The sequence below is a fragment of the Balaenoptera ricei genome, chromosome 10 (assembly GCF_028023285.1).
Source record: "Balaenoptera ricei isolate mBalRic1 chromosome 10, mBalRic1.hap2, whole genome shotgun sequence".
Taxonomy (NCBI): Eukaryota; Metazoa; Chordata; class Mammalia; order Artiodactyla; family Balaenopteridae; genus Balaenoptera; species Balaenoptera ricei.
The window spans coordinates 44,935,602-45,041,728 of NC_082648.1; the positions used below are offsets into that span (position 1 = coordinate 44,935,602).

Consider the following 106,127-nt stretch of genomic DNA (forward strand, 5'->3'; position numbering starts at 1 on the left):
GGAAAGGGAAAGGCCACTTTTGGTAGCCAGAGTCAGGCGAAGGGGAGAGGAAAGAGGGGGCCTGCTGTGGCTCTCTCAGGAGAACAGGAGCCGTTGATGGGGTGCAGACAAGGCCCTCCCTTTCACTCTGGGGGTGGGAAGAGCCGGGAATAGGTACTCCAGGGTCCCGTCCCCAGGTGGCCTGGCTGCTGTTGACTTTGCTTGGTTACCCTGGGAGCAGCTCTCAGCAGTGTGAGAGGGGCGGGTGTCGGAGAGCTGGACCCAGGCATCCAGGCTGGGGTGGGATGGCACTCAGCCTTTGTGGCAGAGATCCTGTCAGGAGCCTGCAAAGTTAACCCCTCCTGCCCTGGTGGTGGTGGTAGCTGGCGGAAGGAGGGCGGGCCCAGCTGCGGTTTGTGAGTGTGGCCCTAATTCCCCTTCCCTCTCCCAGCACATCTGCACTTGGTTTACAGTGAATGAGTCTCCTGTCCTCATGAACCGGCTGAGGGCACCACTCCCTCCCTGGGCCCTGGCCGGGCATCCTGACACAGAACCAGCCACCACCCACCCCTGGAACGCTCTCCCTGCTGGGTAGCCCTTTCTCAACTCTTCCCCTTCTCCTTCTTAGAGGGGCTCAGGGTCTGGTCCCCCAGAGCTAGAGCTCTGAAACTGTGCAGCCGGGGTAGCAAACGGGGCCAGGGAAGCTAACGGGGGACAAAACTCTTGGGTAGCCTGGAAAGAGAGAGCGGGTCTGGAATTCCATCTGTCTCTGCCTTCCTCTTTGTCTTGGTTTGTCTGTCTGTCTGCCTCTGTCTTTGTCTCTGGTGGGTGTTTGTCTGTCCATCTGTCTTGGTAACTGTGGCTCCGCCCTTCTGGCAGCCTCTACGGTCCCCAGCCAACGACAGCAGCCAGGGGGCGATGCCCAGGAAGACCCGCCCTGTGCCGGCCCCTCCCCTTGGGATTGCCTCGCCTCCGCCCCCGCCTCTCCCCAGGACCCAATGACTGGGGTCTGTGGGCTGCAGCGGTTTGGAAGTCAAACCAAACAGGCAGACTGGGGAGCAGAGAAGAGGGGCATTGTGAGGGGTTCAGATTCTTTTCTCCATCTTGCATTGCCGCCTGTGCTCTGTCCAAGGATTCTCGGAGGAAGCTGGAGAAGAGGGTCTCCCACTCTGGAAACTGGTAGAAGGAGCTCCCCTCATTTCTCTTTCTCTTGGGTCATCCCTAGTTCTAGGCTTTGCTCTGTTTGTGGTTGCTCCACTTGGTCACCCTGGCAACTTGGAGAAAATGATATCTTGGGGGCCCTAGGACCAGGCCTCCTTTGCTCCCTTCATCACAAACACCAAAAGGAGAGATTGTGAGGAGAGGAAAAGGATCCACACATCTGTCCCACCTGCCCTGATTTACCATATTGCCCGCCCCTAATTTTCAGCCTTGCCCGCTCCCCATCAGCATCAGGACACTGAACAGGCAATTTCCCCATGCCCAGTCTGGTACTGGGGGGATGTCCTAGGCCACGCTCAGAGGTGGCTGGCAGATGTCTTTGGGAGGTGGGGGGAGCTATGTTACAACCCCCAAGGACATCATTAAGGCACAGAAGTGCCATCGGGGCTTGGAGACCAGGGCACCCAGGGAGAGCGTGATGAAAACATGTACAACATGTGTCTTCTTTCCCTTCCTCCCCTCCTCTCCCACCTCCTCCCCCTAGGTCTGCTCTGTGCCGAGGCTGGTGCCAGCCTTGCCCTGGGTGCTTGCTCAGTTCCACCCCTTGTATCAGGCCTATGTTGCTGCTTGCCAGTTTGTTGGTTCTCCTGGTGAATGAGTTTGTGTGTGGAAGATCCTTACCAGCCTCAGAGCTGCCCAGATCCCCACATAGAATAAGGCCTTGATTTTGAAACACAGGATTTTAGGACTGGCCTAAACAACTCTAGGAATTTCTTCCCTGAACGTGCACCATTCATTAAATCAACAAATCTTTATTAAGCATCCGCTATATGCCAAGCACTGTGCTAGGCCCTGGGTATGGTCTCTGCCCTTGCGGGCTTATAGTCTGGCAGAGGAGTCAGACATGAAACAAATCACCCACAAAATTGCAAGTGACAACCAGCGTGGAGAGGTATAAGGTGCTCTGAGAATGGATAGTAGAAGGGTTTTTTCCCCAGCCAAGGAGATCAGAAAAGACTTTTGCGGGGGGGGGGGGGGAGACGGGTGGAGAGAAGGGAGGGCAGCAGAAGAGTATGTGCAAAGGCCCTGGGATCAGGGTCCTGGCTCCCAGCCACCCTGCTTCCCCAGAAAGAAGAGAGTCCCTCCATACCTGCTCCTCACCTGGATTTTGATATGCTACAAGGGAGGGATGGTAAGCACCTCCTAATGGCCAAAGCAGGACCCTGGGACACCTGGTGATCCTGCCCTGGAATGATTCCACCCATTCCTTCATCTCTTCCTCCAGAAAGGGAAACAGAGGCACAGATAGGGAGGAGGAATCCACAGGCTTAGGCCCGAGATTGCATAGAGAAAACAAGGCTGCACATTGTTGGCAAATCCCTCAGGGTGAGGGATTCCTGAGTTTGCCTGGCTGGAGCCTCACCAGATAGAAAACCCTTCTACTCTGATCTGTTTGACCGTGCACCCTCCCCCTCCGGGATCCAGCCCTGACCTGTTCCACTCCCTGGAATGAGGAGCATGTCTGCTTCCCCAGTCGCCTGCAGCTCGTGAGCCAGTGCTCCAGGTGGCTGCCAGTCCCGGTGTGGGGGGGTGGGGCAGTCTGTTTTGTACAGAGGCTCCATCCCGGGTTATGGGGTGTTCTCTCCTCTGTCCACTGGGGGGCTTCCAGCTCCTCCTGCCCAGACACCAAGGTTCCAAGCTTCTTCCTTTCTGAAGAAAAGGGACAGAGGGTCCTTTGGAGGAGGGAGCAGGCTACTTGGGGCCATGCCTCCTCCGGAGCTGGCAAAGAGGTCATGGGACCAATGGTGTTAAGTTCCAGCCCTGCTCTGACCCATTTTCCTCCCTGTGCCCACATGCCCTGGGGCCAGGGTGTTGGGTGGGGTGGGCCTGGCACCCCTGCACCCACACCTGGGACTTCCCCTGGATGGAAACTCCCAGAACCCTGGTGTCCTACCTCCTCTGCCAGCTCCCACCAACGGCCTGGGTTCTGTTCACTTACAGTGGGATCTCCCTGTCTGCCAGCTCTCCTCCAGACTACATCTCCGCCTTAGCCCTGAGGGGCCCTGAGGATGTGGGCCCACTTTCTGGGACCATATTTGATGTCTGGCTGCCCTTTCTAGTGAACCCCTTTGAAGAAAAGATGTGGGGCTGGGGGGAGGGCGTTGGGAAGCTATCCTTCGTTGACCATCTCTTTGTGCCAGGCGTTGTGCTAGGCATGTACATTACTCATTTAATCCACAAAGCAGTCCAGAGAAGTAGCAGTTATTATCAACCCCATCACAGGGGAGGGAGCTGAGAACCAGAGAGGTTAAGCAGCTTGCCCAATATCACACAGCTAGCACATAGCAGAGCTAAGATGGGAACCTAGGTCTTGGTGGTCCTGAGCTGTCTTCACCACGACAGGCTTCCTCCTCTTCTGCAGCTGCCCACCTCTCCATGAGATGAGAGACTTGGAAAAATCAGTTCAGTTCAGTCCAATTCAGAAAACAGTTATTGAGCATCTGCTCTATGCCAGGCCCGGACAGGTGCCAGACCAGTGACAGGGAAGGTTGCTGACTCAAGGTCTGGTGGGAAAGATAGGTGTGTGAACTAGGCAGTATCTAACTTCAGCATAATGATTGAACGAGGCGGCATGGAGTAGAGAAAGAAACAGTACTTCTATTTTCTCTTTCTGAAAGAGTAAAGAAATATATTATGAACAGTGTACAGAATAAATTAGAATAAAGTGAATACCTACTCAGCTGCCATCCAGGTCAAGAAATAGAGTACTTCCTGCTCCAGAAGTTCCCATGTGACTCTCCCATCATCCCCTCCCTCCCTTAAGAAGTAACCACCATCCTGACTTTTGTGATAATTATTTCCTTCTTTTTCTTTATAGTATTAGCACCTATGTATGCATCCTAATCGATATTACTTAATTTTGCCTGTTTTTGAGGTTTATATAAACGGAATGACACTGTATTACCCTTTTGTGTCTTACTTATTTTGCTCAACTTCTTGTTTGTGAGAGAGATCCAAATTGTTGCACATAACTGTCTTTTTTTTAATAAATTTATTTATTTATTTTATGTATTTACTTTTGACTGCGTTGGGTCTTCGTTGCTGTGCACGGGCTTTCTCTAGTTGCGGTGAGCTGGGGCTACTCTTCATTGCAGTGCGTGGGCTTCTATTACCGTGGCTTTTCTTGCTGTGGAGCATGGGCTCTAGGTGCGCAGGCTTCAGTAGTTGTGGCACGTGGGCTCAGTAGTTGTGGCTTGTGGGCTCTAGAGCTCAGGCTCAGTAGTTGTGGCACACGGACTTAGTGGCTCTGCGGCATGTGGGATCTTCCCGGGCCAGGGCTCGAACCCATGTACCCTGTATCGGCAGGCAGATTCTTAACCACTGCGCCACCAGGGAAACCCCATAACTGTCTTTTTTATTGTTACAGAGTATTCAGTTGCTTGAATATACCACAATTAATTTTTTTATTCTACTGTTGGTGAAAGTTTGAGTTGTTTCCAGTTTGGGCTATCATAATGCCACTAAGAACATTCTTGTGTGTGTTTCCCAGTACATACATGCAAGAGTTTTTCTAGGCTATAAAACTAAGAGTCAAAGTGTATGTACAGGAAATCTCAGTTTTTACCAGATAATGCCAAACTGTTTTCCAAAATGGTTGTATCAGTTACACAGGAAGCAGAACATTCTAACCAGGGGCAGGTGTAGGATCAAGAAGATCCACACACCTTTCTTACCTAAAACTCTCAGTGGTTTTCTCTTTTCCTTGGAATAAGATCCAAGTCACTGCCGTGGCTCCCAGGGCCTCTACCTGGCTCTCTGCCTGTGCCATATGACTCTCCTCTTTGCTCTTTGTACTTGCTGTCCCCCGCTCTCTGGAATGTTCTTCCACTAGCTATCTCCATGGCTCTCTCCCTCACTTTCTTCAGGTCCTTGCTAAAATGTCACTTCTCACTGGCACTTTCCCTGACCACTGAATTTTCTATTGCAACCTCCAGCCCTCCTTATACCCTTCTCAGCTTTAGTTTTCTTCGTAGTCCAGCCACCTGGGTTCCATTCAGCCTCAAGCAGCTCTCCCCCTGGTTGGCCAGCGCTGTTTTTTTTTTTTTTTTTTTGGCCACGTGGCATGCAGGATGGAAACTCAGAGTCTTAACCACTGGACCACCAGGGAAGTTCCTGCCAGTGCTTTTATCTCCTCCCAAACCCTTAAGGACCATCATAGCTGACTGTTTGGGGGCTGTCTAGCTGCCCCTCCTGAAGGATCCACCTCTCTGAGTCACTTTTTATCACATCACCCTGGTTTTTTTCATAGCCATTTCCATGCTCTGAAATAAGCTAATGTATTTGTTTGTTTACCTGTTTGGTTTTTGTCTCCACCCTGCCCCACCCCACCCCTCACTTTAAAGTAAGCTGTCTTGCTCTGTCCCATGGACAGTGCCTGCTGCATGACAGGCCCTCAAATAATAATTGTCCAGGCTGGTTGTCAGGCTCCCAGAGACAGCCAGCCCCTCCCCCAACCCTCACACCTGGGACTTGCCCTGTCTGGAAACTCCCAGAACCTAGGCTTCCTCCCTCCCCTGCCAGCTCCCACCAACATCCCTGGCTCAGTCTCAGAGTCTCAGAGCACCTGCTGGTGCTGTTGCTGCTTCCCTACGTCTCCTTAGGGACCATATGGGAGCCTGAAGCAGCCGTTCTGGCCTTCAGGGCTGGAGAGCGATGGGCAGTTGTCAGGTGCCTGGAGCTCAAGAAATACTTTTTTATTTATTTATTTATTTATTTATTTATTTTTGGCTGCATTGGGTCTTCGTTGCAGTGCGCGGGCTTCTCATTGTGGTGGCTTCTCTTGTTGCAGAGCATGGGCTCTATGCGTGCGGGCTTCAGTAGTTGTGGTATGCGGACTCAGTAGTTGTGGCGCACGGGCTTGGTTGCTCCGCAGCATGTGGGATCTTCCTGGACCAGGGCTCGAACCCGTGTCCCCTGCATTGGCAGGCGGATTCTTAACCACTGTGCCACCAGGGAAGTCCCCAAGAAATACTTTTTGATTGAATAAAGGGGAAGACTTCAGAGATGATGGGACCTCGCCAGGTGGAGAAAAAGAGAAAAGGCACTGGGGGCAGAAGGAAGAGTGTACACGAAGGACTGAAGGCATGGAAGTGCACATGATATTTGGAGGACGGGTTCTGGTCTGGTGCCCTTGGTGGGTTCTCAGTGGAGGGGAGGGGAGCAGGCAGGCCGGGAAGGGGAGGGCTAGCTGGGGAGGTCTGAGCTCCTGCAGGCTCAGAGAGGATCAGCAGTGTCTTAGGTTTAATCCTGCCCACACCCCTGCTCCCCACAGTCCCCCCTCTGACCCCACCCCTGCCCTCCCCTTCACCCAACCCCCCAGCCTGGCCGCTCCTGCAGCTGAATGGACTTCTCTCTGGGCCTACGTTTGGGGCCTCGGAACAAGGAGGCCAGCCACCAACAGCCCCCTCCACCCTCCGGGCACGGCCCACCAGCTGCCTCCCCTTGTCTGTCCTGCCCCCCCTCCGCCTGTGCCTGCCCCTGCCCTGGCTGTCCCCCTCCCAGCTGCTCCGGCACCACCTATCCCTATTACGCAGCTCCCTGCCCCTCCTGTCCCGGCCTCCCTGGCCCACCCTGTACCTGCCCCTGCCCGCCCTGCCCTGCCTGTGCCCCCTTGACTTGTCCCCTCAGTTCCTGCAGCCCCTGCTCTGCTCCGCATTTGACCTGCTGCCACCCCTCTCCCTGCCCCATGTACCCTTGCTCCAGGGGTCAAGCCGCCTGTTCCAGCTCCTGCTTGGGCTGCAGTGACAGCTGCGGCCATGGCCGGGGGGCTGCCCGGGGACCTCCAGGCTCTGCTGGCCGCTGCAGCTGCTGCTTCAGGAGACACCGCACCTCTCGACACTGTCTGATAGTCTAGCTGGGCTGTTGCCCCTTGAGAGATTGCCAGTCTTCCAGGGCACTTCTGCAGCTGCTTCCTCAGGGAGGAGGCAGAAGCTCTGGAGGACGGAGAAGGATCAGCTGGACCCCTCACCCAGGCAGGGAGAGGAGGCTGGCTGCTCAGGTCCCCCGGCCTTCTCCTCAGTCCCGGGAGTGAGAGCGGGACATCTGCTTTGAAGCTAGTTTCTGGGCATGCTCTCATTGGTTCCAGAGCCTCCTCTTCTGCAACTTCTGGAATGGAAAGTGTTCTTCTCACAGCCTCTCCCATGGCCCCTGAAGGTGAGCAAGTTGGCCATTTTCCCCTCTAGCCAGCCTCCCCTGGAGACCCTTCCTGGCTCATCTTCTCTGCAGTTTGCATGGATAAGATGGATTCTTCCTCTAGAGGCGACAGGGGATCCTTTGTCCAGGGACCACTTTTCTTGCCCTGTGGACCTCCACCCATATCCCTAAATGACCCAAGAATCTCTGAATCCCTTACCTCTCATCATGAGCCTGGTAAGGAAGGTCAATGGCTCTTGGACCAGAAGAAGAGGCTGAGCAGAGAATTCTTGGTTCCTCCCTCCCCTTGGATATCATGACATCCTTCATGGTCCTTTGCTTCTAGGAACCTGGCGCTCTCTACCTGGATGTCTTATCTCTCAAATCTCTGAGTGCTCGCCCAGCCGCATGACCTCAATCTTCCAGCAATAATCCCATCTGTTACATCCATGCTCATCTGGCAGGGGGGTGATGGAAGCTGGGAACCCTTGACTCAGGTTCCCAATGATCCCATCCACACATAGCTAGTCATAAGTCCCCTGTCCCTGGGGGTGGGGCTGGGGCTGGGGGTTTGGAGAAGCCACCAAGAGGAAGCTGGAAGTGATAGACCCTGGCATCTGCATGGGACTGGATCTTAAGCTGAGAGCCCCTAAGCACCCTTCCACATTCCCCAAGTTCTCTGACACTGGTCTGCTTCAGTCTTCTCTTTCTCAACCTCCTTCTCTGGAACCCTTTGTTCTTTCCTTTCTATCTCTGTTTATCCTTCTGCTTATCCTTCCTTCTAGCTTTCTGCACCACTCTCTCCACTTCTGTTTCCTTTTTTCTATCACCTGGACTTTCTGCCTTCACCTAACTTGTGTCTCTACATCTGTTTCCCCCACTCATCTCTCCCTTTCCCCATCTAATTTAAAATCTTGTTTTCTTCCTTTTTTTTAAAAAAGTAAATTTATTTATTTATTTTTGGCTGCATTGGGTCTTCGTTGTGGGCTTTCTCTAGTTGTGGAGAGCAGGGGCTACTCTTCGTTGTGGTGCGTGGGCTCTAGGCACAGGGGCTTCAGTAGCTGTGGCTCGGGCTCTAGAGCGCAGGCTCAATAGTTGAGCTCAGGCTCTAGAGCGCAGGCTCAGTAGTTTCAGCACATGGGCTTAGTTGCTCCACCGCATGTGGGATCTTCCTGGACTAGGGATCAAACCCACGTCCCCTGCATTGGCAGGTGGATTCTTAACCACTGCGCCACCAGGGAAGTCCCTCTTCCTTGGTCTTTTGATTCACCTCCTGCCTCTCTCTTTTTCTGTCCTATTCTGCTTCTGGGTGCAAGTCATTCTCGATCTCTTTCATTTCTATTTCCCTTTCTGTCTTTGTTCCTGTCTTCTGGGTCCAGCTGTATTTCAATTCCTATCTCTCTTTCTGCCTCCCCAATATCTGGTTTTCTCTCTCTCTCTCTTTGGGTCCTGCAGCTGCCTGCACACCAGGCCTATGTCATGCCAATCTCATTGCTGCCCAAGGGCCAGGACACCAAGTCCTCCATTGTCTGTCTGTCCCCCAAACACCCCATGCCCTGGAGTGAGTGAGGGCTGGACAGAGCTACCAGAATAGACCCTTCTTCCCCTGCCCACTGTCCAGGCCATCCATCCCTACTCGGCTCTAAGCCCAAAACTTTTAAAAAATGAAGTTTTTCTCCCAACTTCATATTCTGAAAATTGGCAACTAAAAAGAAAAAGAATTATGCATTTATGCTGCCTGTCCTGTGTAAATTATATTTCAGGGTGGCCAAATAGCTCTAAGTGGTGGAGAAAACTTATTTACAGAAGAACTCCAGCTAACGTAGAAGGAATATGCAATTAGAAAAATCACCATTTGGCAACCCCTAATGAAACAATTGATCAAAGCAAGAATCGTCAATGGATGAAACCAAGGATGGTGGTTGATGGAGAACTTTACAATGGAGGAATAAGGCTGTCACTACCTGACCCCACTGATGAATCTCAGCATCGCTAAAAACGGCACAACCACATGCCGTGTACCTCCTGATATGATGCAGTCTGAAGCACTCAGCACCACCTGTGAAGGACTCTTGCCAAACAAAGAAACAAACAAAAAAACTGAACATGATTCTAATCAAACCTCTAGAGCTAACCTCCATTTAATGAGAAATATGGGGGGTGGAGGAACAAATTAAATGACACAACAAGGAAGTAAGAAAACACATCCAGAACGTGGGACATTCTAAAGGAGATCTGACTGAATTTCTTCAACTAGTCAATGGCTGGTGGTGGTGGTGGTGGGGAGACCTTGTTTGGTTCCTGATTGGGACCACCCAATTGTAAAGAGACATTTTTAGACTGTTGGAAACATTTAATTATGAACTGAGTACTTACAATGCCAAGGAATCTGTGTTGATTTTGTTAAATGTGAAAATGGCTTTGAGGTTATGTAAGAAAAGGTCCGTATTTCCTAGAGATGCATACTGAAGTATGGAGTGAAGTGATGTATTTAAAAGTATTTTGGCAAACAAAAAAAGAAAGGAGAAGAAGGAACAAAGGGACAAAAATCAATATTGTTGAATTAAGTATATAGGGTTTCATAGAACTATGCTCTCTACCTTTATGTATGTTTGAACATTTTCATAATAGAAGTTTTAAATGATGCGCCTCTGGTAAGCATGATTCCTAGTAATTCCCAGAGCATCCTCCCCACCTGCCCTGAAAGCCAGACTTCCCCTGTGACTTCCCACACACAGACCCCAGCCCTCCTTGCCCTCTACTAGAAGTGTGTCCTAGAGATGGAATTGCCCTCCCAGGCTGTCCTTTATCCCCTTCAGTCCCCTGCTGCTCAGCTGGCACATTTCCCATGTGCAGGATCTTTCCCAGCTGTGCTTCACAGCTTCGAGGGGCCAGGGGAATCTTAAAGAGTTAACATATTTTGAATAGGTCCTACAATAAAAGTAATCCAAAATAATGTAATCTTCCTTAAAGTCTCTCTTTGTCAGGTGCTTCTGAGCAAAATGCAACTCAATAATGGAGAGCACTGGCCTCCATCCTGGAAAACAGAAGACAAAGCACGTAAGGCCATCCTGTCCCACTCCCTGCCTTCATTCAGGATGACCTCCTCCCTCACAGAAAAGACCACCAGGAACTGAGAGACTGGGTGTCAGGAGTTCAAGGGGTTTCAGTCCAGGATCAGAATGGAAGGCCATTTGGATCCCTCATGCCCTCACTCACTGAATGACCTTGGGAAATCATGATTTTTGAGTCTTCGTGTTTCTAGACAAATGCATGGGAACCAACACCTTTTCTACTCTCTAGAAGTTTGCCAGTTAGGGATAAAGGCACCTTGGAACTTGTAGGATATAAATCTCAGCTGTTTACTTTATCATAAGAAAGTATTTCTCAAGTTATAATTCCAGATTCTCCCACCCTCTACCCTCCAAGCTTTAGTATAAAGAAAACCAACATTTGCTAATCACCTGTGCAGGTGGGTGAACCCATTTAATCTTCTTAGAAATCATGAGTGTGGAACTGGAAAGATCTGGGTCCCAGTTCTGACTCTACTTCTTACCATGTGACTCTAGTCATGTTACTTGACCTTTCCAATTCTGAAGGATAATCATAGTAACTACCTAAAGGGTTGTTGTGACAGTTAAACAATTCATCTACAGCAGTTGGCCCAGGACTTCTTAAGACAGAACTTAGGTACATAATAACTGTTTGATAAGTGTTACCAGCTAATAAAGACCAGCACTTTTTAGAGTATTTTACATGTATTAACTTATTCATTTATTCATCAAATATTTATTGAATGTTTTTATGTACCATTAACCATTTTAAGTACTGGGAATACAAGTGAACAAAACAGATAAAAATCTGTAGGGAGAAGAAATAGTAAATAAGCAAAATATATAGTGTGCCAGATGGTGTTAAGTGCTATGGAGAAAATGCAGCAAAGGAGAATAGAGAGTTGGTAGGGAAGCAGGTAGATTACTGTGGCAGAGGTGGTGGTGTTTTTTCAAACAGGTTGGCCAAGGAAGGCCTCTCTGATAAGGTGACACTTGAAGACAGAACTGCAGGGGCTGAGGGAGGGAACTATGTGGATATCTGGGAGAAGAACCAGAACTTTACAGGGCACAGTGTGCAAAGGCCCTGGTGGTAGCCAGTATAGATGGAGAAGGCGTAGGAAGGAGAATGGTACGAGATAAGGTCAGAGATGTAGCAGTGGAACAGAGGACAGAGGGTTTTGTAGGCCATTATAATGATTTTGGCTTTTATGCTTTGTGAGATGGGACGCCATTGGAGGGTTTTGAGGAGATAATACTAGGGCTGGAAAGAGGTTAAATAACGTTTCCAAGGTAACACAGCTGTTAAGTGACAGAGGGTGGGCATCCGGCTCCAAGGCTGAAATTCTTAACCCTTAACTGCCACTGAACTTTAGCCTTTTTTATTTGGGCGCTGCTCTCCTGTGACTGCCGACCAAGAAACTGGGACACTGAGAAGTCATATGGCTTGCCCGAGGCCACAGAGCTGGTAAGTGACAGGGCTGGGATTTGAGCCTTGGCCGTCTGCAAACCGAAGTCCAAGTCCTTGACACCACACTGCCTCCCTCAGGTGTCTGGGCCATACTGACTTTTGGCCCGGAGGTCACTACTCTGGGAGAGGAGGTAAGCGAGGAGCCCGTCTCGGCTTGGGGAGGCGATGTTCCTTAAGAAGCTCAAGCCCCGGCTCTGCGGGACTGCTGGCATTTTCCCAGGCACAGCTGCGCTCCCTAACCCACGGCACGGAGGAAGAGACAGAAAATGTGTCTTTACTTCCAGGGGGCCCCATAGGTATCCCGGAGTCGAAGGAGCGGGTGTCACGGGAGGGCAGCGGACAGGGCCAAACCCGGAGCAGCGACCACCACCGACTCCTGTTGAGCCCCAGCAGGCTTCCGGAGCTCAGCGACCTGGTTGGGGCAAGAGGGTGGAGTAGGGGCGCGGTTTGAGCGCCGCGCCCCCGTCACGTGACGGGACCCATCATGGCTGCGGCCAGAGGGCTCCCAGGCTCCCGGAAGCAGGCTGTGAGGGGCGGGCGCGCTGGGGGAACCCGAGCCGGAGGTAGAGCGGGCAGGGCGGCCGGGCGGCCTGGAGCCGGGTGTGTCCGGAGCGTCCCCGCAGACCGGGGCAGCAGGTGAAATGGTGTCTGGGCGAGGCGCGAGCGGATGTGGCGGCGCTGGGCGGGGGCTAGGGGGCGCTTTAGGGCGGGGGGTGCCCTGACCTGGAGGAGGGGGAATCTGAGATGCACGCTCGTGACCCAGAAGCAACTCGAGAGGCCCGCGCGGGCGGTAGGGATGCCCGGGACAGATGACGAGACATTGAGGGCAAAAACGGGCTCCCCAAAGAGGATGGGAGGTAACAGAAGTATTGTATGCAGAAGCTACTGTGGGAGAGGGCAGCAGCCCCTTAACTGCAGGGCTGGGATTAGTGAAGGAACTCCCTCTCTGCTATACCAGGCAAGGATGGGGCGAATGCTCAATCTTCTCCCCTCTCCCACCCCTTCCCTGCCGCACAGCGTCCTTGGAGACCGCTCTGGCGGGCCACTCCTGCCACCCACCCAACTGGTCCCTCCGGTCTGAGCTCCGGGGGAGTGGAGTTGAGGGGTGGGGAAGTGCAGGTGGCAGCGGGGGGTTGGGTGGAGCTGCCGTCTACTTAGACACCCAGCCCCTTGACAGCGCTATCCGGGCAATGGATGTGACTCTGAAGCCCCTTTCTCTCCCCAGGTCGTCTGGGGGCCGGCCATGCTGGTGACTGCCTACATTGCCTTTGTGGTCCTCCTGGCCTCCTGCCTGGGGTTGGAGCTGTCAAGATGCCGGGCTAAGCCCTCTGGAAGAGCCTGCAGCAACCCCTCCTTCGTTCGGTTTCAACTGGACTTCTATCAGGTCTACTTCCTGGCCCTGGCAGCTGACTGGCTCCAGGCCCCCTACCTCTATAAACTCTATCAGCATTACCACTTCCTGGAGGGACAAATTGCCATCCTCTATGTCTGCGGCCTTGCCTCCACAGTCCTCTTTGGACTGGTGGCCTCCTCCCTTGTGGATTGGCTGGGTCGCAAGAAGTCTTGTGTCCTCTTCTCCCTCACTTACTCTCTCTGCTGCTTAACCAAACTCTCTCGGGACTACTTTGTGCTGCTGGTGGGCCGAGCACTTGGTGGGCTGTCCACAGCCCTGCTCTTCTCGGCCTTTGAGGCCTGGTACATCCATGAGCACGTGGAACGGCATGACTTCCCTGCAGAGTGGATCCCGGCTACCTTTGCCCGAGCTGCCTTCTGGAATCATGTGCTGGCTGTAGTGGCAGGTGTGGCAGCTGAGGCCGTGGCCTGCTGGATGGGCCTGGGGCCTGTAGCGCCCTTTGTGGCTGCCATCCCTCTCTTGGCTCTGGCTGGGGCCTTGGCCCTTCATAACTGGGGAGAGAACTATGATCGGCAGCGTGCCTTCTCAAGGACCTGTGCTGGGGGCCTGCGCTGCCTCCTGTCGGACCGTCGTGTGCTGCTGTTAGGCACCATCCAGGCCCTGTTTGAGAGTGTCATCTTCATCTTTGTCTTCCTCTGGACGCCTGTGCTGGACCCACATGGGGCCCCGCTGGGCATCATCTTCTCCAGTTTCATGGCAGCCAGCCTGCTCGGCTCTTCTCTGTACCGCATCGCTACCTCCAAGAGGTACCACCTTCAGCCCATGCACCTAGTCTCCCTCGCTGTCCTCATCGTCGTCTTCTCCCTCTTCATGTTGACCTTCTCTACCAGCCCAGGCCAGGAGAGTCCAGTGGAGTCCTTTATAGCCTTCCTTCTTATCGAATTGGCCTGTGGGCTGTACTTTCCCAGCATGAGCTTCCTGCGGAGAAAGGTGATCCCTGAGACAGAGCAAGCTGGTGTCCTCAACTGGTTCCGGGTGCCCCTGCACCTACTGGCCTGCCTGGGGCTTCTGGTCCTCCATGACAGCGATCGCAAAACGGGCACTCGGAACATGTTCAGCATCTGCTCCGCCGTTATGGTGATGGCTCTGCTGGCGGTGGTGGGGCTCTTCACTGTGGTCAGGCATGATGCTGAGCTGCGGGTGCCCTCACCCACTGGGGAGCCCTATGCCCCTGAGCTCTAATCCTGTTCCAGGACGAGGGAGCTGGGATGGACCCTTGAATCCCACCTCTCCAGGGCTGTACAGATCTCTCTGTGACTCTGCGACTATCTGGCCCCTCATCCTGTCCTGGGGCCCCTCCTGCCAGTGCTTTGGGTTGGGAAGCACATGGGGGTGATGGCCTGGAAAGAAGATGCCAAAAGTTGCCTCTGTGTCACTCCCTTCCCCCTTTCTACTTAAAAATAAACACTTTTAATTGATCATCGATTTGATTTACTCATCCTCACCTGTACCCACCTCAGTAGTTCTGGTGAGAGGGCAGCTGGAGGTTGTGAGGAGAGAGGTGGGGTTACCAGCAGAAGGTTTGTACTTCTAGCCTCTCTAAGACTGCCTCCAGCTTAAACTGAGAGCTGTGGAATTGCCTCTCAACAGAAATGGGTGGGAAATGCCTGAGGCCCCTAGATCCTCCATATCTTGTTACTCTGGGGTCAGGCACCCTCCCCGGTTGCCAAGCAAAAACCTTGCTCCACATCCAGGGTGGGGCAGTCTCTGGAGCATATGGGGCGGATGTCCATGCCACTGAGCAAAGATTCCAGGGGCTTGAGCTGCGTCTGTGACCACCCCTTGGGGCAAATCCGGAGCCTTCCTGCAGGAACAAGCTTGCAGCTCAGCACGTGCGTGCTGTCTGCCTTCTGCCTCTGTGGCTGTGGATGCACCATTTGCCCAGCATCACCGGGGTCCACCAGGTCCTGTTTCCTTGCATGAAACCCAAGTGAAGGGCTGCCAAGGAGAGACAGCAGTGAATGGATGAGGGACTGGGATCTTGTCTGTACCTGACTCTTCCCCACCCAGAGTGAGTGAGGGTGAGAGAGCCATCAGGGCAGGAAACAGTACCAGTAGGAACACCAGTTCTGTGAGCCCCTCCCTGCCTCACCTCCGATTGTATCTGCCTTTCCTTCTCCCACCCAAACCTGGGCTTCTCAGGGGAAGTAGAGCCAGCAGTTAAGAAGGGTGGGGATGGAGGGAGGTTAGGCCCAAGGGTGTGTCCTGGAATGTGCTTGAGGTGGGCATGAGGGACCTACCTGTTCTGGAAAAGAGGTTGATGACCTTTCCGTGGGTCCCAGACTACTTCCCAGACAGGAAGATGCAAGACTTTCCAAGAGCTGCAGGTCCAAACCTGTGTGGGGAGATAGCATCACCTGGTGTGGGAGGAATGTGGGGTGGATGCGCTCCTTCAGGGTGAGGCCAAGGGGGAGGGAAGAGTGGTGGTCTCAGGTCCCTAGTCAGACAAGGGAAAAAACACATTCCCCCACCCAGCCTGCAGGGAATAGAAGTTGAGGTTAAGTATGAAAAGACAGGTATCTTTTCCTTCCCCCATCTTGAGGCTAAAACAGAGTCTGTTGCAGTAACTCCACTTCCCCTTTCCGCCCTGTGGAGCTGGACCTCGATGTATTTTAGTTATTTGTAGACTTTCCGTCTCTCTACTACAGTATGATCTCCTTGAAGACAGGAGGAAATTGTGTCCTATTTGCCCTTGTCTCCCCCATATATACACACAAGTGGGGGCTTGGCCCGTGGCTGTGCTCAGTAAATGTCTGGAGAGGAGACAGGCTAGCTCACACGTGGCTTTTCAAGAGCCGCCCATTTGGGAAATCTATTACACTAGAATCCAGAGCCTAGTTAATGATTTGTTGTTTTGGATGACAGTAATTGTTTACTGATGGAAGCATGAGGGGGCCCCATATTCCTAAGTGATAAGGAAATGGGGGGGTAGGGGAGACAGACTAATGAGTTTCCCTTAGCTTTGTCCCTGCTGAGCTTTCTTCAAAGGAGCTGGTAGCAGATAGAGTGGGGAGGGTTCTTCCTGTCAAGACTCATTGGGTGTGAAGAGCTCACAGGCATCTTAGAGATTGTCCAGGCAGCCTTAAACGTATTTTTATTGAGCACCTACTATATGCCATGCACTGTATTACTAGGTGCTGGTGAAATTTTTTACCCAAGAGGAAAATCCACTTAAAGGGCACGTAGCAAGTGGATGGCAAAGCCAAGGCTAAACCTTGCCTCCTGCTGCCTGCCCAGTGCCCCTTCTATATGGCATGTACTGACTCTGTCCCCTGGGCCTCCACCTACCTGCCTTTCCCCCTCTAGCCCTCTTCCCTCCTCCCGAGCCCTGTCCCAGGAGAAGGGCAAGAGAGTGGGAGCGCTTAGCCGTGGCCACCTGGTCCACCTTTGGATATTTACCCATATGGGGCAAATGAGGGATTGCTTCACCAGGCACATGCTACCTGCAAAACGCTGCTTGTGATGCCTTGCGGAGAGGCAGCGGAGGGAACTGGTGAAGAGCATGGAGTCAGAGCCTGACTGCCTGGGTTCAAATTTGTGCCTCAGTTTCCTCATCTATAAAACGGGGATGATGGTATAGTTTCTACTCCTAGGGCTCATGTGAGGATTAAATTAAGCACTTAGAGCAGCAGTTGGCCCCCAGTGTAAGTACTACATAAGTGTTTGCTTTCATATTTTATTGTTTAACTTTTTCAATCCAGCTGAGCCTAGCCAGATTTGGGTGTGAGAATGAGTGGATGGGGCTGTAATGGGGTGTAGAACTTTCCAGCCCATCCCAGTGGTTGGGTGATTCCCAGCAGTGTTTATCCTTGGTCCTGGCCCAGAGAGCAGGATCAAGCTATCTGAGAAGCCTTCTACTTTGGGGTATGTGAGCAGCTGAGGAGGGTGTCAGTGTGTTCCACTTGAACTCATTTCCTCTTCCTCAAGTGGGAAGGTCAGCTTGGTGTCAGACTTGATACACACCACCATCTTTCACTAAGAGAGGCTCCTGATTTTCTGACTTTCCATCCAGCTGGATATATAATTATTTTATTTGGAGCATTTAAGCGATCCTGAGGAGAACAGAAACAGCCCAAGGAACCAGGAGCCAATGGACAAGAAGGCAGGAGGACTGGGTCATGAGGACAGTACTGCGTTCTGAGGCTGGAGAATGACCTCTTCCTGGAAATTCAGTCCCTGCTCAGGGAGGGGAATGGCTGCCCCCAGTTAATAGCCATGACCCTTTGGCTGGGTCTAGGTTCCACTCCCCAACACACTTTCCCTAACCCCAGTCCTGTGGTTCTCCTTGTTGCTTTTATTATTTTTTGCCACCACTTCCCCACAGAACCACAGAATAGAATTATTAGACAAACAAAAGTTTGTCATGCTTGGGATCAGACCTAATGTTATAAAAATATGTCACATTTGCTTTAATAATTTTTTTAACAATAAAGTAATAACAATAAATAATAACAGTAACAATAAAGTAAAGAGTCAAATGCAAATACAGAAATATATATTTAATATAAATATGTGAATGTAAATCATGTTTATATAATGTTACATTAAAATACATATATTTATATTGATGTATAAATATAGTACAAATATAAATACATATATACATATAGAAATATAAAATGTAAAACATGATAGGCTCCCTTAAGCCTGCTCTTCATACCACTGTTAAATGTTTATAGTCTAGTGCATAGATTTAATATTTTTTTAATAAAAATGAATCATACCTTTCATGCTGCAACTTGTTTGTTTTTTACATAAACATATATCTTGGTTTTCTCTTTTTAAAACGATTGAAATCCACAGGAAGACTATAACAATCATTCATGTATCTCTGACATCTTCATATGTCATTATATATAAGACACGCCTTTTAACAGCTGCGAAGCCTTGCTGAGCCTTTGGAAAGCATTTCATATCTGTTCTAGTTGAGGCTGGCAGAACCCCTGGCAGGGAGTGAGGCTAGATGTTACTACCCCATTTCACAGATTAATAATAAATTGAGCTGGGACTAGAACCTGGCTCCTCTGTCCAGACTCAAGTTGAAAGCTCTTTTCACTGTCCCATACTGTCTCTTTGTAAACATCAGGGATTCAAGTGAGGGACTGAATTATGTGACCCAAATTCACATTGGTCAGCACTTTTTTTTTTTTCAGTTTTATCATAGTTTTTTTCTTTTTTTTTTTGATGTGGACCATTTAATTAATTAATTAATTAATTTTGGCTGCACTGGGTCTAAGTTGTGGCACATCTTTGCTGCCGCATGTGGGATCTTTAGTTGCCTTATGCAGACTCTTAGTCGCAGCATGCATGCAGGATCTAGTTCCCCCACCAGGGATCGAACCTGGGCACCCTGCATTGGGAGTGGGGAGTCTTACCCACTGGTCCACCAGGGAAGTCCCTGGTCAGCACTTTTTGATCTCTAAAGAACTTCCTTCTTGTTAGAAGTAGAAGACGCATAAAAAAAGGATGTTTTCTGCCCTTGAGGAGAAATCAAGTAGATATACATAGGGAAAAAGTCCTAGAACACTGTCAAAGCACTGACTGCTAAGGTGTAAGCAAGATGAAATGAGTACTGAGAGAATTGATGTATCATACACATTTAGCCCCTGCAGCAATATTACCATTACAACGCTGAGATTCTTCGTCATTGTTTTTTTGTTGTTGTTTGTTTTTAAATAGTTTTCCCTGCTAGATTCTCAGCTCCTAAAAGAGGTTGATGATGATGAGGAAAACCAATAATAGAGAAGGATGAGTTAATAGAGTTCATCAGGAAAAAGCTAACTGGAAGACCCAAAGTTGTGAACTGAATTCTTTGGAGGAAGGGAAGAGAAGCAGGGCCAAGTGAACGTGTGTGTTTGGGGAAGTAGTTAGTACTTACCGAATACAAGCCATTAAAAACTGCGAAATATCCCAGTGAATGAGTTTTCCTAGTTCTTCCCGTCGTCACTCACAGCTTCCACCCCCGCCCCCCTTCTATCCTCCATCCCCCATCAAGAAGATCCTCTGTCTTCCTCAAACAATCCAACTGATGCAAGGAGCAAGGCTGGAAGGCAGAGAGAGCTGGAAGTCGCCACAGTACTCATGTCAGTGGCCCCGGAAAACTATATTTTTAAAGAATTCCATGAAAGGCTATACCCTTTTTTCCTAGTAACCCAAACCGCGAGTTTCCAAGTAAGTTCTTTTTGTTGTCTAACCTATTTCTCTTCTCTGCAAATTTAAACTCTTTCCGAGCTCTGAAGATAAAGGGGAGGAGAAGGAGGCAGGGGGCGGGCCTTCACAATAGCATTTAAGCCACACGTAGCTGAAGAAGTCGGCCTCGACTAGAAAATGTGGGAAAACCCGCTCTCCCAAAGGGCTTTAGCCCTCAGAGCGGCGAGACCCTCGCCGGCCGGCGTCACGTGAGGACGCAGCGCGGCGAGTAAACTACAACTCCCAGCGCGCCTCGCGGCCCGCCGGCGTTACGCAGCTCTCGCTGATTGGCCGCTGGGGATATTTGAAAGGAGGGGCTGGCGCGGAAAACGAAGGTTACATTTTGGATCCTTGCGGAGTACTCAGTCTAGTGGTTAAGTCCTGCCCCTGGGAAGAAGAACGGGCTCTGGGACCGGAAGGCCTGAGGTACTCGTGAACGTATGTATGCGCCGAGGTGAATGGGGCCCCAGCGCTGACTTGAGGAAGAGGCCGGGCGTCTCTACGAGGGAGGGTCGGGAGACCTCGGGACGTCCTGGTGGTGCTGAAGAGCTCGGTGGAGGCCTCCGGTGTGGGGCGTTGGTTGGTGGGACGGGTAGTGAGGCTGGGGATAGGCTGGGAGGAAGGAATAGCAGAAGCGTCGGTTTATAACGGGAGGCCGGTGTCTTGGCATGTACGTTTTTCCGATAGGATTTCTGATGGGATTTTTTGCCCCCCGCCTTCCGCGGCCTTCAAGCCCTTCTCCCGCCCTTTATTTAGCTCCTTTACAAATCTTCTCCGCCTTCCCTAATCCGTTTTCTTTCCCCTAGTCCCGCGGCACCATGAGGAGCTTCAAAGGAGTCAACTTTGGGACTCTGCTAAGAAGTCCAAAGGAGGCTGAAGAGCTGCTGCCTGACTTGAAGGTGGGAGTGCTGTCTGGCTGTGGATACACCCGGCTTACCAAGCTGAGCTGTTTTGTTTTCTGACTTATTTGAAGAGATAGATTAGTAGGAGATCCACTCTTGAGCAATCTCCTTTCTAGTTCCTTTCCCTATCTTTTTTTTTCTCCTTTGGTAGCCTCATTCACATCTTCCTCTCCTCCTAGGAGTTCCTGTCCCAGCTTCCAGCTGATTTTCCCAGCTGCCGATCTGATGCCGAGAGGAGGCAAGCTTGTGATGCCATCCTCAGGGCTTGCAACCAGCAGCTGACTGTCAAGCTGGCTTGCCCTAGGCACCTGGGGAGCCTGCTGGAGCTGGCAGAGGTAGCTTGCGATGGCTACTTGATGTCTACACCCCAACGCCCACCCCTCTACGTGGAACGAATTCTCTTCATCTTTCTGCGGAACACTGCTGCACAGGGAATCCCAGAGGCCACACTCCGAGTCGCTCAGCCCCTCCATACCTGCTTGGTGCAGTGTTCTCGACAAGCTGCTCCCCAGGACTATGACGCTGTGGCTCGGGGCAGCTTTTCTCTGCTTTGGAAGGGGGCAGAAGCCCTGGTGGAGCGGCAAGCTGCATTGTCAGCTCGGCTAAAGGCCTTGAGCTTTCTAGTACTCTTGGAGGATGAAAGTACCCCTTGTGAGGTTCCCCACTTTGCTTCTCCGACAGCCTGTCGAGTTGTAGCTGCCAATCAGCTATTTGATGCCAGTGGGCATGGTCTGAATGAAGCAGATGCTGATTTCCTAGATGACCTGCTCTCCAGGCATGTGATCAGAGCTTTGGTGGGAGAGGGAGGGGGCTCTCCTGGTCCTCTTTCCCCGCAGAGGGCCCTCTGTCTCTTGGAGCTCACCCTGGAACACTGCCGTCGCCTCTGCTGGGGCCACCACCACGCCAGAGCCACCAGGGCAGTGGAGAAGGCCTACAATTACCTAAGGAACACCAGTCTGGCCCCCAGCCTCCAGCTTTGCCAGCTGGCAGTTGAACTGCTGCAGGTTGGTGAGGGAGGACCCCAGGCAGTGGCCAAGCTTCTGATCAAGGCATCAGCTGTCCTGAAAAACAGCATGGAAGCACCGTCACCCGCACTGCGGGCATTGTGTGACAGCTGCCAGTTCTTCCTCTCAGTCCTGGAGCGAGGCACCAAGGGGCACTATGGACCTGATGCCATTCTGGGCCTCTTTGCTTTTCTTGGCAGCTACTGTTGCCTCATCCGGCAGCTGCAGGATGGTGTGAGTTAAGGACCTAGGGGTAGGGTGGGAATGTGGTTCTGTGGACTCTCCACTGGGCTAGGGTCTTTGGTAAGATCTGGAAGCCCTGGCTCCCGCCTTGGTAAGTTGCTCTCTGGACCATGCCTGCCAGCCAGCAAGCAGCCTAGTATACGCTGAGAGGGCAGTGGCCCATCCTGATGTCCTTCTTCCTACTCCCCGGGCTGTCTCAGCTCTCCAGGGCTCTGGGCCAGTCTTCTGCTTGGAGCTCCCTGTCCCTCAAACCAAGCTTCCCCTTCCTTCCTCAGGTCTGTGGGGACTCCTGCAAGCAACTGCAGGCTTTGGTTCAGATGCACTTTCAGGGACTTCACCTCTACACTACGGTGGTTTATGACTTTGCCCAAGGCTGTCAGGTACCATCTGGAATCAAAAAACCTGGACAGGTCCTAGGGTCTGGAGTTGCTTGACTGCCCTCAGTAGAGCTTTGGGGTTGCTTTGGCTTTGGGCATGAAGTGGGGTGGACGTCACCTTAGACCTATTATGTTTCCTCTCACCTTTTTTGTCCCTTCAGGAAGGTGATTTGGCTGACCTGGCCCAGCTAGTGGAAAGCTGCAAATCTACTGTTGTCTGGATGATGGAGGCCTTACAGGGCCTGTCGGGCCGAGAGCTGACTGACTACCTGGGGATGACTGGTTAGTGCCCTAGGGCCCAGATACAGGGTTCTTGGGAGGGTCATCGCTTGTTAGGCAGGCAAGTAGCACTAGCTGGATAGTTCTGTGGGGCCTCCCTATGGCTTAGGGAGGCAGTGAGAAAGATATTTATAAAGATCTCTGTATTTAACAGCAGGAGAGAAATGATGAGGCTCATTTATCCTAGCAGATGTGAATTTTTTTCTCATTGACTTTGAAATCTGACTTGGTATTTGTTTCATGAAAATGTAGAACATTTATAACTTAAATTTTTTAAAACCAGGTAGAACGTTCACATGATTCAAAATTCAAATTGCACAAAAGGGCATACAGTGAAAAGTCCCTCTGCTGCTCCGAATCCTAGTCACCCAAGTCCCACTCTGCAGAGGAGGTTAATATGGTCAATTTCTTATGTATCCCTCTAGAGATATACTGTGTATAGCTACTATATGTATATATACTATGTATATGTATATATTAACCAACAGGCATATATATTTCTCCCCACTCTTTTTATTGAAATATACATACAGGAAAATACTAAGATCATAAGCAGACAGCTTGATGGATTTTTACAAAGTGAGCGTGGTTTGTAACCAACATCTAGGTCAAGTAACAGAGCGTGACATAGACCCCTGAAAACCCCTCTTTGTGCCCCCTTCTGGTCCCCACACCCCAACAGTAACCACTAACTATCCTAACAGCATCAATTAGTTTTACCTGTTTTGTATTTCATAAGAAATTTCCCCCTCAGTTTTACAAAAAGCATACATAGCCCTTTAGTTTGAATTATATAAACCTAATGAGTTCAGTCACGAGAAGGTTTTGGAGAGTTTTTCATATTCATATTTTCAGGTTGAACCTGGCCACAGAGGTGAAAATGTCATCAGGAGTCACACAAATTAATAGTATGAAAATTCTTCCCACAGAGTACTGAAGACCTACTTTATTTTCTCCCAGCCATGTACATCGATAGCCAAGAAGCTGCCTAAACTAGAATGTAGGAAAATTGTATTCATTCAGTGAATATTTATTGAGTACCTACTATGTGCTAAGCACTGTTCTGAGTACTTAGATATGTCAGTAAATAAAACAAAGATCTCTGCTCTCATGGAGACACATTCTGGTTGGGGGAGAAAGATCATAAACAGTAGAATAATTGCAGTACAACATGTTAGAAAGTGATCAGAAATATGGAGGGAAAGGAAAAGTAGAGCAGGATAAGAAAGGGAATTAGGAGGTCAGGGTAGGTGAGGGGGGGCAAATTACCATTTAAACAGGTGGTCAGGGACTTCCCTGGCGGTCCAGTGGTTGGAACTCCACGCTTCCAATGCAGGGGGTGCGGGTTCAAATCCCTAGTTGGGGAACTAAGATCCCATATGCCACGTAGCCAAAAAAAAAAAAAAAAAAAATGGTGGTCAGGGTAGGCCTCTTGGGGAGGGTGACATGAGCACAGCCTGGAGGGTGTGAGGGAATTGACCATGTGGAAACCTGGGGAAGGACGTCCCCTGGCAGAGGAAACAGCCAGTGCCAAGGGCCTACAGCAGGAAAGGGGCTGGCGTGTTCAAGGACTAGCAGGGAGGCTAGTGTGGCTTCAGTGGAATGAGGGAAGGAGAGGGAAGTAAGGGATAGGCCAGCGCGTTTCCCCCAAAATGCTGACCTTTGGAGCAAGATGAAGACAGAGATTGGCATGTGAGGAGAGACGGGCCCTGTGTGGGAATGAGGACTTGTCTCTTGTAAAACAAGTGCAGAGAGGCTGGCTGGTGTGGGCTTGCCTTCCTGGAATGGAGGGCATGGGCTGACTTGGAGCATGAAGGGGAGAGCTGTCCCGTTCTCATTCCCTAGCGATGGGGGTTCCTGGCTGATCTGGGGACTGCTGAGCTGACCACAGGTTTAGCACCTCTCTGCGCCCCTCCAACAGCAGAGGGCAGTGGAACCATTCCTGCAGTCAGCTGTCCTCTCTCTCCCCTGCAGCCTCTTACACCAGTAACCTGGCCTACAACTTCTATAGTCACAAGCTGTATGCCGAGGCCTATGCCATCTCCGAGCCCCTCTGTCAGCACCTGGGCTTGGCAAAGCCAGACACCTATCCTGAGGTGCCTCCTGAGAAGGTATGAGGGCAGGAGGGAGGTTATATTGAAGGGAGGAGGGGGCTCAAGTAGCGTGAAAGGGCCTGGGCAGGACCCTGCCTTGGAGTAGAGAGTTAGGAGCTGCATGTTGGCAGCAGTACCTGGGGCGGTGTTTCCCACACCTCACCTGTACTGTTATTTACGTAATTTTTTTGATTGATTCACTTTTTTTTTTTTAAATCTCACCATGCCTTCATATTTACTTTTTTTTTTTTTTTTTTTGGATCCACTTTTTATATTTAGCCTTGTCCTGGGCCAGTGGTTTTCAACTTGGCTAGACATTTAGAATCACCTGAGTGAACTAAAAAAAAAAAAAATTCTAAAGCCTGTCCTAAGCTAATTGCTTCAGAATCTCTGGCACTGGAGCCCAGGCATCTGGATTTTTTTTTTAAAGTTCCTCTACGTGGTCCTTTGGGCAACCAGAGTGAGAACCACTGTCATAAAGCAAGAATACCCATGAAATGATGGGTTGGCTGGATTGGCAGGCAAGATGGGTCATAGAGGGCCTTGGGTTTCATTTGATGAGCCTCTCGATTTAAGTGGAGGCCTGGTATCGGATTGGTATCTTGGGCTTCTTGGCATCACTGTGGCGAATAAACAGAAGGAAAGGACAACACCAGGCACCCAGGTGGCTCTAACAGTCCAGGCAGGAAAGGGTGGGCGTCTGAACTGAAACAGCTTCCCAAGGGATGGAAAGAAGTGGGTGAGTGCAAGAAGTCAAGGATTAACCTGGAAAGTGACTGGTGTGCGGGAGGGAGAAGGAAGAGGCCAAGATGGTCTCGCCTTTCCGACTCAGGAGAAGGTGGTGATTTGCTGAGAAGCGTCAGGAGGAGGAGCAGTTTGCAGGGGTATGGGTGATGGGTATATGGGTGAGATGGGTCGAAGCCTCAGGTTGAGAGCACCCAGATATTTAGTTCTTAGGTGTTTGCAGGGCGGGGTTGGGGGCAGGAGGACCCTGAGCACACACATCCGCCCCCATGGTACAGACTCCTTGCTTCCTTCTCCAGTTTGGTCTGTTTTCTTCCTCTGGTCAGTTGCACAGATGCTTCCGGCTGCACGTAGAGAGTTTGAAGAAACTGGGTAAACAGGCCCAGGGCTGCAAGATGGTGACTTTGTGGCTGGCAGCCCTGCAGCCCTGTGGCCCCAAACACATGACTGAGCCAGTCACCTTCTGGGTCCGGGTCAAGATGGATGCAGCCAGAGCCGGAGACAAGGAGCTACAGCTGAAGTGAGTTGGTGGGGAGGGGGACAACCATTTTTATCCCCTGGATAGGGCTGGTTTTGGCACTCATGGTCACATTCATCCTCATGTCTGAAAAAGGCACTGTTTCCTCCATTCATCATTATTGATTGAGTGCCGACTGTGTGCCAGCCACTGGGTAGTGGGGGGACAGCGGCGACAGGCAATTGTTCTTGCTTTCACCACCGGAAACTGAGCTCTCAGCAAGCTGAGGCGGGGACTCCTTGGCCTGGGGCAGAGGCGCCATGCTTCATGGGCTCCCCAGTGCTGAGCCTGCCCTCTCTTAGGACGCTTCGAGACAGCCTGAGTGGCTGGGACCCGGAGACCCTGGCCCTCCTGCTCAGGGAGGAGCTGCGGACCTACAAGGCGGTGCGGGCCGACACGGGGCAGGAACGTTTCAACGTCATCTGCGACCTGCTGGAGCTGAGCCCCGAGGAAACACCGGCCGGGGCCTGGGCCCGGGCCACCCACCTGGTGGAACTGGCTCAGGTGCTCTGCTATCACAACTTTGCCCAGCAGACCGACTGGTGAGGAGGAAGGTCTGGGAAGGCCACTCTTGCTTCTTGCCCTAGCTCCTCTTACCCTTCCTGGAGCCCGTTTCCCTCTCCACGTCCCTGAGCACTCCCTTTAGTTTGTGGTCATGGGAACTCAATTCAAAGGATGAGGCCAGCTGTGCTGCAGAAGGCCCTTCCCGGGACAGCGTGGCAGGTATTCACAGTAGCCTGGCTTAAGTGCTTCTTCTCCCTATAGCTCTGCCTTGGATGCCATCCGGGAAGCCCTGCAGCTTCTGGAGTCTGTGAGGCCTGAGGCCCAGGCCAAGGATCGGCTTCTGGATGATAAAGCACAGGCCCTGCTGTGGCTCTACATCTGTACCCTGGAGGCCAAGATGCAGGAGGTGAGCATGGTTGCTGTGGGGTTGAGCAGGACTGGATACAGGGTTTATTTTCCCTGGACCCCAGTAAGCTCGTGACAACCCTGTTTTTCACCCTGATCGCCCCATCCAGGGTATTGAGCGGGATCGGAGAGCCCAGGCCCCTAGTAACCTGGAGGAGTTTGAAGTCAATGACCTGAACTATGAAGATAAACTCCAGGAAGATCGTTTCCTATACAGTAACATTGCCTTCAACCTGGCTGCAGATGCTGGTGAGGGCCGTGAACGTAGTGTGGTGGGATAGGGCCTCCTCTATGGCTTCCTACGGGTACCCCAGGTGTGAGAGAGGCTGCCCTGTGGAGTGGAAGGCGGGCACAAGGGCAGAGGCTGTTATGGGGAAGAGGACCACATTTCCCCAGATGCCCACACTGAGAGAATGGCTGGTCCCTTTCTTCTGACTTACAGCTCAGTCCGCATGCCTGGACCAAGCCATGGCCCTGTGGAAGGAGGTGCTTACAAAGGGGCAGGCCCCCGCTGTGCGGTGTCTGCAGCAGACAGCAGCCTCCCTGCAGATCCTAGCGGCCCTCTATCAGCTGGTGGCAAAGGTAACAGGGCAGGGCATTGACACAGGCCAGAAACTCAGCTCCTTCACCTTCTTTGGCCTGTGTCCCTGTTGAGAAGTCATGTCATCCATTGTGGGCTCTGTCACCAATCTCCCTGAGTTAAATCTAGGCTCCAGCGTTTACTAGTACATGGCCTTAAGCAAGTTGCTTAACCTTCCAAGCCCATTTCCTTATTTCTAAAATGAGGGTAATAATAATACTAACTCATAGCCTTGTTAGCATTCAGTGAGATAACGCATGAAAGATGGTGTGTATAAACGGAATACTCAAACGTTAGCCATAATTATTAGTAATTATCAGATAATTTGAGACCTGTATACTCAGAAAAAATACATAAATTTCTACAGATACAATTTTAAATTTTTACATGCAATGTCAGGTTTCAAGGACTCCCTGAAGCTCTTCCCTGGACCCCATATTAGGAACCTCTGAAAAAGGACATTGCACATAGAGGATCTTTATTACTGTGGGCATTAGGTCATATTCCTAGCAGGAGGAGCCTGGGAATCTGCCTGAGCCCTAGATTTGAGTCTCGGCTCTACCACATACGTGTTATGTGAACTTAGACAAGCAGCTTAACATATGTTAACCTATTAGTTTCCTCATCTGTAATATTAGGATTAGAGTTGCTATGAAAATAAAGTGAGCTGGCACAGTGCCTGGCACATAGCAAACGCTCAGGAAATCCTGGCTATTGAAGACAACTGGCGTGTGGGCTTTAAAACAAGTGAGGGGGTAGGAGGGTTTGCAGACGCCCTGGCTGCTCTCCTCTCCGGCTCCCTGAGGATGGCCAGTGGTTGCTCTGTCTGGGTGTCCACATTCCAGCCAGGCCCTCAGGTCAGACCAAGGTCCCAAAGGGCTGGAGAGGAGCGGGTAGAAATGAAGGCTTGAGCGTGAGCTGGATAAATATGCTGCTTCTGGCCTCCCAGCCCCTGCAAGCTCTGGAGGTCCTCCTGCTCCTACGGATCGTCTCCCAGAGACTGGAGGACCACGCAAAGGCAGCCGGCTCCTCCTGCCATGTCACCCAGCTCCTCCTGACACTCGGCTGTCCCAGCTATGCCCAGGTGAGTGCCCAGCCACGCTAGCCTGGGGCTGCAGGAGGACCTGGCTTCAGTGACCCAGCTCTCCTCTGAGAAGATAGTCTACTGAAGGAGTGGCTTCTCTGCCTTCTGCGCCACATTTGGCTGAAGGATGGTGAAGTGTGGAGTGGTTGGGACGCAGCTGGGGGAGAGGAGGCATCTTTCTCCGTCTCACTGCCAAACCAACTGTTCATTCAGTCTTACCTAGTCTGCACTGGCAATACGCTGCTAATCCTGGGTTTCCCAGCAATTTCTGTTGTCCTAGTTGATGCTTCTTGTTCACTTAGGGCTGTGTCAGTGTAACCTAACTGGTCTCCTGGCCTCCAGTTCCTCCCTTTTCCACTTCTACTAGCGGGATCATGTTAGGCACAGATCTGATCCTATCTCTTTCCTGCTTAAAGGATTACATTGGCTTCTCCGCTACCTGAGGGATACTGTCCAGATCCTTTACTCTGGATTGCACACCTTCTATATTCTGGTTCACTCTTTGTCTTACCGCTCCACACCATGAACTTTATGCTAATCTGTACCACTTACTTTATATTCCTCGTACGTACCTCGCTGTCTTTGGTTGTGGTAGACCCTCCACCCTAAATGCACCCTCTCCCCAACTTTTTTTTCCTTCAGCAAACCCGTACTTTCTTTTTTTTTTTTTTTTTTTTAATTTTTTATTTATTATGTTTATTTTTGGCTGTGTTGGGTCTTCGTTTCTGTGCGAGGGCTCTCTCCAGTTGCGGCGAGTGGGGGCCACTCTTCATCGTGGTGCGCGGGCCTCTCACTATCGCGGCCTCTCTTGTTGCGGAGCAGAGGCTCCAGACGCTCAGGCTCAGTAGTTGTGGCTCACGGGCCCAGTTGCTCCGCGGCATGTGGGATCCTTCCAGACCAGGGCTCGAACCCGTGTCCCCTGCCTTGGCAGGCAGATTCTCAACCACTGCGCCACCAGGGAAGCCCCAAACCCGTACTTTCTTTCCAAGGCCTAGCTCAATTGTCTCCTCCTTCATAAAGCATTTTATATGTCCCCTTCTTCAAGGGCAAAATCAACCACTTTCCCTGGGTCCCCAACCACTAATGGCATTGTATCATGATTACGTAGGTATGCCCACGCCCCCCTGCCCCCTGCATTGCAAGCTATTGGATGGAAGGGCCTGCTTACTGCTTATCCAGCTTTGTCTCTCTAGCCTAGTGGTTAATGGAAAGGTACTAAATGAGCATTTTAGTGAGTGAGAGAATAATCACTACGTAGACTATAATATTTGAAATAATTTAATTGGACAAGGTCAACATTTTGCTTGCGAATGCTTTAATCCGCTGTAATTTGAAGAGTCTGGCTGCCTCTCCTCACCAGCATGTTCACGCACCCCCAATTGCTTCCTCAGTTGTACCTGGAAGAGGCAGAATCAAGTCTGAAGCTTTTGGATCGCACCACAGATACATGCCTGCTCCTTTCCCTGACCTGTGACCTCCTGCGAAGTCGACTCTACTGTGCTTGCCAGAAGGTGCTTCTCACTTTCTTGATCCCCGAAGGTCTTGGGTACGGGAAGGATTTGAGGATTCTCCAGAGAATCTGTCTGGCTCCTGAGGCTTCCCTGGAGCTGGGGAGAATGTTCGTGGCCCTGAGGAGCAGAACCATCTCGCCTTGCTCTCTCCCGTGGATCGTCCACCTGTGATTCTCTAGGAGCCATTCCATCCTTTTCGTCCTCTTCCAGCTCCCTCTGGGGCAAGGGGGAAAGTCTGTCCCGTGACTAGAAACTGGGATGACACTGGCGCCCTCGACTGGAAATCCAGTGGGATCCAAAAGACTGGGCTTTCGCACACACTAGCTGTGTGACTTGGCTGAGTCTTATGCCCTTTCAGGCTCTAGTTTTCTCTCCAGCTTTTATCATCTGAAAAGCAGGGGGTTGGGCTACGTGATCTATGGGGGCACCTTGAGCTCTGAATTGCTGATCCTACCTCACTCACTGCTCTCCTCCGCCCCTTCCCCCTCCCCCCAGGTGGCTGAGGGTGCCTCTCTGCTGCTGTCTGTGCTTCAGGACCCTGCCCTCCAGAGGTCATCCAAGGCCTGGTACCTGCTGCGCGTCCAGGCCTTGCAGCTTGTGGCAGTCTACCTTAGCCTCTCATCGGACAGCCTCTCGGCCTCCCTGTGGGAGCAGCTCTGTGCCCAAGGTGAAAGAAGAGGGTGGATGGCCCTCCTTGTGTGGTTTGTGTGTTGTGTCCGCTGTCAGCTCTTCTCTGCCCTCGTCCCCTCTGCTGTGCAGCTGCGTGGATGAGCCTACCTAGAAGCTGCCCAGAGCAGGCCTGGGATAGCAAATGAGTTTCAGTTTGCTTGCTGACTCTAACTGACTGCTTAGTGACTGCCCTGAACACTACACTGACAAGGATTCTGAGACTCCCATGTAGCCTCGGGGGAGAGAGTTCTGTGATTGATTAGCTCTGCCTGCCTTAAGCGTGGAGGGAGAGGGTGAGAGCATGCTTTGCATTTGCTTTCTTAGTATTTGAAGGTGGTGGAAGTTCTGGCCATATCCTCTCCCTTCTTGTCCCTCTCACCTTCCCCCTACACTTGCACAGGCTGGCAGACGCCTGAGATAGCGCTCATCGACGCCCATAAGCTCCTCCGAAGCATCATCCTCCTGCTCATGGGCAGCGATGTGCTCTCGGTTCAAAAAACAGCTGTGGAGACACCATTTCTGGACTATGGTAAGTCCGAGGAGGAGAGCTAACATGGGAGGGAACAGGCTAGCTGGCGGGGCTGGCAGTTTTGTCTGCAGAGGATCCAGGCTACGGGTCCTGGTTCCACATGATGATGGTCTCGTCTCTCTCCTTTGCTACAGGTGAAAATCTGGTACAAAAATGGCAGGTTCTTACTGAGGTGCTAAGCTGCTCGGAGAAGCTGGTCTCCCGCCTGGTCCACCTGGGTAGTGTGAGCGAAGCCAAAGCCTTTTGCTTGGAGGCCCTGAAACTGACAACAAAGCTGCAGATACCGCGCTGGTGAGTACAGGGCCCAAGAGGATGCCGATTCCCAAACCTGAGTGCCTACGACCTTGACCGTGGGTTCCCAAACTATTCCACAGATTAACATGTTATATTTGGATGGGTTGGTGGAAGAATGCATTCCATGGCAAATAAGTGGGAAATGCTGAGTTAATCAAGATTAGACGTTTCTATTTCCTATAGGACTTATGTCCTCTAGTATGCTAACACACATTTTCAATCTCCAGAAGGGAGATCTAGTATACAATGTTTCCCTAAATCTCTTTGCCCGGAGGATCCTTTTGGTGAGGAGTGCGGTTTGGGAAATCCTGTCCTCAGGCACAAGGGTGAGTTGGTTTGAGAGATGAGTGTAGAGGGTTTTCCTCAGGGAGTGCTTGAAGTCAGCCTTAGGAATTAAAGGCCTTCTGGACGCTGGAAAAGACTGTGATGGCTCTGCCTGGGAAAGGGGCAGAAAGAAAGACTCTCCAGGAGGGCTTCCTTGGTGGCGCAGTGGTTAAGAATCTGCCTGCCACTGCAAGGGACATGGGTTCGAGCCCTGGTCCAGGAAGATCCCACATGCTGCAGAGCAACTAAGCCCGTGCGCCACAACTACTGAGCCTGCGCTCTAGAGCCCGCAAGCCACAACTACTGAGCCCCCGTGCCAAAAGTACTGAAGCCTGCGTGCCTAGAGCCTGTGCTCCGCAACAAGAGAAGCCATGACAATGAGAAGCCCGTGCACTGCAACGAAGAGTAGCCCCCGCTCACCGCAACTAGAGAAAGCCCGCGCACAGCAACAAAGACCCAACACAGCCAAAAATACAAACAAACAAATAAATAAAATAAATTTATTTAAAAAAAAGAAGACTCTCCAGGAAAACAAAGGATTCCACTAATGAGTCATCATCTTCTCTCCCAACCAGGTGTGCCCTGTTCCTGGTGCTGAAGGGGGAGCTGGAGCTGGCGCGCAGTGACATCGACCTCTGTCAGTCGGACCTGCAGCGGGTTCTGTTCTTGCTCGAGTCTTGCACAGGTGAGCAGCCAGGCCCCTACGCCCGTGGGCGGTGGTGAGAGTGATGCACGCACTGCAACACAGCTTTACATGTCAAGGTTAGGTTCTCTTCTAAACCAGACTTACTTCTGTCCCAGGGCAAAGCTCCCTTCACTTCCGTCAGACCATTGGTGTCCCTCCTTCAGATGGGCTGTCCAGGACTAACCTTACCTGCTTCTAGTTTTCAGTGCTAATATATATATATATATACACACACACATATATACGTATATATGTATATATGTGTGTATATATATGTATATACACACACACGTATAGACACATACATATATATACGTATATATGTGTGTGTGTGTATATATATATTTATATACGTATATATGTATATATGTGTGTATATATATGTATATACACACACACGTATAGACACATACATATATATATATGTTTTTTTGTTTTTCTGTTTTTGTTTTTGTTTTTGTTTTTGCCTGTGTCGTGCAGCTTGCGGGATCTTAGTTCCTGGAGCAGGGATTGAACCCGGGCCCCTGCAGTGAAAGCACTGAATCCTAACCACTGGACTGCCAGGGAATTCCCAGCACTAATATATTTTAATTTAAATAAAATTGAATATTCAGTGCCTTAGGTACTCACCACACTTCCTGTGTTCAGTAGCCGCACGTGTGGCTACTGTATGGGGCAGCACAAATGTAGCATCCTCAGAAGGGTTTAAGCTAATAATAAAATATTGTATTTATGGTACTTTTTTTTTTTTCCTTATCAACCACTTTTACCTGTAGTATTTCATTGGACCCACACAAAACCCTGGAAAGTTGAGTGGGAACTAGAGTTTTTTCATTTGTAAACTCAGAAAATTGAGAAATTCAATGTTTGAGGCCGGGATCACGGGGCTAGTCAGGGGCCAGAGACAGGATTAAGACTTGGGCCTCTGGGTGCCGGCCTTCTGGCCTGAGTCATGCAGCCTTCTGAGCTGCAGATATGGGGGCTCGGTGGGCTGTGCTGATGCATTGTTAGAAGGGAAGAAAATGTGGGCTTCCCTGGTGGCGCAGTGGTTGAGAATCTGCCTGCTAATGCAGGGGACACGGGTTCGAGCCCTGGTCTGGGAAGATCCCACATGCCACGGAGCATCTAGGCCCGTGAGCCACAACTACTGAGCCTGCGCGTCTGGAGCCTATGCTCCACAAAAAGGCCACGATAGTGAAAGGCCCGCGCACTGCAATGAAGAGGGGCCCCCACTTGCCGCAACTAGAGAAAGCCCTCGCACAGAAACGAACACCAACACAACCAAAAATAAATAAATTAAAAAAAAAAAAGAAGGGAAGAAAATGTTAGGATTTTATCGAAAAAATAGTAAGGATACTAATATTTAGTATGTTAGTACAGTAATATATATGAACAGTTAGTAAGTAAATAACATAGGTCGTTGGCCGCTTAGGTAGCTCAGGACACACTGGTATAATTTCTCCCAGTTTTGTAATTCTTTTTACACTCTTTCCTCAGAGTTTGTCGGACTAGCCCAACACCCAGACTCTGTGAAGAAGGTCCACTTGCAGAAGGGGAAGCAGCAGGCCTGGGTGCCCCATCCTCCAGAGCTTCCAGAGGAAGAGCTTGTTCTAAGAGGCCCTGCCCTGGAGCTGGTGGCCACCGTGGCCAAGGAGCCTGGCCCTGTAGCACCTTCTACTAACTCCTCCCCGATCCTGAAAACAAAGCCCCAGCCCAGCCCTGGCTTCCTGACCCATTTGCCCACTTGTGACTGCTCTCTCTGTGCCAGCCCTGTCCTCTCAGCAGTCTGTCTGCGCTGGGCATTGATCACAGCGGGGGCGAGGCTGGCCATGGGCCATCAGGCCCAGGGCCTGGATCTGCTGCAGGTTGTGCTGAAGCGTTGTGCCGCGGCCAGTGAGCGCCTCACCCAAGCTCTACAAGCTTCCCTGAATCACAAAGCACCCCCCTCTCCTGTCCTGGGCCTCTTCGATGAGATCTCGGCTCAGGCATATGCACAGCTGGCACTGGAGGGACTGAGCCAGCTGTCAAACAAGAGCCTGGAGAAGGTCCTGGAGTCGGGGCTAAAGTTTGTGGCGGCTCGGATACCCCACCTGGAGCCCTGGCGAGCCAACCTCCTCTTGGTTCGGGCCCTTGCAAAGCTGGCTGGCCTCAGCTGCTGCACTCCCCGACTTTTTGCGAGCTCCTGGGGCTGGCAGCCACCATCAGTAAAGACCCCTGCAGGCTCAGAACCCTCTAAGCCTTGGAGCCAGAAACATTGCGGACGAAGACGCCAGCAAGAGGTCTCTGCTACCCTGCCACTCTCAAATACCTCTATGAAAGGTCTGGAAGGTGGAGGACCACCCTGTACACCTAAGCCCCCAGGCCGGGTCAGGCAGGCTGGCCCTCGTGTCCCCTTCACCGTGTTTGAGGAAGTCTTCCTTACAAAGAGCAAGCCTGAGGTTCCCAAGGCCCCCAGGGTACAACAGAGGGTCCAGACACGCCTCAAGGTGAGATGGGACTGTGGCTAGGTGGTACTGGTGTTGAGTGGGGGTGATCCTGGAGAAGAGTTCTGCAGAGCAGGTGTCTCTGGAATAGCTTCCTAGGGCCGGGGAGGGGGGGACCTTAAGCTCTCCTGTTACTGCAGGACCCCTACATCTTCCACAGCAAGACCTAGTTCAAGTCCATCTTTGTTTCAGACAGAAGGGACTTTTCTTCACTCTATACGGTTCCTTCCCCTTTTCATCCTTCCTCCTTATCTTCTGTTCCTTCCTCCTCTCCCTCCTTCCACACCCCAGAGTTACTGCCCCTGATTGAGTGTGGCCTAATACCTGGGAGGTTGATTCTTAAATCTTCCCCAAGGGCCTCTGTGATGGCGCCTCCACAGCGCCACCTGCTGGTGGACAATGTCTTGTCACTTGGCCCTTCTCCCTTTCCCACCATCCTAGGTGAACTTCAGTGATGACAGTGACCTGGAAGACCCTGTCTCAGTTGAGGCACGGCTTGCAGAGGGGCCCAAGGGACGAGGCACTGCTTCCCGGGGCTGGGGCCGGGGCCGGGGCCGGGGCCGGGCCAGGAAGGGCTCGAGCGTGAAGACAAACGCGGTGGCCGCCCCAGGCAGTGCCCCTGGGCACCCTGGCCTCAGTGGCAGAAGCCGGAGGGTCAAGAAGCTGGCATCAGGACATTGTGAGGAGCTGGGCCCCGAGATGATGAGGACCATCCTTGAGGAGGAACTGACTGACAAGCAGATGGAAATGAGCTTTGAGATCCTCAGGGGCTCTGATGGGGAAGACTCAGCCTCAGGTGTGATGGCAAGGGTGGAAGATAGAGGTCCATGTTTTTTCGGGGTTGCCCTGGGGCCAAAACGTGAGAAATAACTGGTGCCAAAGATGGAACAGGAAGAAAGTTCTTTTGCTGGCTCTGGGACCAGACCCTAGAAGGGAGAGCAAAGGGGATGGCAGGAAGAGGGAACTCTACAGAAAAGTCGTGTTGTCTGCCCAGGTGGGAAGACCCCAGCTCCAGGGCTCGATTCAGCCATAGGAGAATGTGAGGTGTTGAGACGGGATGCCAGCAAAGAGGAGCTGCCCGTCCGGGGCCCAGACAAGGAGAGAGACAAGGATCTTGGTCCTCGGCTCCAACTCCCCTCGGCCCCCGTAGCCGTCAGTAAGTATGCTGACCACAAAGGTGTGATCGCTTGATCCCAGTGCCTTTCCATACTGTCCTTGGTTCTGGTTTTGGACCATCTGGATCTGGTAGCCTTTGAACCTGGGTTTGAATCCCAGCACTCTCTCTGCTAGCTGAACTCTAGTCACTCCACCTCTCTGAGCTTCAGTTTACTTAACTGTAAGGTGGAATTTGGGGAGGATGGAGAGAGTTGATGCATGTAAACTGCATAGCTCCCCACTTGGCACACTGCCCTTCCTAAATGGTAGCTGCTGTTTTCCACGTGGGAGAGTAGATAGACACTCATTCTTGGAAAGTTCCTATCAGTTAGGAAGTCGGGGATTCATCTGTGTCTTGACCTTCCTCTAGGTCTCTCTATCCTGGATTCCATCTGTGACTCACTGAGCATTGCTTTCCGTGGGGTCAGTCACTGCCCTCCTAGTGGGCTCTACGCTCACCTCTGCCGCCTCCTGGCCTTGTGCCTGGGCCACCGGGATCCCTATGCCACTGCCTGCCTTGTCACCGAGTCTGTCTCCATCACCTGTCGCCACCAGCTGCTCATCCACCTCCACAGGCAGCTCAGGTGAGTGCCCACCATCCCTAAGGCTTGTGCTGGGACAGACTGGGGGGAGTTGTCCAGACTTTGAAGGAGGCAGAACTCACCCGCTCTTGTGTTGCCTGCAGCAAGGCCCAGAAGCGCCGAGGATCGCTTGAAATAGCAGACCAGCTGCAGGGGCTGAACCTCCAGGAGAGGCCTGGAGACACACCCCTGGCCCGCATCCAGCGCCTCTTTTCCTTCAGAGCGTCGGGATCTGGCCACTTCCCCCAGCCCGAGGAGGAGAGTTTCCAGGAGCGCCTGGCTCTGATCCCCAGTGGTATGGCGGCAGGCATCAGTGCCTCTGCTGTTCTTCTATTCATCTTCGTAGGGAAGAGTTGGGTGAAGGAGTTTAAGGCATTAGTTAGTTCACACACAGATTTATGATCCTTATGGAAGATCATGTCATACTTTTCCATTGACTAGACATTTTGTAACTCTCACCAAACAGACATACCTTAAATCTAGAAGTCTGTCTTTTTTTTTTTTTTTTTTTAATCTCAATTTGAGTTACCAGCAAATTCAGTGTCTTTCTTTCTTTAGGGGTAAGTTCAGGTGTCCAGGGTCTTCCTATGCTAACATGAAACATGTTCACGGATGATTTGAGTGCCTCACTGTATGCGGGGGGCGGTGGCGGGGAGCAGTTGTTAGTTTCTGTAGGGACACAAATAAATACAAAACATGGTCTCTGTCTACAGGGAGCTGTTAGGGTAAGGGAGAGCACCTTTGAACTCCAGTGGCCAGGGAAGTCTTCTAGGAGTTGTCTTGAGTGATGGACAGGGATTGCATGCAGAAGACAGGGAAAGGAATTCTTTGTAACAGCTGAAATAACTCTGGGCACGTCCTGTGTGTCAGGGGTGACCGTGTGTGTGTTGGCCCTGGCCACCCTGCAGCCTGGAACCATGGGTAACACCCTCCTGCTGACCCGGCTGGAAAAAGACAATCCCCCAGTCACCGTGCAGATCCCCACTGCCCAGAACAAGGTTGGTTTTCTGGGCCGGGGAGCAAAGTTGGGCTGGGGCAGGCTTCTGGTCAAGCTGTGGCTGGGGGATGGAGAGATGGTGGTCACGTGGACAAGCAGAACTCTTACAACCCCATCGCCCTCAGCTTTCTGTGAGTTCAGCCCTGAAAGAGTTTGACGCCATCCAGAAGGAACAGAAAGAGAACAGCAGCTGTACTGACAAGCGAGAATGGTGGACGGGGCGGCTGGAACTGGACCGTAGGATGGAGGTGTGTGTCCCCAGCGTGGGGTGGGGTCCAGCCTGCCCTAGGAATATCTTCTCTCTCAGGGGTCCCAGGTTCTTGCTGAGCCACCTCAAGTCCTTTCTGGAAGTGTAGGCCTAAATAAAAAATTATGTCACTTGGGAAGCACTTTAAACAAGAGTCTGAGACTGGAAGGGGTTATGGCAATGGAATGTTTAAAGATAAGTACAAAAAAAGAAGTTAAGCCCAAGTATCAGCCTCCCGACCACAACTTTCATTTCATTTCCTGGCTTTAGCTTTTGCCTACCTGTTCGTATTTGTCAAAACGTAGTGATTTATTACAAATCATCTTTTTTTTAAAAAGATATATATATATATTATTTATTTTTGTTTTTATTTTTTGGCCGCGTTGGGTCTTCATTGCTGCATGCGGGCCTTCTGTAGTTGTGGAGAGCGGGGGCTACTCTTCGTTGTGCTGCACGGGCTTCTCGTTGCAGTGGCTCCTCTTGTTGCGGAGCATGGGCTCTAGGCACGCGGGCTTCAGTAGTTGTGGCACGCGGGCTCAGTAGTTTTGGCTCGTGGGCTCTGGAGCGCAGGCTCAGTAGTTGTGGCACATGGGCTTAGTTGCTCCGCGGCATGTGGGATCTTCCCAGACCAGGGCTTGAACTCGTGTCCCCTGCATTGGCAGGCAGATTCTTAACCACTGCGCCACCAGGGAAGTCCCCCTACAAATCCTCTTATCTATACTCCCCCAGAGTCTCAGCAAATGAAAAATGTTTCTCGCTTCTTGCCTTTTTTGACTGGCAGTAGGATAAGTAAGACACATCCACTTACTGGAAGACCCATCTCCTCGTCTCCAAAATGTCGGTGCCTGTGGGGAAAGAAACTCTGCTTCCTCTCTGACTGACAGTTCTGTTCTGCATTCAGGTTCTCACCACTTCCCTAGAGAAGTATGTGCTGGGCTGCTGGCGGGGGCTGTTGCTGCCATCCAGTGAGGACCCCGGCCCTGCCCAGGAGGCCTCCCGTCTACAAGAATTGCTGCAGGAATGTGGCTGGAAATATCCTGACCGCACTCTGCTGAAAGTGAGTTGAGCAATCAGGGAAGGGGAAGAAGGTAGCCTTAACTTTCCCACCTGCCACTGAGGGTGGAGATGGGAGCTATGGTACTCAATGACCACTGTTCCCCCGCAGATCATGCTCAGCGGTGCCAGTACCCTCACCCCACAGGACGTTCAGGCCCTGGCTTATGGGCTGTGCCCAGCCTGGCCAGAAAGAGCCCAAGAGCTCCTGAGTGAGGGAGTAGAGCGTCTACAGGGTCAGACGGTACCAAGCAGTAGGCATCTTGTCTTGGTGCTGGACAAGGTAAGGAGCCAGGGGCCGGAGGGGCAGCGCCTGGTGGGCAGTGGGCAGCTACTCGCCACCATGCCCCTTCTGACTCCTGTGTACCCCTGGCTCAGGACAGTAACCTCTGAGTGCTCTTTGCCCAGGACCTACAGAAGCTCCCGTGGGAGAGCATGCCCAGCCTCCGGGCCCTGCCTGTCACTCGGTTGCCCTCCTTCCGATTCCTACTCAGCTACTCCATCATCAAAGAGGTGCGGGGTTCAGGGAGTGGGGACTGGGGGTGATTGGTGATGGGGCAAGAAAAGGTAGAGAAACCTGGGAAGAGAAGAAGGAGGTCTTAGGAATGGATCAGCTGTGGAAAGGGGCTTGGGGTTTGTGGGAGCTTGGGCCCTTGAGCCAGACCAGGATCCTGATGACCACTGTCTCCCCATCAGTCCGGGGCCTCGTCGGTGCTGAGCCAAGGGGTGGATCCTCGCAGTGCCTTCTACGTCCTGAATCCCCACAATAACCTGTCAAGCACAGAGGAGCAATTCCGAGCCCATTTTAGCAGGTCAGGGGGAGAAGAGTAAGAAGGAGGGTGGGGAAGGGTAGCACAACACAGGGGCAAATGTCCTTTTCTCCAGAATCAAATGTTGCAGCCCACGTTCTCCCTAGTGTTCCTTCTGCCCTCTTTGCCCCATAACCCTTCTTACTCCTACCTTTTCCCTGTAGTGAAGCTGGCTGGAAAGGGGTGGTCGGGGAGGTGCCGAGCCCGGAACAGGTGCAGGCGGCCCTGACGGAGCATGACTTGTACATGTGAGTGCTCAGGGCAGGGAGGTGGGGAGAGGGACAGTCCCAGAGGGTGGGTATCACCACGGTTTGCTCTGGGGCTTTGGAGCCCCTGACTGACTCAGGACACCTCTGGAGACACAGCAGAGGCCTGGCCCTGCTAGGTCAGGCTCATCTCGCCTCCTTCTGCCACAGCTATGCAGGGCATGGGGCCGGTGCCCGCTTCCTGGACGGGCAGGCTGTCCTGCGGCTGAGCTGCCGGGCGGTGGCCCTGCTGTTTGGCTGCAGCAGTGCAGCCCTGGCTGTGCGTGGAAACCTGGAGGGTGCTGGCATTGTGCTCAAGTATATCATGGCTGGCTGGTGAGTCTTGAGGGGCAAAGTCCATCCTAGGTCCCCATCCCAAGTGCTTTCCCAGGTCTGAACCCTAAATCCTTCCTCTTTTGTGCCCCACCTCCTTCCTCCCACCCTACTTCCCTGGCATACCTGGGCCCTTAACCCTTTGCCATCCTCTATCATCCTCCTGGAACTATGGGTCAAGGGACTTCCTCATTGGCTCAGTCCCTCTCAACTCACTCACCACCACCACCACCACCACCACCACCAGTCGTGTTTTCCTAGGTGTTCTGTTTTAGACCCTTACTTTGTATTTCTTCCTTCTCTTTTCCCAGCCCCCTGTTTCTAGGTAACCTCTGGGATGTGACTGACCGTGACATTGACCGCTACACAGAGGCTTTGCTGCAGGGCTGGCTTGGAGCAGGCCCAGGAGCCCCACTTCTGTATTACGTCAGCCAGGCCCGCCAGGCTCCCCGACTCAAGTATCTTATTGGGGCTGCACCTGTAGCCTATGGCTTGCCTGTCTCCCTGCAGTGACCCCTTGGAGCTCTCCTGTTGCTGATAGAAGCCATGTGACTGTTCTACCTCCAAACTTAGATTTGGCCCTTACAATAAATATTTTAAATGATTTTCCCCAGTGTTTTATATGAAACATTTCCTTTTGATTTAATTTTTAATATAATAAAGATACATCACTTAAACCCTGTTTTGTGTAGTTCCTCTGAGAACATTTAAAGAGAAGACTATTGCCGGCTTCCTACTGTGTGGTACTATAAATAGATAAGAATAGCTTGTAGGAGTTCAAGTCTGAGAGTGTTGGGAAGAAAGGCAAAACCAACAGACAAAGCTGGGCCTGTCTTGACCTCACCAGACAAAGCTGAAGGAGAGAGGGGCATCAAAATGCTCTAAGTGGGGACAAAGGCCCAAGGAAAGGTAGAGATAGATCCATTGAGAGTGTCTTGGCCAGGTACCCTCATGTCTATCCTGTCTTCCTGCCCTCAGGTATCCTAGGAGTGACACAAGTTTAATGCCTCAGTTGCTTTGCCCCCCTCCTAAGTGGATGTTATAGGCTGCTGTCCCTTCCCCGCAAACAGCTGTTACACTTGTTAGTGCCATGCACTTTAGCAGCAGATTCTGGGGGGTTCTGATGCTGATGTACGGTTTTTCTCTCTCCAACTAGATTAAGTTCAGAAGTACGTATCTTAACACTCTTATGTATCCCTCACTTCTAGCACATGGTAAAACACTGTACTGATTAATAAACCCACTGCTGTACTTTTTAGTTGATAACGGGCCTCCTTTGTGTTCTCTCCACCGCCAGACTCCCGCTTCATCTGCCCAAAGCATTCCTTTCACAATGCTACTCCCCCTGACCCAGAGAACTTCACAGGCTTCCCCCTTGCCTGTTGTCACTAGGTTTATACCACCTACGTGGAGTAGCATACATTGCTTTACAACGCTGTGGTTATGGCCTGAGTACTTTTAAGATTAAGTTCCTTGAGCGTAGGAATCCTGTTTGCTACAACTTGACTACGCTAGGCTTGGGACGTTGTGAGAAAATAAAGTGCCTCTACCCATTCTCTCCCAATGGGAGTCACCGAGACTAACCAGGCCTTTCCTTCCCTTCCGGGACGGAGGACCATAGAGACGTCTGGCGCAGCGAGGCCTCCCGGCGCAGCCATCGAGATGCACAGAGGATGGCTAGAGCGTTGCTCGCCCGGCCGGCTTCTGCTTCATAAGTCCTCCTTCCCAACATGGCGCAGTCGGTTAATATCACCGAGCTGAGTCTGCCGCAGCTAGAAATGCTCAAGAACCAGCTGGACCAGGTGGGGATGGGCCCCAGAGACACCCCTTTGCCGCCTCACATCCCTCCCCGCCACGGGTACTCCCTCGCCCCACTCCATTCCTCCCCAGCTGGGGAGGCTTCCCTTCCCAGGCGAAATCGCCACGCGGTCCCAGGACCCGCCCCTTCTCCGGCTGTGCCCCCTTCTCCCGCCAGCCCTCACACTGACCCTCATTCCCATCCTCTGTAGGAAGTGGAGTTCTTGTCCACGTCCATTGCCCAGCTCAAGGTGGTACAGACCAAGTATGTGGAAGCCAAGGACTGTCTGAACGTGCTGAACAAAAGCAACGAGGGTACGGGGTAGGCGTGTGAAGGCACCCTGGGGGATGTGGCGAGCCGGCTTCTCCTCTCTTCCCGCCTCCTAATTCAGTTTTCCTCACCTGAGACGAGAGAGCAGTCCATTATGTATTGTATACCGCTACAGGAGCCCTTTGCATGTTGCTTACCTAGAATTGAAATGTCCAGGACATTCTTCTGCTCCCATTGTCCCTATCTCCGTCCTTTGCATACAGTCTCTAGGTGCTGTGCAGTGTTGAAACTCCCTTTAATGTCTAAACGTTGGAGCTGCCAATCTCCCCCACTTGTTTGTCTTAATTGCTTTCACAGGGAAAGAATTACTGGTTCCACTGACGAGCTCTGTATCCTTTCCGCAGGAACTGCTACCCTGCCCTCACCTTTTCTCCACACACCTAACCTGCAAAGAAGGACGAGAGGTTTTAATTACTCCAGAGTGCTCGGATGGTTCTGAGAATACTATTATACACGCTTCCTAGCTCTGCTCTCCATCCTGGGGCCAACATCCAGCTAATGCTTTGTGAGCACCCAGGTGTATGTAGAATTGAGGTGTGATTATTTCCCTTTGCTGTTTGAGGATATAACCTAATAGGGAGATAAAACTGGTGGTTTACAGTTCTACTAATAACTTAGAAAACATAAGCAATAGAAGAATAGAGGATACAGAAACAAGGGGGTTGGTTCTGCTTATTAATCCTCAATTTCAGTTCAACTGTGGCTCTTATTCCTAAACTGTTGTTACTAAGAAACCTGGATTGTGTCTACCTGTTGAGTGTTTTACTTGAGTGAGCAAGTTATGACAATAAGGCACCTGTAAACTGTACCACAGAACTGACAGGCTGAAAGGTAAACACAGGAATAGCACCGTAGTAGGGATTGCTTAAATAATGAACATTAAATTCATCAGGAATTAGCTAATTCATGTTTGGGAGTGTTAAAGGGAAAGTGAGGCTGCCTTTTCACTCAACTACTCAACAGCAACGGGAAAAAAATCACTCTAGTCTTTCTGGAAGGGCTAATGGGAAGAACTGTAAGAACTGCTTGGAAGGTGGCAGATGGGATGAGGGCAAGATCAGCATATGTGATTTTCTCCATAAGGAACCAACTTCCCTGTCTCTCTGCATTTGCAGTTCGTAGGCCTCCGGATTATTTGTTCCTTGAGCCTTATAGCTTTTTATTTTTTAATTTTTGTGGCTGCACCCCGAGGCTTGCCGGATCTTAGTTCCCCAACCAGGAATCAAACCCCGGCCCCGTCAGTGAAAGTGCCAAGTCCTAATGACTGGACCGCGAGGGAATTCCCGCCTTATAGCTTTTTAGATAGAAGGGTCTTAGGAGGTCAAGCACACTAGCTGACAGCGAATCATGACTCATGCTGGGCTAGTTTTCCCTTAATCCTTGCTTCTCAGATGTATGTCCCTGGGAAGCTGCATGATGTGGAACATGTGCTCATCGATGTGGGAACTGGCTACTATGTAGAGAAGGTGAGTGGAAGGAAGCATATGGATGCCCCTCTGAGGGGGAGATCCAGAGTGCAGAATGGGGTCTCCTCTTAACCCCTCATTCACCTCTGACCTTGCAGACGGCTGAGGATGCTAAGGACTTCTTCAAGAGGAAGATAGACTTCCTCACCAAGCAAATGGAGAAAATCCAGCCGGCTCTGCAGGAGAAGCATGCCATGAAGCAGGGTAAGCTTGGCCTTGGGCACCTCTTTGAACCCTTTCTACAGCCATAATAACAAACAGGGATTGCACTGTGATCCATGGGGATGTCCCCTTCGCTGGATTAAAACCATGGTTTTCTCTTTGGTGTCTTGATGTGTTGTTCTTTAGATTCTGTGCATTACATATCCACTATTTATAGATTCCTGGGTTCGGTGCTTGAGAAATTTAGAGAAAGGAAATCATGTCTTTGTTTTTGTGTTTGAGTTCCTATTTATTGTGGATGGAATGAGGGAGAAGATGCATATAAATGAACACCCGGCAAAGAAATATAGCCCTAACTAGCTAACTGCTAGCAATTACAGCCCTGGCTGCACATTAGAATCACCCAGAGAGTTTAAAAAGAGAAACTGGGCCCACTCCAGACCAACTGCAGTTGACCCTTGAACAGTGTGCGCGTTAGGGGTGCCAACCCTTGGTGAAGTAGAAGAAAATCTGCATATAACTTTACAGTCTGCCCTCCATATCCTCGGTTCCGCATTGCACATTCAACCAATCGTGGATCATGTAGTACTGTAGAATTTACCATTGAAAAAAAAACCCCGAATAAGTGGACCTGCACAGTTCAAACCCCTGTTTTTCAAGGATCAACCGTAAGTCAATGGGGGGGGGGGTGGCAGGGATTCCAGGGAACAATTTTTTTTTAAAAGCTCCCCAGGTGATTCTGTTACACAGTCAGGATTGAGAACCACTGTTCTAAAGGCAAACATCTTTTCCACGGTATCATTTTCTGGTTATATCTGACTCATTTGAATACTGTATTTTGTTCGTTTTTATATCCCAGTGGTTCTCATATTTACTGACACATTTTAGACTCTAAATTTGTGTTGTGTGTGCCCTCCACAGTGGATCACTGTGTTAAAAGTTTTATTAACTGTAGTTGGTTGTCTCCCTGTCACTTTTCCTTAACTCTGGCTTCTCCCCTTTAGCTCCTGACCAGGGTCTGACTCTTCTTTTTTCCCACAGCTGTCATGGAGATGATGAGCCAGAAAATTCAGCAGCTCACAGCCCTGGGAGCACCTCAGGCTACTGCCAAGGCCTGATAGCTTGTTTCAGAAATCGGACAGAGGGCGCCTGCTTCAGGGGCCTGGGACTTTGTGGGCGTGGTTTCCTGCATTCCGGGAAGAGGAGGGTCTTGTGTTTAATGCTAATAAATCCGCCAGCTGGGCAGAGTGTTGGTCTTTTCTTGCATTAGGCAAGGGACTGGTGATGAGATGGGAGGGCGGTGGTGAGAGGGTGTGCCCCTCCCGGAGCCTGGTAAGCAGGGGTGATACGGTGCTCATCTTGGAGGCTCCACCCGGGGCCCTTCGAGGGGCGGGGGTCGAAATTCTGCGCCGGGCGGCGCGCCCTCCCTGCGCGGCCGGTTGTCGTGGAAACGGCCGGCAAGAGGAAGTGGGGGCTGCCCGGGCGCTTCCTCTTCCGGGTCGGCGCCCTGCCGCCCCATAGGGGAAGCTGCATGGGCCACCGCTTCCTGCGCGGTTCTCTATCTCTGCTGCTGCTGCTGCCGCCACCCCGCCGAAGCCCTCATCTCAAGCGCAGCCTGGAGTCCGTCCCACTCTCCAAACGACCCCGCAGCCACCTCATGGCCCCGCCCCGAATCGGGACGCATAACGGCACTTTCCACTGCGATGAGGCGCTGGCGTGCGCGTTGCTGCGCCTCCTGCCCGAGTACCGGGTACGGGCAGCGCAAACTGACCCGGGGGCTGCCGGCGAGTCTCCGGGGCAGATCGCGTCCCCCTAACGGGGTCCCGCCCGAGCACCCCTCCTCCCCTCCCCGGCTCCTTGGAAGCCCAACATTAATCCCCTACCCGTGCGACCCCGGCAGCCTCTTCACCTCCTGTGTGCCCTGCAGGATGCAGAGATCGTGCGGACCCGGGACCCCGAGAAACTGGCTTCTTGTGACATCGTGGTAGACGTAGGTGGCGAGTATGACCCTCAGAGACACCGATATGACCATCACCAGAGGTGGGTTCCCACTACCATTTCTTTAACTTTCCTTGACTTCAACTCTTGTCAGTGCTCCAGTCCACTGCCGTGGTCCGCGTCAGCGAAGGGAACCGCCTCATCCTGGAAAGCAAACTTTTGAGCCCCGTGGGACTACCGTCTTCCGTGCTTCCAGCTCTCCACCTGCTCTGCACCCATCTAGCTGGCCTTGGGCCTCCCTTGGCCCGGGTCAGTCCCTGGGCCCCTTCCAACTCACCTCCTTATTTGGCTCAGTCAGGCTTTTCTCCCACCAGCCCCATCGTCACCCCAGTGAATACCCCAGCTGGGATTAATCCAGTCATGTGCCCTTGCTGCCCCACCTCAGACTGCTGGGCCCACATGATTGTGGTGGGTGGTGATAGTTCAGGTGTGTTGTCTTCCTTTGTCATTGACACTCTTCCACGGGGAAATCAGTCTTATCCGAGGGTAGCCCATTATCCACAGTACCATTCCAGTCCTTTTCCCCTCTCCTCAAGCCCCTGCCTCATCAAACTACCTTAGTGAGTGACCCTGTCTCTTCCCTTTAAAGGAAGTTGAGCTTTTCCTGCATGGACAGCCTCAGTTTCTCACTCCTGAACAGCTCCCTTCTTCCAACTCAGGAGACATTGTTTCCTTCTGCTTGCCCCTTTTCCAGTGTATCATTTTCTGCTCTGGGACTTCACATGGCAGGGTTTCTAGTTCTTGCCTACAGCAAGGAACTCTGCTTAAGCATCTCCCATCTTGAAAACAAAGGAGTGAAAAAAAACCCAAACTCTCCCTCATATACACCACACTGTATAAAGTGGTTATCTCTGACGGGTCATGAGGAGGTTTTATTTTGTTTTAAGTCTGTTTCTCTCCCTCTCTCTCTCCTTCCCTCGCTACTTCTCTCCATCTTTTTCTAAATACACGTATTACCTTCATAAATGATGCCAGGAGGGAATGCTCCCGGTATTTACAGCCTAATCTCTCACCCTCACTTCTCAGCCACTCTTCAAAAGAAGAGCTGACCCTCGCTGCACATTCCATTCATCCATCCTTTCATTTATTCATTCATTCAGCCAGTTCTCTCCCAATCTCTCTACTGGAAATGCTTGTGGAAAGGGCACCAGTGACCTCAACACCAAGCTCAGGTTGCTGGTTGAGGGTCTCACCTTAACTGACCTCTCTGTGGCACTTGACATTATTTATTTATTATTATTTTTATTTGTTATTATTGTTATTTTTTGGCTGCGTTGGGTCTTCGTTGCTGCGCACGGGCTTTCTCTAGTTGTGGCAAGCGGGGGCTACTCTTCGTTGCGGTGTGTGGGCTTCTCATTGCGGTGGCTTCTGTGGTTGAGGAGCACGGGCTCTAGGCGCGTGGGCTTCAGTAGTTGTGCCTCGAAGACTCTAGAGCGCAGGCTCAGTAGTTGTGGCACACGGGCTTAGTTGCTCCGTGGCATGTGGGATCTTCCCGGACCACGGCTCGAACCCGTGTCTCTTGCATTGGCAGGCGGATTCTTAACCACTGCGCCACCAGGGAAGCCCGGCACTTGACATTATTGACTACTTCCTTTTTCCTAATGATTTTATATATTTATGTATGTATGTATGTAAGTATGTATTTGGCTGCGCCAGGTCTTAGTTGCAGCACTGGGGATCTTTTTTAGTTGCAGCATGTGGGATCTAGTTCCCTGACAAGGGATTGAACCCAGGCCCCCAGCGCTGGAGGTGTGGAGTCTTAGCCAGTGGACCTTAGCCAAGGAAGTCCCGATTTTATATACTTTTTTCTTTTTTTTTTTTTTAATTTATTTATTTATTTATTTATTTTTGGCTGGGTTGGGTCGTCGTTGCTGTGTGCAGGCTTTTCTCTAGTTGCGGCGAGTGGGGGCTACTCATAGTTGCAGTGCGTGGGCTTCTCTTGTTGCAGAGCACGGGCTCTAGGCACGCGGGCTTCAGTAGTTGTAGCACACAGGCTCAGTAGTTGTGGCTCGCGGGCTCTAGAGCACAGGCTCAGTAGTTGTGGCTTACAGCCCTACTTGCTCTGCGGCATGTGGAATCTTCCCGGACCAGGGCTCGAACCGGTGTCCCCTGCATTGGCAGGAGGACTCTCAACCACTGCGCCACCAGGGAAGCCCGGCACTTGACATTATTCACTACTTCCTTTTTCCTAATGATTTTATATATTTATGTATGTATGTATGTATGTATGTATGTATGTATGTATGTATTTGGCTGCGCTGGGTCTTAGTTGCCGCATTGGGGATCTTTTTTTAGTTGCAGCATGTGAGATCTAGTTCCCTGACAAGGGATTGAACCCAGGCCCCCAGCACTGGGCGTGTGGAGTCTTAGCCGGTGGACCTTAGCCAAGGAAGTCCCGATTTTATATACTTTTTAAAAAAAATTATGCAGTGTTTGACACATAAAAGAATCTATTTAACATTTCTGTAATATAAAACATAAAATGAATACCCATGGGGCTTCCCTCGTGGCGCAGTGGTTAAGAATCTGCCTGCCAGTGCAGGGGACACGGGTTCGAGCCCTGCTCCGGGAAGATCGCACATGCCGCGGAGCAACTAAGCCCGTGCGCCACAACTACTGAGCCTGCGCTCTAGAGCCCTCAAGCCACAACTACTGAAGCCCGCGCGCCTAGAGCCCGTGCTCTGCAACAAGAGAAGCCACCCAATGAGAAGCCCGCACACCGCAACAAACAGTAGCCCCCACTCCGCAACAAACAGTAGCCCCCGCTCGCTGCAACTAGAGAAAAGCCCGTGTGCAGCAACAAAGACCCAATGCAGCCAAAAATAAAAATAAATAAATTAAAATTTAATAAAAAGAAAATGAACACCCATGAACTGATCTCCCTAAGCAATAGAACATTAATCATTAGAACCAAAAAATGAGCTCCCTAGGTGATTCTGATGGACTGGTATTTAGAAATTACAGCTGTAGTTTCTACTGCCCTAATAACTTTCATACCTTTTTTGTGTCCTCTCTTGCACTGCTATTCAAAACCCTGCCTTCCTTACTCACCCGGACCACTGCAGGTAATCTTGCATCGCTTCTCCATGCTGGCTGGCACAGTGCTCTTTCTGACACGCACTGCCCTGCTTACACTCTCTCAGTGGCTCCGCGTTACCTACAGATGAAGTCCAAACTCTGAAGTGTAGCATACAAGGCCTACCCTGGTCCGGCCCCTGCTTTCTCTCTTGCCACTCATTCCTCAAGCCAAGCTGCTTTCTTGCAGTTCCATGGAGGAATCTTTCTCTTAGCTGTTGTATATGTTGTTCCCTCTACCTGCAGTGCCTTTTCTCCTTCACCCTTTGTCTGTCTGGGAAACACCCACTAATTCATCTTTCAGAAATGACCTGAATGCTCTTCTCCTGAACCCTTTCCTCCGTCTTGCCTTTTCCTTGTTTATAACTAGCTAGAGCATTCCCTTGGTTGTTTGTGCGTGTGTGTCCACCTTAGGTGGATGAACTTGAAGGCAGGGACAAGTCTTAGTTTTTTCATCTCTAATGTCTACAACACAAAGCCTGGCATGTGGTAAGCATTTAGTTAACCATTGTCGAATGAATGCATGAATGGAGACTCCAAACTCAAGTCCATGTTGACCCCTGAGGACAAGCCAAAGCCTCCCCACCTGGGCTTTCTCCCAACTCCCATAGTATTCTCCAGCCGCCCCACCCCACTGTGCCTGCACATGCACACGACACTGTGGGTGAACCGGGACAGCTCTGCCTCAGCCCCACCTCCCTGTGCTCCTCAGGTCTTTCACGGAGACCATGAGCTCCCTGTCCCCTGGGAAGCCGTGGCAGACCAAGCTGAGCAGTGCGGGACTCATCTATCTGCACTTCGGGCACAAGCTGCTGGCCCAGTTGCTGGTTACTAGCGAAGAGGACAGCATGGTGGGCACCCTCTATGACAAGGTGGGGACTCGAGGACAGAGATGCCCCCCACATGCATCTCCACCAGGCGGGCCAGAGTGGCACTCAGGATTGGGCTCAGGTCGGGGTTCCTGACCCATGCTGGCCCACTGCTCTCTCCCTCAGTCCGGCCCATCTTCTCACAGGGGAATGGTTAGTCTCCTGCCTCCATCCTGGGGTGCTTGTGAGAAGTGGATGAGGTAGTGTATGGGGAAGGGCTTTGAAAACTATAAAGCATGACCTGACATACGTAAGTTGTTCAACAACTTGGTAATAGAGGAGGCTGCTTATGTTTGGAAGCATATGGCTGAGGTTCTGGCTGCCCCGAAGGTGGAGGGCAGCGTATCTCAGGCACCACTGTATTCACTGGAGGCTCACTGAGTTGGGAAACTGGGAAGGGTTTGATTATGAAAACCTCTTCAGGTTCCACCAGCGCCCCCTGCAGGCAGCTCAGCAGGTGCCTGTGATTGGGGAAGGAACAGGGCTAGCGTCCCTGGTGTGCATGTTGGATCGATGATTCTGAGGACACCTACTTGACCCCGCTAATGTGAAGTTCACAGCAAGTCAAACTGCAGGTGCAGTCAACTCTGTTTTTTGCAGATAGGCTGTTGAGTTCAGTTCTCTGATCCAAAACTGAAGAAATATGAATGGTAAATTGGAGCTTCTGGAATACTAACGTTTTAGACTGCCTGGGTCAATTTTCCCTTCTACTGCTAAGGGGTTTCTAAGCAATTGAACTAAATTATGCCCAAGGTTTTTTTATTTTATTTATTTTTATTGAGGATAGTTGATGTACAGTATTATATGTTTCAGGTATAACTACATAGTGATTCACAATTTTTAAAGATTGTACTCCATTTATAATTATTATAAAATATTGGCTGTATTCCCTGTGCCATACAGTATATCCTTGTGGCTTATTTATTTTTTACATAGTAGTTTGTACCTCTTAACCCTGTCCGTATCTTGTCCCTCCTCCCTTCCCTCTCCCCACTGGTAGCCACTAATTTGTTCTCTATATCTGTGAGTCTGTTTCTTTTTTGTTATATTCACTAGTTTTTCTTTTTTAGATTCCACGTATAAGTGATATCATACGGTATTTGTCTTTCTCTTATTTCACTAAGCATAATACCCTCCAAGTCCATCCATTTTGTTGCAATTGGTAAAATTTCATTTTTTGTTTTATGGCTAAGTACTATTCTATTGTATACCACATCTTTATCCATTCATCCATCAATGGACACTTAGGTTCCTTCCATATCTTGGCTATTGTAAATAATGCTGCTGTGAACATTGGGGTGCATGTATCTTTTTGAATTAGTGTTTGTTTTTTTCGGATATATACCCAGGAGTAGAATTGCTGGGTCATATGGTAGTTCTATTTTTAACTTTTCGAGGGACCTCCATACTGCTTTCCACAGTGGTTGCACCAATTTACATTCCCACCAACAGTGCACAAATGTTCCCTTTTCTCCACATCCTCACCAACATTTGTTACTTGTGGTATTTTTGATGCTAGCCATTCTGACAGGTGTGGGGTGGTATCTCATTGTGGTTTTAATTTGCATTTCTCTGATAATTAGTGATGTTGATGGCCTGTTGGCCAACTGGTAGGTCTTCTTTGGGAAAATATCTATTCAATTCTTCTGCCCATTTTTTAATTGGTTTTTTTTTTTTTTTGATGTTGAGTTATATGAGCTGTTTATATCTTTCAGTTATTAGAATTACACCCAGTTTTGTTGTTTTTTGTTTTGGCTGTGCTGTGCAGCTTGTGGGATATTAGTTCCCCAACCAGGGATTGAACCCAGGCCCTCGGCAGTGAAAGCATGTAGTCCTAACCACTGGACTGCCAGGGAATTCCCTTACACTCAAGTTGTAACTGTGCCTCAGGTTGGGGTCCAGACCTAGAGGTGCTGGAAGGAGTTTCTTTTCCAACTCTCCCTGAGAGTAGCACTTTTTCTACATACCACAGATGTGTTGCTATGTAGGCCTATTTTGTCGGGCAGTTTTGTATTAAACACTGATATCCCGTATCGTTTTCTGCCCCCAGATTCTTGAGGCATCATCCTACCATTTCTTTAGGCTCAGGAGATGCAGCAACTGCTGATGCCACATGGCACATCATGGGCTTCCCTGGGACCACATCCCAGCCCTGACGTCTAGTCCAGTACTCATCTTCTCCCACCTGATTGGTGTGCTTGGCCAGACCCTCTTGTACCTTTTTTTTTTTTTTGGGCTGCGTTGGGTCTTCGTTGCTGCGCGCAGGCTTTCTCTAGTTGCGGCGAGTGGGCTTCTCATTGTGGTGGCTTCTCTTGTTGTGAAGCACGGGCTCTAGGCACACGGGCTTCAGTAGTTGTGGCACGTGGGCTCAATAGTTGTGGCTCGTGGGCTCTAGAGCGCAGGCTCAGTAGTTGTGGATCGTGGGCTTAGTTGCTCCGCGGCGTGTGGGATCTTCCTGGACCAGGGCTTAAACCTTGTCCCCTGCACTGGCAGGCAGATTCTTAACCACTGCACCACCAGGAAAGCCCCCCACCCCACCCCCCGGCCCCGTACCTCTTAACTGGATCAGTGAATAGCCTGCTCAGCCCACCTGGAGATTTACACCCCCAGGCCATGAGGATCCACTCCCACAGAACCCCTCATGGAACTCTAGACTTTTCCTTGTTCAGAAGGCAGCAGCCCCCTCCCCACACATGCTGGCCTTGGCTCAGGCTTTGAGTGGTACTAGAGTGAGCACTGGATTAGAAATCAGTTGATCTGAATTCCAGCCCCAGCACTGTATGCTCGCTGACCTTTAGCCAGCTGCTGAACTCCCCAATTCCCCCCTTCCTCATCCAGTTAACGTTGGGAGATCCTTGCAGGGCTGTAGTAAAGATTAAAGACTGGGTATGCACAAACTTTGAGACCTGTAAAGCTTTATGCAAATGGTAGGCGCCCTCCAGAGCACTTCTCCTATGCTGCCTTAGATGTACGAGAACTTCGTGGAGGAGGTGGATGCCGTGGACAATGGGATCTCTCAGTGGGAGGAGGGGGAGCCTCGGTACGCGCTGACCACTACGCTGAGCGCCCGGGTTGCTCGGCTTAATCCCACCTGGAACCAGCCCAACCAAGACACTGAGGTGAGGAGGACCGTGGGGAAGAGACCGTGAGGCATGTGAGAACCTCAGGGGAAAATGAGAGAGGCTGCCCCGTCAAGCCCTAGCAGAGTTAGCAGTTTGGGCCAGCACTGTGGTTCTAATTCCCATGTGATTCCCAGGCCGCGTTCAAGCGTGCAATGGACCTGGTTCGAGAGGAGTTCCTGCAGAGACTAGACTTCTACCAGCACAGCTGGCTGCCAGCCCGGGCCCTGGTGGAAGAGGCCCTGGCCCAGCGGTTCCAGGTACTGGCCTGGGAGGAGGCACTGTGGCTCAGGTTAGTGATTCCTGGTGGGCTGCTGGCCAACAGGGGCTCCCACTCCTACCCTAAACCTTCTATCCCTGCTCCACTTCCTTTTCAGGTGGACCCAAGTGGGGAGATAATAGAACTGGTGAAGGGTGGATGCCCCTGGAAGGAGCACCTCTACCACCTGGAATCAGGGCTGTCCTCCCCAAGGACCATCGCCTTTGTTATCTACACGGACCAGGCTGGACAGTGGCGGGTACAGTGTGTGCCTAAGGAGCCCCATTCATTCCAGAGCAGGTGAGGCCCTAGGGGACCGCCCTGCAGCCCTTCAGGCCTGTTTCAACCCTATCAGAGGAGGAGGCCACTAACCTAGGCTTCTGCTCCCCCTCTCCCAGTTCCTCAAGGCCTCCGTTTGCTCCCACCAACTCCCTCTTTCTGCTTACTCATAGGCTGCCCCTGCCAGAGCCATGGCGGGGTCTTCGGGATGAGGCCCTGGACCAGATCAGTGGGATTCCTGGCTGTGTCTTTGTCCACGCCAGTGGCTTCATTGGTGGGCACCATACCCGAGAGGGTGCCCTGAGCATGGCCCGTGCCACCTTGGCCCAACGCCCAGCACCTATGCCTCCCACAAATTCCCTAGTCCAATAAAATCTCTTCTGTCTCACACTGACGAAGTATTGCTCCATTACTGCCCTGCATCATTCTGGGAACTTGCTGAAACTTGGGAAAAGTGGAACATCTATTATGTGCCAGAGCCTGTGCTAGGTATTTTCTCAGCTTTGCTTTCCAAATCATTTGAAAACTATCCAGTTTCTAAGGGTAAATAACTTGACCAAATTCACAAGAAATGACTAAAAAGTGAAAGAGCCAAGATCTTAACCCAAAGTCCATGCCTTTTTCTTCTTCAGTATACCCCAATGCTGGGTAAAGATAAGAGTCTCATAATTGAGTGGAAAACAAAAAAGGTCACTTTTTATTATTGAATGCGGGAGTGAGGGGAGTGGGGCCGACCAGGGGGTGGCCCTGGGAGAGGGTCCCAAGGGGCAGAGGTTAGGGACGTCTCAGTAAAGAGGGGCAGATCATGAATAGAGCCTCCGCCCCCAGCTGGGGGCTCTTGAGTTCGCCCAAGCGCTGGGCTAAAACGTGGAAACTGGGCATTGACAAAGTACAGAGGGATGTGGGCGATCCGGCCCGTGGACCAGCACTGCAGAGAGAGGGGAAAGCAAAGTCTGACCAGTCTGAGCCCAAAGAAGGCCATACAGCAGAGCCACACGGCAGCTGCAGCCCTCAGCTCCTCAGCCCACTCCTGCAACCGCAGCCGCTGGCCTACTCACCACACTGAGCAGAGCTCCTTTGTTGAAGGAAGGATGGAAAGTGATGAGCTGGGCCTGGGCTCCTGGCTCCCCCTGGACAGTGCCACTAGGGGCAGAAGGAAAGGTGAGCAGGCTGCTAGAGGCAGAAGGCAGGTGTAGAGGGTATGGGTTTGGTATGGGAGGCCGGGGGGAACCACACCTGCCCAGCACCTACCAAGGAAGTAGCTCGAACACAGGGCTGTTTCGAGTGCGAAAAAGGAGGATGACTGGTTTACCATTCTGGACCCGTGGATTTCCTGTAAGAAGTGGATGCAGGGATAGGAAGGAACTCTGGAGGCAGAGTCCCAGGGCAGGGGCAGAGAAGAACTGCAGCCAGGGCCTGGAAACAGTCAATTAATGGGAAGATGGTGCGGCCTGAGCCAAGGCCTCCCTCCCCTCCTCTTACCTTTCATGAGCACAGCCAGCCGCTCCCCACTTGGGTCCCAGACCATGGAGTGAGCCTCTCCCCCAAGCCTATGGGTCAGAACAGCAGATTGGGAGGGCTCAGCATGGTCCCTCCCAGCTTTGTCTCACTGCCCCTCCCTTGCCCACCCAGCTCACCTTTCCTCTCCATCCGGTGTCTGTATTGTCGTCTCAGACAGATCTGCCACAATTGTAGCTGACTTCGCGCCTCCAACGCACCCCTTTCGCTCACCTGTGGATCAGGGCCGAGGCTCCTAAGGACAAGGGGCCTCCCACTGGCCCCTGCCTCCTCTCCATCACAGGCATCAACACCTCTCAAGGCTCCCAAGCTTATTCCTTTTTTTTTTTTTTCCCCAAGCTTCTTTACTTCCCTTTATCCTTCAGAGCAGCATATTCCAGATGGTTCCTGTCTCCCTCCGACTACCCCAGATGTTGTGCATCCAGAAGTGTTTCCCTGGACTCACCACAACGTTCTGGGAACGACAAGGAGTAAATCAGCGGTTCCCCCAACACAGTGAACAGCAGGCGGTTTCCATCAGGACTCCAGCAGCCAGTCTGGGGTCAGGGAGCAAAAGGCAGGGAAAGGGTGGTCTATGGGAATACAGGGGGGAAGCACAGGAGGAAGAGAAGTAGAGGAGGTGGGGGACACGCCTGGGGGAGCAGGGCCCACCTCCGCCCCCGCTCCTGAGACACACAGTCCCTCCTACCTGACATCGCCCTGACAGGGTAGGCCACCGCTCACAAGTCCACATCTGGGCCTCCCAGACTCTGTGCCAAAGAGAGGCAGGTCACAGCTTAGGAACTCTAGGTGTCACAGCCTGGACTTCCCTTCCTGTCAGTCCCACGTTCAGGTGAATGGGAACGCGGACGGAAGGTTGTGGCACTAGCAGTTCCAGGAGCCTAGTGCCTTTCTCTAGGTCGTTCCTGCCCCCCGCCCCGCCCCCCGCCCCGCCCTCCCCCTACTCACCGGAAGACAGCTGAAGGAGTGGTAGCCAGGACTTTGCTGCCATCCGGGGACCAGAGCAGGTTGGTAACCCCACCTCCCCGAAACCAGGGAAGGGGAACACAGGTCTCTGTTGAGACATCCCATACCTAGGAGAAAGGGGAAGAGAGTGAGACAGGGGAGACTCAAGCGTCCCTACCATCCCACGGGGCGCTGCCCTTCCTTAAGGTACAAAGAACCAGAGGGGAGGATGCGGGAAAGGGACTGTTAAAACAGGAGGAAATAGGGTTATGTTTATACTGACAGCAGGCAGAAATCTACATCTGAGGAGTCAGGCTGGTGCAGCGCCTTCCCCTGGATATGCTTAAGATTGAATGGACAGATTCCTCTCCTTCCCCCAGGGTATTTCCCACCACCAGGCAAAGAAAGCTCTCTCCTCAAGTCTGAGGGGTGGCTGAAATGACCAAAAGAGGCGTGGGGACCAACTCACCAGGATGGCAGCATCCACAGGTGAAGCTGAGAGTAGCCGACCCCCACTGGGGGCCCAGGCTAAGCTGGTGACAGGCGTGTGCCCAGGGTGAGAGAGCACTTGGGCACAGCCAGAAGAGGGTCTGCCGAGGGGAAACGGGGTGTGGAGTCAGAAGACAACAGGAAGAAAGCCCCATGATTCTATTCCCTTGCCTCCTCCTGCTAAAACTTCCCAATCCCAATGGCCCCTCTGAGTTCAAATCCAGGTTGAGGAAAATGAATAAGGATCATGGAAGTTAAAGAAAAAGAAAAAAAAAAAGAAGGAAGGAAGGGCAGTCACTATCAGGAGGTCCAGAAAGGAAAATGGGTGAAAGGGACAAAAGAGCCTGAAAGAGACAAAAACTTTTGACCAGTAAAGCTAGAAGGTACTGTGCTGGGGAGATGCATGTTCTGCTCTAGATGAGAGCCCTCTCCCCACAGGACCATCCTGCCTGGAGCATGGGATAATCCATGCCATCACTTCAAGGTTCCAATCTCTTCTCTTCCTACAGTTATCTGCCACTCTCCAGAATTCATCCTGTGCTCCTAAATCTGTCTTTCTGCCTTTCCTTGTCAGAATTAGCTTCCCTCCTCGGTGCTCCCACATCATTTTCTCCTCATCAAAGATGGCGCACGTGGCAACCTCCCCCACTAGACTGGGAACTAGTTGAGGGCCCCGGCTGTGTCCGTCAGCTCTGTATCTCCAGAGCCACATACTTGGCCTGACAGGTACAGGCTACTAGCCAAATTAATGCCACCTTGTCCTTTTTCCTCCCAACTATACCCACCTTAAGCTCTAATGAGGTCTTAGGTCACCAGTCTACAACTAACTCTCTTAACTTTACATCAGTTTACAGAGATCCATCTCATTCTTTTCAGTGGCCCCACTGTATTCCACTGAATAGATGAACTATAATTTATTCAGTCATGCCACCACAAACGGATATTTCAGTTGTTTGTAATTTTTTATTACAAACGGTACTGCAAAAAATATTCCCTATATCTTTTATGAACTCTTGTCATTATTTGTGTAGAATAGAGTATTAAAATGGAATTGCAGGTAAAAAAAGGCTTGAACCTTTCAAAAGATAAATATGCCAACAAATATTTTCTGAAAAGTTTGTACCGCAATATACTCTAGTAGTAGTTTTCCTAGTCTTGCTAGTATTGGATATTATCAAACATTTCAACTTTAATACTAGCATACTGGGAACTCCCTGGCGGTCCAGTGGTTAGGACTCCACCCTCTCACTGCTGAGGACCAGGGTTCAATCCCCAGTCAGGGAACTAAGACCCCACAAGCCTCACGGTGTGGCCAAAAAAATAATAATAATAATAATAATTATAATACTATAATTCTGAATGGGCCAAAAAGCATTCTATACATTCTTCTAGTCCTTTTATTTATTTATTTTTACATTTAGTTCTTTTGTCTGCTTGGAATTTATTTGTATATAAAGTGTGAAGCAAGGACAAACTGTATTATTTTCTAAATGGATAGCCAATTATGCCAAAACCACTAAAAAACAAAAAACAAAAAACAAAAATCTAAACTTCTCTATTGCAATGCAAATCCAAATTCATCATATATTAAATTTCCATAAATTCCTAGATCTGTTCCTGAATGTTGTTGTTACACTGATCTGTTTGATCTTATGCCAATAACTTCCTATTACTATAACTTCATAAAATATTTCAATACCTGGTAGGGCAAATCTTCTCTCAATATGCTTCCTTTTCAAACATTTCTTGGCAATCCTTCCACATTTATTCTTTCATAAAAACTCTATTATTTTGTCCAGTTCACAAAAACAAACAAAAACCAGCAGAATTCTGATGGGAAATACACTTAATTTGACATCTTCATGATTAAATTTTCCTACCCAGGAATATAGCACGTCCCTCCATTAATTCAGCTCTTGTTTAATATTCTTCAACCAGTTTCTTCAAATGTCTAACAGATTAAATAAATTTAACAATTTATTCCTAGTAATCTATAGTAATTGTTGTACCTATTGTAAATAGAACATATTTTCCATTGCAATTTCTCAACTGATTATTGTTGGTACAAAGGGAAGCTATTACATTTTCAGTTTCTTGGATCCAGTTACTTTACTACTTAAATTTCTTATTCAATAGGTTTTTTTGGTTGAATCTCTTATCTAGGTTTAAAATCATATCATCGTCAAATAAAAATAATTTTCTCTTCTTTCACAAGACTTTACCATGTTTCTTTTTCTTGTCTTACTGCCCTCAAAGGAACCTCCACAAATAATGTTCGTTAATAATGGTGATAATGACATCTCTGTCTTTATCTTGACATTATTGGAAATATCTTTAGTATTTCCTATTTCACTGTTCAATATGGTAGCCACTGATTTTGCATATATACTCTTTATGTTTAGGTTGTCTCTTTGTATTCCTATTTATGTATTCAGCTGAATGTCTGCTTATTGAGAAGGGCATTTATTTATATAAACACTTTTCTCCTCTAATTTGCTAATGTAACAAATCATTTTAATAGATTTCCTAATGGTGAATAGTTTTTAATTTCCGGAATATTCCACTTGGTTAAGATTTTTTTTTAAAATATGCTTTTGGACTCTATTTGCTAATATTTTATTAAGCATTTAAAAAAATCTACGCTCAGGGGAATTCCCTGACAGTCCAGTGGTTAGGACTCCATGCTTTCACTGCCAAGGGCGCAGGTTCAATCCCTGGTCAGTATATCAAATACATAACTAAGGATCTACTGTATAGCACAGGGAACTCTACTCAATACTCTGTAATGGCCTATATGGGAAAAGAATCTAAAAAAAGGGTGGATATGTGTATATGTATAACTGATTCACTTTGCTGTACAGCAGAAACTAACACAACCTTGTAAATCAACTATACTCCAATAAAAATTTAAAACAAACAAACAAAAAACCCTGGTCGGGGAACTAAGATCCCGCAAGCCACGAGGCTTGGTAAGGAAGTAAAGTAAGGAAGGAGGGAAGGAGGGAAGTAAGTAAGTAAATAAATAAAATCTATGCTCAAATATTTTCTTTCTTATACTACCTATTGTCAGGTTTAAGTTACATTAGCTTTATGGAAATAAATCAGGATGGGGACTTCCCTGATGGTCCAGTGGTTAAGAATACACCTTCCAACTCAGGGGACGTGGGTTTGAGCCCTGGTCGGGGAACTAAGATCCCACATGCTGCGGGGCAACCAAGCCCGTGTGCTCTAGAGCCTGCGTGCCACAACTAGAGAGCCCATGCACCGCAATTAAAGATCCCGCATGCCACAACAAAGATCCCGAGTGCCACAACTAAAGACCCATGCAGCCAAATAAATAAATAAATAAAATATTTTTTTAAAAAAGATTTGTATAAAAAGAAATAAATCAGGATTGATCCTGGGATAGGAAGAGGACATTAATGAGAAAACTGGTGAAATCGGAACAAAGTTTGGAGTTTAGTTAATAACAATGTACAAATGTCAGTTTCTTAGTTTTGACAAATCTAACATTGTAATATCTGATGTTAACGATGGTGTGAAGGGTATACCAAAACTCTACTATCTTTGCAGCTTTTCTAAAAATTTAAAATTATGCACAAAATTTATTAAAAGGAAAATAAAACAAATCAGGAGGCTTTCCAAATTTTTCTATGATCTGGATTAGTTCAGATAACATGGAGATTATCTTTTCTTTGACAATTAGATAGAACTCTCATAAAACCATCTCAGCCTGGCATCTTTTTTTAGGGGTAGAGATCATCCATTTTAATTGCTTCTACAGTCCACTTTGATAACATATATTTTGCTAGACAAACATTTCCTTTAGGTTTTCAAATTTGTTAGTCTAAACATATATAATATGCTCTAATAATTCTTCTATTTTCTTCCATATTTGTGGTTATCTCTCCTTTCCCATTTTGAAAATAGTGTACTTTGATTTTCTATTTTACCTTAATAAGGCTGGCCAAAAGGTTTCCTTCTTTATTCATAATTTAAAGAACCAGTTTCTGGTTTTATATTTAGTTAGTTCTCATGGGGGTTTTTTCCAATTTCATCGGTTTCAGCTTTTATCCATATTAATTCCCTTCCCCCTTTCCTTTAAACCTACATCTGGCAGTCCTCTGAAAGAGACAGTCTTTCCAATCCATGATCCATAGGTACAAACTCCCCACAATCCCAGAAGCCCCCAGTTCTGTCCCTTTCTCTAGATTAGATCTTCTCAGCACCTCCACCTTGGCCTTAGGTCTGCTTCTCCCGTAGCCCTGGGAAGTGCTGTGAGGAAAAAGAACTTCTCCTTCCAGACCTCCTCACCACCCCAGCATGGCCACGACCCTCAGGCCAAGGTAAGAGAGAGACTGCTGGGACTCACCGGGTAGACAAGGACGTGGGGTCCAGGGTCCAGATGAGAATGCAGCTCTGGCAGGCCACAGCCAAGACGGAGGCACTGAGGGGCTTCCAGGCCAGGGCCGCCACATTTCGCTGCAGCCGGTGCTTCAGGGAGGGGACTATAGTGCTGGGGTGAAAGGAGAGGCGATGGGGTCAAAGCAGGGACACTAAGGCGCAGGGGACCTGAGTTGTGGTTGAGGAGGGGTAATCCAGAGAGAAAGCTGATCACCCAGGGCCTGGGGGTATTGTGGGACAGAGGACAGGATAAAGACTGGATCTGGAAAGAGGACGCATCCAGTTGTGGGGCCTCCCTGACCCCAGTTCTGGAAGGAGCCATGGACCAGGCCCAGGAACTGCAGGACTCCCTGGGCACCAAGGCTGGAGAAGGAAGTGGGGACCGACCGATGGAGACTGAAGACTCCGAGTCCGCACAGCGTGCCCCCCACATACCTGTTGGCATTGTACACACGGATGGAGTCATCTAGCAGGGCCACCGCAAACTTGTTGGTGTGTGGGTGCCACGCAAAGACCCTCAAGCAGCAGCTGGACCTGGGGCAGGAGTGAGAGCGAGGAGTCCCGACCTGCACCTCGCCACACCCGGCCCAGAGCTCAGGTTCCCTTCCATGTGAGGACATTATTATTTTTCACTGTTTCTTTTCTTTCTTTTTGGGAGAGGTAGGAGGGAGAATGTGGGGAGCAGTCAGGAAAGGGGTGTGAGGAGTCTCTGCCTTGATTTCCCTCTCCCCAGAAGAAGTTCCAGGGTTCAGGACTTGCTTCCCACAAAAGCTCCAGAGCTTGTACACTCACCAGTTTGTGACTTGAGCGAATTCAGCAATCAGATCTTCACTCCTGAGCTGTAATAACAAAGCGGATAGAGGTGGCACTGGGAAAAAGGAGCTCATCCCCTCAGTGCTCCCACAGGGGAGCTGACCATTCATACCCTCTGCAGTCTTCTCATCACACCCTGACCCTAAGACATAGGAAGTGGAGAGGGGGTGGGAGTGGGGGACCAGCAGCCAGGGAGGGCCGGGGGAGGAAGCCAAACTTACAGACAGATGGGGAAACAGAGACCCATGGAGGGAGGAGGCCCATCGACAGAGTGCCAGGGCCCAGCTGGATGCCGTCTTCACCCACTCAAACACTGTGGGGTTGAGAAAGCAGCTGTGATTAAACCATTCACAGGGTTCTCACTGGCACCCTCCTAGGTAAGGGATGAGCAAGGGCAAGCACTCCCCAGATCCTTCCACCCAACAGGTGCTCTGGACACCCACTCTATGGTATGGGGGTAGGTAGAGGGGAAGAGAAGATGGCACCAGCAGAGTCAAATGGGCCAGGAAATACAGGGCTAAAGGGAAAGGTGCTGGGCCAACAGGTATTGGGATGAATTAGGGAGAATATGGAGGGGAGATGGCAACCATAAAACTAGAGAAGGCTGGAGGTAAACACACTTACCCTCCTCCTCTGAGTCTGCAATTTCATTCAGCACACCAAAAAGGCCCACATCGCGCCTGAAGAGGAGAGGGAGCTGTGAGTCGGTTACTCTGATCCCTTCAGTCTCCCCTCTAAGTTCATGTATTCATTCACTCAATAAACATGTATTAAAAATAAGAACACTCACATTTAATGAGTGACAACTATGTGACATGTACTTTATATAGTCCTTTCATTGTACCAATGAAAGGACAATATATAAATTGTCCACCAGTGAGGCAACTAAGGCTCAGAGGTCTTTCAGGGCTTTGTGCACAGATCAAGGAGTCAAGACTTGCCCTAAGGGACTTCCCTGGTGGCACAGTGGTTAAGAATCCATCTGCCAATGCAGGGGACACGGGTTCAAGCCCTGGTCCGGGAAGATCCCACATGCTGTGGAGCAACTAAGCCTGCGCACCACAACCACTGAGCCTGTGCTCTAGAGCCCGCAAGCCACACTACTGAGCCCGAGTGCCACAATTACTGAAGCCCGCGTGCCTAGAGCCCCTGCTCTGCAACAAGAGAAGCCACCGCAATGAGAAGCCCGCGCACTGCAACGAAGAGTTGCCCCCGCTCGCTGCAACTAGAGAAAGCTCACATGCAGCAACAAAGACCCAATGCAGCCAAAAATAAATTTTATAGATGTAGAAAAAATAGATCGATTGATAAATAATAGATTTATAAATAGGTAGATTTATAAAAAATAATAATAATAAAATAAATTTAAGAACAAATTATTAAAAAAAAAAAGAAGACTTGCCCTAAGATAGTGAATGGAAAGCCACAGAAGGAGTTTAAGCTGAGGAATAAACTGATCACATTGGCATTTTAGAAAGATCAGTCTGGCTGCAGATTAGAGGGGAAAAAGAATGGAGAGAAAGAAATGGGTTAAGAGTCTACTTCAGGAATCTAGAAGAAAGGCCAAAGTGGCCTGAACCACTGGGGATGGAGAAAAAAAGACAGATTTGAGTGCTGGAGGAAGTAGAATGGACAGGATTTGAGGACTAATTAGACATTAGCAAGGGAAAGAGCAATATCAAGGGAAACACCCAGGTGATAATGATAGCATCTAATACTGCTTACACTGTGCCAGGGCTGGGCTAGATGCGTCACATGCATCATCTAATTCAGCCTTTATCACAACCCTACAAAATAGGTATTGTTATCATCAGCATTTTTAGATGAGAGAACAGAGAGTGTGAAGAGGTTAATTATCAAAGGTGAACTAAGTAGGAAACAGCAGAGTCAGGATTCAACCTGTCTGCCTGCCCCAGAGCCTACATTCAAACCACTTGCTTCTATATGACTAGGAAGGCCATTCCTTGAGATAAAAAACACAAGGAAGAAGCCGGCTTAGAGAGGAAAATGAAGAGATTGATTTTGAACATGCTGAGAGTATGAAGCCTGTGGAATATCTGACTGAGGGTGTTGGGCAGACAAGTGAACACCCAGGTGTGGAGCATCAATCACAAGTCCAGCCTAGGGACACCAACATTTAAAAGAGAGCAGGAAGAGAAGCAGCAGTTAGAGAGGCAGAAAGTGAGAAAGCACCCAGGACTGAATGGCTTTTCAGACCATGACTTGATGTTTAGCTTCACTCAAGGAGACATGCAAATTAAACTGTAATGCAATATCAAATATCAAAGCTTGATAGCACATGTGTTAGGAAACAGGCACTCTCATACACTGTGTTTGTTTTGTTGTTTTGTTTTCTAATTTTTTTGAAGTATAGTTGTCTCATACACTGTTGGTAGGTCTGTAAATATGTACAACTTAAACAGAGGACTATATGGCAATAGCTCATGAAATTACAAATGAACATACCCTTTGAACCCAGCTACTTCATTTGTAGGAATTCATCCTACATATGATGATGATGATGATGATAATAATAATAATAGCTAACTCTTGATGGGATTAACATGGGCCAGGCACTGTTCTAAGTGTTTTACTCATTTAATCATCACTACAGCCTTGTAAGATAGGCTCCCTTTTACAGATGAAGAAATTGAGGGACAGAGTGATTAAGTAACTTGACCAAGGTCACACAGCTAAAAAGTGGCACAGCCAGGAATTCAATCCAGGCTTCACTCCTACATGTGCAGAATGAATGACCTATGTATGAGATTATTCCCTGCAACCTTATACCTAATCGTGCTGAACTTCAGGTAAAGGCTCAGAAAGTAATAATGACATAAGGAAGGAACAGGTTCACAGAATTAAACCAAAAAGGAAAGCAAGTCACAGGAGATGAAATGGAACTACTGTTGCACAACCCTGAGTTCCACAAAAAGGACTGATAATTTGATATGTTGAGTGATACACAGCTCTGAGCTAGAGAGGGCCGGGAAGCCCAAGGCAGAGGGGTAGTGACCTCATTGCCTCCAGGATCTGCAGACCACTGGCCCAGGAGACCCTTTGCCATGTCTCACCAAATGTTGATGCATCTCTTCCACACTTGTTCCCGGTGGTGGATGAAGGCCGTTCTTGTGCCATGGTCCAACCTCCCAGGGGTCTTCAGGGGATCCTTAGTAAGGTTTAGGACAGGAAGATTGATCCACTAGAGCCAGAAATGAGGTATGACAGTGAGTCAGTCTCTTCCCTAGATCTCTACTGAACTTCCTGCCATCTCCAACCCTTGGCAGGGCTGAGGGTAAGAGGCTCCAGAGACCTGTTTCCCATTTCCACAAATATAACACTTGTGGAGAGGGGCGGAGTCAAGATGGCATACAAGAAGGACGTGGAATTTGTGTCTCCTCACAACTAGGGCACCTACCAGGCACCGGTGGGGAACCATGGACACCTAAGGGGATGGGAGGAACCCCCAGCAACCAGTTGGTTCAATTATAGTTTTATTTTTCCTATTATATTTTTTATCTTTCTATTTTGTTTTTTATTCTTTGATATTGTACTGCTCCTTTTTCTCTTTTTTCTTTCTTTCTTTCTTTTTTTTTTTTTTTTTTTACCACGCCACGAAGCTCACGAGACCTTGGTTCCCAGGCCAGAGGTCAGGCCTGAGCTCCTGTGGTGGGAGCTCCGAGTCCAAACCGCTGGACTAACAGAGAACCTCAGACCCCAGGGAATATTAATAAGAGTGAGGCCTCCCAGAGGTCCTCATGTCAGCACTAAGACCCGGCTCTATCCAACTGCCTGCAAACTCCAGTGCTGGACGTCTCAGGCCAAACAACCAGTAAGACAGGAATACAGCACTACCCATCAAAAAGAGAGAAAAAAAAAGAAATGACAAAAAAAACATGTTACAGACAAAGGAGCAAGGTAAAAACCTACAAAACCAAATAAATGAAGACGAAATACGCAACCTACGTGAAAAAGAATTCAGAGTAACGATAGTAAAGATGATCCAAAATCTCGGAAACAGAATGGAGAAAATACAAGAAACATTTAACAAGGATCTAGAAGAACTAAAGAGCAAACAAACAGTCATGAACAACACAATTACTGAAATTAAAAATACTCTAGGGGCTGGACTTCCCTGGTGGCGCAGTGGTTAAGAATCCGCCTGCCAATGCAGGGGACACGGGTTCTAGCCCTGGCCTGGGAAGATCCCACATGCCGCGAAGCAACTAAGCCCGTGTGCCACAACTGCTGAGCCTGCGCTCTAGAGCCCACGAGCCACAACTACTAAAGCCCATGTGCCACAACTACTGAAGCCCATGCACCTAGAACCTGTGCTCCACAACAAGAGAAGCCACTGCAGTGAGAAGCCCGTGTACCACAATGAAGAGTAGCCCCCGCTCACTGCAACTAGAGAAAGCCCGTGCGCAGCAACGAAGACCCAACGCAGCCAAAAATAAATAAATAAATTTATTTAAAAAAAAATACTCTAGGGGCTTCCCTGGTGGCGCAGTGGTTGAGAATCCACCTGCCAATGCAGGGGATACGGGTTCAATCCCTGGTCCAGGAAGATCCCACATGCCGTGGAGCAACTAAGCCCATGTGCCACAACTACTGAGCTTGTGCTCTAGAGCCCATGAGCCACAACTACTGAGCCTGCGTGCCGCAACTACTGAAGCCCATGCACCTAGAGCCCATGCTCCACAACGAGAGAAGCCACCGCAATGAGAAGCCCGTGCACTGCAACGAAGAGTAGCCCCTGCTCGCTGCAACTAGAGAAAGCCTGCACACAGCAACAAAGACCCAACGCAGCCAAAAATAAATAAATAAAATAAATAAATTTATTTTTTAAAAAAATACTCTGGAAGGAATCAATAGCAGAATAACTGAGGCAGAAGAATGGATAAGTGAACTGGAAGATAAAATGGTGGAAATAACTGACAGAGAGCAGAATAAAGAAAAAAGAATGAAAAGAATTGAGGACAGTCTCAGAGACCTCTGGGACAACATAAATGCACCAACATTCGAATTATAGGGGTGCCTGAAGAAAAAGAGAATAAGAAAGAGGCTGAGAAAATATTTGAAGAGATTATAGTTGAAAACGTCCCGAACATGGGAAAGGAAATAGTCGATCAAGTCTGGGAAGCACAGAGAGTACCATAAGGATAAACCCAAAGAGAAACACAATGAGACAAATATTAATGAAACTATCAAAAATTAAATACAAGAAAAAATATTAAAAGCAGCAAGGGAAAAGCAACAAATAACATACAAGGGAATCCCCATAAGGTTAACAGCTGATTTTTCAGCAGAAACTCTGCAAGCCAGAAGGGGGTGGCAGGACATATTTAAAGTGATGAAAAGGAAAAACCTACAACCAAGATTACTCTACTCAGCAAGGATCTCATTCAGATTCAATGGAGAAATTAAAACCTTTACAGATAAGCAAAAGTTAAGAGAATTCAGCACCACCAAACCAGCACAAATGCTAAAGGAACTTCTCTAGGCAGGAAACACAAGAGAAGGAAAAGACCTACAATAACAAACCCAAAACAATTAAGAACATGGTAATAGGAACATACATATTGATAATTACCTTAAACGTAAATGGATTAAATGTTCCAACCAAAAGACACAGACTGGCTGAATAGATACAAAAACAAGACCCATACATATGATGTCTACAAGAGACCCACTTCAGACCTAGGGACACATACAGACTGAAAGTGAGGGTATGGAAAAAGATATTCCATGCAAATAGAAATCAAAAGAAAGCTGGAGTAGCAATCCTCATATCAGACAAAAGGGACTTTAAAACAAAGACTAGGGGCTTCCCTGGCGGTGCAGTGGTTAAGAACCCGCCTGCCAATGCAGGGGACATGGGTTTGAGCCCTGGTCCGGGAAGATCCCACATGCCGTGGAGCAACAAGGCCCATGCACCACAACTACTGAGCCTGCGCTCTAGAGCCCGCAAACCACAACTACTGAAGCCCGCGTGCCACAACTACTGAAGACCATATACCTAGAGCCCATGCTCTGCAACAAGAGAAGTCGCCGCAATGAGAAGCCCACACACCAGCACAAAGAGTAGCCCCCACTCGCCACAACTAGAGAAAGCCCGCGTGCAGCAACGAAGACCCGATGCAGCCAAAAATAAATTAAAACAAAAAAAACAAAGACTATTACAAGAGACAAAGAAGGACATTACATAATGATCAATGGATCAATCCAAGAAGAAGATATAACAATTGTAAATATTTATGCACCCAACATAGGAGCACCTCAATACATAAGGCAAATGCTAACAGCCATAAAAGGGGAAATAGACCGTAACACAATAACAGTAGAGAACTTTAACACCTGACTTTCACCAATGGACAGATCATCCAAAATGAAAATAAATAAGGAAACACAAGCTTTAAATGATACATTAAACAAGACGGACTTAACTGATATTTATAGGACACTGCATCCAAAAACAACAGAATACACTTTCTTCTCAAGTGCTCATGGAGTATTCTCCAGGATAGACCATATTCTGGGTCACAGATCAAGCCTTGGTAAATTTAAGAAAACTGAAATCGTATCAAGTATCTTTTCCGACCACAATGCTATGAGACTAGATATCAATTACAGGAAAAATTTAAAAATACAAACATGTGGAGGCTAAATAATATGCTACTAAATAACCGAGAGATCACTGAAGAAATCAAAGAGGAAATCAAAAAATATCTAGAAACAAATGACAATGAAAACACAACAACCCAAAACATATGGGATGCAGCAAAAGCAGTTCTAAGAGGGAAGTTTATAGCAATACAATCTTACCTCAAGAAACAAGAAAAATCTCAAATAAAGAACCTAACTTTACACCTAAAGCAATTAGAGGAAGAAGAACCAAAAAAAACCCAAAGTTAGCAGAAGGAAAGAAATCCTAAAGATCAGATCAGAAATAAATGAAAAAGAAATGAAGGAAACAATAGTAAATATCAAGAAAACTAAAAACTGGTTCTTTGAGAAGATAAACAAAATTGATAAACCATTAGCCAGACTCATCAAGAAAAAAAGGGAGACGACTCAAATCAACAGAATTAGAAATGAAAAAGGAGAAGTAACAACTGACACTGCAGAAATACAAAGGATCATGAGAGATTACTACAAGCAACTATATGCCAATAAAATGGACAACCTGGAAGAAATGGACAAATTCTTAGAAAAGCACAACCTTCCGGGACTGAACCAGGAAGAAATAGAAAATATAAACAGACCAATCACAAGCACTGAAATTGAAACTGCAATTAAAAATCTTCCATCAAACAAAAGCCCAGGACCAGATGGCTTCACAGGCGAATTCTATCAAACATTTAGAGAAGAGCTAACACCTAACCTTCTCAAACTCTTCCAAAATATAGCAGAGGGAGGAACACTCCCAAACTCATTCTATGAGGCCACCATCACCCTGATACCAAACCAAAGATGTCACAAAATAAGAAAACTACAGGCCAATATCTCTGATGAACATAGATGCAAAAATCCTCAACAAAATACTAGCAAACAGAATCCAACAGCACATTAAAAGGATCATACACCATGATCAAGTGGGGTTTATCCCAGGAATGCAAGGATTCTTCAATATACACAAATCAGTCAGTGTGATACATCACATTAACAAAATGAAGGATAAAAACCACATGATAATCTCAATAGATGCAGAAAAAGCTTTTGACAAAATTCAACATCCGTTTACGATAAAAACTCTCCAGAAAGTAGGCATAGAGGGAACCTACCTCAACATAATAAAGGCCATATATGACAAACCCACAGCCAACATTGTTCTCAATGGTGAAAAATTGAAACCATTTCCTCTCAGATCAGAAACAAGACAAGGTTGCCCACTCTCACCACTATTATTCAACATAGTTTTGGAAGTTTTAGCCACAGCATTCAGAGAAGAAAAAGAAATAAAAGGAATCCAAATCAGAAAAGAAGAAGTAAAACTGTCACTGTTTGCAGATGACATGATACTATAGAGAGAGAATCCTAAAGATGCTACCAGAAAACTACTAGAGCTAATCAATGAATGTGGTAGAGTAGCAGGATACAAAATTAATGCACAGAAATCTCTTGCATTCCTATACACTAATGATGAAAAATCTGAAAGAGAAATTAAGGAAACACTCCCATTTACCATTGCAACAAAAATAATAAAATACCTAGGAATAAACCTACCTAAGGAGATAAAAGACCTGTATGCAGAAAACTATAAGACACTGATGAAAGAAATTAAAGATGATACAAACAGATGGAGAGATATACCATGTTCTTGGATTGGAAGAATCAACATTGTGAAAATGACTATACTACCCAAAGCAATCTACAGATTCAGTGCAATCCCGATGAAATTTTCACACAACTAGAACAGAAAATTGCACAATTTGTAGGGAAACACAAAAGACCCCGAATAGCCAAAGCACCCCTGAGAAAGAAAAACGGAGCTGGACGAATCTGGCTTCCGGACTTCAGACTATAGTACAAAGCTACAGTAATCAAGACAGTATGGTACTGGCACAAAAACAGAAATATAGATCAATGGAACAGGACAGAAAGCCCAGGGATAAACCCACGCACATATGGTCACCTTATCTTTGATAAAGGAGGCAAGCATATACAGTGGAGAAAAGACAGACTCTTCAATAAGTGGTGCTGGGAAAACATGTAAAGGAATGAAATTAGAACACTTCCTAACACCATACACAAAAATAAACTCAAAATGGATTAAAGACCTAAATGTAAGGCCAGACACTATAAAACTCTTAGAGGAAAACATAGGCAGAACACTCTATGACATAAATCACAGCAAGATCCTTTTTGACCCACCTCCTAAAGAAATGGAAATAAAAACAAAAATAAACAAATGGAACCTAATGAAACTTAAAAGCTTTTGCACAGCAAAGGAAACAATAAACAAGATGAAAAGACAACCCTCAGAATGGGAGAAAATATTTGCAAACGAAGCAACTTACAAAGGATTAATTTCCAAAATATACAAGCAGTTCATGCAGCTCAGTATCAAAAAAACAAACAACCCAATCCAAAAATGGGCAGAAGACCTAAACAGACATTTCTCCAAAGAAGATATACAGATTGCCAACAAACACATGAAAGATGCTCAACATCACTAATCATTAGAGAAATGCAAATCAAAACTACAATGAGGTATCACCTCACACCGGTCAGAATGGCCATCAAAAAATCTACAAACAGGGGCTTCCCTGGTGGTGCAGCGGTTGAGAATCCACCTGCCAATGCAGGGGACAGGGGTTCAAGCCCTGGTCTGGGAAGATCCCACATGCCGCAGAGCAACTGGGCCCATGAGCCACAACTACTGAGCCTGCGCGTCTGGAGCCTGTGCTCCTCAACAAGAGAGGCCGCAATAGTGAGAGGCCCACGCACCGCAATGAAGAGTGGTCCCCGCTTGCCGCAACTAGAGAAAGCCCTCGCACAGAAACGAAGACCCAACACAGCCAAAAATAAATAAATAAATTAAAAAAAAATCTACAAACAATAAATGCTGGAAAAGGTGTGGAGAAAAGGGAACCCTCTTGCACTGTTGATGGGAATGTAAATTGATACAGCCAGTATGGAGAACAGTATGGCGGTTCCTTAAAAAACTAAAAATAGAACTACCATATGACCCAGCAATGGGTCATATACCCTAAGAAAACCATAATTCAAAAAGAGTCATGTACCACAATGTTCATTGCAGCACTATTTACAACAGCCAGGACCTGGAAGCAACCTAAGTGTCCAACGACAGATGAATGGATAAAGAAGATGTGAGCTTCCCTGGTGGCGCAGTGGTTAAGAATCCACCTGCCAATGCAGGAGACACGGGTTCGAGCCCTGGTCCGGGAAGATCCCACATGCCGCGGAGCAACTAAGTCCGTGAGCCACAACTTCTGAGCCTGCGCTCTAGAGCTTATGTGCCACAACTACTGAAGCCCGCATGCCACAACTACTGAAGCCCACGCACCTAGAGCCCGTGCCCTGCAACAGGAGAAGCTACCGCAATGAGAAGCCCACGCACTGCAACAAAGAGTGGCTCCCGCTCGCCACAACTAGAGAAAGCCCGTGCACAGCAATGAAGACCCAATGCAGCCAAAAATAAAATAATAAATAAAATAAAATAAATTAAAAATAATAATAATAAAGATGTGGCATATATATATATATATATATATATATATATATATATATATTTGTACTTGTAGTGAGGTGGATGGACCCAGAGTCTGTCATACAGAGTGAAGTAAGTCAGAAAGAGAAAAACAAATACCGTCTGCTAACACATATATATAGAATCTAAAAAAAGAAAAAAATGATTCTGATGAACCTAGGGGCAGGACAGGAATAAAGACACAGACGTAGAGAATGGACTTGAGGACACAGGGAAGGGGAAGGGTAAGCTGGGACGAAGTGAGAGAGCAACATTGACATATATACACTACCAAATGTAAAACAGATAGCTAGTGGGAAGCAGCTGCATAGCACAGGGTGATCAGCTTGGTGCTTTGCAACCACCTAGAGGGGTGGGATAAGGAGGGTGGGAGGGAGACGCAAGAGGGGATATGGGGATATATGTATGCAGATAGCTGATTCACTTCGTTATACAGCAAAAACTAACACAACATTGTAAAGCAATTATACTCCAATAAGGATGTTAAAGGAAAAAAAATATATATATATATAACACTTGTGGGGCAGGGAAACAGGTCTTAACTCCCTTATCTGTAAAACTAGAATAACATTTCATAGGGTTGCTGTGATTATTAAATCACATTATTAAAACATTTGTGGAGAACACCTGACTCAGAGCCTCTTTCTTCCAAGCAAACGCTCAATAAACGTAAGTTTCTCTTCCTTTTCCTTCCCAGAAACACCACAGGAAAAAACTCCCCAGGTTGTGCCTTCCCAGCTCTCCCAGATACTGTACCAACTTTTCAGAAGTCCTCCTGCACCCTCACATCCCCTAGATTCGCCCTCACTCTCCGTTCCCACTAGGCCCGCACCACAGCCCCTCAGCATCCCTCATCCTTCAATCCCAGCTCTTAAATACATCCCAGCCTTTCTATTCTTCTCCAGCCTGGGCCAGGCTGTTTCCAATACTCCCGTATGGGGACCTCGACCCCGCCCCTATCACGTTGCCTCTGCTCCCCCATTCTCTCCGACTCTGCCCCCCATGCCTGTAGGTCTCCTCCCTCCTCGCCCTGACCACCTGGCCCCGGAAGTCGGGAGGCGGACTCTCATAGCTACTGCCCGTCACCAGCTCGTTATTGTGCTCGTATAGGGTGACTTGTCCCCTAGGCGGCGGCGGAGGGAACAACCCCAGGGAGCACATCCTGCCGGTCCCGAAGACGTCCGGACTGAGCAAACTCCCGGATCCCGCTCCGCCGACTCTTAGTTCCCGGGCTAGATTAGGATGCGTACGGGTAGTCGCCTGGGACAAACGGCTATGCAAAGCTCAACGGAAGTGAATGGAAGAGTAACGGAGAAGAAGGACGCATGCGCAGTCCGGGGACAGACTTCCGGCGTCCTCGCGCGCCGCCTGGCGGCCGGAGGGGGCCGGTGCAGACACGTCCGTAGGGCAGACCACTAGTTAAGGGTCGGAGCGTTTTTTTTGTTTTCTTTTGTTTTGTTTCCTGTGAGACTGCTGTTTTTCCCAGTTCCGAATTCCCCAACACACTCTCCCACTCACTCTCAGCACTCGAAAAGTCCAAAATAAGCCACGTTCAGGGCAGTACCTAATTAAACGCTCCCAGGACTGTGTCACGGGCAGCAAGCTGGAAAGTTGAGGGAAAGCCTCCGGGAGGCGGGAAGTCAGGCGGGAGGCCTTGGGAGGGAAAGTGCAGGGCCCGCCGGAACCTAGAGCCCACAGGGTTAGGCCTCCTGGAAGGAAAAGTGGGAACAGTTGGGAAATTAACATTTCCTGAGCACTTATTATGATAAGTGCTTGTATAATCTTTACAACAACTCCATGAGGTGGGTACTGTTACGTCACCATAAGGAAAGTGAGGCACAGGGAGATCGGACCTAAAAATACCAAAACCTGTATAAGGCATTCTGACTGCAGAATGAAAGTGAGATTGAGAGGAGAGGGGCAAAAATAGGTGAAGAGGATTAAGAGGTACAAACTACAAGGTATGAAATAAATAAATTACAACGATGTAATGTACAGCATAGGAATATTGCCAATATTTTATTATAACTTTGTATGGAGTATAATCTATAAAAATATCAAATCACTATGTTGTACACCTGAAACTAATATAATATTGTAAATCAATTTTTTAAAACAAGTGAGATTGATCTTTTTCTAACTCCAAAGGATGGAACTAGAACTGGAATCTAATGCAGAATGGGGGCTCCTCTTCTAACAGCTGTGTGGCTTTGGGAAAATCGTTGAATTCTTTGAGACTCAGCTCCCTCACTTGCAGTGTCCTATTATACATGGCTGTTTCCCATACAAAATAATGGAAAGAAAGCCATTTAATAAACTGTAAAGTGCTAAGCAGATATTGGAGATGAATAGCCCTAACTCTGCCATGAACTAGGTGACCTTGGGCACTGGTTCATTCATTTAACAAATGTTAATGAGCAATTCCAAAGACCAAGCTCTGGGGACCCAGAACTGTATAAGGCATACAGTTCCCCATTCTCAAGAGCAGCCAGCCTCATTGGAGACTCTAGGAGGCATTCTGGTTTAACATTCTTGGATTCTATATCTGCCCCTCGTTTCTACATGAAAAGTTCCCCCCAAGAGTTATTCCCGGGTCAGAAAACCCGGGGCTCCAAAATGTTAATGGACATAGGACTCATCTGAGGATCTTGTTAAAATGCAAATTATGGAGTGGAGCTCTGAGGTTGTAGTTCCAAAAAGCCCACAGGTGATACTGCACAGACAACGCTTTGAGTAGCCCCTCCCCCCATTTAATTAGTTCACTGTCACTTGGGAAGTCACAGAAAACTTAAAAGAGCAGATTATTAAAACTGGGGGTAGTTTGGAGAAATTGGCTGGGAAAGCTCTCCTTGAGACGGGGAAGCAGGACAGGTTTGAAGGAAAAGTGGGAGTCCGTGACCCTGACAGACTGGTGGAGAGCAGTGAGAAGCCACCCACAAATTTTTTGTTTGTATCCTCCAACCCCAGATACCTCAAGAACTCACTACAGCCTGGGCCTACAACTTCCACCCTCCCTTGAATGAAGCCTGATTTTCACCAACAGACTGTTATAATTACCAGTTAGGTGCTTGCCTCTTACCCTGTAATGTGACCTGGAGAGAAGGAACAGTGCTCTGTGTCTTCATACTCCACCACCGCCTCCCCCATACAGCTTATTTAAGGTTTGCTGAATGGTTTTTCACAATTTGCAGATTCTTGGGAGGCTGAAGTCCAGGCCTAGCGCACTCCCCACTAACTTCACCAGGGGGCGCGGCGGCCCTGGCGACACAGTGACTGTGACCCACCACCCCAGGGGCTCAGAGCGCTCAGCGGGCAGTCTCCACCGGGGCCCCTCCCTACGACCTGGGCGGGAAACCGAGGCAGCGTCCTGGCCACTGGCATCGCGGGAGCCTGGGTGCCTGGACCTCGGCCCGCCGCCCCTTCCCGGGCGCGCCGAAGCCCGGCGCCCCGGCCCGGGGCCGGTAACCAGGCGCACATGGCCCGCCCGGCCCTGTTTGTCCTGGCAGCGCGCCGCCGCTATTTGAGGCGGTTTTTATCTCCCAGAAACCAGCAAAACCCCAAGCGGAGTCTAAGGAAGATGAAAGGGGCCGAGGGACCGGGGAGGGGAGGACCGCGAGGCTGCGGCGGGCGGGAGCTGGCACCGGACAGGCGGAGACCGGGAGGCGAGAGGGCCAGGCCCTGGGGGGTCCCGAGGAGCCGACCCCGCGGGGTGGGCGCCGAGCCCGGGGGTCCACTTCGGGCCGCCCACTCTCGCGGCCCCGCGCCCAGGCGTCCCCCGCCCCTCTCAGCCGCTCTTCCGCCGCGGCCCCCGGCCGGCCGGAGGGTCCTCGGAACTCGGATCCTTCTTCAAAGCGCCTTTGAAGCCCGGAGCCCCGCCCTAGGGCAGGAGATTTCGCACCTGGACGGGGGCGGGGTGGGGAGGGGACCGGCAGCCCGAGCACCCCCTGGGACCCGCCGACCCCTCCCCCGCTCTAGCGCGGAGCGCCTCTCGCGAGCCCGCAAGGGGCACCGGCGGACGGGGGTGCCGCCCGCAGTCGGGCCCAGGCTTGGGGAGCGGCTCGTGCGCCCCTCCGCCCGGCGGGGGAGCCGTAGGGGGCGGAGGCCGCACAAAGCCCTATTGTGGCTGGGGTCTGGCCGCGACAGAGTGGCTTTTGTTCCTCCGCTGAGTCCGTGGCGGGCACGACTGATTGCAGGCCCGGGGCCGGGGGCGGGTTACGTGCCAGGCGGGTCCACCCGCGGGAGCCGCACCTCGCCCGGCCCGGGCCGCGCCGTAGTCCGCACGGCGACCGCGGGGCCGGTGCGCGGCCCGGCTGCTGTCCAGGCCGTGTCCGCTGGTGCCGAGCCCGAGAAAGAGCCAGGTGAAGAAAACCTCTTCGCCTTCCCAACTCCGCAGAGAGCTCTGGGCGGTCAAAAACTGACCTCCGCCGCAGGGCCGGGCCGCCAAAGTATTCTACCCCGGGCGTAACGTGCAAACGGGCACGACAGTGCTCGCAGGGACTCCCCAGTTTGCCAAAGAGAAATCCTGTGGCTCACTCTTCTCCCCTCCTCTCCCTCTTTTCTCACCAGGACAAAATTTTAAATCGAACTTTTATTTATTAAATTAAAAAAAAAAAAAAAAGACTCCATGAGGGCATGATCCCTTCCCTTCCACAATATTACCCTCTCCCCAAGCTCCGGCGGCTTTAAACCTTTAACTTGGGGCCTTGAGGGAGCAAGAGATAGAAAAGGAGGATCCAAAGTCACAGGAAAGGCATTCAAAGGCACGAAGCGGCTTTAAAAGTCACTGGAGGTGGAGTTGGGAGCATCGGAAGTCCCAGGTTGGGGGCCTGTGGACGCACCCCCAAGTCAGCTTGGGGACCTCTGTCCTCCTAGCTCTATAAATTCTTCTTTCTCGTGGCTTCTAGGCACCAGCCTAGCACAGTGCCTTGCACAGAGTAGACACTCAATAAATACTTGATTTTCTTGATCTGATCCCAGAGAAAGCCTTCCCCACCTATTCTTCTAGAGAGACACCTCCAAACCAGTGTCCTCCTCCAGTTAGGTGGGCTTCCCCAAAGAGCATGTCTAAGATGGCAGCTGCAAGCTCTCTGTTACCATGGCAACAAGGGATTAGCCTGATGGGGTCATGGTGTCAGGGGAGGGGCAGTGGAAGAACCTGCTCTGGGGTCAAGGGAACTGGGGTAAATTCCAGTCCTCCCCTCCATAGGACTTGAGGTTTCACAGCTTCTGGCCGGGGCTGGAAATATTAGGGATCCCCTAATTGTGAGATACCCCATTAACTCTTAACAGAGATCTAGCTAATCAACCCTATTAGCAGAGATTCCATTACAAGAAACACCATTAAGTGAGACCCTGATGATAGAAATTCTATTAACAAGATCTCACTATCACTTTTTCTAGACAGAGATGCATTTGGCTAAAATTTCCATAACAGGAATGGACCCCCTTCCCTCCCCAGCTCACTCTACCTGACCTGTCATCATAACTTAGATAAATAGAATTATTATTATTACTATTCATTTCTCTTGGAACATAGGGGTTAAATATACAGGCCTGGGGGCAGCCTCCCTGACCCTGGGGTCACCCCATCTTTGGGATCAGATCCCCACTGGTCTGCCCCCCTCTTGGCACCCTGCTCCCTGCCAGGTCACTTACCCCAATCCCCCAACTCTGGTCCCTAATGAAGAGGCCACCAGGGGGCAATAAATTATCATCATCATCATCATCATCATCATCATCATTGTGTTTGTAAAAAGGAAGAATGCTCTGGAGCATGGAAGGCAATGGACTACAAAGTCCACTGAGGAGACTGGAGCCTGGAAGCTAAGGGATAGTGGTAAATAAGCTTGGGAAGCAGAAAAGATGCATGTCAAGGAGTTAGTGAGATGGAGAAATAAAGTGTTGGGAGCCCAAATGGAGAGAAAGTGAGTTGGTGTGGGAAGAGCAGAGGAGAGAGAAACTGAGCAGTGGTGAGGAAAGAGCTTCAGAAGCCCGAGAGCAGAAATCAGGCAAGAGGTGAGGGCCTAAGATGAGAGTTTGCAGAAGGGGCCCATGGCAAGGGGGAGGAAGTGAGATGAGGAAGCATGCAAGGAGATACCCAGGCCCAGAATGATGGGGGGAAGAGATGGAGCGAGTCCCAAAGGGCAGCATGCATGGGGCAAAGGGAGTGAGGGGCAAGCAGTGGTCCACAGAGCCAGGAGAGACTGGCAAGGCAGCCCAGGGGCTGGAAACCTCCACCCGGCTCAGATCTCCAGCAGGTTGCTCTGCTCTGGGCTGCCTTCAGGGGCTTTTTCTGCGGGTGCCGGTGAGGCCGGAGGTCGGGGCGTCTGACTGGCCTCTTCTTCCCCGGCGCTGCGGCCCTCCCCCAGCTCCTTGGGGCCACTGGGCGGGGGTCCTGGGCCTGGCTCGCCGTGGGTGCGTTGGTGTTTGCTCAGGTGGTCGCTTCGGGTAAAGCGCTTGGAGCAGAGCAGGCAGGTGAACTTCTTCTCCCGGGTGTGAGTGCGCACGTGGCGCTCCAGCTCGTCTGAACGGGTGAACCTCTTGCCGCAGAAGAGCCAGTTGCAGACGAAGGGCCTCTCGCCCGTGTGCCAGCGCAAGTGGGCCTTCAGATGGGAGGCCTTGCCATACACTTTGCCGCAGCCCGGAATGTGGCAGCTGTGGATCGGCTTCTTCCGCAGCCCAGCTGCTGCGGCACCCAGGCGCTCTAGCTCCTGGCAGTTGGGGCAGTCACAGGAGGAGCGCCCTGCTCCACTGCCCCCGTAGCCAGCACTGCCCCCTGTGCCTGCACCCCGAGGGGGTTTGGCTCCACCACTCCCCTCCAGCTGCCCGCTGTTGCCCACCGCCTTGGGTTTATAGACATCTTGGGGCAAGACATGCTGGGGCCCTGGCTGCAGGAGGTGGGGAGATGGGTAGGGGGCAGGATTAAGGGGGGCAAAGTCGGACGGGTAGGTGGGCAGCTGGGGGTTCAGTGGAGGCTGAGCAGGGCCTGTGGGTAGTGTCCCTTGCAGCCCATCACCCTGGCCCTGCCCGCCACCTAGCCAGTTGCCCCCAGGGTGCATGTCCCACCAAGGAGTAGGAGCATTGCCAGGGCCTGGTGAGATGCCTGCGTGGATGCCTGCCTTGTACCAGGAGCCATAGGGGTGTGCCATGTCCAGAGAGGTGTAGACACTGGGCAGGCAGTCAGAAGAGCTGTGCCCCTTGGGCACTAGTAGCCCAGGGTCCTGGGTGCCTGTGGGCCCAGGGAATGAGTGGGAAAAGGGAGGGTAGTCATTGGCATAGCCCGAGGTGGGTGCTGGAGGACTGCCTGCAGGTGAGAGGAGCCCATTGGTGCTTGAAAAGGGGGCTGGGTAGGCATCGCCCATGGTTTTGGGGGCCGAAAGGTCACTGCCCACAGAGTATGGCTTCTTTGTGCCTGCTTTGCCCAGTGTCGCTGAGTCCCGCAGAGGGCTGGAGCCACCAAATTTGCTGCACGCCGCTGTCAGCATGGCCAGGGGACTGGAGCCATAGTGAGCTTCCTCCTGTGGAGAGAGGGAAGCACCGTTTAGGGGCAGAGGAGGACACGCGCAGAAGGACTGTGCACCCCAGAGGCTTGGACAACAGAAGAAAGGGGTTGAGGAAGAGTTGAAGAGGATGGGGAATCAGAGGTGGTGAGGGGCGGCACTGAGGATGGGGACCCAGGGCAGAGCTCAGATGGAGTCTGGAAAAAGCAAAGGACCAAGACAGCGGCCTAACACCCAACCCAGCAGGCAGGAAGCAGAGCTCCCTGTGGTGCTGGGGGAGTGTGCAAGGGCCTCTGAGGAATGGGAGATGCTTCTTAGATAGCCATGAGAAGAGCTGGGGATAGAGGCAGCACTTGGGTGCGGTGAGAATTAGGGATCCTGACCCCTGGAAATGGGTTGGGAGCAGAGGCCGTGGTCGGGGACTTGGAGAGGAAAGATGAGGCTGAAAGGGCAGCCTGGGAAGAAGGTGAAGTCGTAGGGAACTGTAGCTCCCCGCGTTCCAGATTTTCCCAGCTTGACCCCTTATTCACTTCCTGTCTCTGCTTCGTCTCCTGACTAAGGCAGTGGCCTGGTCTCCCTGAAGCGGCGTCCTCATGTCCCTGGTAAGGAATCTCTTTCTCTTGGCAGGGACCCTGGGACTGGGGAGCAAGAGGAAGCGAGGGCAGAGACACTGGGACATTGAGAGGGAACAGGGCTGCCGCCAAGCCAGGACTGTGGCTGAGGCAAGAATGTCTTTCAAGCGGGCATTGGGCACCTCCTGCTTTGTGGAGCCAGCTGGTACCCCTTTGGGAGGGCTGGGAGAGCTGAAGTCCTCATGCCCCTGCAGGGCAGGGAACTGGGGTGGCTAAGATACTGCCTCACAGCCACACACCCCCACGCCTCGGTGTACCCTAACACACAGAGGCCACATAGCTCGTCTCTCTTCACCCCTCCAGCGCAGGGAGTGAAGGAAGATGCATGTAGATACGGGTCGTGGGGGTCTTTTAGAAACACACAATGCCCTTCGTGCCCATCGTGCTGCTGCTACCAGGCCAAACCACTCTGAGATCACCATCTCTCAGGAGCTCATGGTACTCCCTCCCTGAGTCAGCCTTGGGACGCCCTCCTGGGCGATGGATGCCCTCCTGGATCCCAGGCTGGCATAGATAGGCGTCCATCACTGAGAATCCCACCAAAAAAAAAGATGCCCTCAAAAGCTGACCCCGTACAGTTCCTTGACTGGGGCCCTCAAAAACTGAAAAGGAACCCAAGAATCCAGGGTTCCCAGACCTGCCTGCTAGCTCCTAGCATGTGGTATATGCGGTATGTGCCCGTAACACCAATCCTAGAGGTAGATCTGGGGTCTAAAGGTTGCAGTGAGGGGTGTGTGCAGTCGCCAGTCTTGCACTGCTCCGCAAATGCAAACCTGCTGCTCCCCCTGTCCAGTTACCTCTCTCTGAGGTCCTGTTGACCCCATGGACTCCCAAATTTGAGCCACTGAAAGCGTCCTCAAATCTGGCAAAAGCCCTGCGTCCTGCCCAGCCAGGATTTCCCTGGAGCCTCTCATCTCCCAAGCAGAGGGTAGGTAAGGCAGGGTAGCTGATGGGGCAGGAGGCAAAGCCTAGCAGAAAGGAGAGGTAAAAACGTGGAGTTCAAAGGAGAGAGGCAGAGACCCAGAGACACCGGAGCAGAGGACCCTGCAGGGTGAAGAGCTGACATAAAAGCCCCCAGGGGGGAAAGTGAAAACAGAGGGGCAGCTGGCCCTCAGGGGCAGAAATGGGCAGGGACCCAAAAGAGAAGAAAGCAAAACAATGACAAAAAGGACGGAGAGAGAAGAAAGCAGCAAAATAAACAAAGACAGAGAGGTGATGGAAAGAGACTGGGCAAGGAAGGCACAGGAAAACAGAGGAAAAGAAAGGAGGGAGAAAAAAGAAAAGGGGGAGGGGGAGGAGGAAGGCAGATTTCCTACCTAAGAGAAAATCCCCACAGTGCTGGGCCCCAGAAAACCCCCAGACCAGGCCACTCCTCCCTCCTTCTCCCCCTGACCACCCCCTCCCCCTCTGCCTGCCCGGCCCGGCTCCGTTGGTTTCCCTGCGGTCGGTTTATTTTTAAAAACGCCGACGCCGTCCCCCCCGCCCGGCCCTCACACTGTGGCCACAGGGGCCTCAGCCAAGCCCAGGGACCCCACCCAGCCGTGGGGAGGGAAGGAGGGGTGAAAGAAGGCCAGCAGCCCCAGGCCAACAGGAGACCCCAGCACTGGGGAGCGGAGGCCCCCAGGGCCCCTGAGGGCAGGGAAGGGGGAGCAAGGCACCAGACCACTCAGACGGTTCTGGAGCTCCTGGAGGCCAAGAGCTGGGCACCTGGCTAAGTTTCACCACAGCCTCGGTTTCCTTCTCTTGCTGCTTGGGCTCTTCTGAGAACTGGGGAGAGGGTCCTGGTTAAAGATTCTAAATACTTGTCCACGACCTCACACCAGGGGCCCAGGAGCCCACCTTCCAGTTGCTTTTCCTCTCACTTCCACCCACCATCCATTGAAAACAATGACAACCACAACAAAACAGCCTTCAAGTACTGAAGGGAGAGTCTGTGGAGAAGGAACTAGATAAGGAGCTGTCCCAGCTCTCTCACTCACACAGGGAGGAGAGCCCCCTCTTTCCACTGACCTCCCATGGGAATGTTCACTGGACATCCGAGCATTGACTGGCCATAGGTTCTGGGCACCCAAGGTCCCAGTTTTCACTTCTCCACTCTCCGCCTCCTCCCAAGTTGTTTAGCTTTCCCACCTTCCAAGTGTCCATCCCCACCTAGCCCCCCACCCCCATTTCTCCCTCCACCCTGTTCCTCTGCATCTCACTCAGCCCAGGTGAGCCTTCCATCAAGCTCCCCTCTCTGAAATCCCAAGTTCTTCCCACTGCCAAAGAGGACTTCCGGATGGGGGTGGGAGAAGAAGGTTGAGGGCCCAGGCGCCCCCCAGAACAGGTGAAAGAGACAGAGGCTAGAAGCCTTGGTGTTGGGGGCATCTCCAGCTCACGGGGAGCGAGGGACATGAAAGCCCAGTTTCCAGGACACACTGCTCTTGCCAAGTGCTACCCCAATCCCGTGTCTTTCCAACAGGCCTTTGGCCCAGCTGCTCCTGCAGGCACCAGTGCCACGCTGGCAACTCTGACATGAAGCCCACGCCCACTGACACTGCCCCTGCCTTGGGTGGACCCAGGATTTCCATGCACCTTAGTCCTCCAGCTTCCTCAAGACCAACCCCAGTGTTTCAATGATATGGTTCAATTGAGAGTGTCCTGGGGGTGAGCGATCTGCCTCCTTGCAGCAGGGGGTAGAGCACAGCACCTGAGGCCCCCTGACTGGGTTATGGTGTCCACCCCATTGCCTTGCATGCCATTCCCTCAGACTCAGTCACAGACTCGCTATCCACCAGACTTACACACACCATTCCCCACTTGGACTAACAGACACTCAGGTGCCCCAGCTTATATGCACACACCCCTGTGCTCTCACAAAGCCAGCCACACATGCGGGTGTGCTGCTTTACATTCTGACACTTACATGCAGGCCAGTGAACACAGGTGTTAAAAGACTCCCAGTTCATCTCACACACACCTCTCCTGCAGGCTGCATGAGTCGGCTTCCTGTTTGGCCCATCACCCCTTGGACCTGAGCTAGTGCACCGGGAGCAGAGATGGGGCCTTCAGAGGGGCCCAAGAATACAGAAGGTCAAGGCTACTGCTGGGAGTTGATCTTTGGGGAGGGCTCTCTGGTCCCAAATTCCTGCGGAGGGACCCAGAAAGCAGAGGTGGTGACAGAGACACAGAGTCAGAGACCCAGAAGCTAGGAGAACTCAGGACATTCAAACAGGCTCTGAGTGACCCTGAGTCCCCCTTTCCAACTATGTGCCATGAGCCTCCCAGAAGCCCTGGCAGAGTCAGACATTTCTCAAGCCCCCAAGCCCTGACCCCCATGGTACCCTAGTTCCCTCCATCCCCAGTGCCAGAGGCAAGGGATACTGGGGTCCCGGCCTGGAGGGGAAGTGGTTCAGTCCGCCCTGGAGCCTCCCACTCCCAAAATAGAGCTGAGTTTGTCTTTGGCTGAAAGCTAAATATTTGTGAGCCGGGCAGGCGGCCTCAGACCCTGGCCCTCCTCCTTGGTTGCCTCTCAGGCCTGGGCCCAGTTCCTCTGGTCAGCCCCCCACATGCAGGGACTGCCCTCTCCCTTCTCTCATTGCCCACCTCCTCTCCTACGAGCCCAGAAGCCCAGCCCCCTCCCCACCTACAAACCAGACAGGACACTGCCTAGGCTAAGAGTCCCGAGAGCCAGGACCCCCAAGGAACCGTGTACTCACTGCTACTCTGTGCCCACTCAGCCAGTCCTCTGGCCTTCTTTCTCTCCCCCATCTGCTACCAACTTATCTCTCTCCCACTCCTCTCTCCTCACCCCCCTACTCCTTTCTCCATCCCTTTTCCACTCCTCAGAGTTGGTGTGCTTGGCTGACCTTAGGGGTCCATGCCTTCTTCTAAGCTAATCCCCTCTCATCCTCCTTTGACTGTCCTCTGACCCCTGGGCCTGCTCTCTCCTCCCTTCTCCTGCCCCCTGCTCCCCCCTCCTCTGACCCCTGGAAGTGACAAGCACCACAGCAACTGTCTGTGTGAGTTGGGAGGTGGGAAGTGGACAGGGATTAGGGACCATTAAGATCATGGCTGGTGTCCTGGGGGACGGAGGGGGCAGTTACCTCAAGCAGGGAGGACGCCATCCTGAGGCTGGGGAACGGGTCCCAAGGAGCCAGGCAGATGGAGAGAGCTGAGCCGGAGACAGAGGGAGAGGGAGAGGGAGGGAGAATGGGAGAATGGGAGAGAAGAGATCTAAAGTTAGAAGGGACTGGGGGGTAGGGGCTGGGGGGGGCTGCTCTCTGTCTGTAGGGATCCACCCTCTAATTACAGCTTTCCCAGCGGAGAAGGCTCCGGATCCAATGAGCAGGGCGAGAGAGGGAGGCAGAGGGTCCAAATTTCCTGCTCCAGTTGCTGAGCTCCCCAAAGAAGGGATCTGGGCGGGAGACGAGAAACGGGGCTCCCAGAGAAGGGCCGGAAGCAGGAGCGGGTAGGGACAGGGCAAGTTGTCAGGGCGTGCTGGGGTGCGCTGAGGGCAAAACGGAGGGACGGTGGGCCCAGGTGTCCCACACCCTGCCCCCAGCGATCCCATCAGCCTCTGTGGGAACCCCTCCCAGACAGAGCTCCCCAGTGTCCTGTACCTGGGGGATCTGGGGCTGGGTGTCCTGGGTCTCTCCTCCCTGGAGGTCTGGCACTGGGAATGCTGGCAAGGGGTCGCCTGAGGGTCCTGGGAGGGCTTCGCTCCTCTCCTAGGCCAGCTCCACTCCTGTTCCCACTCAGGCTCTGATCCTAGAATCCTACTCTGACTCCAGAGTCCTGGCTGCTGGTCGGCGGGTGGCGACGGCTGCTCCTGCTGCTTCTGCTGCTTCTGCTGCTGCTGCCGCCGCTGCTGCCGCTGAGGGAAGGAACAGGAGGGAAAAGGAACAAACCCCAAACCACTAATTAGAGATCCAGGGGGGGGGATGGGGGATTGGGGACGACACTCACACAGAGAGACTGGAGCACACTGACACACACGCTCATGGACAAACACAGGATGATACGTGTGCACGTCCACACGCACAGTGCTATCCACACGGGCACAGCCACCGTCATGAATGAACAGAGACAAACTCACACACAGATGATCACAGTGACATGGCTGGAGGCACACAAGCCACACACACACCCGAGCTGACCACAGAGATGCTTGCTTCCCCAGTCACCCACCTCGAGATCAGGAGTGCAGTGTGTACGTGTGTTGTGAAAGCCAGGAGGGGGAGTGTGCTCTGGGGTGGAGGCTTCTGCTGCCCAGGCTTTCAGGGTCACTGAGGTAGGTTCCAGAGCAAAGCCTGGAGGGGGGTGGGGGTGGGGAGAGCTTGGCACAGGTTTGGGGGTCGCCAATCTTCCTCCCAACGCCTGAGTTTCACTCTTGGGAAGTGGCACCTAGGCCTGCCTCACTTTGTGGGGCAGAAGCTAGATCTTCTGGTTCTGAGAAAATTTAAGGCAGGCAGGAGTGAGGGTAAGGGCAGGAGGTCACTGGGTCAACTCATCCAAGCCTGAGCCTAGCCTCTTTGGATTAACCCCCCCCCCACAAAGGGAGGCCCTAGCCTCCATTGCTCCTTGCCAGTTACCATCCCTAGGCCCTTCTTGGCCACACATCAAATCTCCATCCTTTGATGGAGTGATCAAAGTGATCACTCATGATCTTCTCATGAGTGATCATGCTTTCCAGGAGGGAGTGCCTGGTTCCCTTTCTCATTGTCATGCATCAGTTCCCTCTGCAGCAGGAAGAATTGAAGTTAGAGCTTAGGCAGGACTTCCCAACTTTGACTTCTCATCAAAATGGGGAAGAAAAGAAAGTCAACCAGTTGGAAGAGGGAAATTCAAAAAGTCTATTAACTGAAACCTGGGCCCTAAGGTAAGTTTATGGGAGAGAGGGGACTGGGCAGCCAAGTGGTAGAGCCAGCATCTCTCCCACGGAGGCGCCCAGCCAGCTGGGGTTGTTTTGCAACTTATTCCCCAACACACCCCTCTCCCGCTCTCAGCCCTGCCCATCAGAGGAATGGAGCCTGGTCCTTCCCCCGCTTCCCTCACTCGCCAACCAGTCCCCTCACTTTCTCTTCCTGGGTGCCCACTTCAGGGCTCCTTTTACTCTCCCGGCTCAGTTCCTCAAGGCAAAGGTGGAGAGGGGGCAGGAGCAGCTGGAAGTCCAGGGAGGGTTAACTGCAGTTTAACCAGCAGGCAGGATCAAAGTTCAGGGGAGGAGGGGGTCGGGGGGTGGGGGGAGAAGTTCGGGATTCCAGCCCCATGATTTGATTTCCCCCAAGGAAGCCTATGGGCCCAACTTTTGAGGAGAGAGTTAGGGAACCAGGGTGACTGGCAGACACTAGTCTCCCAGGAAAAGAAGCAAAAGAAGAAACACAGGAAGACTGAGGGGCACACAGAGCAAATGAAACAATCCAAGAAAATCAGAAGAGAAGCGAGGGATATAACAGGGAGAGAAGAGAGGAAAACAGAAGACCAGTATGTGGCTTAAAAAAAACACAGAGCAGAAAAAAATGAAAAAAAGGAAAAGAAATAGGCCCAGAGGAACAAAGATGAGGAGACAATGGCTTCAGAAGGACAGGACAGGGAAAATAGCCGGACGCCTGGCCAGGTCCAGCGGAGGCAGAGGGTCAAAGCGGCCAGGCAGGTGGGGGGCAGGGATGGAGTATAAATAGTGCATAATTGTGTCCGATGATTACACGGGCCACCCCACCCGTCTGCCCAAGAGGAAGTGCCCGTGGTGGGGTGTCCCATGACCTCGCAGTCTCCCCCTGGTGGGGGGTGCTTCTGAGCCTGAGGTGTCAGATGGATTTCTGGGCGCCCACACAAGCCGGCTCAGAAGTTGGGGAGGAAAAGGGGAAGCTTTGGAGGAATTACTGCACCGCCAGCGGAAAGCCAGGCGCTTTCAGATCAGGCAGGCAACTGAGGCAGAGGAGCAAAGTCTAGACTCCACAGAAGAGATGGCAGGTGAGAGAGGGGTTGGGGAGGAAAGGAAGAAACTGAAGGGGAAAAGGAGGCAGGATGAAAGGAGGTGGGGGGTTGAGGAGAGGAGATGGGGGCAGGGATGGTCAGCCTTCTCCACTTCCTCTGGGGATCTGGATCCCTAATCCTACCTGGAAAGGAGCAGGAGTGCTAGGGAAGGACAAGGAAGGAGCAGGGTCCCCAGCAAGATGTGAGCCAGGGCCCCTGATGTGCCGACCCCAGTAGGAGAGTCCCTGGACCCAGCGCCCCCTCCCAAAGGTCTGCGCCAAAGCCAGGCAGAGGGGCTGCCTGAAGCCCCCAGCTGCCTCCCTCAGGACCCTGGGTTCTGACTTCTTCCACACCCTTGTTTAAGATAGTCCTGCAGCCCAGCTGAGGCCCTGCTATTCCTGGGCCCAGACCCCCGTCCCCTTCCCAGTGCCCCCAGAGGCTGGGGTCAACAACTGGGAGCCCTGACCAAGGACCTGCCTCCACCCTCGCAGGCCTCCCTCAGCCCAGCCTCCCAGGGGGTGGGGCAGCCAGGCAGAGGCGCCATGTGGCAGGGGCGGGTAGAGGCTGCGGCTCTGGTCCTTCCAGTATAAACCCCCTAGGCATCTGGTTTCTATCCACCACCCCCCACCACCCTGGGGGCCCCTCAGCCTCCGCCCATGGCCACCCAGACGCTGAGCTCCAGAGATGGACGCCCCTGAAGGAAGGGGTGGGATGGTGCCTTTCTGATCTTTCAACCCCAGGACTGGGCTGAACCACAGGGACCGCTCCCTTCCCTCCCTCCCTCCCCTAGAAGAATCGGGGTGGGATTTCTAGGTTAGAGGGGGTTGAATCTGGAACCTGCCTCAGTTCTCTTTAGCTGTTTTTGGAAAGGTCAGTGAGGGTGGAGAGAGAGTGAACACTGGGGAGAGTGGGAGACGTCTACCTCCCTTCTCCTCAGGGAAGCCGCCTCCTTCCACCCCACTGCCCTCCGCCCACCATCCTAGGCTGGGCTTCCTCTTAGAGCCCCAATCCAAAGGGACTCGTAACTCTTCCTTTGTTTTTATGAGTTTGGCTACCCTAGAGAGAGTCACCAGCAAACAGCGAACAAAGCGCTGAGATACAGATTGACACGTTCTCTAATACGTACCTAATGAGTGACACACTTTCAGATACACTCTTGCACACACGCTGAATTATGAACATACATACACTCTGCAGGCATCCACACTGACACACACGGATATAAATACATACGTTATACAGATGATGCTTACACCAAGACACTGACCCTAACCTCCAATCACAAAAATGTACACACCAGCACACATACATGCAGATGGACTCACAGTTAGCTACAATACCCCTGCAGGGACTCACACAGACTCACATCAATACATACATTTACATACATGGCAAATATCACAGACATACACACAGGTCTAACATCACAAGCTTACAGCTCTAGAAATCCCGGAGGTCTCCTAGAGGGGATTTAGGAACTCCTTCCTACAAGAATCTGGGCATAAGCGTGATGTGACAGGCAATGCCAGTGCTACAAATTGTTGCCTGCAATTCCTACTAGTGTAGTGTACCTTTGGGGACTCGCTGATCCTTTATTCTCCATATCCACCAGAGTTCAGAGACCCAGATGGTCCTAGCAAACTCCCTGGCCCTGGGGAACCCCGGCATCCCCACCCCCACCCAGACCCCCCCTGCTCTGCGGCCCCGCTGACTCATCTCTCCCTCTGTGGAGCTCCCCAACCACAGGGGCCTGGAAGAGAAGCTTGGAAAGTTGCGCTCATGTCCCGGGCCCCTGGTCTGGCCACTACCCCCCCATGCACCCAGGCCCAACCCTTGTCTCCAGTGGAGACACTAGTGACAGAGAACACAGAGGGGACAGTAAAGAAGAAGGCACCCAGAGTCAGGGAAACAGAAAGACAAAGGGAGAGACACAGGGGGAAACAGAGATGGTGGGACTACAGATAAGAGACCTTGAGGGACAGCTGCAAATCTGAGAGGTCCTCCAAAAGTAACAGGGCTGCTGACCAGGGAAACTTGCTCCTTGGGTGGGGGGAAGATCCACTCATGACCTTGGGATTTGGACACTGCCCGGTGCCTTGACATTCTGAGACTAGGCTCAGGGAGCTTGGGGAAGAGAATCCCATTCTGGGAGGCAAAGCTGAGGACACAGGGAAGAAAGGAAGCTTTTAGGAGGCCAGCAACCTCTGTATAGGACAGCTTGAAAAAGGAGCTCCCCACCCTAATGCTCACATAAGCACATTTATATATGTGTGATACCTCAGCTCCCTCCCTATCTGCTGCGTCTCCCCTTCGCCTCTTCCAGTGCCTGGCCTAAAAGGCAGGACTCCTGGTGCTGGCCCTGGTTCCCCTCTGCTCTGAGCCTCAGTCTCCTTAGTTGACATTTGAGCCCTGAGATAATATAGCAGTTCCAGGGGAGGCAGATCAAGAATCAGAAAAAGTGCTCTGGGAGGGGGAGGAAGAAGCAAGGATGGCCGGGGACAAAGAGGGAAACGGAGGGAAGGGTAACACTGAGAGGCCTGATCCTGGAACAGAGGAACCTGCACTGGGTAGGCGTTTCAAAAGGATCAGCATGGAATTAAGACTCTGGTCATCTTGGTCATCTCCAGCAAGTGCCTCTTTGTAAGAATGATACCCTGGAATCTGATGCATGAAATATATTACTGTCTTTAAACAAAGAGAACTTGGGGTGTTAGGGTCCTCATCACATTTTCTATCCTTAGCAATGGGGCTAAACAACCCAAGGCAACGGTCCTTCAAAGTCTTAGATATACTCTGCCCCAATCCCCTGATTTCTCTGACCTGCTTAGATTCTTCTTAGGAAAACAGTTTCTTAAGATGTAGACTAGACCCGAGGAACATTCTTTCATTCAACAAATGCTCAGCAAGCACCTACTTTGTGCCACGCATGCAGGGCTAGGCTCAGGCTTGCAACCACGAACAATACAGACCCAGTCCTTTGCCTCACAAACCAGCAACCAACGTAGAGTGGAAAGTATCTTAAGAGAGTAAGTACTAGATGTTACTGGAGACAAAAAAATGAATCTAAGCCAGTGTTGGGAGAATCAAGGAAGACTTCCTGGAAGCAGGGATGACTAGGTAAAGAAACTGAAGGATGAATAGGAGTCAGCCAGGTGAAGAGAGGAAGAGTGTTACATGCAGGGGGAAGAGTGTATGCAAAGGCCCAGAGGTCTGAGGGATTAATGACATTTTAAGGTGCTGAGAGTTGAGTGTGACTAGAGCACAGACAGTAGGGGCTGATGGAGAAAGTCTGATCAGCAGTGCAAGGAATCTGAACTAGATGCTCAGGGCAACATATGGGAATATTTGTATTTCAGAAAGATGACCCTGGCTGCGTAGAAGAGAATGGAATAGGGACTTAGAGCCTGGCAGTTCTGGGCAAATCAGCTGTTTACTATGGCGTAAGGTTGGGCAAGCTGTTTAACCTTTGATGCCTTGGATTCTTCTTCTTTAGAATGGGGAAACATAATACAGCAACCTCCCAGGGTTGTTATAAGGATTAGGAATAATACATGTGGAACTCTTACCACAGGGTTTGGCACTTAGTAGTTGTTCCATAAATGGTGCCTAATAGTATTGTCAGGGTTTGGAGGAGGGTAAAATCAGAGGCAAGACCAGTTTACAGTGGCAACCCAGGCAAGAGGTGAGAAGGTGTGGCCTGTAGCAGCAAAGGGGATGAGGAAAAGTCAATGGAAAGGTGATACATAGGAGGTGGTATAGACAAGACTTGGTGATTGATTGGATGTGAGAAGTGAGGGAGACCAAGCAGTCAAGGATGACTTCTCTTGATAAGTGTGTTGGTGTGGGCACGAGCACACAAGACGTACGGGCATGTGAGAGGTATCTATTCAGTTCTGAAAATGGCCCCTTGACAGCCAGCTGCTGGGTCTGGTCAACAGAGTGAAGCGCCATGCTGCATTTGAGGACCTGGCCTCCAGCCTCCCAGGAGAACCCCCAACACACACACTCTGCCTTAACCCCCTTTAACTATTTCCTTTTCCCTTCTTCACCCATCCCTCCCTCCCTCCCCTACCCTCCCACGCCCCCTTCTCCTCTCCTACGAAGGAACTCTAAGTTCGAAGTCTGCACAGGCCATGATTCTCCATCCTTCCTTTTTCCTCTGCCCGGGTTAATGAGAGTCCTGGGGGCTCAGCCACCGCCATTCCTCCCCACACACCCTCAGTCGGACGCCCCCCGCTGGATCCCAAAGCAATCACTGCTTGACTTTCTAGGCGGGGAGGTTTGAGGCCGGGCGAGCGGTAAAGCTAAGGCAAGACTGGCGCTCTCAGACCTAGCTCCAGCTGTTGCGCGGATGCGTGCCCCGGGACCAGCAGATCGCGAGGTCTGGGGCCTCCCCAGCCGCCTCACGCAGTCTGGACTGGGCTCGGAGCGGCCGGAGACGTCGCCTCCCAGCCGTGCCTCAGTGTCCCCGCGCGCGGCCAGGAGGCGGAGGGGCGGGCCGGCCGGGGGGCAGGGGGCGGGGCGCGGGCGGGGCCGGCCGGGCCGGGCGCCCGGGCAGGAGGCAGCTGCATATCTGCGGTCCCGACCACAATTGCTGGGAGTCGCGTCCCGGAGACTGGCGGCGCTGACTCTGCCCGCTGCGGCCGCCGCGCCGATTAGAGCCCGAGAGAGAGCGCCAACCGGGGGGAGGGGGGAGGAGGCGGCGGCGGGGAGCTGTGTGCCCCTTTCCTCTCCGCCCCAGCCAGTGCCCCCCAGCGGCCCCGCCCAGTCCTTTCTCCACCGCCTGAACCTAGGGTGGGAGTCCTGCCTCCTCAGCCCAGGCGTCCTCCTCTGGACCCTGCAGGGCCCGAGGTCCCCAAGGCGCTAACATCCCGTTGACCCCAGGCTGCCAGCCTCTCGTGCTCTTTCTCTTCCTCATCCACCCAAAGAGTCTGAATCTCAGGACTCCCCCATTCCTCAACCCCCCGCTCCCCACAAGCACTCTCTAGGCAAAAATAGTTCCAAGCAAAGAAGGGGTCACTCGAGAGGACAGGCATTCAGGGACCAGAGCACCCCCTGCTGGCTGGCCCGAAGCCCCACGCCCCTCCCCCTCCAGCTGTGACCTCCAGCTGTGGTGGATGGGAAGAGCTGGCCTCTTTGATCTAGGAGCGTGGCCACCCCCTCCAGGCGCCCCATTAACCTCCATTATCCCAATTAGGCAGCCCTCCCAGTCCTGCATCCAAGCTTCAAAGCCCCCTCAGTGAGGAGAAGGGGCTGAATCTTATGCCCCCTCCTCCCCCACCCCATCAAGCCACACCACTTTCAGACAAGACCCAGGTGTTCTGGTCCCCAGCTTGGGTACGTGCTAGCAGGGCCAGAAAAGGGATCTCCAGGGACCACCCAGATCCCAGTCCTTAAACTTCACTAGAAAGAGAGAAGAAAGGGAACCCTCTCCTCTCGCTGGCTCTCAGTTTTCCTGCATTAAAGGATTTAGGTAGCAGCATCCAGGTTCCTGGCTGACCTGAGCTTCCCATCAGTTTATCCTGCTTTATCCAATGGAGAGGGGAGCCAAGAGCCACCCCCTCCTCCCTTAATCCTATCTCAACACTCTCCCCCTCCCTCCTGGAACAATTTCCGCTGGGGGAGCCTGAGCAGGGCCCAGCACAGTGGCCGCTTCCTGGAACATTTTCCTGTATCCGAAACCGCGGCTCCCTCCCCAGGGACCCGTTGATCAAGGCCAGATGGGACCAGGGATGGGGGAGGAGGAGAGGGAGCCAGACTCTCACCATCACTCCCTCCCAACACACATGCACACCACAGGGAGCCCCTGCCCCGACACACAAAGGCACACACCACATGCCACAGTCACACACCCATGGGTATTCATGGCGACACTGACAACCACGAGGGCCAGGTCTTAGAAGGAGACATACATTGAACTCAAATAAGTACATTCAGCACACTCGTGGATGGTCACACTCTCTCTCTCCTCAGTCCCTTACTCCTTTAAAGTCTCCTTGGGCCTTGGGCCTTCCTTGCCAGCTAAGGAGACCTTAGGAATCCAAGAATATGGGGTAGGAGAGCAGGCAGGCCTTACTTAACAGAGGTGAGGGGACAGACCGGGACATCTAGGGCTGCTTGTGCCCTGCCAGGCAGCACCCACAACCCCATTCCATTTCTGGATGGTTCTCAGGCCTGACCCCTCTTTCCAGGGTCTTGAGAACTGGAGTAGAGGAAGACTGCAATGCTCCCCCTCAGTGCTACCCTCAGAGCACTTTCTAGCTACTTCCAAATTCCTGCAGAAGAAGCATATGGTGTCCAGTGGACTCAGTCATGGCAGTCAAGAGACAAAGAGAGGGCAAGAATGTGCAGCTCCAGGAGCCTGGGGACCTGGGGATCTGTGGCTCATTGGTGACAGCCCACCCTCCACCCCCCCACCTCTGCTCCCCCTTGATCCCTTCTATCTCAGCCAGATTGAGAAGAAGAGTGTGGGAATTGTACCCCCAGCTCGGCTCTTTTATTTTTTCTTATTAAAGTATAGTTGATGTACAATATTATGTAAGCTACAGGTGTACAATATAGTGATTCACAATTTTTGAAGGTTATAGTCCATTTATAGTCATTATAAAATATTGGTTATATTCCCAATATATCCTTATAGCTTATTTTATACATAATAGTTTGTACCTCTTAATCCCTTACTCCTATATTGCCCCTCCCCCCTTCCCTCTCCCCACCGGTAACCACTAGTGAGTCTGTTTCTTTTTTGTTATATTCAATTCAGCCTATTCTTTAGCCTTATGCTCTTCTGCCCACTGCCTTTCCAGTTCAGGGGCCTAATTCTTACATCCTGCGTGTTTGTCTTTTGCTGGGAAAGGTACAGATTTGGGCATGGATACAAAATGGGACAGAGCATTGAAAAAGTGGAGGATGGAGATACACAGTCTGCTGTTTTCTGGAACATCTCACTGGTTTAAGGGAAATATCTGAAGTTGTAAAGTTCTGAAAACTCTAGGATGTAAGGTCACCATGGAGGGATGAGGAAATGTGATAATCATAGGAAGAACCAAAGCTAATCAGCCTGGCCAAAAGTCATTATGTTCTTTCCACAGTCGTGTGGCCTAGTTAGAAGGCATATCCTCCTCTTTCTCAGGCTCACCTGAGGAGGGGATGCCTCAAGCCATCTTTATTCACTTGTTTAATGGTTTACCTCTCCACTATCTAGAAGTCCTCTTTTGGTATAACTACCATCTTCCATCTACCTTTTTAGCCTGCAACTTCTTTTTCTAGCTCCAGTATAAAAGCTTACTAATCAATTTAGTAATGAATAGGATTTACTGAGTGGACCCTTAGGTGAAATATTATACAGAAAATGCTACATAGGACCCTCAGTGCTTGCCCTTTAGGATCTTAACAACCTGGGTAGGGCAAAAAAAAAAAACAAAAAAAAAAACCCAAGGACCATATTTGAAAGCATAGATGACCCACTTTACCTCTCATTGCGTCCGTTTCCTCATCTGAAAATAAACGAATTTGGCTACATCTAATTGAGAACCACTGACTTCAGTGAGTGCTAAGGCTCCTCTCTGATTCATCTCAGGAATGCTAGAATAGGTCTTTAATAATGGAAGTCATGAATAAAGAGCATGTTAATATGTTAAACAATAAAAGTCACATCACCAATTTAATAGACGCTAAGAAGACATTTGACAAAATTCAAAATGGCAATTCTTGGAACTTCCCTGGTGGCACAGTGGTTAAGAGTCCGCCTGCCAATGCAGGGGACATGGGCTCGAGCCCTGGTCCGGGAAGATCCCACATGCTGCGGAGCAACTAAGCCCGTGTGCCACAACTACTGAGCCTGTGCTCTAGATCCTGCGAGCCACAACTCCTGAGTCCGCGTACCACAACTACTGAAGCCTGCGCACTCTAGGGCCCATGCTCCACAACAAGAGAAGCCATTGCAGTGAGAAGCCCAAGCACCGCAATGAAGAATAGCCCCTGCTCGCCGCAACTAAATAAAGCCCGCACAGCACAAAGACCCAATGCAGCCATAAATAAATAAATATTAAAAAAACAAAAAAAAAAACACAAAAAAATGGCTACTCCTAATTTTTTATTTTATTTATTTATTTATTTATTTTGCCATGTGGCATGTGGGATCCTAGTTCCCAGACCAGGGGTCCAAACTGCACCCCCTGCAGTGGAAGCATGGAGTCTTAACCACTGGACCACCAGGGAAGTCCCAAAATGGCTATTCTTGGGTTTTTTTTAAAAATATTTATTTATTTATTTAGTGGTTGTGTTGGGTGTTAGTTGTGGCAGGCGGGCTCCTTAGTTGCAGCTCGTAGGCTCCTTAGTTGTGGCATGCATGTTGGATCTAGTTCCCCGACCAGGGATCAAACCCGGGACCCTTGCATTGGGAGCATGGAGTCTTGTCCACTGTGCCACCAGGGAAGGCCCCAAAATGGCTATTCTTTTTTTTTTAAATTTATTTATTTTATTTATTTATTTTTGGCTGCGTTGGGTCTTCGTTGCTGTATGCGGGCTTTCTCTAGTTGCAGCGAGGGGGCTACTCTTCATTGTGGCACGTGGGCTCAGTAGTTGTGGCTCGTGGGCTCTAGAGTTCAGGCTCAGTAGTTGTGGCGCACAGGCTTAGTTGCCCCACAGCATGTGGGATCTTTCCGGACAAGGGCTAGAACCCGTGTCCCCTGCATTGGCAGGCAGATTCTTAACCACTGTGCCACGGGAAGTCCCCCAAAATGGCTATTCTTTTTTTTTTTTTTTTTTTAAAGATATTTATTTATTTTTGGCTGCATTGGTGCGTGCAGGCTTTCTCTAGTTGCGGCGCTCAGGCTTCTCAGTGCGGTGGCTTCTCTTGTTGCGGAGCACGGGCTCCAGGCGCGTGGGCTTCAGTAGTTGTGGCCCACGGGCTCAGTAGTTGTGGCTCGTGGGCTCTAGAGCACAGGCTCAGTAGTTGTGGCGCACGGGCTTAGTTGCTCCACGGCATGTGGGATCTTCCTGGACCAGGGCTCAAACCCATGTCCCTTGCATTGGCAGGCAGATTCTTAACCGCTGCGCCACCAGGGAAGTCCCAAAATGGCTATTCTTAAAAAAAGTTTTTTAAAAGGATAAAAATAAAGATTCTCCAATAAAACTTTTTTAAAAAAGCAAAATGGTTATTGTTAATAAAACCCACTTTAAAAAAAAAATAGTATTCAGCAAATGGTGGGAATTATTAGTATCTTGGTTCCTTCTAGCTCTAAAGTTCTAGGGTTTTGAGATCCTTTCTTGGAATTGAAATCAGGTTTCTTGGAGTGGGGAGGGAGGGTTCTGACTTGCAAAGAGAAAAACTAAAGATGCAGAGAGATAGGCAGGTAGGTATTAGGCACCCAGCAAGGCTGTGACAGGGACTTCCCTGGCAGTCCAGTGGTTAAGGTTCCATTCTTTCACTGCAGGGGGCACGGGTTTGATCCCTGGTCAGGGAATTAAGATCCTGCATGCTGAGTGTCGAGGCACACACACACACACAAAAGGCTGTGACAAAGTAGAGATGGTCTCCCAAGGGTCCTGACAACAGGCCAGTCAGGGATGCATTTCAGGTAAAGACAACAAGCCAATCATTGATTGTTATCTCTTATTATCTCCCAGGTTCCACAGGGTCCCAGTGAAGACAAACATGTATAAAATACAATAACCCTCCCCCTCAAGTAGTTCATAGGCTTAAATTAGGAAGATTCTCTTTTCCAAAGGGGAGTCCACGGTGTGCTACCTTGGTACCCAACAGTACCCAGTAGTGCTTAGTACACAGGGCAGCAAAGCAGAGACATTAAAATAAACAGAACATTTGATATAATTTGTTATTTCATTTTAAAAAATAAAAGCATTAAAGTAGTCATCGTAAGAGAAGTCAGTTTTGTGTCACATCGTTACTTGCACTTATCACTTTCAGTATTGTTTCTATCTTGAAGCCCTTATGCTAGAGTTGAACACCACAATCTTTTCGGAGCTTAGGATCTTTAAGGGTCTTAACTCCATCCAGCTCAGTTCAGTGTGTTCTGCAAATGGGAAGGGATTCCAGAGAAAGAAAAACCCTTGGAGGGAAGGGCAGTGTGCAAACAACTTCTAGACTTTTTTCAGACAAGACCTTCCCTAGATCCTCAGCTCTGAAAGAAGGGTGAGCAAGGCTGCTCAGTACCACCAGGTGGCAGGAGTGAGCTACCCAACGACTCCACCTATCACCCACTCTCCAGGGCTTGTTCCCGGGCCAGAGTGTTGGCACCTTTTGCAGGAGACAATGCAATGGCAGACCTGCCAGTGCTGAGGTAAGGGCTGGGGTGGGAAGAATCCTCAGAGGGTTATGGTACTGATTCTGTGCCTTCCCCCAGCCTTGACTCAGAGAAGGCATGACCCCTGTCAAAGGTGTAAAAGTGTCCAGACTCGTAGGCCAGAATTCAACAAGCAAGGGTCTATTTTCTGTCTCACCCACCAGCCTACCAGCCTTTTACGGACATTTCCTGAGCATCTACTGTGTGCCAGATATGTGTTACAAGTGTCCATAATAGCATTTAACACGAAGTGTGCAATCTAGTGGAAGAAACCTGGTAAACAGCCATGCTCTTATGACATGGAGGCAGTTTGGAGTAGTAAAGTGCACTGTCTTGGAAGTCAGACAGACTAAGGTGTGAACTCAAGCTCCACCACTTGCTAGTTGTGCAAACTCTGTGAGCCTCAGTCTCCTTGTCTGTAAAATGGGGGTAAATTACTCTCATAGAAGACCAAAAAGATGTTAAGTAAAAACTCACTCCCAGGTGACTTCCCTGGTGACGCAGTGGTTAAGAATATGCCTACCAATGCAGCATACATGGGTTTGATCCCTGGTCCAGGAAGATCCCACATGACGCGGAGCAACTAAGCCCATGCGCTGCAACTACTGAGCCCACGTGCTGCAACTACTGAAGCCCATGCACCTAGAGCCCGTGCTCCACAACAAGAGAAGCCCCCACTCGCAGCAACTAGAGAAAGCCTGCGCACAGCAACGAAGACCCAACACAGCCAAAAATAAAATAAATAAATAAATTTTTTAAAAAAGAAGGGGATTTATTTAGAGAGATACACATTCCATAGACAGAATGTGGTCTGTCTCAAAAGAAGAGAATGGTCTTGGGAGGAACATACTCCACAGACAGAGTGTGGGCCATCTCAGTAGGTGAGAAGCCTGGAAATATGGCATGGTTAGTTTTTATGGACTGGGTAATTTCATAGGCTAATGAGTGGGAGGATTATTCCAACTATTTGGGGGAAGGGGCGTAGATTTCCAGGAACTGGGCCACGGCCCACTTTTGGCCTTTTATGGTTGGCCTCAGAACTGTCATGGCGTTGGTGGGTGTGGCATTTAGCATGCTAATGAATTACAATGAGCATATAATGAGGCTCGAGGTCTACTGGAAGTTGAATCTTCCGCCATCCTGGACCCAGTTTTTTGTCATGTCCTATGGCTATGTCATTCTTTTAAAGGTTGTGCCCTGCCCCCTTCCCTCCTGCTTCACTATGAACCAAATACTATGACTAACTTATTGACTCTTTGCACCTAGATTGAAAAAAAAAATTCTATGTTCCAGACTCTCATTTCCCCATTCAAAATCCTTCAGAAGTTCTCCATAATCTAGAAGATAAAGTCCAAGGCTCTCTGTGTCGAGAACTTACGTCCAGCAATACTTAGCTGTTTTGCCTTTACTCCCTCTCTGGAATATCCTTATAAGTCTGATTTTCAACTCTAGCTTCATATTGGAATGACTTTATAAGCTTTAAAAATGTATAGATGCAGAGAAAGACAAATACTGTATGTTTTCACTTATACATGGAACCTAAAAAGCAAAACAAGCAAATAGAACAGAACAGACTCACAGATACAGAGAACAAACTAGTGGTTACCAGAGGTGAAGGAGACTAAGAGGTACAAACTCTCAGTTATGAAATGAATGTCATAGGATTTTAATGCACAGCCCAGAGAATATAGTATGTGTAGATGTCTGAGCCTCAATCAACCCCAGAAGTACTTGATTTAATTGGACTGGAGTGGGGCCATGTATGAGTGTTTTTTTGTTTTTTTTTTTAAAGATTTATTTATTGATTGATTGATTAATTGATTGATTGCTCTGTTGGGTCTTCGTTTCTGTGCTAGGGCTTTCTCTAGTTGCGGCGAGCGGGGGCCACTCTTCATCGCGATGCGCGGGCCTCTCACTATCGTGGCCCCTCTTGCTGCGGAGCACAGGTTCCAGACACGCAGCCTCAGTAGTTGTGGCTCACGGGCCTAGCTGCTCCGCGGCATGTGGGATCTTCCCAGACCAGGGCTCGAACCCGCGTCCCCTGCACTAGCAGGCAGACTCCCAACCACTGCGCCACCAGGGAAGCCCTATGAGTGTTTTTTAAAAGCTCTGCAGGTAGGGACTTCCCTGGTGGCACAGTGGTTAAGAATCGCCTGCCAATGCAGGGGACACGGGTTCGAGCCCTGGCCTGGGAAGATCCCACTTGCCGCGGAGCAACTAAGCCCGTACACCACAACTACTGAGCCTGCGCTCTAGAGCCCGCGAGCCACAACTACTGAGCCTGTGTGCCACAACTACTGAAGCCCGCACGCCTAGAGCCTGTGCTCCTCAACAAGAGAAGCCACAATAAAGAGTAGCCCCTGCTCGCCACAGCTAGAGAAAGCCCGCATGCAACAATGAAAACCCAACGCAGCCACAAATCAAATAAACAAATAAATAAATTTTAAAAAAAGAATAGAACTTCATTAAAAAAAAAATAAAGAACCACAGGTAGGTTAGGAATCATGATCTCCTGCTCAGTTCAGGCATTTCCAGGCTGGATTAGGGTCCCCTTATGTGTTTACTCTATCACTGTGCGATTTCTGTTGTCTGATTATCTGAACATTTCATCTCAGCCTAGTGGGACTGATTGAGCCTTTTATATTTTACTCTTCTGCTTCAAATCTTTTAATGGCTTCCATTACCCCCAAGATAAAATCCAGACTTCTTAATGAATCCTGCAATTCCTCCTACTCCTGGCTTACCTTTAATGCATTCATCCATTCAACCTTTATCAAGTGTCTATTATGAGCCAGGCACTCTAGTAGACAGTGGAGACAAGGAGGCAAATAAGAGCAGCATGGTCTTCTCTCTTGTGGAGTTTATAATCTGGGGGGAAGGCAAAAGTTGAATGAGTAATTACAGGGTTATACAGAACTTATGGCTGTTTCAGGAGTTGGGGAAGGAAGGCGTCCCAGAGGAGTTGAGTTAAACTGAGTCCAGAAAGGTGACTGGCAGTTAGGTGGGGGTGGAGGGAGACAGAAGTGCTCCAGGCAGAAGGAGCAGCATAAGTAGGGACAATGGCTTGGGGAAGATCATGGCATGTTGGAGGAACTGAAAACATATATGGACGAGAAGGAGGAAATGGTGGCCAAACCTGAAGACCAGATGACTCAGAGCCTTATAGGCCAAGTTAAGGTTGGGGGACTTTATCCCAAGGGTGCCATAAAGCCTTGAAAAGGTTTAAGCAGGGGAGTGTAATAAAATCAGATGAAATTTTTTTTTTTAATATTTATTTATTTATTTTGGCTGCTCCGGGTCTTAGCTGTGGTACTCGGGATCTTCGTTGCAGCATGCGGGATTTTAGTTGCTGGCTTGCGGACTTCTTAGTTGTGGCATGCATGTGGGATCTCGTTCCCCAACCAGGGATCGAACCCAGGCCCCCTGCATTGGGAGCGTGGAGTCTTACCCACTGGACCACCAGGGAAGTCCCTGAAATTTTTAAAGAAGGCTCTCAGTGGGAATACAGTGGACCAAAGAGTGGAGTTAGGTGTTCCCAAATCTCATCAGCCTCTCCTTGGCAGATAATATTTTGGAGTCTTTTACTGATGGTTAAATTCATCTCCTGTGACTAGTTTGTGTTAACTAAATGATGGAAATGTGACTGTATTTACAAACTCCTGGGGATGGCAGTGGAATTCCTCACTGTCGTTGGATCATTCAGTAAACACTAAGTGACGGGCTATTTTGTGCCCGGCACAGGTCCAGGTGCTGGGGATACAAAGGTACAAAAAGAAAGATTTGATCTGTTAAAAAATAAGTTCTGGACTTCCCTGGTGGCACAGTGGTTGGGAGTCTGCCTGCTAATGCAGAGGACATGGGTTCGAGCCCTGGTCCGGGAGGATCCCACATGCCGCGGAGCAACTAAGCCTATGCTCCACAACTACTGAGCCTGCGCTCTGGAGTCCGCGAGCCACAACTACTGAAGCCCACATGCCTAGAGCCTGTGCGCCACAGCAGGAGAAGCCACCGCAGTGAGAGACCCACGCACCGCAATGGGGGGGGGGGCCCCCACTCGCCGCAACTGGAGAAAGCCCATGGGCAGCAACGAGGACCCAACACAGTCAGGAATAAATACGTAAATAAATAAATTTATAAAAAAAAAAAAAAAAATAAGTTCTGACAGAGTTTTTCAAATATCAAGTATAAGAGAAAGCTTATTTTAAAAGTCTCTTAGATATTTTCAATGGTTTCTGAATTATCTGTAGGAAGCTCTGACTTACTTGTATAGAATTTGATATATGTATCCACCATTAAATCCAAATCGTGTTTTATATCAAAATATATGTTAAACAAAGCCAAGTTACTTGACCTTTGGTCTGTCAAAGTGTTCCTCAGGTATGCTTTGAGACACTTTCGTCCATTTTCATTGCACAGCAACAACCAGATGAGGAACAAGAATGGCAGGCTCTTCCATTCAAACTTTAACTATAACTTGTTTCTTTAACTTCATTTGATAAAGACAAAATCTACACTGAAATCCTTGTTTGGCGAGCTCACACGTTTCTCTTACAGTCTGATAATTTTCTTAACTGTCCCTTACAGATTTTTAACAGCATACTTAAAACTCCTAATATTCAAAGGTCAGTCATGAGCTTCATTGTAACGTTTTATAAAATGTATTCCTTCCTCCCACACCTCCTCAAAATTTATTTCTTCAAAGAACTGATAACTCAATACCTGATAGTTGGACCCACAGTGATAAATGTTATGTCTAAAATGACTTTAATACAATTCCAAAGTGCCATTAGCAGAGATCACACAGAGTGTAACAGGGTACTTTCAATGCTATCTTCTGGAAGAACAGTTAGGTCTCCAAAGCACAGGAGTTCAAACAGGCCATTTAAACAGGCAGATCATTAATGACTAATGTACTCAATGGGAGGTGACAACTGATTTGACTGTTTTCTTCTGTCTTTTTCCATGACGGTATCTACTGCCTCATCTTGATTGACAAGCAAAACCTAGAAAACCTACAAAAATAAGTGTTTTGTGGTTTATCTAGGAATAATACAGAAAATATTGTTGTTATTTTTGATGAAGAAAATCAGTTTTGTATAGTTTATTTCAACCTAAATAAAACGTGAATTTTGTTAAAATAAAAATAGTTCTGGTGCATAGATAACAATAACAAAGTTAAAAGGCAACTGACAGAAGAAAATACTTCCAATACTTTTTAAAAAGGGTTAGTATCTAGTATTTATGTATATTTAAGAATAGGGTCTTCCCTCGTGGCACAGTGGTTAAGAATCCGCCTGCCAATGCAGGGGACACGGGTTCGAGCTCCGGTCCGGGAAGATCCCACATGCTGCGGAGCAACTAAGCCTGTGTGCCATAACTACTGAGCCTGAGCTCTAGAGCCCGTGAGCCGCAACTACTGAAGCCCATGTGCCACAGCTACTGAAGCCTGTGTGCCTAGAGCCGGTGCTCCGCAACAGGTGAAGCCACTGCCATGAGAAGCCCGCACACCGCCAGGAGGAGTAGCCCCCGCTCGCCACAGCTAGACAAAGCCCGCACTCAGCAATGAAGACCCAACGCAGCCAATAAATAAATTAAATAAATCTATAAATAAAAATGTAAAATAGTACAGCAATTTTAGAAAACATTTTGGCAGTTTCTTATAAAGTTAAACATATATTTACCATAATACTACTAAGTAATAATAGGGAATAAGCTACTGATATACCCAGCAGTGTGGAAGAATCTCAAAACCAGTATGTTGAGGGAAAAAAGCTAGAGAAAAAAAAAAAAAAAACATACCAAATACTGTATGATTATATTTCTGAAAACACAAATCTAATTATTTTCCAGAATCAAATCTAGAATTCAGAAAGCAGGTCAAGGACTTCCCTGGTGGCACAGTGATGAAGAATCCACCTGCCTACTGATGAACCAAGTGGCAGGGCAGGAATAAAGACGTAGACATAGAGAATGGACTTGAGGACACGGTGTGCGGGGGGGAGGGGGAAGCTGGGGCGAAGTGAGAGTAGCATCGACATATATACGCTACCAAATGTAAAATAGTCAGCTGGTGGGAAGCAGCAGCGTAGCACAGGGAGATCAGCTCCGTGCTTTGTGATGACCTAGAGGGGTGGGATAGGGAGGGTGGGGGGGGAGGCTCAAGCGGGAGGGGATATGGGGATATATGTATGCATATGGCTGATTCACTTTGTTGTACAACACAAACTAATACAGTATTGTGAAGCAATTATAATCCAATAAAGAGGTATTAAAAAAAAAAGAATCCACCTGCCAATGCAGGGGACATGGGTTCGATCCCTGGTCCGGGAAGATCCCACATGCCATGGAGCAACTCAGCTCGCAAACCACAACTACTGAGCCCGCATGCCACAACTACTGAAGCCCGTGCGCCTAGAACCCGTGCTCCACAACAAGAGAAGCCACCGCAATGAGAAGCACGCGCACCACAGCGAAGAGTAGCCCCCGCTCACTGCAGGTAGAGAAAGCCTGGGCGCAGCAACGAAGACCCAAGGCAGCCAAAAAAAAAAAAAAAAGACCCACAAAAAACTGGGAGCTGAGGTGGGGGAGGGGTTGGCATGGATTGTAGGAGGGGATGGGGCACAGGGAACTTTTTAGGGTAACGTTTTATATCTTTTTTAAAAAATTAATTTATTTTATTTATTTATTTTTGGCTGTGTTTGGTCTTCGTTGCTGCGTGCGGGCTTTCTCTAGTTGTGGCGAGCAGGGAGCAGGGGCTACTCATCCTTGCGGTGCGCAGGCTTCTCATTGCCGTGGCTTCTCTCGTTGTGGAGCACAGGATCTAGGTGCGTGGGCTTCAGTAGTTGTGGCACGCGGGCTCAGTAGTTGTGGCTCGCGGGCTCTAGAGCGCAGGCTCAGTAGTTGTGGTGTACGGGCTTAGTTGCTCCGCGGCAAGTGGGATCTTCCCGGACCAGGGCTCGAACCCGTGTCCCCTGCATTGGCAGGCGGATTCATAACCACTGTGCCACCAGGGAAGTCCGTAACGTTTTATATCTTGATTGTTGTGATAGTTACACGTGTATATATATATTTGTCTAAACTCATCAAAATGTACATTTAAAATGGGTACATTTTATTGTGTAAAAATTATACCTCACTAAAGCTGACTGCCTTTGATCTCAAAAACAAACAAAAAGACAATGGACAGGGAGAAAATATTTGACATATTTTTAACAAAGAATTAATATCTTATACACATAAAGAGCTTAAGTCAAACGATTCAATAGAAAAATGGACAAAGAACATGAAAGGACAATTCATAGAGGACAAAATACAAATGGACACACTTGTCCTTGTAAATCTCAATTAATCAGAAAACAACAAATTTCAATAATGGAATTGTTAGATTGACAACATTTTTTTTTTTTTTGGCCTCACCGCATTCGGGATCTTAGTTCCCCGACCAGGGATCAAACCCGTGCCCCCTGCATTGGAAGCGTGGAGTCTTAACCACTGGACCACCAGGGAAGTCCCAAAAACAATTTTAAACATTGGAGAGAATTCAGGGAAACTATCACTTTCACAGTGTTGGTATTAGTGTAACTGGAAATATTTTTGGAAGATAATTTGGCAGTGTATCAAAATTTTAAATATGTATAATCTTGACTCTGCAATTCCACCTAAAAATCTATACCGATAGGGCTTCCCTGGTGGCGCAGTGGTTGAGCGTCAGCTTGCCAATGCAGGGGACGCGGGTTCGAGCCCTGCTCTGGGAAGATCCCACATGCCGCGGAGCAACTCAGTCCGTGAGCCACAACTACTGAGCTCTGCGCGTCTGGAGCCTGTGCTCCGCAACAACAGAGGCCGCGTTAGAGAGAGGCCTGCGCACCGCGATGAAGAGTGGCCCCCGCTTGCCGCAACTAGAGAAAACCCTTGCACAGAAACGAAGACCCAACACAGCTATAAATAAATAAATTATAAAAAAATAAATAAAGGAATTCCTTTAAAAAAAAAAAAGAAACTATACCGATAATACTGATATGTACTTAACCGTGTGTTGGGATTCCTAACATACCTCAACCATTCCACCCAGTAAATACTCTTATTTCCTCATTTTATAGATAAGGTAAGGTAAGTAAGGAAAGGAGGTTAAGTGACTTGACCAAGGTCATATAGCTAGTAGGTGACAGAGTCAGGATTTGCACCTGTCTCCAGAACCTGTGCTCTTAACCACTATGCTATACAGCTCTTCACTGTCTCTTAAATGCCATACATGGTCATAAGTATATAAATACAAAGATGTTTGCTCCAGAAGAGTTTGAAAAATTAAGAAAGAATGAAATAAACTAATGAAATATCTTCAGCATATTTTGTTAAGTAAAAAAAAAAAAGCAAAAAAAAAAAGCAAGTTGTAGAATAATACTTAACAATACTTAGTTACATAAAAAATACCACCAACAGAGAATATATGTGAACATAGCAAGTAAGCTTAAAAAAGCAAATGTTTTTTTCTATTTTGTTCACTGTTGTGTCTTTATTGTCACACCAGAACAGTCAGTGCCTTCCATACTCCAATATAAAATAAAAAGTTAAAAAAAAAAAAGACCTCTGACCTAAACCAACAACAACGACAACAACAACAAAAGCAGAACAGTCAGTGCCTGGCACATAACAGACGTTGAGTAAATATCTGCTGGATGTATATAAATATATGTAAATGCATAGAAAAGGGATTGAAAAACTGCAGACCAAACTATGAACTGGTGAAGGTGGTTCCCTACCTTGGAAGAAGAGAGAATGGTGTGTGTGGGGTAGGTTAATGATGGGAGATGTGCACATACTCACTAAACTTCTGACTGTTTCAAATCTTATACAGACACAGGATGTTCATGT

At 49.9% G+C, this 106,127-nt stretch overlaps 7 protein-coding genes across 11 annotated transcripts; 5 read left to right on the top strand and 2 right to left on the bottom strand.

Moving 5' to 3' along the window:
• The first annotated feature begins 6,541 nt into the window (after positions 1-6,541).
• On the top strand, positions 6,542-10,372 carry LOC132372543 (sperm mitochondrial-associated cysteine-rich protein). The gene is made up of 2 exons (XM_059934618.1): positions 6,542-7,353; positions 9,096-10,372. Exon 1 carries the CDS (start codon positions 6,542-6,544, stop codon positions 7,052-7,054), a length of 513 nt encoding a protein of 170 aa, XP_059790601.1. The 3' UTR covers positions 7,055-7,353; positions 9,096-10,372.
• Positions 10,373-12,322: 1,950 nt separating this feature from the next.
• On the top strand, positions 12,323-14,686 carry MFSD5 (major facilitator superfamily domain containing 5). Of its 2 annotated transcripts, none has more exons than XM_059934619.1 (2): positions 12,323-12,489; positions 13,079-14,686. In XM_059934619.1, exon 2 carries the CDS (start codon positions 13,097-13,099, stop codon positions 14,447-14,449), a length of 1,353 nt encoding a protein of 450 aa, XP_059790602.1. In that variant the 5' UTR covers positions 12,323-12,489; positions 13,079-13,096; the 3' UTR covers positions 14,450-14,686. The 2 variants fall into 2 exon arrangements, with proteins under 2 accessions (XP_059790602.1, XP_059790603.1); XM_059934620.1 differs by having other exon boundaries at positions 12,323-12,453.
• Positions 14,687-19,840: 5,154 nt separating this feature from the next.
• ESPL1 (extra spindle pole bodies like 1, separase) lies at positions 19,841-40,709 on the top strand. The gene is made up of 31 exons (XM_059934622.1): positions 19,841-19,882; positions 20,263-20,355; positions 20,538-21,596; positions 21,881-21,985; positions 22,144-22,264; positions 24,236-24,372; positions 25,425-25,618; positions 25,918-26,157; positions 26,381-26,525; positions 26,635-26,773; positions 26,967-27,106; positions 28,054-28,188; positions 29,580-29,699; positions 30,195-30,366; positions 30,769-30,897; positions 31,032-31,188; positions 32,091-32,200; positions 33,698-34,686; positions 35,125-35,479; positions 35,678-35,839; positions 36,209-36,422; positions 36,524-36,714; positions 37,290-37,417; positions 37,542-37,664; positions 38,565-38,720; positions 38,829-38,999; positions 39,125-39,229; positions 39,413-39,528; positions 39,690-39,773; positions 39,942-40,106; positions 40,415-40,709. Exons 2-31 carry the CDS (start codon positions 20,275-20,277, stop codon positions 40,614-40,616), a joined length of 6,345 nt encoding a protein of 2,114 aa, XP_059790605.1. The 5' UTR covers positions 19,841-19,882; positions 20,263-20,274; the 3' UTR covers positions 40,617-40,709.
• A 1,073-nt stretch (positions 40,710-41,782) lies between these two features.
• On the top strand, positions 41,783-45,104 carry PFDN5 (prefoldin subunit 5). The gene is made up of 6 exons (XM_059935991.1): positions 41,783-41,905; positions 42,113-42,215; positions 42,529-42,560; positions 43,623-43,697; positions 43,796-43,901; positions 44,901-45,104. The coding sequence occupies exons 1-6, from the start codon at positions 41,834-41,836 to the stop codon at positions 44,975-44,977; spliced, it is 465 nt and encodes a 154-aa protein (XP_059791974.1). The 5' UTR covers positions 41,783-41,833; the 3' UTR covers positions 44,978-45,104.
• A 2-nt stretch (positions 45,105-45,106) lies between these two features.
• Positions 45,107-53,848, top strand: MYG1 (MYG1 exonuclease). 3 transcript variants are annotated; one of them, XM_059935989.1, is made up of 7 exons: positions 45,107-45,191; positions 45,787-45,899; positions 49,645-49,804; positions 52,768-52,920; positions 53,058-53,180; positions 53,298-53,479; positions 53,632-53,848. In XM_059935989.1, the coding sequence occupies exons 1-7, from the start codon at positions 45,144-45,146 to the stop codon at positions 53,828-53,830; spliced, it is 978 nt and encodes a 325-aa protein (XP_059791972.1). In that variant the 5' UTR covers positions 45,107-45,143; the 3' UTR covers positions 53,831-53,848. The 3 variants fall into 3 exon arrangements, with proteins under 3 accessions (XP_059791972.1, XP_059791973.1, XP_059791971.1); XM_059935988.1 differs by lacking the exon at positions 45,107-45,191 and adding an exon at positions 45,322-45,609; XM_059935990.1 differs by lacking the exons at positions 45,107-45,191; positions 53,632-53,848 and adding an exon at positions 45,309-45,609 and having other exon boundaries at positions 53,058-53,212; positions 53,298-53,407.
• A 279-nt stretch (positions 53,849-54,127) lies between these two features.
• On the bottom strand, positions 54,128-73,138 carry AAAS (aladin WD repeat nucleoporin). 2 transcript variants are annotated; one of them, XM_059934623.1, is made up of 16 exons: positions 72,900-73,138; positions 64,702-64,829; positions 62,252-62,307; positions 61,849-61,940; positions 61,607-61,653; positions 61,250-61,348; positions 60,783-60,926; positions 56,391-56,511; positions 55,925-56,049; positions 55,665-55,725; positions 55,422-55,512; positions 55,096-55,189; positions 54,941-55,008; positions 54,710-54,791; positions 54,517-54,601; positions 54,128-54,386 (listed from the first exon to the last, which is right to left on the bottom strand). In XM_059934623.1, exons 1-16 carry the CDS (start codon positions 73,020-73,022, stop codon positions 54,159-54,161), a joined length of 1,644 nt encoding a protein of 547 aa, XP_059790606.1. In that variant the 5' UTR covers positions 73,023-73,138; the 3' UTR covers positions 54,128-54,158. The 2 variants fall into 2 exon arrangements, with proteins under 2 accessions (XP_059790606.1, XP_059790607.1); XM_059934624.1 differs by lacking the exon at positions 64,702-64,829 and having other exon boundaries at positions 72,900-73,018.
• Positions 73,139-77,511: 4,373 nt separating this feature from the next.
• SP7 (Sp7 transcription factor) lies at positions 77,512-100,047 on the bottom strand. Its single transcript, XM_059934625.1, has 4 exons — positions 100,001-100,047; positions 84,594-84,847; positions 84,078-84,145; positions 77,512-79,378 (listed from the first exon to the last, which is right to left on the bottom strand). Exons 3-4 carry the CDS (start codon positions 84,096-84,098, stop codon positions 78,104-78,106), a joined length of 1,296 nt encoding a protein of 431 aa, XP_059790608.1. The 5' UTR covers positions 84,099-84,145; positions 84,594-84,847; positions 100,001-100,047; the 3' UTR covers positions 77,512-78,103.
• Positions 100,048-106,127: the final 6,080 nt, after the last annotated feature.

What these genes read in the sequence shown, in the direction of transcription:
- PFDN5 (XM_059935991.1), top strand. Translation starts at nt 41,834, where the DNA reads ATGGCGCAGTCGGTTAATATCACCGAGCTGAGTCTGCCGCAGCTAGAA. An exon ending in TGGTTCCACTGACGAGCTCT is followed by an intron (nt 42,561 to 43,622) that starts GTATCCTTTCCG and finishes CTTGCTTCTCAG; the next exon opens with ATGTATGTCCCTGGGAAGCT. An exon ending in CTGGCTACTATGTAGAGAAG is followed by an intron (nt 43,698 to 43,795) that starts GTGAGTGGAAGG and finishes CTGACCTTGCAG; the next exon opens with ACGGCTGAGGATGCTAAGGA.
- LOC132372543 (XM_059934618.1), top strand. Translation starts at nt 6,542, where the DNA reads ATGGACTTCTCTCTGGGCCTACGTTTGGGGCCTCGGAACAAGGAGGCC.
- MYG1 (XM_059935988.1), top strand. Translation starts at nt 45,391, where the DNA reads ATGGGCCACCGCTTCCTGCGCGGTTCTCTATCTCTGCTGCTGCTGCTG. An exon ending in CGATATGACCATCACCAGAG is followed by an intron (nt 45,900 to 49,644) that starts GTGGGTTCCCAC and finishes TGTGCTCCTCAG; the next exon opens with GTCTTTCACGGAGACCATGA. An exon ending in CCCTGGCCCAGCGGTTCCAG is followed by an intron (nt 53,181 to 53,297) that starts GTACTGGCCTGG and finishes CTTCCTTTTCAG; the next exon opens with GTGGACCCAAGTGGGGAGAT.
- MFSD5 (XM_059934619.1), top strand. Translation starts at nt 13,097, where the DNA reads ATGCTGGTGACTGCCTACATTGCCTTTGTGGTCCTCCTGGCCTCCTGC.
- AAAS (XM_059934623.1), bottom strand. Translation starts at nt 73,022, where the DNA reads ATGTGCTCCCTGGGGTTGTTCCCTCCGCCGCCGCCTAGGGGACAAGTC. An exon ending in AAGAGATGCATCAACATTTG is followed by an intron (nt 62,308 to 64,701) that starts GTGAGACATGGC and finishes TCTCCTCTTCAG; the next exon opens with GCGCGATGTGGGCCTTTTTG. An exon ending in CTGTGGATGCTGCCATCCTG is followed by an intron (nt 56,050 to 56,390) that starts GTGAGTTGGTCC and finishes CCTTTCTCCTAG; the next exon opens with GTATGGGATGTCTCAACAGA.
- SP7 (XM_059934625.1), bottom strand. Translation starts at nt 84,098, where the DNA reads ATGGCGTCCTCCCTGCTTGAG. An exon ending in TGGCGTCCTCCCTGCTTGAG is followed by an intron (nt 79,379 to 84,077) that starts GTAACTGCCCCC and finishes CTCTCTCCACAG; the next exon opens with GAGGAAGCTCACTATGGCTC.
- ESPL1 (XM_059934622.1), top strand. Translation starts at nt 20,275, where the DNA reads ATGAGGAGCTTCAAAGGAGTCAACTTTGGGACTCTGCTAAGAAGTCCA. An exon ending in CTCGGCCCCCGTAGCCGTCA is followed by an intron (nt 35,840 to 36,208) that starts GTAAGTATGCTG and finishes ACCTTCCTCTAG; the next exon opens with GTCTCTCTATCCTGGATTCC. An exon ending in TTGTCTTGGTGCTGGACAAG is followed by an intron (nt 39,000 to 39,124) that starts GTAAGGAGCCAG and finishes CTCTTTGCCCAG; the next exon opens with GACCTACAGAAGCTCCCGTG.